This window comes from Drosophila nasuta, chromosome 4 (assembly GCF_023558535.2).
Source record: "Drosophila nasuta strain 15112-1781.00 chromosome 4, ASM2355853v1, whole genome shotgun sequence".
In the NCBI taxonomy this organism is placed as follows: domain Eukaryota; kingdom Metazoa; phylum Arthropoda; class Insecta; order Diptera; family Drosophilidae; genus Drosophila; species Drosophila nasuta.
In genome coordinates this window covers 1266988-1376146 of record NC_083458.1, presented here as the reverse complement: position 1 = coordinate 1376146, position 109159 = coordinate 1266988, and the positions used below count along the sequence as shown (strand labels likewise).

At 34.7% G+C, this 109159-nt stretch overlaps 5 protein-coding genes and 2 long non-coding RNA genes across 33 annotated transcripts; 2 read left to right on the top strand and 5 right to left on the bottom strand.

Moving 5' to 3' along the window:
- Positions 1–7941: 7941 nt before the first annotated feature.
- On the bottom strand, positions 7942–23933 carry LOC132794857 (ephrin type-B receptor 1-B). Of its 7 annotated transcripts, none has more exons than XM_060805112.1 (14): positions 23916–23933; positions 22344–22563; positions 20309–20388; positions 14780–14960; positions 14094–14579; positions 12775–13668; positions 12525–12701; positions 11911–11958; positions 11608–11736; positions 11433–11528; positions 10999–11369; positions 8905–9051; positions 8511–8843; positions 7942–8441 (listed from the first exon to the last, which is right to left on the bottom strand). In XM_060805112.1, the coding sequence occupies exons 2-14, from the start codon at positions 22483–22485 to the stop codon at positions 8337–8339; spliced, it is 3189 nt and encodes a 1062-aa protein (XP_060661095.1). In that variant the 5' UTR covers positions 22486–22563; positions 23916–23933; the 3' UTR covers positions 7942–8336. The 7 variants fall into 7 exon arrangements, with proteins under 7 accessions (XP_060661095.1, XP_060661092.1, XP_060661093.1 ...); XM_060805109.1 differs by lacking the exon at positions 23916–23933 and adding an exon at positions 23443–23725 and having other exon boundaries at positions 22344–22568; XM_060805110.1 differs by lacking the exon at positions 23916–23933 and adding an exon at positions 23447–23725 and having other exon boundaries at positions 22344–22568.
- Positions 23934–24033: 100 nt separating this feature from the next.
- Positions 24034–35752, top strand: LOC132794859 (calcium/calmodulin-dependent protein kinase type 1). Of its 6 annotated transcripts, none has more exons than XM_060805121.1 (11): positions 24037–24188; positions 26144–26230; positions 26298–26476; positions 26531–26665; positions 29196–29240; positions 29494–29568; positions 29638–29776; positions 29841–30105; positions 31084–31210; positions 31513–31600; positions 34977–35752. In XM_060805121.1, exons 3-11 carry the CDS (start codon positions 26361–26363, stop codon positions 35196–35198), a joined length of 1212 nt encoding a protein of 403 aa, XP_060661104.1. In that variant the 5' UTR covers positions 24037–24188; positions 26144–26230; positions 26298–26360; the 3' UTR covers positions 35199–35752. The 6 variants fall into 6 exon arrangements, with proteins under 6 accessions (XP_060661102.1, XP_060661104.1, XP_060661099.1 ...); XM_060805118.1 differs by lacking the exons at positions 24037–24188; positions 26144–26230 and adding an exon at positions 25873–25984 and having other exon boundaries at positions 34977–35085; positions 35149–35752; XM_060805117.1 differs by lacking the exons at positions 24037–24188; positions 26144–26230 and adding an exon at positions 25873–25984 and having other exon boundaries at positions 34977–35085; positions 35146–35752.
- Positions 33576–34977, bottom strand: LOC132794860 (uncharacterized). The gene is made up of 2 exons (XR_009633342.1): positions 33890–34977; positions 33576–33813 (listed from the first exon to the last, which is right to left on the bottom strand). It is a non-coding gene; the product is annotated as an uncharacterized LOC132794860 (long non-coding RNA).
- Positions 35753–39539: 3787 nt separating the features above from the next.
- On the bottom strand, positions 39540–47626 carry LOC132794855 (uncharacterized). 8 transcript variants are annotated; one of them, XM_060805099.1, is made up of 7 exons: positions 47417–47626; positions 46759–47307; positions 44812–46704; positions 42862–43886; positions 42344–42417; positions 40143–40553; positions 39540–39759 (listed from the first exon to the last, which is right to left on the bottom strand). In XM_060805099.1, exons 1-6 carry the CDS (start codon positions 47580–47582, stop codon positions 40511–40513), a joined length of 3750 nt encoding a protein of 1249 aa, XP_060661082.1. In that variant the 5' UTR covers positions 47583–47626; the 3' UTR covers positions 39540–39759; positions 40143–40510. The 8 variants fall into 8 exon arrangements, with proteins under 8 accessions (XP_060661082.1, XP_060661083.1, XP_060661084.1 ...); XM_060805100.1 differs by lacking the exon at positions 42344–42417 and having other exon boundaries at positions 40143–40556; positions 47417–47625; XM_060805101.1 differs by lacking the exon at positions 42344–42417 and having other exon boundaries at positions 47417–47625.
- A 2810-nt stretch (positions 47627–50436) lies between these two features.
- On the top strand, positions 50437–56639 carry LOC132794865 (uncharacterized). 4 transcript variants are annotated; one of them, XM_060805139.1, is made up of 4 exons: positions 50437–50471; positions 55767–55977; positions 56049–56243; positions 56304–56639. In XM_060805139.1, exons 1-4 carry the CDS (start codon positions 50452–50454, stop codon positions 56397–56399), a joined length of 522 nt encoding a protein of 173 aa, XP_060661122.1. In that variant the 5' UTR covers positions 50437–50451; the 3' UTR covers positions 56400–56639. The 4 variants fall into 4 exon arrangements, with proteins under 4 accessions (XP_060661122.1, XP_060661121.1, XP_060661119.1 ...); XM_060805138.1 differs by lacking the exon at positions 50437–50471 and adding an exon at positions 50478–50693 and having other exon boundaries at positions 55561–55977; XM_060805136.1 differs by lacking the exon at positions 50437–50471 and adding an exon at positions 50478–50693 and having other exon boundaries at positions 55451–55977.
- A 4521-nt stretch (positions 56640–61160) lies between these two features.
- Positions 61161–66475, bottom strand: LOC132794867 (uncharacterized). The gene is made up of 3 exons (XR_009633346.1): positions 65824–66475; positions 65159–65753; positions 61161–65079 (listed from the first exon to the last, which is right to left on the bottom strand). It is a non-coding gene; the product is annotated as an uncharacterized LOC132794867 (long non-coding RNA).
- Positions 66476–76099: 9624 nt separating this feature from the next.
- LOC132794862 (tau-tubulin kinase homolog Asator) lies at positions 76100–89922 on the bottom strand. 6 transcript variants are annotated; one of them, XM_060805127.1, is made up of 16 exons: positions 89900–89922; positions 88985–89027; positions 87342–87447; positions 84612–85131; positions 84034–84399; positions 83323–83712; positions 83018–83230; positions 82888–82956; positions 82094–82447; positions 81225–82031; positions 80721–80851; positions 79680–79824; positions 78537–79029; positions 77790–78389; positions 76997–77096; positions 76101–76938 (listed from the first exon to the last, which is right to left on the bottom strand). In XM_060805127.1, the coding sequence occupies exons 3-16, from the start codon at positions 87362–87364 to the stop codon at positions 76692–76694; spliced, it is 4458 nt and encodes a 1485-aa protein (XP_060661110.1). In that variant the 5' UTR covers positions 87365–87447; positions 88985–89027; positions 89900–89922; the 3' UTR covers positions 76101–76691. The 6 variants fall into 6 exon arrangements, with proteins under 6 accessions (XP_060661111.1, XP_060661112.1, XP_060661113.1 ...); XM_060805128.1 differs by lacking the exons at positions 87342–87447; positions 88985–89027; positions 89900–89922 and having other exon boundaries at positions 76100–76938; positions 77790–77957; positions 78015–78389; positions 84612–85155; XM_060805129.1 differs by lacking the exons at positions 87342–87447; positions 88985–89027; positions 89900–89922 and having other exon boundaries at positions 76100–76938; positions 77790–78009; positions 78079–78389; positions 84612–85155.
- Positions 89923–109159: the final 19237 nt, after the last annotated feature.

The following is a 109159-nucleotide window of genomic DNA, read 5'->3' as shown; positions in this document are numbered from 1 at the left end:
CACTCCTAATTTTTATCTACCCCATCATTCATTCAAACCACAAACCACACACACAAAGACGAAAAACCTCCTACTTCGTTTTTCTATTCGTCGTCCTGTACTGTCCTATACTGTCCTGTTCCATGTGTCATTGACAATGTAAAGACAATGTAATAATCATTTGTTCTTGTTTCATTCCATGTAGCATGCCATCACATGCAGCCGCCGACCGGAGCCGCCCCGCTGGCACCAACTCCTTCTGGTGTCGCGTGTGCCGTGGGATCTACCCACTACGTAAGTGCCAGTACTTTCTCAGGCTGACAGCTGAGAAACGGTTGAGAGCAGTACTGATTATTAAGTACTGCTCTAACTGTCTGGCCCACCAACACTCCGGGCAATCCAGCCGCAGCGCGGGAAGCTGCAGGGTGTGTCAGAAGAACTACCACACGCTCCTGCACTTCAAGGAGGCACGCAGCGCTCGCCCCAGCAGTGATGTCATTTTTTTTCTAAGCAAAAAAAGCTGGATCAGCGAAAACAAAAAGCTAAAAAAAGCGGAATTCCAGAGAAAAAAGTTAGGAAAAAAGTTTATTTTTATAAAGCAATGTGGTATATGTTTTTCATTTATAAACCCTCAGTTCAATACGTAATATAAAATATAATTGGTAATTCTCTGACAGATGTCACGTGCGACCATCTTTACAGTGATTGATTTTAGGAACTTGTTCTGTTTTAAGATAAAATATATACATATGTAAATTCATTCATTCATTTCATTTTTTGGTTTGCAATTATCAGATAAGAAAATAAAACAGAAAAAAAAACCATTCGTAGCTTGTAGACTTCCTTTGGCATCGTCAATTTGTTTTAGCGCAAGCGAATTTCACAATGTTAATTATGCAAATCGCTCCAATTTAGGTGCAAACTTTTGAGGGAAGTTATTTGATACAAGAAAATATCGATATTTTGTCGATAGAAATATATTTTTAACATTTCAGCTGTTAAATTCCATTTAAACATCACTAAAACTTGAGTAAAAGTAAACTAAAGAAAAAGGTGCTTAACTTTGGTCAAAAAGCCAGAATTCCCGCTGCCCGCTGTTTTCATATTTTTCCCGCAATCACACTTCAAAAAAATCCAAATCTGACGGGAAAAAAGCGGATATGACACCACTGCGCCCCAGTCGTCAGCGACGACGCGACGACCAACCGGAACCGGCTCGGTCTTCAACTCCAGCACGGTCACTTTCCCGTTCGCCGTCCTTCTATCGACCGGCCTCACTTCCGCCCGAGGGGGGCTTTTCCGACATCGCTCTCATCCTTGTTGCAGGCTGTGAGCATCCTACCGACGGCCAACATCCTTATCGACACCGGATGTAAAACGTTCGAGATGCGAGCACTGATCGACCCGTGCACTGCGACCAGCCCTATCAGCGCATCATTGGCAACGGCCTATCGGCTATCCGTCACCCGCGTTGGTACTAAGGGCGTCTGCACGGCGATCATCCGCTCGCGGACATCAGACTTCCGTCGAAAGGTGCTGCTGCAGGTTGATTCCCAACTTTGCCGCCGCACCCCCTCCGACGCTGGTTCCAGCCATCGGTGGTGTCCTTGGTGCTCGACACTGATGTGTATCCCCACATCATTCAATCTGGCATCCTGTCGAGCACCAACGGTTTGCCAATGGCCCAGAACTCCACATTGGGTTGGATTCTGTCCGGTCCATGTGGACAATAAAACCGTTTGCAACTCATTGTAAGGGGGGAGGATGTTGATGCCAGGTGTGACCACTCAAAACAGCTGACAGGGTGATCGCAATCGATTGATATCGATAGTGACAAAGTTAGTATAGAAGGTCACACGCGCAGTCACACTGATCGAGTTTTTCCTCATGTTTGTCACCCTGACCACTTTTAGTGCCTTTTTCATAGTATATCATATGTTCTACTTTCTTTGTGTGAACTACAAGTATTCTTTCTACAAGTTCTAATAAAGACGTGATTGTGCAAGTTACAAATCAAAATTAGCAAAGTGAAAGTGTTCTTACTTACCCTGCAGTTCTGAGCGCTAGTTCGTTGCTGGTGAAATAAGCACTTACCAGCAGACCACCACTACTTTAATTTCGTTTTTTTACGAAATGTCCGCAAATAGGGTCAATCGCCACCGCCTCGATTACCCACGAACTAGTCAAATAGTGCAACATATTAGGGTCTTTAAAGAAAGTATTTACATTAGACCCCATGAAACGGCCGGTAAAATAAGTGCTTACATCGGACCCCATTGAAGGGTCTGTGAAGTAAGTACTTGTATCGATAGTGACAAAGTGCACATTAAATATATAATACATACATAAATTATTTTTTAAGTAGCTCACCAAATAATTGATCGCGGATCCGCTTTGCACTTCTCAACTCAAATGCTTGCAAAACTTTCATCAGCCAGCAAACACAGCTGCGTTTGAGCAAAATAAAACAAAGACGCGTAAACAAACAACGATGTAAAGCGTAATCGAAGTTTTGTCTTTAATCTTGTGTATGCCCATTCCACAAAATAACAAAAACAAAAGCGATGCCTGCCGTTATTTTGTACTTATGCTTTTATACGCATACATTTATTAACTACGTGGTTCGACGTTCGTTTACTAGGGTCAATCTAGTAAGTACCCATGTAGTGATCGACGGGGTAAGCACTTACCCATGGCCAATCGCAAACTCGAGTCGACTAGGTGGTTCGACGTTCGTGTTCTGCAGGGTATCTACTCGATACTACTCGCCCCCTACAAACAAGCTCTTTTATCTGTTTATTCACTTCGTCTTTCACTGTTATTGGATGCTCACTTTGAATGTACAGGGGTATCCGATGATAATCTTATTGTCCCTTGTGGGCTAGTAGTGTAGGTCAGTTTCTGGTTTAGGTTGGCAAAGACATTTGGAAATTTTTTTAAGAGTTGGCTAAGCTTTGTTTTCTGAGTTTCTGACAGGTGAGTTGTTTTTGGGACTATTGCATTTACTGTTGCGAAAATTTTTTCTTTCCCCTATTGAGACGCCATAAAAAGATTTTTTTATTTGGAAAGAGGGTTTTTACAAATGTAGATTTGATGTAGTTTCTGCTGGATTCAGTAAAGTAGAGATGAATTATTTATTCTACAAAATTAAGAACAGAGTAATCATAAAATTCGTACGTGTTTGTTGTCATACTGGTCCACTTGTTCATCGTTTTCTTCTATTGTTTGTTCTACATCTGTATGAGTCTCGCTCTCACAACTGCTTGTTCATAGCTAGTTGTGAGAGCGTCAGTTTCTGCGGAGGGTTCTGCAATTCGTCGTTGTTTGTTTGTATATTAACGTTTTTCTGTCGTTTCTGTCCATTTGACGTAGGACCAAGGAGGTTATTTTCCAGCTTCAAATAGTAGTCTGTTTAACTTTTTATTGTATTGTCTCTTGATTGTTCGCTGTCTTTGTGCTTCACTGGCTTGTTTTCTTCTTCGGGACTTAGTATGGGGGTTCGAATTAAGTTAGTACGATTAGTCATAAGCGAGAAGAACGAATTAAACACTATTTTTTTGTTGATCGATTATAGTATTAGTTTATAACCAGTGCACATTGGGATGAAATTCCTTTATTTTGGCCAAAACCTAAGAAGTTCATGTTAATATATCAATAATGTTACAATTATTTCAAGCTTATAAAAGTCCCTAGACATCGAAAATATTTAATTGGTATTTTATTGTGCAGCCTTCGACTTGCACCAGCCGTTGAAAGTCAGCTGTTCTTGCTACGTGGTGCGTGCAACCTTGCTGACTAGTCAAGTTTCTTAATCTTGGCGTTCTCGTATTTTTAAACAGTTTGACCAATTAAAATACCTTAAATTGGAAAATGTTCCGCATGGTATGTAGATAATATTTGTATAAGTGTTTAATTATATGTGCTTTTGTGTTGTCATGTTTTTAATGAAATACGTAAGCAGTAGTTTTGTTGGTTCTAACCTTAAAATATTTGTGTTTCGTGGAGCATATCTAGCAAGATACAACAGGATTCAAATAACAACTTATGTGGTAGTATGAGTTATTATGTGTATATTCAGATAGCATTTAAATAATTTGCGGGAATTTGCGGGGGGGTTAAATATTTCAATAGATACAAGCAAGGTTTCTATTCGTCGAGGTGACTTACAAAAAATTTGGCTGGATACAAATCGCAATGTCAACGCCTCTTTTGATTGGGTAATTCCAAATGGTTTTCCGGAAAACGATTTAGAGGTGATTAAAACCAAAAAAATATAAAATAAAAACTAAAAAAAAAAAATAAAAATAAAAAATAAGAAAATGCGAAATTCACAAATAATATAAGCAGCAAATTCTCCAAGTATCAACTTTCAATGTGCAGTGGATGGTTTTTTCCTTCTACTTTGGACGTTCCCTTAGGAATCACATAGTTGGAATAACTTATATCACCGTTTGGATCTTTTTGTTAAATTTATCGTTTTACACAGATTTACGTACTCATTTACTGATTTCATTTACGATTATATATATGGACTTCTTTGAGTCTTGTGCTTTTGGCGATTGCTTTGCTTTTGGTTTATTTAATTTTCTTTAATTGTTCTCGATTTTCGTTTCTTGTCCGTAAAATTTTATTACATCTAACTTAAATTAACAATGATGTGGCTACCTTTCCTAATGGGACGGGGTTGTTCCTTTTTTCAGCTGCTACTCAGTGATCCATACCTCCTTGAGAGTATTCTGTGAAAAAATCTTACAGAATTTGTGCTCCACCGATGCAGTTATTTCAATCTCACCCGCTAACTTAATCGATTTGTTGTGGGTTTATTAACTAACTTAATTGCCGAGTCTTATCGAGTTGTTCTTATGACCGACTAACTTAATGGTCGTGAAGGTTTTGCAAATGTTGTACTGGTCGTTAATGTACTTTGGCTTGTTGATATTTCCCAGTCATCCTTTGATGATCACAAATCTCTATTTGGGATAATAACCTTATGTGAATCGTGCACTCAGTAGACGTTTTGCACTCTCGGTACACGATTTGTTTTCACGTTTTGCTCTATCGATTCGCGATTTGACCGAAATCTTTTATGGAGCACTTAAAAACAGCTTTGCTCTATTGATACGCGAACTTTCCAGTCGGGCGACAGATATTTTATATTTATTATTTATATTGAAATAATAATAAAAGAATGTTTTATCAAGGTTCCAACTGGAACCGTTCTTTATTGATTTAAATTACAGACTAAACATTAATTCTAAAGCTGGCTCTATATAAAGACGTGAGTTTCAGCAGTGACGTTGGCTACAGAACAGTAATTTGCTACAATAGCAACCATACAGAATAAAATTAGCTATACGCAGACTATCAGTCGCCCTAGAAGATGAAGTTTCGAACACCTCTATATAGAACAAATATCCTCGACAAGTTTCAAATTTCCGCCTAAGAGACCCCATTCATTATTAAGTTCACTAATTAAGTCTGCAAGGCTAATAAGGGTATGTCTAGAACACTGGGCACGTAGTGACAAATGCTTAAAGGGGCTTAGTAAGAGCACTGGGACTCCGGGCACACGCATAGACTTCCGTTGATGATGGGTTGGTTAAAACCGAAACCAAAGAAACTTTGATAGAATGAGCAGTAGCGTAGCGACGTCGCTGCGAGCGCTTATAAGCGCTAGCTTTAAAATTACAGGCATGCTCCGGTATTCACTTTTCCATATTGGAAATTGGTGCTCCCGTTTTCACTTTCACAAGATTCTTTCGAATTGCAAAACGAGAAACTTTTTCTTGTCGAAATGAAAAGTAAGTGCCTTTTTCTACATTAAATCGGATCTTATTTGCAAAAGGAAAAAAATATTTGACTCATTGGTTTATTGTCGTTATTTTAAGACCGCCAGAAGATCAATTAGGCTTGTAATTATTTTTAAAACGACTAATTTTTGACCCCACCTCAAATTTACAAATAAAATTTTGTCGTCAGCAACAACAATTTTCGTTTTGGTGATGCACCGATAAATCGGGCAGTTGAAATCTGTAGTTGAAATCACCGGAATGAAATCGATTATAAAGGGGGCAAAAGGCAAATATATTTCATTCAGGAGAAGCTTAAATCATCTATGCAGGATAGAATTATCCCTTTGTGAGTTCTATCCACGCAGGAAATTAGACATACGAAAGGCATTTTTTCGCGTTGTTTACTTCTGACCAAAACACAAGTCAGCTGTTTCAGCAGTAAAAAAGTGAACGTTCTGATAGCAAAACGATGACCAACAACTTGTGAAAACCGGAGCACCTCTAAACGAAAATCTCGGTTTTGGTCCCAAAACGAAAAGTGAATACCGGAGCATGCCTGTTAGTCTCTTTATTCTCTAATTTGAATTTAACAAAGAACGGAGTTTCGATTGGAGCATCATTTTTTTAATTTTTTGTGTTTATCTACATATAAATGATAAAAGATGCCGACCGACCAGGACCGGGTAAGTTCACGCATGGTAGATGCAGCATAAAAGAACATCCCCGTCCCGTCAGGATAGGCGGTCATTGTACAAACAAAATCAAAAATTTAGCCAACTTAAAAGTAAATCAAATTTTTTAAGAAAATGCAAAAAAAAAAGTGTTTAATAAATTTGTATTAAACGATTTATCGTTCACAACTGCATTTAAACTATTCCAACTTTGCGATTCGTAAGAGACAGACGCTCCACATTAAAAGAAACGATTATTCAGAAAGCTACCCACTACCCATTTTGAGTAAAATCAAAATATTGTCATTGTAATTTTAAAACAGACCAAATTAATATTTCACAAAAATACTGAAAATATTCTAAAGTTTTTTTTTTTAGGTATATTGATATAGTATTTCGTATACCACAGTTTCGCACCACACATAAACGATAAAGCCGCTTTTACACAAAACAGCTTCTGTTGCGTCTATTTAAAATGGGTGAGGATATCTCAAAATCGAGCACAATCGACTATAGTTTGCTCTCTTGGTTTCTGAATGTCCTCTATCTTGCCCAAACGCGAAAGGTTCTTGCACCGGTTCCTGTTATCATTAATTTAACCGTCAGAGTTTAAGTATTCAATGACTTGAAGCCCGGAATGTCAGGACATGGTATTCAATATTTATAGGTTACAGCCAATTGCATTTATATGTTAACAAATGGAAGGTAGAGCTAAAAAATTTTTATTTAGGGTTTCATTTATTGCATATTTGTTTTTATGTTTAACTCCATTTGATAATGAATGACAAAGCAATGACAGTAGAAATAAAATATTTGCGACTTTTGTGTATAAATAATACTTATTAAATTTCATGATACAATTAACCTACAATAAATGCAATGCATTTGCTTTAAACTATAAGTAAATACTATATATAAAGGTTCATAATTCTGTTTTATTTATGAAGGTAAATATTTACCTTTTGGACTGATATATTTTTATAAATATTAATCATTATTCGTACTTATTATAATGAACCTTTCTCTGAAAGAATGGATGCATGTTTAATGAAGCAATAGATATGTATGTATGTATATACATGTATGCTCTTATTAATGAGTATAAATGATATTAAATAATGTTTTCAGCCTCATCTACAGTACTGTATGTCCACTTCATCAGTGCATTATAAATGTTTCGAAATTACTATAAGAATGTGTAAAGTTCATGAATTGCCCGATTTAAATTTGTACTTCGAAGATATATTGCGATCTTGCCTCTATTAAGATTTTCATATTCTCATTTGTATCGATGCACTTAAAGTTGTAACACCCAGATAAATGAAATGTGTAGTGCGACATGGGTAAAAAATCTCTAATTGGAATTTTTCAAAAAGCGATAGGTATACTCCGAATATACCAATCTCTAATTTATTGTATCGTATATTTAAATCTATTCATTAATATATATATATATATTAATTTTAAGAGAAATGTGAATTGCCGTTAGTCATAATTAATACTGTTGTACTATTGCCAAAGCGACAAATGTATTTTAAATATCGTCATTCGTTCGTCTAATTTAAACCTTAACTCAATTTCATACAGTAAAATTTAAAAGCTTCACATTGTGTTGAACAATAATATTTGAATGAGTTGAACTTATACACTGAATTTAAAATAAATCAATTACGAAACTAACATTTTTTATAAAATAAGAAAAGCCTATATATTCTTAATTTATATTGTGGTTAAGTATTATATATTGTATATATCAGAAATACTTACAGTTAATAGACTACAAATGTTACTTAATTCAAAGGGTGTTTATCTTATTCTTGAGTGTGAAACAACTTAATGGTACGTATTGATTATATGGGTTTTCATGTCTGTACATCTTAAACCTAATCGGCTATTATATTATTGTGTCAAGCTGACGAGCTTGATGTAAAATCTTCTTTTGATGTCCAACTAAAGTTATACCCATATCGGATAACTGTTGAGCTGTTAATCTTGAGATCTGTTAATATAAAAATTTATGAATAATCAAAAAAAGGATTGGGTTATCTTTTGCTCAAACTTTACTTACCTGTTGAGCACTCACTAAATTAGCCTCTTTGAAGTGTTGACAATATCTAGACATTTTGATATTCTCTAGCCATAAATCGGTGCTAATAAAAATGTTATGACCACGTTGTGTATCCAGAATATGCTGTGTTGAATCATTCTCTGGTGAACTTCTTGTGGTTAGCAGAGACTGTGGTTGTCTTGCTAAATTATCTAAGGTTGATACAATGCTTGCAAATGTTGGTCTATGTGTTCTCTGTTTTTGCCAGCAATCCAACATTAGCTGGTATAGAGCTTCTGGACAATCCATAGGGGCAGGCAAGCGATAGCCCTTCTCAATGCTTTTGATAACATCCTTTATACAATTCAAATTTTAATTTACACTTACTATTGATGCTGAAGATTAAATAACATACCTGATTTGACCAATTCCAATAAGGGCGTTCACCATAAGACATCACTTCCCATAAAACAACTCCATATGACCAAACATCTGATGCAGATGTAAATTTACGAAACGCAATAGCTTCCGGTGCAGTCCATCGAACAGGAATTTTTCCACCCTAGAATATTTATAAGAAGATATTAGGTAATTTTTATAATTTTTATGCGATTTTCATGATTTATAACTATTTCACATGTTAGAAAAATAATATGAAATTAAAAGTACTCCTTTAATGAATTAAATTTTTATCAGGCATGCTCCGGTATTCACTTTTCGGGTTCTTTTTGAACAAGATTTTTTTCGAATTGCAAAACAAGCAAATTTGTCTTGCCGAAATGAAAAGTAAATGCCTTTCCCTACATTAGGTCGGATCCTATTTGCAAAAGGGGGAAAAAAAGTTGACTCGTTGGTTTTTTATCGTTATTTTAAGACCGCCAGAAGATCAATTAGGCTTGTAAAATTTGGAAATAAAATTTTGCCTTCGGCAACAACAATTTTCGTTTTGATGACCGATAAATCTTGAGTTATCGCCTAAGCTGCCATACTTATGGTGAAACGGATGGCATTAAATTTGAAGTTGGCTAAAATATGTTTTTTAAAAATTAATTTATTTAATTTAATTATTTAAGTGCTAAAATTGTATAAAAAAGTTGTTGATATCACCTCTTTTTCACGTTGTTTACTACTGACCAAAACACAAATCAGCTGTTTCAGCAGTAAAAAATGAAACGTTCCGATAGCAAAACAATGACTAAAAACTTGTGCAAACCGAAGCACCTAAAAACGAAAATATCGGTTTTGGTTCCAAACCGAAAACTAAAAGTGAACACCGGGGCATGCCTGTATATTAAACTTTTTATTTAAGTTCAAACAAACCATTAAAACAAACCATTTTTAGAGATTAGACCAAATTTGTATTGAAATTCAATTCAGTTATATTTGCAAAGAGTATCTAACAGGCATGCTCCGGTATTCACTTTTGGTTTTCGTTTTGGGACCAAAACCGAGATTTTCGTTTTTAGATGCTCCGGTTTTCACAAGTTTTCACAAGTAAACAACGCGAAAAAATGTCTTTTGTATTTCCCATTTCCTGCGTGGATAGAACTCACATAAGAATATTTTTATCCTGCATAGTTTATTTATGCTTCCCCTAAATGAAATATATTTGCCTTTTATCTTTTTGCAAAGAAATATTTAAAACTTTCTTTAAAAAGAATAGTTGAACGGCAAATTAGCTGTTTCCCACAAAAAAAGGGGATGCCATCTTTTTAATGGATTTCATTCCGGTGATTTCAACAATTTTTTTTATACAATTTTAGCACATAAGCAATTAAATTAAATAAATTAATTTCTTAAAAACATATTTTACCCAACTTCAACAAATTTAATGCCATCCGTTTGAATACACAAGTGTTTTACGTGCTTTTTCATTCCATTAAAAGTTTGGCAGCTTAGGCGATAACTCATGGTGTCGGACGATTGCTCACCAAAACGAAAATTGTTGTTGCCGACGGCAAAATTTTATTTCCAAATTTGAGGTGGGGTCAGAAATTAGTCGTTTTACAAATAGTTACAAGCCTAATTGATCTTCTAGCGGTCTTAAAAGAACGACAATAAACCAATGAGTCAACTACTTTTTTTTCCTTTTGCAAATAAGATCCGATTTAATATAGAAAAGGCATTTACTTTTCATTTCGGCAAGACAAATTTTCTCGTTTTGCAATTCGAAAGAATCTTGTGAAAGTGAAAACGGGAGCGCCAATTTTTTCGTTTTTGTTTTCAAAACGAAAACAAAAAGTGAATACCGGAGCATGCCTGTAAAACTGTTTTTTCACAAACTGTCATTTTTATAATTCGAAGCTACAATCTACAGTGCAATCTGCAAGTTTCATTTGTAGTATTTTTGAGGTATATTATTATGGTACATTTTAAGAATAAAGCCGCGCTGTTTTGCTAGTATTCAAAATGGGTAGCGGGTTTCTCACAGCTGTATCTTTCTTACTTCCAATGTTACTACTAATTTTTTTTGCCAAAAATCTTTCTTTCCTTTACTTATAATACTCACTCGAGTTGTATAAGCATCACTGGCATTTTCAATTTCACGAGACAATCCGAAATCGGCAATTTTGCAAATGAGTTGGGCATCGACTAGAACGTTGCGTGCTGCTAAGTCCCGATGTACATAATTCATATCACTCAGATACGACATGCCACTTGAGATACCACGCAGCATCACTATCAATTGTAAAGTTTGAAATTTGCCATCATTAACACGAAGGAAAGTATCCAAACTGCCATTTTCCATATATTCTGTGATAATCATAACGGGATTGGAGCGTGTGACAACACCTTGAAGGTATATTACGTTTGGATGATCGAACTGCCCCATAATTGAAGCCTCTGTCAAAAAGTCACAACGTGCTTTTTCCGATGAGCCTTAGACAGAAGAAAACAGAGAAAGATAGTAATGGTTATGTTATCAAAGTGTATAAAATGTACCTGGTTTTAAAGTCTTAATTGCAACATCAATGTCCTGTACAAAGTTGGGAGGAATTTTAAGACGTCCCCGACACACATCCCCAAACTCGCCGCCACCTAAAATATTCATCAGATATTGACATAAATTAAAAAATCCGATAATTTAATACAATTTTATGTATATGTTTAAGTGTACCAATAATTGCTTCAATTGTAATGTAGTTTGCATCGATTTCACGTGCAAATTCCCGAATTGCTTGATTTGGATCTTCGTATGTATGGGGATCTACATAGCTGCGACTATTGCCAAACAAAGGAGTCGTCACTGCAAATGCAATACATATAGAATCATTAAAATTGGAAAGGTTTTCCTTATGTATATCAATTTATTAATTTCTTCTAAAATGACATTGAAAATGAAAGCAAAGTATATTTAAATTGTAATTTATTATGAAACATGCATTAAAACCCCTCCACCACCAGAAAATAAATTATATACCATTCGAATGTAGAGTCTTAACAATTGGAGTTGTATCCATAGCATGTACTAAAAATAAAGATAAAAATAAAGTTGTACTTTGAATCTTAATTTGGACTATTAAAATTAATTTGAACTTTTAAAAAAGATAACAGCATATGTCGATAATTCAGCAGGCAATTGTTTTGACTTTATTTGATTGTTAGATTTTACAATCTGATAGTCTTCCTCCCTTTCATTGCAAATTTTTCAATATATTTGCGCTTAAATAATTAATGCAAATTTGTTTAAATGTACAAAACATCTCTTATATAGTATACACAATTAATTTTTAACTTTCGATAAAATATACAATCGAAAAACTTACTATATGTCACAACGAGTCCTTAAATATCGGATATTGATTTAGTAATAAAGGGATTGGGATACAAACAGATTTATGTGATTGTAGTTTAAAAATATGATTAGCTGGGATAAAGTAACAATAATATGTAAGTTGCAATTTTATGGAAATTTAGTTTGAAAATGTATAGCAAATAACTCCGAGACATTATTCGTTAAGTTCTTAGTCACTTTCACAATTCTTGTTGACCCTAACTGAATATATATATAGATAAATTTTAAAACATATTTACCTTCATTACTAGTGTAGTCTATTGGCAATGGCAGATGATTTGTGGACTTTTTGTCAAGTTCATCTTGATGTTTGGAACGCATAAAATAAACCGTCGCCACAATAATAACCACCAAGAAGAAAACACCCGTGACAATTGCACCAGCAATAAATCGTATTTGCATAGTGTCCTCGTAAACTAAATTAAATATTCGCAAATGAAAAGAAAATACTTTAAAATACTTAAAAACTTCAATGCTTAAAAAAAATACCTGATTCAACTGAAAGATGCGTTTGAGCATACACCATATTGCTGTATGAACCAAAACCATTATTTGTTTTACAGCGCACTTGAAATCCATATTCGGTATTATCGATTAATCCATCTATATGGACTTTGGTGTCCTTCGTGTTCAATGCAGTTTTATTGATCAAATCCATATCGGATTTTGGAAACCAGCGAACTTCATACAACTCAATTGGTGTGTCACTCTGAACGGGTTTTTCCCAAACAAGATCGACATCATTATTTGTAATAGCGACGACACGTAAATTAAATACGGTTGAAAACATTACAGACTCCGTAGTAAACATAATTTCAGAATAATTGGTTTTGATTTCGTTTAGATCAAATTGATGAATATTAATACTTGCAAATGCTGAAGAAGCATTGTTAAATTGACTTTCACTATTAAAAAATGTTTCATTGCCGAAGATAGCGCTTTCAACTATATGCGAAATTCCATTTGCTGCATGAATTTGCACCGTATATGTAGTAACTGGATCCAAATTCGTAAGCGTTACTTTTGTTTCATTAAACGTATCCGTTGACGGATTGAACATTACATTCGAGCTGCACATTGTGCAACGTATTTTGTATAAAATTTCACTGCGAAATTTATCCATTCCGTTTGCCATAAAATCTAAATCTTTTGCGGGAGCACTCCATGAAATGATAGCGCTAGTTTGATCAATAAATAACAGCGTTAAATTCGTGGGAGGGCCGGGTGGTTTATAGCAGGGCATGTAACCTCCATCAATTGGATGTCTATAGTATCCGGATTTGCATTTGCACAACGGTGAGCCCGCTTTGGAGCTATTCGAATTTGGGGGGCAAGGCACACACTTACGCACTTCAGCCGATCTAAACATACCAGCTGGGCATTCTGCAAATATATTAGTTACATATATTAATTAATAAATATGCGACGATCCCCATCCATTGCTTGCTTTGCTCGCTAACTTCTGGATTAAGCTTAAAATATTATTTTAATTTTCATGCAGTATTCCAAATAAATATAATATTGTTAGACAAAAAAAAAAAATATTTCAAATAATACCCGCATTAATATAACAAAATACATTTTTGCATTTTATTAATTGGTGTCCCATAATTGTTGGGTTGGAAAAATACACGCCTGTGTGACTTTAACATGTCCCAGTTTTAAAAATGTACACATAGTTAATTAAAATTTAATTTGAAAAATCAATTTTTCGGTTTTCTCAAAGTTTTAAGCAAACCTAAGTTAGATTAAAAACGCCCTGTCCTGAGTTACTTTATGATACCATATAAAAAAATAAAATAACTTACCAGTGCAAGTGTTGTTGATTTCATTAGGCTCAAAGCCCACCTTACAACGACATCCGCCAGTTAGAATGGTCCACTTGCCGTCACCCTTACAAAGGTATGTCGGGGTTTCATATGGCTCAGAGTTTTCAACGCATGTTCCGTTTTGTTTCTCAATTATGGTAATTTCACGACCCGTAGGCGTCTCATTAAAGTGAGCGAAATTTTCGGTAACCGCCGGACAGGTTATATAATATACTTTAACAGCAAGTACACTGATGCAAGCTCCCTGATCACGAAATGCAAAATAAACGCCTTTTTTGTTGACAGCTATACTTTTCACTTCCGTATTAATATCTACATCAGAGTTTTGATTAAATCGGCCTTCACCAGCTGCAATACGAGCAATTAATTTGTAACTGTCCGTTTGCCACGGAGGCGGCTCTCGGGTAGCTGCATCAAATTCGTAGAATAACAAACTAAACGTTTCCTTGCACGACAAAGCATTTCCTTTAAAATATGATAAATGATTAATATGTATGTATGTATTTAAAATATATATTTAAAATATATATCGTCGAAATCGTTTATAATCACCAAAGTGCACAGGCAAAATAAAATTGCAGATTAAATTATTAAAAAGCGCTTAATTTTAGTTTAAATTAAAAGTAAAAATCAACGATTTTGATTATATATAATATTTTATTTACCTGGAAAGAGTGAACAATCTCGAATTGTAAATTGAATTTCGATGTAAAGACGATTCGCGGGTCCACGGTCAATAAATGGCGACCATAGCCAATTATTAACATTGTGGTAGGCAACATCGCATACCACATAGCTACGCCAATTAATGCCTTTGACGAAGTCTGTAAACGACTCTTCCACCCACTGCAAAAAGGATTTGAATTAATTCAATACCAAGCACAAACAATTATTCGGTTAACGTAACATCATGCGATATCAATACATATTTCGTAGTTGCTGGACATGTTTTTTTTATAAACATTTTTTTAATTTAAATTAATTAATTAATTAATAATATTAGATTATTTTTTCTAAATTTAATTTTTTATTGATTTAAACAAAAAAGTGTTCTTCCAAAATAAGTTTGCCATCACTTTTTGCTTACTATTATATATTCAAGTATACATATATATCTATATATTGACGATAAAGTTTGTGAAATCCCTATTGTCCGTACAGTCGTACAATTATTGTAAATGCAACACTTTTACACTAAACGAATCCCAATTAAACTTGTGTTACATTAAGATAACGGTTGACATAAAAATTGGTGATATCTTAAAACTCGCAAGTACATACATATATATTCTTTAAGTTTTACAATTTTAGAAAATTTTTGTAGTTGTTCATATAGTAGTATCTACGTTGAGTCAATATTGTGTTCGCTCAAAAGAGGCATAGACAAAATTTACCGTTACAATACATATGAAAGTACGAAATGATTTTTTCACTTAAGAAATTTGAAGAATCAAGTTTATGAAAGATATTTTCATGTCAAGTCAACATAATATTCTGCTAACACATGTCATCATATATGGATGCGGATATGGTCATAAGAAACCAAAATAAATCACTTTCCGACCATTGGCATGGAGACTGACACCGGCCACAGGAAAAATTGAAAAACATCAGGCTAAGTGAACTATGAGGCATGGAGGACGAGGCTTTATGGTGTGGGGTGGTGTTACGTGGTTAAACCAGTTGCCCATTGGCATTATTAGAAAAGAGCATTATTTTAATATTTTGAAGACCAAATTCCCAGATTTCGTTGACAAAAGTTCTCACCCCATAAAAAAAATGTTCAGTTAATGCAGTAACTTGCTCAGAGTCAGAGATCTGCTAAAAAATAAGGCTGGTAAAGTATGAAAATTCACCGAAATGGGTAGATTTTAGTTCGACATGATGTAGATTCATAATATGCTTATTTCCATTAAAAGAGTAATTAAACCCAAGTATCTTTGATCCAAATATTAAAACATGAAGCCCAACCAGGAAATAGAAATTGATACTAACTTTTTTTTAAATAAAAAATTATACAAAATATAAGCAACTTATTATTAAAATTTTTGTTCCTTTTATATATAGTAGAAAATAATAATGATAACTGGAAAATATAAATTTAATATCACACTTTTACAATCTTAACATCATCTTGAAGTCAGAAGAGGCAAAGATGTAACCACATCTGCTCAGCCCTGAATAAATAAAAAGAGAAAAGCAAAAAGAAGGCTTTTCTGTTGCACCCTAAATGAAACAAGTAAGAAAGCTACAGTCGAGTGTACTCGACTGTGAAATGCCCGCTACCCATTTTGAATAAAAGAAATGTATTTTGCGGTATTTTTCTCAAAAAACCGAATATACTGCAAAACTACTAAAAATATACCAAATGACATATTTGGTATATCGGTATAGTACCGCATTCAAAATATACCATAGACGGTACAATATACAGATTGTCAGCCAAAGCAACTAAGACCCCTAGTAAGTAGGCGTTTTGCCCATACAAAAGTATTTCTTTAATAACTTCGCAACCAATTGCAATTTTCAGGAATCATAACAACTATAGTAATTATTGTATATACCAAAATTCGCAACTCTAGCTTTAAAATTACGCTTGTTATTCGATTGTGATTTGCGGGGGCGGAAGTGGGCGTGGCAAAAATTTGAAACAAACTTGATCTGCGTGCAAACATAACAAATGCTGTCGAAAAAAAAATATAGCTCTATCTCTTATAGTCTCTGAGATCCAGTGTTTCATACGGACAGACGGACAGACAGATAGATAGACAGACACACAGACGGACATGGCTAGATCGTCTCGGCTGTTGACGCTGATTAAGAATATATATAATTTATAGGGTTGGAGATGCCTCCTTCTACCTGTTACATACATTTCCTGCCGGCACACACTTATAATACCCTTCTACCCTATGGGTAGCGGGTATAAAAATCAGAAAACTAAAGCCCAATTAAATTAAATTTAACAAAATTTAAGAAACAATTTCATGTTCAATAACAAATTAACATAAACTTTCATTTCGAAAGATATGTCAAGTATTTTAAGATTAAAGAACAATTAAAATCAAATTTTTATGTTGCTGATATTTTTTTTCAGCAACTTGACTTAAAAATTAATTATTATGCATGCTCCGGTATTCACTTTTCGTTTTCTTTTTGGGACCAAAAAAGAGATTTTCGTTTTTGTGTTTTGGTTAGAAGTAAACAACGCGAAAAATGCCTTTCGCATGTCCAATTTGCTGCGTGGATAAAACTCACGTAAGGATAATTTTATTCTGCATAGATTTATGATTCCCCTGAATGATATACAGTGGCGTGCAAGTGTGAGTACATGTTTGCAACTACTGACTTTGGGTTCGCATTAACAAAATCTTATACAAAATATACCAAAAAAATCTAATTGATTTATTTACGAAATAAAAAACAAACAAGTAAGAAAGCTACAGTCGCATGTACTCGACTGTGAGATACCCGCTACCCATTTTGAAGAAAAGCAATATATTTTGCGGTATTATTCTCAAAATATACCAAATATACTGTAAAAATATAAAAAATATACCAAATGGTATTTTTGGTATATCGATATAGTACCGCATTCAAAATTTACCATAGACGGCACAATATACCAGATTGTTAGCCAAAGCAACTAAGCCCCACGTAAGTAGGCGTTTTTGCCCATACAAAAGTATTTCTTTAATAACTTCCACAATTTTTATCGGATCGTAACCAAATTTTCAGGGATCATAACTACTATAGTTATTACTGTATATACCAAAATTCGTAACTTTAGCTTTAAAATTACGCTTGTTATTCGATTTTTTTGATTTGCGGGGGCGGAAGTGGGCGTGGCAAAAATTTGAAACAAACTTGATCTGCGTGCAAACATAACAAATGCTGTGGAAAAAAAATTCTAGCTCTATCTCTTATAGTCTCTGAGATCTAGGTGTTCACACGGACAGACGGACGGACGGACAGACGGACATGGCTATATCGTCTCGGCTGTTGACGCTGATCAAGAATATATATACTTTATAGGGTCGGAGATGCCTCCTTCTACCTGTTACATACATTTCCTGTCGGCACAAAGTTATAATACCCTTCTACCCTATGGGTAGCGGGTATTAAAATAACTCGCATGTACTCAGTTATGTTCATTTTGAACACTTTTCAAGAAATGTTTTTTTTTAATGCTTGGTCCAAAGACCGATATTTGTAATTGTGATATTTATTCATTCTGGTATATTTTCTACCAAATTTGGTATTATTTCTTTTAGAATAGCTCTCCATTCTTGTTGGACTCGTTGCTGCACTTAAAATGTTGTTTTGCGATCCATTCCTTGAAGATTTTGAACGTGTGTTTCGGATCTCAATCTTGTTGAAATGTGACGTCTCTCCCCTTATATGCCCATTTGTCAACAAAATCGAAAACATGGGTTTGCAAAATATCTAAAAAGTCTTCCTTTTGCATAGTATCATCTATTTTTTTAATTGGTCCAACGCTCCACCAAGTAGAACAGCTCCAGACCATGACATTTCCTCCTCAGTGTTTCGCAGTTCCTTGTACGTGGCGTCCCTGCAGCGACTCTTCAGGCTTCTTCCAACAATATTGTTTACAATCCGACTGGAATCGATTCAATTTCGTTTCATCAGACCATATAACTATTTTCCAGTCGTCCAGTTCCCAAGTTTTATGGAAGAAGCCTGAAGAGTCGAATGGATGCAAAAGGAAGACTTTCTAGATATTTTGCAGACCCATATTTGCAATTTTGTTGACAAATGCGCATATAAAGAGAGAGACATCACATTTTTTTAAGATGGAGATCCAAAACACACGTCCAAAATCTTCAAGGAATGGATTGACAAACAACATTTTAAGTTAAAAGAGTGACCAGCACAGAGTCCTGATCCTAATCCGATCGAAAATTTGTGGTCGATAATGAGAAGATGATTGGGACACTACGAATCAGTACCAGCAAGCTAGCGCGAGATGCAGCAACGAGTCCAGCAAGAATGGAGAGCTATTCTAAAAGAAATAATACCAAATTTGTTAGAACATATGCCAGAATGAATAAATATCACAATTACAAATATCGGTCTTTGGACCAAGTATTAAAAAAAAACGTTTGTTGAAAAGTGTTCAAAATGAGCATAACTGAGTACATGCGAGTTTTTTTTGTTTTTTATTTCGTAAATAAACCAATTAGATTTTTTTGGTATATTTTGTATAAGATTTTGTTAATAAATATTAAAAGAATATACACAAAATTTGGACTCATTTACTTTACTAATAACTTTTTTATGCGAACCCAAAGTCAGTAGTTGCAAACATGTACTCACACTTGCACGCCACTGTATACAGTAGAATCCGGTTATAGCGACTTTCAAGGGACCGTCGTTATATCCTGAAGACCCACTAACCAAAAATGTAAAAAATAAAATTTTGTTTATTTTATCGTTGCCATAGGCTTTTAAAATACAAATTATTAATTTTTCAATCAATTTAATTTGTATGGGGACCCAGCAAGTCAACGAGTTTTCGTCACAAAATCCGGACGGACGCTATAAGCGGCGTCGTTACAACCGGATTCTACTGCGGCAATCAGATGTTTGCCACAAAAAAGGGGATGCCACCTTTTTAATCAATTAAATTCAAGTGATTTCAACAATTTTTTTTTACAATTTTAGCACTTAAATAATTAAATTAAATAAATTAATTTTTAAAAAACATATTTTACCCAACTTGAACAAATTTAATGCCATCCGTTTCATTATACAAGTATTTTTAACTTGGGTTTTTCATTCCACCAAAAGTACGGCAGCTTAGGAGATAACTCACGGTGCGCGACCAAAACGAAAATTGTTGTTGCCGACGGCAAAATTTTTTCCCAATTTGAGGTAGGGTCAAAAATTAGTCGTTTTAAAAATAATTACAAGCCTAATTGATCTTCTGGCGGTCTTAAAAGAACGACAATACACCAATGAGTCAACTATTTTTATTCCTTTTGCAAATAAGATCCGATTTAATGTAGAAATACATTTACTTTTAATTTCAGACAAATTTGCTCGTTTTGCAATTCGCAAGAATCTTATGAAAGTGAAAACGGGAGTACCAATTTTTTCGTTTTCGTGATCAAAACGAAAAGTGAATACCGGAGCATGCCTGTATGCATTATACTCGCACAAAATAGACTTACTCCTGGAGTTTGCGCTTGAGGCCCATACGGGTATCTGGTCCATTCCAATGTGGCTTCTCTCGTTGTATCCAACAAAATAACTAAAAAGATTATTAAAATGAATTAATAATATAATAGTGATTGTCCTAAACACATATTAAAATATATATAAAGGGATATTATATTTTTCACCGGAAAAATGTATAAGGAAGAAGTATAAAAATTCTTGATCAGCATCAATAGCCATGTTCGTGTGCCGAACACAACTTTTGTGTTTTCCCGAAGATCAGATTGGATTTAGATTTATTAAAGGTACATTAGTTCTATTTTTCCCCCAAATGCAAAAATCTCCAACTGGAAACGTTGTTTTTTTGGTTTTAATTTGATTTTTTCCACCTATTTTTGGTCAACCTATTTTTTTATTAAACCAAAAACTACTTTAAACAATTTAATATTAATATTTGATAATTTGGCTGTTTTGCTTATTCTTAAATTAAATACTTTTAATCAAAAACAATGATTTCTAAAATGAACTGCTCGATAATACATTTTCTCAACGAGTTTTCCGAAAACAAGCCTATGTACGTCGGACCTACACTGACGAGTAAAACTGTAACACGAGTTCATTGTTGCAACTTCAAAGGTCTGTAACTTTTCTAATGCACGCATTTTAAAAATCTTAACCTTGTTTAATTGGTTATATCATTTACTATTATTAAGCAAAATTTAAAGCCATTTGTTTTCTGTTAAAGAAAAAGCTAAGTTAACCATTAATGTTTATTTGTTTACATTTTACTCGCTGAGCTTTGATATTTTAAAGCCTAATGGTAATTGAATTTGTAATGGCTAGTGAAAAAAATAAGATCATTCTTGATTTACTAGAAGCTGGTGAATCTGTCCGAAAAGTGGCTAAAAAATTCGGTGTTAGCCATATGACTGTGCACCGACTAAAAAGACACAGTCTAGAAAACTTTCCAATAAATCCAGGAGGCCGACCCAGAGTTTTGAGTGAACGTCACACGCCACGACGCTAACTTGGTAACAGGCAATCCTGATATCACACCAATAAATGCGGCGCCAATGCTTAATTTGAGTGCCAGTGCTTGGACAGTTAGCCGTAGCCTCAACAAATTGGGTCTAAAAGCTAAAGAAATGAAAATAAAAATCATTTCTTACAAAAAGACACATAATGCTGCGTCAGAACTTTGCCGCAACATACACAAATTGGACATTAGCGGATTGGGATACTGTAAGTCCTTGCTACCAGTGTTTAAAAAAGCAAACAATTCCAAAATATTTTTGTTTCCAAGGTTATATGGTCGGATGAAACCAAAATTAATCGGTTCGAGTCAGATGGACGCTCCTGGTATTGGACTAGAGATCCTACGATCCAGTCACCAAGGAATGTGCGACAAACCGTCAAGCACGGTGGCGGTTCCATCATGGTTTGGGGGGTGCATTCACTTAAATGGAGTTGGTCTCTTGGTGCTAATCGATGGAATTATGCGAAAGGAGCAATATCTAGCAATATTGCAAGAAAATCTTCCGAAAGTTATTGGGAATATGGGTCTTTCTGTCGAAAAATGCGTTTTCCAGCAAGACAACGACCCGAAGCACACGTCCATATTAGTTAAAAATTGGATTTCAAAACAGAAATTTCAATTTATGAAGTGGCCACCACAATCTCCCGATATGAATCCGATTGAAAACTTGTGGAGTCACGTGAAATCGCAGCTGGCGAAATATGCAGTTCCTCCAAGTGGAATGAAGGAGTTGTGGGAACGGACACAGGACGTATGGTATGCTATTCCTCCGGAAGTGGTACAACGGTATACCCAAAGTATGCCCGATTGCTCAATAATAGTAAATGATATAACCAATAAAACAAGACTAAGATTTTTAAAATGCGTGCATTAGAAAAAAAGTTACAGACCTTTGAAGTTGCAACAATGAACTCGTGTTACAGTTTTACTCGTCAGTGTACATATGAGGCCTCCGTGAATAATTATGGATAAAATATAAATGTCAATTTTTTTTTGTCCAAGTGTTAACTTACCTTGATCTGCTTTGGTGTTATTTAAGTTGTTCGTAATTGCAATCGCTATTGAACAAATTAAATGGAAAATTGGCAGCTTATGTCGTATTACATCAGTATGGATTTGTGTGGAAGCCATTTTGTGTTTTGGAAGAAGTATCATAACTATCCTTTTTTATGCTGCGGTCCTCAAATCGTTGCAAATGCTTCAATTGCATCACGTTTTTATTAAAAGCACTTTCTATACTTTTAGAATAACATTACAAAAATGCATTAATCACAAATACATAGGGCTTCTGCTTAAAACCATGGTGACGATAATTTAGTTTAGTTTTTAGATAGTTCATATCAATGACTATCCTATTTTTTTCTAATTTTCTTTTCTGAATATGAAAAAATAAATACTTTAACGGTTTCCTTAGATATTAAGTATTAAGTATAATGAGTATATGTACATTTGCGTACTAACAATAAAAAAATATTAATAGAACAATTTTTTGTTTGCTTACGAGCTTTTTTATTGTGTAAATGCAGCTTCCTGTTGCTTATACATACATACATACGTACATATGTATATGCATAATTTGTATGACTTCCCGCGTCCTATGGTGAAACACTTTCTTTATTTGAAAATCGTAATATACTTTCTTTAATGTCAATCTAAAATTTGAGTGGAATTCCTCTGCTGATAATTCAACGCACTATTTCTTGGCCATGTGCTTTGCCCACTTTATTTCAGTTTTAAAACCTTGTTTAGGAGATTTTTTTGTACTAATATAGTGTTAAAGTCCCAGCCTTATTGCACATATGTATGTATGAATGTATATATATTTATGATTTATGTGATAAATGTGTATATATTATTTATTTATGATATATGTATGTATACATATATACGCATAGGATAGATATGTCCAAACAGATGTCCATATGTTGTACTCCTACACTCACACGCGCACACACATAACTTGCATACATATGTACATATAAATATATCGAATAAGCGAAAGCATTTTGAAAGTAATTACATTGGGCCAGTTTACTTGTCTTTTTGTACCATACTTCACATTACAAACTGATTAAATTATGTTGTTATTAATTAGTTAATGTATTTACATACATACATATGTATTTCATTTTCCACAAATGATCTCCAGCACACAATCACGGACCTACAATACTGTACATACACACATACATATGTATGGGCATTCTCCACGGCTCAGTTGTTAGCATTAAACTAACGCCGTATATTTCAATAAGTTAAAAAAACACTAATCTAGAATTTTAATTTATGTGTGAAGTTAATTTATCACACAAGCAAATAAATTTCTTTAATGTTCGATTGACTTTTTGCATTTTTCTTTAGTAGACAGGTATGTATATATACACTTCTAAAGAAAACTGTTAGCGTTGCCACACTTTGCTTTCTAAATATTTTTTTGACTGGGTTGATCTGGAACTTTTTCCAACATTCACTTTGGAAAATCGAAATTATAATATGAATAAAATGCATTCACAATAATAGTTTTTGTACACTTATAAACCAAATTAATTGTAACCGTAAAATCATACAATAATTTAATGACGTACATATTTCGTTCAGTTTATTAGCATCCAACTTGAAACTCGCGACTTTAAATGTGACCAAATCGTGGTAAGTGGCAAAATACTGCATAAAGTGGACCCGGGCTTGGAAAATCAATAGAATTTATATTGTAATGCAATAGTGAATCGCTTGGATCTTTCATAACTTGAATACGGAAATTGCTTGTCAAAACATTCTTTCTATTTTAGATTATACTGCGTTGTCAATGTATACGTTTTTTGAAATTGGGAAAAAATACATTAGGTCGCGCTCACTACGTAAGTGACAAATATTTTTAAAATAAGCTTAGTACTTTACTTTACAGTGGCTAATACAAATTTATTGTTTTTCAATTATTTACAAGTTTGCGTAATATGATTTAAAATCATTTAATTAACACACATGTACACAATGTGGCTTTAAAGTTTAAACCCACTATGTTAAGTTTATAGATAACAAGTACGACCTAATATGTAATTGTATGTATGTCATACATATGTACATATATGAGTACTGTATACGTAAGTAAGCAAGTCATATACATATGTATGTACCTATTATGTGCATATGTGTATTAATTATTCAAATGTAATATACATAGTTCGGCATAGGATAATATAATATTAAAGAAAAAGCCGCTATGAATGGAATACCCAAAAAAGTTGGTCAACAAAATCTAAAACTGTTCAGAAAACGCATAATGCCGATATCGTGTAATTTCAGAATATTATATTTTGTTTTTTGGCCTAAAGCTGTAATACAATAATGTAAAAATCTACGGATTAACTTAGAAAAATAAAATTCTAACAATAAGAAGGAGCCTCCTCAGATTCTATATATGTATGTACATACATATGTAACTATATGTATATGTACATATGTATATATTATCGATCAGCGTCAAGGGCCGAGACGATATACCCATGCAAGCCTAAATTCAAAGTTAAGATTCGCAAGTTTTACAATATCTGGTTTATTTTCAATGTAGTAGTATATCAGTACATATAATGTTGATTTCTGTATATTTGAAAACTCGACTGTAGCATTCTTATTTTTTGTTGTGATCGAAAGGATTTTTTATACCCGTTTGGAAGGCAGAAGGAGGCAACAGCGATAAAGAATATATATTTTTTTATTATCTTTAATAGCTGAGATGATATAGCCCTATAGTCTGTATGAACACCTAGATATCTTAGACTGATTACACGAGATAGCGATATAATTCTAGGGGTTCATACGGACAGACGAACATGACTGTTAATGCTGATCAAGAATGTACATATGTATATAATTTATAGGGTCAGAGAGGCCTCCTTCTGCCTTTTACATACATTTCCTGGCGGATCAAACTTGTAGTACCCTTCTATCCTATGGGTAGCGGGTATAACAACTTTTGTGTGGGGAACACGCGTACTTACTACGGGTCTTAGTTGCTTTGGCTGACAATCTGGTATATTTTGGACTCTATGGTGTATTTTGAATATACTTAAAGTAGCCACATATATATTTTTAGCCTTTTCGCGGTATATTAATATGGTAAATTTTAAAATTAATACCGCAATATTTTGTTTTTATTCAAAATATGTTATGTGCATGTTAGACTGTGAAATACCCGCTTTTCACACTCTAACACGCACGACTGTACCTTTCTGAATTGTTTTATTTTAATCGAATATCAATGAAATGTATTTTGGTATGCTTATATTTAATCTAGAGTTTTTAATACATCAAAATAATATTCTCAAATATACATATGTATATATATACATAGCTAAAGGTCACTTTGTTCAAAAGATTAGAACATTTTTGGTATAAGTAGAGTGTAGTTTCCTTACTTGTTTAACGTCTGGTTTCTTGAGCTGATTACACTGTGTACAGAAGAGTATTATAGATTTGCTAAAATGTATGTAGCAAGTTGCACTCTGATCATATAAAATATCAAAATAAATAAAAACAAATCCAATTTAGTGAGACTTATTGCCTGCATTAATGCTTAGATCGTGGCGTGGGTAAAAGCTTTATCCCATCTATATCAATGCGGAAAATAATTAATAGTATCACTAATGTATATATGGTAAGCAATACGTTGAATCCTATTCGACATATTCTAGAGTACTCAATTTGCGGCTTTCTGGAAAAATTTTCTGTTTGCTTACAAGAAATATTGTGTTCATGTTATATATATATATGTGTACTTATGTGTATATATACTCATTTTCAAAAATTAAAATAGGTTACTTAAAACAAATCCAATATGACTGCGCAAATTTAAATATAAACCGAATTGTTTCGACACATTCATTAATTGTGCTTGTTAGAGGTTAGTTCGCCAATTTTTTTTTTACTATCCTATTCTGCTTAAAACTATGCATCTTTTCTTTCCACAGAAATATAAAAACGTACATAGCAACATTTGCCTACTGAAAATTGCATCTGGCCATTTCACAGCTATGCCACTGTTTGGCAAAAAGGACTCGGGCAAGAAGGCCAAATCAAAAGACACAAAAGAGTTAAACAAACAGATTTCGATTGAAGAGAAATATAACCTCCACGGTCTATTAGGAACGTAAGTAACTTTAGGAATATGTATTATAAACATACATAAATTAATAATTCCCAGGGGAGCTTTTTCTGAGGTGCGCTTGGCTGAAAGTAAAGAGACACCTGGTGATCATTTTGCCGTGAAGATAATTGATAAAAAAGCTCTAAAGGGTAAAGAAGAATCGTTGGAAAATGAGATACGAGTACTTCGAAGGTATGTTGTCTTTTTGAATGTATATATGAAATAATATACCTATATAAATATATAAATAAATAAATACAAATATAAATAAAAATATATAAATATAAATATAAAATATAATGTACATATATATATAATGTATATATATATATATGTATGTTAGCTACACTTGATGTCCGATTCAGTTTTAACAAGTAAGAAAGTTACAGTCGAGTGTGCTCGACTGTGAGATACCCGCTACCCATTTTGAATAAAAGCAAAATATTGCGGTATTTTTTCAAAATATATCAAAAAATACTAAAAATATACCAAACTGCACATTTGTTATATCGATATAGTACCACATTCAAAATACACCATAAACGGCATAATACACCAGATTGTCGGCCAATGCAACGAAAACCCCTAGTATGTAGGCGTTTTTGCCCATGCAAAAGTATTTCTTTAATAACTTCCACAATTTTTATCTGATCGCAACCAGGAATCACAATTACTATAGTTATTATTGTACATACCAAAATTCGCAGCTATAGCTCTTAAGTTACGCCTGTTATTCGATTTTGATTTGCGGGGGCGGAAGTGGGCGGGGCAAAAATTTGAAACAAACTTGATCTGCATGCAAACATAACAAATGCTGTCGAAAAAAAATTATAGCTCTATCTCTTATAGTCTCTGAGATCCAGTGTTTCATACGGACAGACACACAGACGGACATGGCTAGATCGTCTACGCTATTGATGCTGATCAAGAATATATATACTTTATAGGGTCGGAGTTGCCTCCTTATATCTGTTACATACATTTCCTGCCGGCACAAAGTTATAATACCCTTCTACCATATGGGTAGCGGGTATAAAAATGATCTGGTTTCATTTACCTCGCACTTGTAATTCCTGTTTCATATGGTAGTAATTTTGGTAATCTGATGCTTTTCATTTCATATATGGCTAACTATAAGTAAATATATTGGAAATGTGTTAAATAATTATTAATGAAAAGATTAACATAACTTTGAGTTAGGCATAAGAGTAAAGAATTTTATTTAGTTTTTACTTATATCTTTTATTATACTTTTTTTTTTTTTAATACATTATTTTACCGATTACTTTAGATGTACGCATGTTTGGTTGTTGCATCTAGGTTAATCCTATAAGCTAAAATAAAATATCAAATTAATGTCCTGATTTAGGAAGTAAACCTGAAGAACTGTGCCCAGGCCAACAAATTTGCCCAGCTTTTAGGGAATACAAATATTTTTATTTATGTGATGATCAGAATTTTTAATGCCTGTTACATTGCGTCAAAAACTTATTATCCGATCGGAATAAAAATTTTAAGAGCCTTATTCTTCATCATACATTTTCTGTTGGAATGTTCTGATGCTGCCCTGCGTTTTCGTTTTACGCAATTTAGTTTTAGTTAATCTATATTTTGTACAATCTTATATTCTCTTCGTGAAATACCTCGCACGAGAAGAGTGAATGAAAAGCAAAGTCACAAACAAATTCAGTCAATATTCTCCGACATTGCTTTTATGTTATAAAATTTATATTGTGGCAAAAAATGTTGTGATATGGTTTCTTGTGTACCATATATATTTATTGTGTCCAATTTATGCAAAACAAAAGTCGAAATTTTTGTTGAAATATTTGTTTACACTCTTCTAAGAACTTATTTTTATCTCCAAACTTGGCAACGACTTTTTTAAATGTAGTTGAACAGTAAATATAAACAGTGTACTATAAATGCTTGTTGTTCCGCAAATAACATTTGAACTGAAAATAATGATCGGATTTATTATATTTTCTTGTACACTTGTACACTTGTACTTGTAGTGTAGTACTCACAATCGAAAGTGAGGATAACTAAAGCGCCTAAACACACTGAATCACATTATTTTTGCTGATCTCCAAATAAAAAAAATGTTCGTAATAAAGTATTCGATTTAGTTTATCTGCCACCAGGGCTTAAATCGTGCGTCAACGCTGAACGCGATGAACAATATATACATATATATTCCCCACATTTTGTAGCGACCGTTTTTAGCAACCTTTCGTGGCTACACCACTGAAACATTAAACTATTAAATAAATAGAATTATTAAAAGAAACATGAACTCACTTTCTTTGCAACATCCCAATAAAATTTTATTTTGGTTTTAAATTTTATATATTATATATATGTATGCTACTTTCTCTCCTTGCATTCTTTTTAGAATTTTGAAATTAAATTTTAAATCTTTATGTTTATGTTAGTTCACTTCACAAAAACGTCAGTCAAAAAATGTTAGGGACGGTATTTCGTGGCGAAGTAAGCAGCACAAAATAAATAAAGGGTATCGATACTCCGATACTGGAATGTATGTGAATGTCGAATTTGCGCAATGTAAAAAATGGATGATGATCAGACTTTGATTAGTTACCTAAACTTTGGTGTTCCGAAGATATATATTTTTTCTTATTCTGGGATTATGTATGTTTGTTTTTTTTTTCTATCATTTTGTTTGATTTGAATATCTTCGTTTAAATTGGCTTTTTTCTAGGTTCAGTGCAAATCATTTCGATGGCAACAGTTCGAATGGAGAGCGGTGAGTTAAGAAATGACCCCGATCCCCAATACCGCTTTGGAGATATAATTTTATTGATTTCAAAATAGTCAGTCAGTATCTTAAGTATGGCTCGAACATTGCAACATTTCCGACTCGATGAAAATAAGCTACATTAGTATAAATATTGTAACGAATTTAAATGAGCTGACCCTTATTAAATTAAATTATTATTGCCAGATCTCAGTATATTAGCATATGAATCCATTATGCTTTTTTATATTTCATTTTGCAGACTTACACATCCTAATATTGTGCAGCTACTAGAAACTTATGAAGATAAGGCAAAAGTGTATCTGGTTATGGAATTGTAAGTTTAAGTAATTTTTATTATTAAATTTTGAATGAATAAAAGGATTTTAACATTATTTATTTCTAGAGTAACTGGTGGAGAATTATTCGACCGGATTGTAGAGAAGGGCTCGTACACAGAAAAAGACGCATCACATTTAATAAGGCAAATCTTAGAGGCTGTCGACTATATGCATGAACAGGGCGTTGTACATAGGGATCTAAAGGTAAGTTTCCTTAAAATTTTGGTTTCAGTAATTTTTGAATTTTTGTGTTTTTTTTCATTTTTAGCCCGAAAATCTATTATATTACAGTCCACAAGATGATAGTAAAATAATGATAAGCGATTTCGGATTATCGAAAATGGAAGATTCCGGTATTATGGCAACAGCTTGTGGAACTCCTGGATATGTTGCACCTGAAGTTCTAGCCCAAAAACCATATGGGAAGGCTGTTGATGTCTGGAGTATAGGGGTGATATCTTATATACTGCTCTGTGGCTACCCCCCATTTTACGATGAAAATGATGCCAATTTATTTGCACAGATTCTTAAAGGTACGATTGACCAATTTTTATTTTTAAATATGTAATATGTAAAGAAAATAATAATTATATATATGTACATATACGTACATATATATAAGTGGTTTTCCACATAAATCGATAATATAATTTTACGTTAATTTGGTGGTAGGGGGAGGAATATTCAAGTAAGGGCTTAAAGAATAGGAATATCTCCCCAAATTTTTAGGGGATGATTAAAAATATTTGTGAAGAGGTAGCACTGTAAGTATTTGTTTTTTTTTTATCAACACGCAACGTAAACATTGAATGTATTTTTTATACCAGCTAACCATAGGGTACAAGTGTCTTATAACTTTGTGCAGGAAATATATGTAACAGGCAGAAGAAGTCATCTACGACCCTAAAAAGTATATATATTGTTGATCAGCAACAGTAGCCGAGACGATCTAGCCATGTGCGTTTATAGATGCCTCCTTCTATTTTGAATGTGCTACTATATAGATCTACCAAATACACTATTTGGTATATTTTCAGTATTTTATAGTATTTTCGGTATATTTTGAAAATTATTTCGCAATATTTTGATTTTATTCCAAATAGGTTATTTTAAATTTTGGAATATTAGTTCAACTTATGGAGCAAGATTGTGAATAAAATACTGAACATATAGGAATAATTCAAATAAAATTCTCTTTAGATTAAATGTGTTTTACGGGACCTTGAAAATTTAGTTTTTCTATGTTTAATTATTTTAATATCGTTCTATAGTCATTTCATCTTAAGTTTAAAAAAAAGTGACGCAAAATGTCGAAATGCAATGATGGTTTTTCTTAATAATTTTAAGTTCTTCGATATTAACATAATATTAAATACATACGCAACTCAGTTATGCACTTCTTATTGTAATAAACGTGAAGTGCTCTTATTTTTTTTATGATTCCCCTTATTCAATTTTTTAGAATTGAAAATCTATTTAAAAAAATTTAATGAAACTTTTATTGTTTTTAGGTGAATTTGAATTTGATTCGCCTTACTGGGATGAAATTAGTGAATCAGCGAAACATTTCATCAAAAACTTAATGTGTGTTACAGTTGAAAAGCGATACACATGCAAACAAGCATTATGCCATCCTTGGTGAGTAATACCTAATACACTTGCCACTCGTTTAGCACGGGCGTTCTTGAAAAATCTCAGGCATAACTATGTTGAACGTTATAGTGACTTGGACTAAAATGAAGTCTAACGATCCAAAAAACCAATAAACATGTCTTATAATTGTTAAATTTCAATTTTTTTTGAAAAATTTAATTTTTTAATTTATTTAAAAAAAATTTTTTTTCTTTATGAATTAATTTAAATTTTTTTTAAATCTTAAAATTTTGGGTAATACATTTGTATTGAATTTCTTAATAACTAGAGTTTTTCTAAAATTTAAGGATCTCGGGTAATGAAGCCAGCAGCAAAAACATTCACGGCACTGTTTCGGAACAACTTAAGAAAAACTTTGCTAAGTCGCGTTGGAAGGTATGTAATCCAGAGCTAGGGGTATTTGTATTTTCCTACTCAAAATTAATAAAAAAAAAAAAAAGGTATAAGTTTTAATTAAAAGTTTTTCCATGAGTTTCGACAAATAATAATCCAACAGAAGAAGGAATAAGAAAACATAAAAATAAACAAATAAATATGTTCCTTACTACTTACCATTTGGATTGGGTATTTAAGCTTTAATCATTGAGTTAATGAAAGACCATAAAGAAATTCGATGTATGTATAATATAACGGTGAATGTAGACTGCAGCCTAATTTTTATCGCTAACTGTTATCGCTAAAATATACCAAATAAATATAGCTATAAATTACTTAAATATACTATACAGAATTTTCCTAACATATACCATACCCGGGCGCTTGCTCAGACACCCTGGTGTTTCCTCAGACGTCCGAGTATTTTCACAGGCACTCGAGTGTTTTTCCCCTACCGTCGCAATTGATGCTTGTGTGTCGCTGCTCGCGATTAAATTTCATGACTTTGAGTTTTGGCGAGTTGATACTTTGACAAGTGGATAAAAAAATAATAGGTGGTTTTTCTTGAAATTAATTAAAAAATAGACATATTTGCAAGTTCATTAAAAATTTGGATTAAAGTTTAATTTTAATTAATTATACAAATAAGTGATTACATAAGTCATCATGCATACGCCAAGCAATAGTTGTATAATTTAAATTGTATAGAAATATATAGATCTTGATCGCTAATGAGCAAATGCCGTCCGCATTTCTTGCAGCGCAACATGCATATATAGTAAATATACAAACAAACATATGTACATATGTGCGTGCCTGTCCACTCATATTTTCTTACGGAGTGTTTGTGTTTTACCAGATACACACACCCATAACCTCCGGCACAGGAAGAAGACGCACATCACAAAAGTCTTGTGCCTTTTCGGCACTCGCATAAGTATCGTGTCTTCTTTGACACCCTTACTCATAAGCATGTGTATTTTTTGATACTCATACTCATGAGTACAAATGTGTCAAAAAAGCACATGAATACCCGATTGAGTGTGTATACCCGTGCCGTTCTCAGATATCGATATCAATTGTCTACCAAATTATATATTATGTAACTGACCACTTATCTACTTAGTTACTTAAACTTGACAGTCGCAGTCCTTTTTTCCTATATAAATTGTATTTTTTAAATACTTGTAAAATGTTTAACCAAGGCTGTAATTAGTGTGTGCCCAAATTCACAACTTTAACTTTTAAAACACATATGCTATATTTTTTCGAATTGATTCCTTCAGCCAATTACATACATTTCTTGTAGGCGCAATTGATAAATTATTTATAAATTATGATAACGTATTATGACTTATAATAGGTTCATACCCTACGGGAGGCGGAATTAAAAAGACAGTTGATAAACCACATAAAATAAAAATAATTTACACAAATGAAAAATTAGTATGTACATATGTATGTAAGTTGACGCAAAAAAAGCCGATAGCATTTGCTCAATTTGTCAAGGAAATGATTATGTTTGATTACATGGGGAGAGACAATGATTACGTAATCATTTTATAAAAATTTTATTGTTAAAAGTATTTATTCAAAAATTGGTTTCGCGCCGATTAGTACCGAATGCAACTCTATAATTAAGTCCATATATTTACTTCGAGTAATAAATAATATTAAAGATTGGCTGGAATCTCCTTTTGAAAATATAGATTGAAAGAAAAAAATGCATATTTTTCTTTTTTTGTGATTACGTAATCATTATGGGGGAGGGTGTCCATTAAATGACCCAATTGTGTTTTAGTAGCAGACAACATAACGGTTGTCCACCAGTCACGTCATGTGTGCACATTTCCACTTCGTTTTGCCGTATACGCAGAACTGATAGTTTACAAGACTCGTCAAGTATCAAGTCAGCCAAAGGGAAAATTAAATAGAAAATAGTTCGGAATACGCAAAATAAAAATACGTTCAAAAATACATATATGCAGTAAATAAAATGTTTATTGTATTTCTAATCAAAATTTTTTTAAACTAATCCAATGTGTACTTACAGTTTATACAGTTTTACTTGATAACTAAATAATCTAATAGCTAAATGAAAAAATTGATTTATTCCGCCGTTTTCTATTTTCTTCGCCCTGGACAATGCCTTGTAGTTTATATTTTTAATTTCTGAGAAGACATCCCACACAGCTCTTTCGTAGTCCCTAAAACTGTAAATTAAAATTAAAATATATTTCTTAATTTAAATCAGATTAAAATAATAGTTCATAAATATTAACAACTTACCTCTGATTGTTTTATAAAAGATGTGCAGAAAAAATCAACTTTTTCGTACAGCACTCACAAAACAAATGATGCATGATACACAAAATTGCACATGCTCGAAAAATAATCCCGAGTCTAAAACTAGACTTCTAACAGGAACTGGTCATGTTTACGTAAATTTTCAGAGTTTTTTGAGAAAAGGCGTTAGGGAAATTACGCGTTGCGCAAGAGAAGGCGCTTACAGCAGTCTGCATGACGAGTCATTCAGCGATCTACTGGACTGTCTGTCAGTCACGGGCATGGCATGACACGAAACGTAATTGGGGATTACTTTTGGTTACCAGGGGGGAGCCTAAAATTGATATCGATAATGATCGATAGTGACAATTGCTTTTTGATAATAAAGCGACTTAGAATTTTGCTTTAATATCATGAAAACTCACAGCTAGGTCACTACTAAAAAAGCATCAGCATTAGAGGTGGAGAACTATCGAACTATGGTCAATCGCTATCGTCGATAGTGGTCGATATTTTTTCAAATTTCTTTGTATACCCGCTTGCTCCGTAGAGTCGTAGAGGGTCTTCAGAAAAACGTGACAAATCTCTATAGGCGTACAAAATTATTTTTTGAAATAAATATATAAATAGCAGTTAAGGTAAACCTAAAAATTAAAAATTTATATTATTTGAATAATAATTATTTATTATTTTTAGATAAAGATTGGAAAACACATTTCATACTCTCATACTTTAAACAAATATGGATTATTTTAAAAAATTATTAAATTATTTTCTTTTACTGCTCTATATAGTTTTTCCTTGCTATCATCGATAGTCGATAGTTTATGGAAACTATCAATAACTATCGGTGGCACAGATAGATAGTTCTCCACCTCTAATCACCATGTATTGTGAAAATTGTAAACGTACCAAAAAACTTAAAATCGTATGCTGTAGTATTTCTAAACCATAATCTAAAATTTGAACTCTAATATTGCTAATTTTACAAACATTTTAGTGAATACGGATACTAAAAATACAAATACCCACAGCAAATCTTTTATTATATGTACTTATCTTACAGTCAACATTGTTTTTAATTATTTAGCAAGCTTATTATGCTGCCACCGTCATCCGACAAATGCAGCGAATGGCGTTAAGTAGTAGTACGGCTAATGTAATTGATGAAACGCCATCTAATAGTATAACTGGCAATGGTAACCAACGAAATTCTGTTGCAAAGGAGACTCCTAGTAATGTAGATGCATCTTTTAAAGCAGCGCAATTAAGCACTTCAACCGATTTGAATTTGGAGGAATCAGCGCAATAATCATCGGAGACCCATAGCGACATGAACAATCCTCTTCAAAGAATCTCGCCAAATTGTAGTGTCCGTGGCCAAACCGAACCAACTAAGTTCGTCTATAGCAAGATAATATACTGAATTGTTTACAAACCTCATCCCTATAAATTAATTAAAATCGGAATGCTATTAAGTCGTTTTCAACTCAATTTTAATTTATTCAAAATTTGTTTAGGCAGAAATCAGCACATGTTCATCATAATTTAAGTTAGAGGTGCCCAAGCTTTGATTACGACAGAATAATAAGCAATACACATAAATAAGACCATAATTATATTATATTTGTTTGTTAGATTTGTATTTTCTTTTTGTAGTGCTTACTACAGAGAGAGTGTTGTGTATATGACAACGATTGGCAGCAATTTGGCGGGGACACCTCTGACTTAAATGCTAGATAACCTGAAATTGTACATTTTCCTATTAATTTCACAACTTAATATTTGTAAATTTGAACTACTTATATAAATATTCTAAAACATTTTGAAATTTAATAATAAAAATTGTTTAAATACCCTTCAAAATATTTTTTTTTATCCTTTTTGAAATTAAAAAGTTATGAATGTCAATCGAATGTTATTTTTATTAAGCTAAGTCGTTTTAATATATAAATAACCTTCGGCATATTAATTAATTAAACCTTACTCCAATATGGGATTAAGAAAACGACCTTTATACTGAATATACAAGTCCGTGACTGGCTTTCAACATAGACTATGAATTTATGCTAATACAATAATTATTATAGATATTTTTCTAGAAGCACTTAATGAAACATTTTCTGTAAATTAGATTATTTAAACAATTAGCCAACAGATGTTACTTTTGAAATTTGTAAATATTAGATGGTATTACAATTTTTTAATATATTCGAAATAGCTAAAACATCACGTTAACATAAATCAAGTAGCGGCTTGTATTATTTTTTATTTTTATTATAAATAAATTGGAAGTAAAAGATTTCGCATTTTAAAAAACTACGTTAATCAAACCATAGGGACAAACATTTTATGGTAATTAGTTAAATCCATGGAAGATGCTATTATTTATCTATTACATACATATGTACATATTATTTTATGCTAGAAATAATGTAAATTACATGGTCCCAAGTTTCACAGCAAAACTCAAACTCTTATTTTAAAATTTACGAATACGTGCTGGTAAGCGATCGGTCAAGGTAAGTAATCGTTTTTTTTTTAATAAATAAAAAATACAGTTGTATAAACACAAATACATTGAAAAGTTTAAAAGAGTTCGTCCACTCGACGACTAATTATTATACAACGCTTGTGATCTCACAGATTAAATTTGCGTTCGACAATCTATATGTCTCTGCACTGACAAATTATAAAATTCAAATGGCGTGTGAATAATAATTTTTATTGAAATATCCAGAAAGTCCGTGATTGAAGGCGCTAAAAATAGTTAAAGCTACAGGCATGAACATATTTAAAAAATTAAGCAATAAAGAGTAGAGTAATTAATATGATGTTCTTAAATCTTTGTCGAAATGGTTGTTCCAAAATTGTAAAAATGGTTGACTACTTATGTAGTGATTTCAATTGCCAATTTTAGAGATTATTCCCAAAGTTATTTTTTAAGGAGTTATATTAATAGACTAAATATTTTCTTATTGAGGCCGATTTCTTCTCAACTTTCGACGTGGATTATCACGACAAGAGTGCATCGATGAACTTAAATCTTTGTATGGCAATGAAGCGCCATCCTATAGCCCTGTGAAAAACTGGTTTTATGAATTCTATCGTGGCCGATGCTCGCTCGAAGACGAAGGTCGTCCAAAAACAGTCGTTGTGCCAGAAACCATTGATCCCGTGCGGGAACTGATAATGCAAGATCTCATATGACATATCGTGAGATAGATCCTTGGACATTTCGTCCAGAATACATTCGATGTTGCATGAACACCTGGTCGTAAAAAAGGTTTGTTCTCGTTGGATCGCGCACAATTTGACAATTGCCCAAAAAAAAGGTTGAGTGGACTGGTTCAAAGAAATTTTGAAAAAATACATTCGCCGTGCTTCAAAAGAAATTTAGAAGATAGTCACAGGTGAGGAATCATGGATCTATATATTTGACGGTCGATTCTGAGTGGTACATCACAATTTTTTTGCCTTAAGTCCTTGGAGATATTCGAAAAACGAACAAGAAACAAGTAAGAAAGTTACAGTCGAGTGTGCTCGACTGTGAGATACCCGCTACCCATTTTGAATAAAAGCAAAATATTGCAGTATTATTTTCAAAATATATCGAATATACTACAAAAATACTAAAAATTTACCAAATGGTATATTTAGCATATCGATATAGTACCGCATTCAAAATACAACATAGAAGGCACAATATACCAGATTGTCGGCCAAAGCAACTGAGACCCACGTAAGTAGTAGTATACCGCAACTCTAGCTTTTAAATTACGCTTGTTATTCGATTTTTTTGATTTGCGGCGCGGAAGAGAGCGTGGCACAAATTTGAAACAAACTTTATCTGCGTGCAAACATAACAAATGCTGTCGAAAAAAAATTATAGCTCTATCTCGTATAGTCTCTGAAGTCTAGGTGTTCATACGGACAGACGGACAGACACACAAACACACAGACGGACATGGCTAGATCGTCTCGGCTGTTGACGCTGATCAAGTATATATATATATATATTATAGGGTCGGAGATGCCTCCTTCTACCTGTTACATACATTTCCTGTGGGGACAAAGTTATAATACCCTTCTGGTCAACGATTTTTGTCGCCAGAAGATACTGTTAAACCGTTCAAAAACCTTGTTTTGGAGGTGCCTTAATCGGAGTGGAAAAAGTGCTGCGACAATTTGTTTGAGTGCATGCTAAAGCATGCATTTAGCGAAACCTTATAAAGATTGCAAGAAATCATAATTCCATCAATAAATTTAAAAAGTTAACCAGTGTGTAATTTTCATTTACTGAGGTGAAATTGTGAGTTGCTCCAATAAAATTTAACATTCTTCAGTCAAAATTTATTCTATTACCAAAAGCACACAACATTTTTAGACAAATACCATAGAGTACTTAACATACCAGATTGTCACCAAAAGCAACTAAATAAGCAGCAGTAGGCGTTTTGTCATATATACAAAAGCATTTCTTATATAACTTTTTAACTTCAACATTTAACAGTGATCAGATTACGTCGAAGACCTAGTAGATTTATATTTCTAAATGTTTTTAAGTCGTATGTAAAATTTCAGCTTTAGTTTAGAACATTTATTGGTCTGACAGAATTCTGTTTTGAGTAGCATAATATCCTTAGTATTAATTAATGTAACATTATTTTTCAAATTGTTTAATGTACAGGTACAAAATAAAATATTTTTTATTAATTATTGACAATATGAAGATTGTTTCCAATATATATAAATTTAAACAAAATTAACAAATTATTAGGTATCAGAACACAAATAAATGATATTTATTGAAAAAATTCTGAACTTTTTGCTTATGACACCACTGTCATAATACTTAGGTGTTTAACCTTCAATCGAATAAAGTAATAATATTAATTATAAGCGAGCTAAGCAACTTGCAAAAACAAACGCACTACATACTTTCATACAAATGAGTTAAGCTTATTAGTTTGCGCCACTTCATATGTTACAAGTAGTGTGCGTTTGTTTCTGCGAGATGGTTAGATCGCTTATAAGCTCAGCTGTAAGTTACGCTTGAGCTGGCTTTACATTGTATAAGATTATTATTTATTATGTTTTTGTAATAAAAGTACCGTTTATTATAAAACATAAGTATTATATTCAATTAATATAGATTTTATTTTTTTTTGTTACGCCTTTTCTTCTTTTCCGATCCTTGGCCCTTTTTTTTAGTGATGCAGACGCGACAAAACCAATCCTCATTATCGTTCGGTGCCACAAATATGCCTACACAAATCCTATATATAAGTTTAAATTAAATTATTATACAATTTTCTAATTCGTATTCAATGATAATTTAATGATATTGAGGAGTTTAAATATATGGTTTTAATTAATCTATTCAGTATGCTATGAAGTTCTATAATGTAAACTTGGAAGCACTTACCAATGATACCAAGCATCACATCCATCACAACCAATCATTGCGGACCCGTCGTCGACTTTGCCACATGCTGGGCAAATCCAAATGCGATAGCCCTCTGCGTCAACATAAGAGGAAGGTCTATTGGATTCAACACTTTGCGAAGACACAGATGCAGATGGTTCTTCTTCGATATTCTTTATAGATGACGAAACTGCTTTCTGACTAAAGGGAGGGAATGATGTCGTTTTTGGTACAGCTTGCAGCAATTGCTGAGGCAATAAGACAGAACTTGCTGATAGTGTTGCCGAACAGTTTGGAGAAGCGCTCGTATCTGCTGCTGTTATCAACCAGTTGCTTTGAGCCGGATCATTTGATATCATATTTGTATTTTCCAGCATAACATCCGATGAAAGAAAACCAGACACAGGCGGAGGCGCCGTAGTCGAAACTACAGCTTGTGTTTCACCTAAAATTGGATTGAATAAAAAATGGATTAAACCAAAAGAGTCCATGATCACCTTTAGACGATTAATTTAATTTCACGCGTTCAACGAAATACGTATAACATTAATTTACACAAAATATTACAACACAATTTTTTTTTGTTCTTTAACATGTCAATCAAAAATACGCCAAATTGTGGTTTATTACTTTTTCTATATTAATCAATTGTGAAAGGTAAGACGGCTTCGAATTCAAAAGCATTAACAGATATTTTAAGATATCCATGGATTAAATAAAAACAAAAATTATAAGTCTAATGAGCATAAACGTGCAATAAAATTATGCGGCCTAAAGGTAATTAATTAAGATATAGATTATTATTGGGTTACGTATTGAAGTTCATACATTGCTTGGGTTTCGGCGGTCCAGTGACAAGTGGCGAAAACCGTGCCAATTCTGGCGAATGCTCCTTTTTTTGTAGTCTTCGTTGGAATTAGAGTCAAAGCAATTGGATGCGTCGGTATCATTGATATTTGTGAATCTTGCTGAACGTCATCAAATTGATTGGGAGAAGTTGGATTTGATTTTCCACCTAGCTTAAGTGTAAGCTTTGGCACCTGGTTGGGTGACAAATCTAACTTGGGTAAGGGCAAATGATGTGTTAGTGTCGCTACTTCTTGGATGGTTGTTTGGGGAATTGTCCCTGAATCGGCGACTTCAACGGATCCGACAAAAAAGACCAGAATTTAACGGAGTTTCTTTGTTACTGCAGTCTAGATTATCCTTCGATAGTTGCATAAAAACATTCGTTTGGACCTGCTAACGAATTTAAGAAAAATGAATTATTTCAATTTAAAATATGTCCATTATTTAAAAAAAAAAAAATCAAAAGCCAAAGCTAATGCTAGATTTAGGACATACCAAATTTAAAATATGATTGTTTTCCAAAATGAAATGTAATGGCTAAATGTAAGCTGTATTTGTTTTTACACCCGCTATCCATAGGGCAGAAGGATATTATAATTTGTACCACCAGGAAATATATGTAACACGCAACCATTTCCGACCCTATAAAAAAATATGCAGTACCGAACACATGTAGATACATATTTCTCACTTCTGAATTCAAGGTGTTGAAAAATTCGCAGAAAATGCTAATTTATTTTTTCCAATAATCTTTATTATTTGCTACTTACTATTTTTATATATAAAAGGAACAAATACTGAAATAAGTTGATTATATTTTGAATTATTGATTATTTTAAAAAATGTAAAGTATGTGTCCACATTTGCTCGTCACTGTATATTTTTGATCATCCTTAGTAGCCGAGATATATCGATGTCTGTCCGTCCGTATAAACCTTGATACTGTAGGAGATAGAGATCATCATTTTTTCGACAGCACTTGTTATGTCTACACGCAGATCATGATAGTTTCAAATATTTGCTTCTTTACTTTCGCCCTGCATATCGATAGTCTCAATTTATTGTACATTCAATAATAACTATAATTTTAGAAGTATTTTATGAAATATTTTTGTATAGACAATAAACGCCGACTTACAACGGGTCTTAAATGGTTTGGCTGACAAGCTGGGATATTTTGCATTCTTTGGTATATTTTAAAGTTAGTGCTATACAAATATACCAAATATGGTCGTATGTATATTTTTAGTATTTTTGTGGTATATTTAAAAATTAATGCTGCAGTTTTGCTTTTATTTACAATGGGTAGCGGATATCTCGCAGTCGAGCACACTTGACTGTAGGTTTCTTATTTGTTTTATATTTATATATCACTTCATCATAGAAGCTATTCACAATCGCACACAGTTTTATACATATATAAAAAATCAAAGCTACAAAGTCTTCGATGAACTGCTTTCTTTAGCTGCTTATTTGGAAAACATTTTTGTACAAAATAACATTGCAATGTCTAAAAACTGTTGTTGGCAGGAAAGGAGTCACGGCTCTTTCGACTGAGAATGGGCACATTCTTTGCAAAGTAATAAAATTAAATACTTTACTTTCCAAGAGAAAAATGACACATCTCTAGAGAACGCGAAGGCTGTGGTTACACTCATTTCATTTTCATTTCGTTTTTGTTGTGCGACCAAAGCCGTTAGCTGCTTCTCCAGTTGCTTAATTTTTTAATTTTTGCCCATACAAAAATATTTCTTTAATAACTTCGACAATTTTTATCTGATTGCAACCAAATTTTAAGGAATCATAACTACTATAGTAATTATTGTATATACCAAAATTCGCTTGTTATTCGATTTTTTTGATTTCCATGAACGGAAGTGGGCGTGGCCAAAATTTGAAACAAACTTGATATGCGTGCAAACATAAGAAATGCTGTCGAAAATTATAGCTCTATCTCTTATAGTCTCTGAGATCCAGTGTTTCATACGGACGGACACACAGACGGACATGGCTAGATCGTCTCGGCTATTGATGCTGATCAAGAATATATATACTTTATAGGGTCGGAGATGCCTCGTTCTACCTGTTACACACATTTCCTGCCGTCACAAAGTTATAATACCCTTCTACCCTATGGGTAGCGGGTATAAAAATAAACAATTTCCAAATCCGTGACTTGCTTTAGACTAGAATCCTGATAAGAAATTGCTTCTCCACATCTTCCAGCTTGAGTAACAAATTTACAAATATCAAACTACCAAAGAAGAAAAATGTTTGTCCAAGTGAAGAATAAAAATAAACGAACAAAATTCAAGCAAGCCTGAGCAAGCAAGAACTCACAAGCACATCAAAGGCACGAAAAGCAAACTAAACTAAAACTAAAAGCGAAAAAGCTCCATTGGCTAATCAACGGACGGTCTTCTCTCAGTGTTAACTATAAGATCCTGCTATATAATTCAGTACTAAAACCGTTATGCTCCTATGACTGTCAGTTATGGGGAAATATCGATTTCATTCAGAGTATCTAGTCAAAAGTCTGTCAAAGATGAAACAATATACAAAGCGATAATGTCAATTATAAGGTTCGACTATTTGTTAGCATTAAGCAAAGAGAAAATCCAATGAATAATAAGTAAAGTACATAAAAAATAGTATCTAATTTTCTAGTTTGATGTAATAAAATTTGCAATGAACTTACCAATTTATCTTTTTTCTTGTCCTTTTTTTGTTTCTTATCCACACTTTTAGGTTTCTCAACCATTGACATACTCTTGTCATCACCTTTATCTTTACTCTTAGTTTTATCCTTTTTGTCTTTCTTTTTTTTGCTCTTACCCTCCTTCGTTTTCTTTGGTTTCTTGTGCAGTTTGTGGAGCTTCAAATCACTTAAACTGTTGTTTAAATTGTTTGTTGGAGTTATCGTTATATCATCATAATTAATGGAATTAACCATATTACATACAAAGCTATGTTCAGAAGACAGACCATGAGTTTGTACGGATGACTCAGATGTAGCACCTGCCGTTAGACTAGTAACTGGTACAGTTCTTGAGGAGTATGCCAAGCCGCTATCGACACATGATAATGGTATCAGATCTGCACCGCCGGCCAAGCTAAACTTGTCATTGCCCATAAAATTAATATTGAAAGCTGATGATGAGGATTGCGGTATGACAGACAATGGACTCGAACATTCAAGTGGATTTACTTTAATTGTGGCCAATTTTTTAAATTGGTTAAAGTCGGCGGCAATAGAAGAGGGGTTTGAGATTACTGAGTGTGGATGTGAGATATCAAATTTTTTTGAACTGTGTAAAAATCCATCACTATTGATTTTGTCCGTTTTTTGTTGGATATTGGATTCATCATTATCATTTGAATCATCGGAAACTTCTATAGGATCTCCAAGTTTGCCAGTGCCAACTTTTGTTGTTTTTGATTTCTCCAATTTGTTAATCAATAGCTTATCATGCTGGCCCTTTGATCGAATTCCAAGGCGTTGATTAAAGTGCGCACTTTTTGATAAACCCTGGACGTTTTTTCCAGATTTGATTTCCATACCTTCCCCCTCTATTGAAGCATTCGCCGATTTGAGTTTATGTCCATCACTAGATAAAACTGTCATTTTCATTGATTCTGGCACTAAAGGAGCCACATTGCAATAGCTGCGCTCCGTATGCGAATCACTCAGCGGAAGCATGGATATTTCGGTTGATTTTTTTTCTATAAATGTGATAAATATAGTTATTTTTTAATTAGTATGTATGTAAATGCATACCATTTTTAAATAATAATTTGTTAAAGTTTATATGCATTTTAACTCCGGACCGTTTGCTTTGCATTGCACTCTCTAACACCAAAGCCACAAACTAATATTGGTAAGAGTGTAAGGGTGGTTGGCATTCTCTGCAAGATGTGAAATCTTGCTTAAAAAAAAGGGTTCGCAATTTAGAGCCCTAAACATACGATTTAGAACTTTTTGCCAAAAGGAAACGCGACTTACAGCCACAAGAAAAAATATCTTCACTGGTTTGCATGAACATTGGCGACCAAAAGTAGATAATTGTTTGACACTTCCGACTTTAGGGTGATGTAAAATTCTTTAAAATATGTTAGTCGATTTAATTTCTTTTTTGTCAGCCAAAGCTACTAAGACCCCTAGTAAGTAGGCGTTTTTGCTCACACAAAAGTATTTCTTTAATAACTTCGACAATTTTTATCTGATCGTAACCAAATTTAGGAATCACAACTACTATAGTTATTATTGTATATACCAAAATTTGCGACTCACGCTTTAAAATTACGCTTGTTATTCGATTTTTCGATTATCGGGGGCGGAAGTGGGCGTAGCCATAATTTGAAACAAACTTGATCTGCATGTAAACATAACAAATGCTGTCGAGAAACAATTTAGCTCTATCTCTTATAGTCTCTGAGATCTAGGTGTTCATACGGACAGACAGACATGGCTAGATCGTCTCGACTGTTGACGCTGAACAAGAATATATATACTTTATGGGGTCGGAGATGACTCATTCTACCTGTTACATACATTTCCGGCCGACACAATGTTATAATACTCTTCTACCCTATAATAATGTTATAATACTCTTCTACCCTATACAAATTCGTTCACAATATTATTTACCTGACGTTGTTTCATGTAATGATGATCCGTATCCAATTGCTGATGATGACCTGCTTATTGTGTCCGGTAAGGTCATGAATGAATGCGATATTTTGTTATTTTTGTTCAAATTTGCGAGACTTGTGGGTGAAAAGATTCCGGAAGGTATAAGACCCGGCCGAGGTGGAAAAGATAGAATAGGCAACGTGCCTATACCGGTCATATAGCCATGAACACTACTTGCTGGTGACAACAAATTCGATGAGAAATGTTTAATTGCATTCGCATTTGTAGGTGACTTTGATGATGGAATTTGATTAAATTCAACAGACTCCTTAGTAATCGAAAGTGTTTGTGTGTTTTTTATATCAACATCCATAAAAGGAAACTTCTTATTTCCTTCAAGTTCACTATTATTTTGAATTGAATTTTCACTAGGTACTAGATGATTATATTTGGTCTTTCGCTTTTTTTTCTCTTGCTTTTCTTTAATTTTTTTTAATTTCATATTTTTAGCAGTCTCATTGCTAATAGGTAAAAAGGTAATTGATTGTTCCCGATCTTCTTCGCCAATTACTTTATCTAAATTGTGTGGCAATATATTTGATAATTTTTCAGGGTGTTGTGATGGAATCGAATTTGTCGATTCCGTTTGTATTGATAGATGAGCTGTGTTTATGGATGAATTCGCTGGTGGATATGATACTGTGGTAGTAGCATTCAATTTGCTAGACCTGATTTTTTTGGCTAAAACATGCTCATTGGGAATTTTTGACCGTGCAGAAATATTCTTTACACCTGGCTTACGTCCACGTTTTTTAGGTATAGTAAGTTCAGTTAGACTAGATGTCAACACAGATTGAGTTGTAATTGTTTGCTCCTTCAGTGTTGTTGTTGATGTTAAATTTGATGTCACATAATTTTCGGTGAAATTCAAAGCCGGTTCTGGGGTTATAGTTGTTCCAGACGGCAAATTTATGGTTGATGAGCCATTGCCTGTATCACTTAATAAATGCGATGCCATTGTGTGTAATGCACTTGGTGAGAGAGACTTCGTTGGCTTTGACTTTGATAATTTTTTAAAAATATTTAATTTATTGCGGTCTGGTTCGTTGCCAAGTTTGACATCATCGGAGAGTAAATCATTCGGTGAGTGCATCTGTTGACTTTGACCAACATCTGATGACAATATATCGGCGCTTAATGGTTCCACAGTCGAACTGCCAAACATATTCCCAACCGTTGATGATTCAATGGATAGCATTGGTATGGATTGAGAAGGCATAGAAGCTGCCATCACCACTGGATGATTGAGTCTGGCATTGGAAAATTCATCATTAGTTGCTAATGAGAGCTGCTTAGACATAAATTGTATATGTTGCTGTTGTTTCTGGCTTTTTAGTTGTTTATGTCGCTTTGTTTGCTTCTTTAAGATTTTTTCTACATAAGTTCGGTCCGCTGCCGTTGTCCTGGTGTCTGATGATAATGTCGACAACATCCCTGCGCGATTTAAATGCTTCAAAGATTTTTTAAGTCCAGCCTCATCTTCAACCTGAGATTTCGATAATCTTTGATATATTTTTAATGCTTTACGATGGGCTTTTTCTTGTGCTTTACTATTATTTAATTCCGCACCAAATAAATGTTTCTTTTGGCTCTTTGTGGGTTTGGATTGATTGCCTTGTACTGAACCAATAGCTTCTTCATCCAGATTTTTGCTTTCAGTTTTTTTAACTGTCGAAATTTCATGTAAAAGAAATATGTCTTCAGTTAGGGGTTTGCGTTCCACAACAGCATTGTCTTTTGCTGCTTGATTCTTTTCGTTAAGCCCAATTTCTAATGTAATAGAATTTTTAGTATCTAGAATAACAAGGGGCGGCAAAATAGGCGGAGCGTCTAAGCCTTTTAATTTTTCTGAAAAAATATTATATTATGTAAAAAAGGGAACAGTTAAAGTTTTAGTCTTACCAATAATAGGAGGAATAAAGGCTTCTGGCATCTTTCCTTCGATGGCCGGTGAAATAAAACCTCCAGTTGTCATTACAACGCTGTTGATTGTCCGCACTGCATGACCATCAATGCTATCAGTGTTATCTACGGTTGGTTGTTTTAATGATATGGATGATTCCATTTGCCTGCACCATTTATGCATGTTCGGAGCGCCTTGCTCTCCTTCCGCTGATAACAAATTATCTGCACATTTTTGCTGATAATTGAGGGATAAATGATCGATTTCAGACGGATTATGGCATGCGGAAGAGGATGCTGAAATTCGTCCCGAAGAGGGCAGCACGGCAGGAAGATATTCAAATATGTGAACTGGTCGTGTCAGAGTCTCTGCGCTACCAGGTTTAAGAAAATTCATATTTGAGTTTCTCTTTACTGGATATTCGGGAACTTCTCTAACGAATGGCACTGGCTCAACATTTCCCACATAATCGAGTAATTCGTGAATGTCGATTGCAAGATTGCCAAAGCACAGCTGAACGTCCTTAATACTTGGTTCAATACGATTTGCTTTATGGGAAAGAGAATTAAATATGCACTCGCGAATTAATAATATATGCATATCACTACAAAAATGTTATGTATGTATAAGTATATCAATCTGGCTATGTGTACTTACCATGTTCAACTTGACTGTGTAGATCACGAGACAGTTCTTTCACAAACCGTAATAATATATCTTCTAATAACTCCAAAGAAGCATTTTGAGTATTGCTGTACCCAATAGTTTGGGCTATTTCTGCTATTACAATGCGTAAAATATCAGACGAATATATCTCCGCCATAACTTTGCAAGAATTGCAATTGAATTGTTTCTGTGAAACTACTTCTGGTGATGAGCAAAACCTCAATATATCGATTATATTGCAATATGATATTACAGCATGCCAGTGATGCCAGATTAACTTATACCCTTTTTCCACTGCACTCAGTTTATTCACGTTCGTCCAAGTCCCGTTTTGGTGTTTCCATTGAACCATTCGTTCCATTCGTTTTGAAAACGAAAACGAGAAAATTGCTGCTCCCGTTTTCACTTTCACAAGATTCTTTCGAATTGCAAATCGAGAAAATCAGGCATGCTCCGGTTTTCACTTTCGGTTTTCGTTTTCGCTTTGAAAACGAAAACGAAAAAATTGGTGCTCCCGTTTTCACTTTCACAAGATTTTTTCGAATTCCAAAACGAGAAAATTTGTCTTGTAGAATTGAAAAATAAATGCCTTTTTCTATATTAAATCGGATCTTATTTGCAAAAGGAAAAAAAGTAGTTGACACATTGGTTTATTGCCGTTCTTTTAAGACCGCCAGCAGATCAATTAGGCTTGTAATTATTTTTAAACCGACTAATTTCTGAACCCACCTCAAATTTGGATATCAAATTTTGCCGTCGGCAACAACAATTTTCGTTTTGGTGAGCAACCGATAAGTCCGACACCATGAGTTATCGCCTAAGCTGCCATACTTTTGATAGAATGAAAAAACAAGTTAAAAATACTTGTATAATCAAACGGATAGCGATAAATTTGTTGAAGTTGGGTAAAATATGTTTTTAAAAAATTAATTTATTTAATTTAATTACTTATATGTTAAAATTTTATAAAAAAAATTGTTGGAATAACCGGAATGAAATGCATTAAAAAGGTGGCATCCCCATTTTTTGTGGGAAACAGCTGATTGCCGTTCAACTGATTTTTTTAAAGAAAGTTTCAAATCTTTCTTTGCAAAATAGACAAAAGGCAAATATATATCATTCAGGGGAAGCATAAATAAACTATGCAGGATAAAAAATCCTTATGTGAGTTCAATCCACGCACGAAATTGTACATACAAAAGACATTTTTTCGCGTTGTTTACTTTTAACCAAAACACAAGTCAGCTGTTTTAGCAGTAAAAAATGAAACGTTCCGATAGCAAAACGATGGCCAAAAACGTGTGAAAACCGGAGCACCTAAAAACGAAAATCTCGGTTTTGGTCCCAAAACGAAAACGAAAACCAAAAGTGAAAACCGGAGCATGCCTGAATTTGTCTTGCTGATATGAAAAGTAAATGCCTTTTTCTATATTAAATCGGATCTTATTTGCAAAAGGAAAAACAGTAGTTGACTCATTGGTTTATTGTCGTTCTTTTAAGACCGCTGGAAGATCAATTAGGCTTGTAACTATTTGTAAAACGACTAATTTCTGACCCCACCTCAAATTTGGAAATAAAATTTTGCCGTCGGCAACAACAATTTTCGATTTGGTGAGCGACCGATAAGTCCGACACCATGAGTTATCGCCTAAGCTGCCATACTTTTAATGGAATGAAAAAGCAAGTTAAAAATACTTGTATAATCAAACGGATAGCTAAAAATTTGTTGAAGTTGGGTAAAATATATTTTTTAAAAATTAATTTATCTAATTTAATTACTTATGTGCTAAAATTATAAAAAAAAATTGTTGAAATCACCGGAATGAAATCCAATAAAAAGGTGGCATCTCCTTTTTCTGTGGGAAACAGCTAATTGCCGTTCAACTGATTTTTTTTAAAGAAAGTTTCAAGTCCTTCCTTGCAAAAAAAACAAAAGCCAAATTCAGGGGAAGAATAAATAAACTATGCTGGATACAAATATCCTTATGTGAGTTCCACCCACGCGGAAAATTGAACATACGAAAGACATTTTTTCGCGTTGTTTACTATTGACCAAAACACAAGTCAGCTGTTTCAGCAGTAGAAAATAAATAAATACGAAAATCTCGGTTTTGTTCCCAAAACGAAAACGAAAACCAAAAGTGAATACCGGAGCATGCCTGATTATATAATATTTGTCTATTTGATTCGAATAGAATGAAATAGCGCGACATGGCCGACAAGTTCTGCAAATATTAAAAATAATTCAATGATTGTGTTAACATATTGTTTTGCTGCTAACAGTGGTCAAATAAACTGCAAAATTACGATTGAAAGAAGAATGTAAAATTGCGTATATTTATTAATTATAATAAATCAATATATATGTAAATAGAGTAAATATAAATATAGTCGTTTCATTTAGTTATTATCTGCAATTATTTAAAGACCCGCCAAAGTCCAAAGGGTGTTACTTAACACTAAAGTTTTCCAATTTGAGTTGGCTCTGGCCAGACTGGTTTCACGCTGGTTCTAGATGCACCTGCGAAATGAACTTGTTTTTGCGGGTTAACAAAAGGTCAATTTTCTCAAAAACTCCAAGGATTTCAACGAAAATTGCTATATACCTTCCTTATAGTTGGATGTACGAACGCATAATGCGCACTATGGCCGACAAGAAAGTCAAAAAAAGTTATGCCATTAATCGGCAACATTGATTTTTTGTGCTCATATTGTATGGGGCTGGAGCTGAGGTTATTGGCAAAAATGTTGCTACCCCAATTTTTCATTCACGATTTTAGTGCATAAGTACTGCATGCAATTGGACGAACATGGATTTAATAGAAAGATAATTTTTTTGCATTTAAACATTTTTAATTTAAGATTAAATATAACATAAAAAGGCGAATATAAAGAATTTTTTTATCCGATGTTTTTGTATCGATATGTGACGCTAAAGCTGCGAAGCTATCTTAAGTACATTTCCACAGCCACAGTTTGATCATTCATTCACATTTGATCAAGTTTTGACGTTTCCACAGCTCCGAATGGAAAAAAATAGGCAACGGTAAATTTTCTAGTCGTCCCGCTCTGATGCACATGTCACCAAATTATCTATAAAAAAGCGATCATAATTAAAAATTTAAAACAATGGTTTTAAAAAATCAGTTCTGTAATACATAGCTTCCCACGCATATCTATATTAAATTTTTTGCTATGGTGAGCTCCGTTATGGTTTCATATCGATCAAATGACGCGTATACTCAGAAAGTGTGTTCGATATTTCAAGGTTTGTTATTGATATTATTACATAGCTTATGTACGTAGTCAAGCCGAGAATTTTTTAACTACTGGTTTTTTATATGGTGCAAATGTAACATTTGAACTGAATGGAAAAGAACCGAGAGAAATCAAGTTTTTTGGTGTTGTGGAAATATGGAAACATAAGTATTAACATTACACCCTCGCAACCCCTACAAATATACATAGAACTCTGTTTGAAAAATCATGAACATTGATAATAGATACCACACTGCCTACTTAAGTACACATATGTATGTATGTATGTATGTATATACTACGTGTACGAACGCACACCATCGCTAAGAAGTTGTACAAGTGTAACAAGGTGACAATAAACATTATAATAGTTTAAGTATGTTAAAATATTTTTTTTATCGTAAATACAAAAAACAAAAGTTACATATATATTTACAATGGATATATGTGTGTATGTATGTACACGCTTATATCCATACGCACATTGTTTAGGTATGTTCATACATATGTACTAGCCAGCTCTATCCGAAACTTGGCCCGTGTTGCGATTTGTTATATTAATGCAAACATTTTTATTTTATCCAGATATTTTACTGTATACTTTACTTTTTGTTTTTTTTTCATAATTTTAAATATTATTTGTTTTGTTATTATTTATTTATTTACCCTGTTTTTTTTATTTTTAACATAAAACTTAGAGCTAGACCTCAGATTTTGTTACTGTTCCAGGCGGAAAAAATATAGTTACAAAATATAGAAAAGAACCACGTTTTTTTATATTTTTTTGTTTATTAAATAACGATTGGTAAGGGTTTAAGATATTTTTTATGTAATAATATTTCCTCTGCCACTCAGTTTTTTTACGTTTCGAACCAGCTGAGAGAAGCTGGGTCCAGTGAATTGAGATATTCAAAAAAAATTGGTGCCCATTGCTTTAAATCGTTTGCCCATGTTTGCCCAGGGAAAATTTTTTTTTGCAAACCCTTATGAAAAAAATTTTTTTTTTGAAAAATTCAAAAATTTGTTTTTTTTTAATATTTTTACAGAAATCGCTTTAAAATCGTTTGCCCATGTTTGCCCATCTTTTAGTTTTTCGAAAAAATTTTTCGTTTTTGAAATTTTGAATTTTGAAAAATTTTGACATTTTTTCGGCATGAATGACTCAAAATCGATCGCCCACACCACGAAATTATGAAAACTAAAACTCTACAACGGTAGCCTCAAGTTTCTTCAAGTCTGCCCATATCTTAGAATTTCAAAATTTTTAAAAATTTCAAGGTTTTCAACTTTTTTTATTGTCCATACAAATTCATCGTTTGCTCAAATTTCAAAGTCTCAAATTTTTGCCAAATTTCAAAATTTTTCAAATATTTTTTTACTTTTTCAGACTGCCCATTCGCTATTTTCGTTTGCCCACCCTTTAGAATTTCAAAATTTTGCCGAATTCAAAAAATGTTCATACTTTTTTGATTTCAGCCTATTGCCCATACAAATTCATCGTTTGCCCAAGTTTCAAAGTCTCAAATTTTTGCCAAATTTCAAAATTTTTCAAATTTTTTTTACTTTTTCAGACTGCCCATTCGCTATTTTCGTTTGCCCACCCTTTAGAATTTCAAAATTTTGCCGAATTCAAAAAATTTTCATATTTTTTTGATTTCAGCCTGTTGCCCATACAAATTCAACAGGGCAGTCTGAAAAAATAAAACAAGTAAGAAAGCTACAGTCGAGTGTGCTCGACTGTGAAATACCCGCTACCCATTTTGAATAAAAGCAAAATATTACGGTAATAATCTCAAAATATTAAAAATAAATATGCATGTATTTTTGATCGGGATTTGAACTCGAACACCACCGACCGGGTGGTTAAAAAAAAAAAGTTTGTACTTCGAGCGGGTTCGAACCCGGGCACCACAACATGCGCGGCTTGCACTCTACCACCTGATGCTGCAATGGTCAGGAAGTTTGTAAGAGTGTTTTGAAACCGGGTTGGGGCAGTGTACGGCCGCATCGACTCATTCGTCCATCTTCCACCCGTCGGTGAAGAGGTTGAGGGCTTCCGGAATGCAACCCTTCCCGCCAGCAGCCCGGTTCCACATATATCGTGTTAATGTGGTCAGTAGTACTGACTCAGTACAGGTAAGGGAGATAGTATAGTCCAAGTCTGTACTAGTCTCCCTACCAATGACGCTGTGGCCATAGCCTAATAGACCCAGGTTGTCCAACGCATAAGATCCCTTTTGTCTGCGTTCATGATGAGCCCGGATGGACTTGCCCTTCGTGTATGCATGCTGGTTGGGATTGGGCCAACAGAGTGCATATCAAGTTGCTTCTTCAAAATTTTTAGTACGCCAAGAGTTTCACCACTGCACTATGGGCAAAAAGTCGCAAAGCCGGCATTTTTACATTTTTTTTTGTGTTCGGTATTATTAAATTGACTTTATTTTTTGAATTAGAATACTTCAAGAATACTGAAACATATTTTTAAAAAAATTAAGACTTCGTTGGTAATTTGTTATTCGCCCATATTTAAAGACTATGGTCTGGACCCTCTGAAAAAAAAATTGGCGGGAAAATTTGTGATTTTTATACCCGCTACCCATAGGGTAGAAGGGTATTATAACTTTGTGCCGGCAGGAAATGTATGTAACAGGTAGAAGGAGGCATCTCCGACCCTATAAAGTATATATATTCTTGATCAGCGTCAACAGCCGAGACGATATAGCCATGTCCGTCTGTCCGTCTGTATGTCTGTCCGTCTGTCCGTATGAACACCTAGATCTCAGAGACTATAAGAGATAGAGCTATAATTTTTTTTCGACAGCATTTGTTATGTTTGCACGCAGATCAAGTTTGTTTCAAATTTTTGCCACGCCCACTTCAGCCTCCGCAAATCAAATAAATCGAATAACAAGCTAGAGCTGCGAATTTTGGTATATACTATAACTACTGTAGTAGTTATGATTCCTGAAAATTTGGTTGCGATTAGATAACAATTGTGGAAGTTATTAAAGAAATACTTTTGTATGGGCAAAAACGCCTACTTACTAGGGCTCTTAGTTGCTTTGGCCGACAATCTGGTACATTGTGCCGTCTATGGTATATTTTGAATGGTGTGCTGTATCGATATACCAAACATACCATTTGGTATATTTTTACTATTTTTTTAGTATTTTCGGTATATTTTGAAAATAATACCGCAATATTTTGCCCTTATTAAAAATGGGTAGCGGGTATCTCACAGTCGAGCACACTCGACTGTAACTTTCTTACTTGTTTCTGTCAGTTTTATATTCAAATAATTAATCAAACAAAAAAGCTTGAATATGGAATTTGATCGTCAAGGTATGTAATATTAGTTATTGGCATTAAATTTTTATTACATGTGATATATTGTCCAATCGTGCAATGTGTTGTTGGTATGTTTTTAAGTTCCTGGTAACAAATGTATCTGTGTTTCTGTGGAGTGTAACTTGTGCGTCTAAGCCGGTCGAGGCAATATTAAAGCTGAATGTTATTAACCAAACTGTTAACAATCAAATAGTGGCTAACATTTTTGCCCGTTTTTGCCCGATTTACAGCAAAACTTAATGTTGCAGTTGTATTTACGTCTTGTTATTCAACGTTGCTTGATTTTTGGATCAACAACAACCGCCAACAAACTGCTGTGAAGCAGCCGTCTGAATACTATATCAGATGTGTTCAATAGAGCATTGGATTCCTCTGACCCACTGCTTTCAACTATAAATCTAAAGAAAGGCCAAAGATTAAACTATAAAAAAGCCTACCAAGAGATGTTATAGTTCTTTTGGAATCTCCTGATATTGAGCCTCCAATAACATGGGCATGTAGACAATAATGATAATCAGGTAGAAGAAGGCGGAGATAATGAACTCGAAATTTTCAGGCAAAGTTCCCTGGAGTTGGAGGAAGACCTTTGTGAAGAATAAATTATTAACTGGGCACCAAGGTAGAGGTGGGCACGGGCCGGGCTTTTTTTCGTGGCCCGCGGGCTTACACAGGCTCGAAGCGGGTTCGGGCGGGCCCGGGCCTTATAATTAAGATTCGTACGGGCTTCGTGCGGGCCCGGGCCTTAGAAAAAAGGCCCGGCCCGTAAAAACCCGAAATAGGCCCGTAAAAGCCCGAAGTAGGCCTGAAACAATTTTGATTTGATCGAATTAGAACCGCCATTTATCGCATTTTAATTGCTTATCGATGCTACTATTGATTTGGTTATACAATATTTTACTTGTTTGCACACCACTAATTAAAAATTGGCGGCCTATTGTGAAATTATCAAATCTGTGGGCCATGGTTTAAATGAAAAACGCACTAGGCTAAAAGCAAAAATGTAGAAAAAATTTTATTTTTAAATAAAAATATGAATTAATTTGTTTTTCATTAAATACATAACAATATTCAATATAAATACCTTAATAAATATATATATATGTATATATAAATTACATGTCTTTTGAATTTCCTTATATGTGTAAATAAGTTTCGTGCCGGGCCGGGCCTTAGTGAAAAAGTTTCGTGTTCGGCCGGGCCGGGCCTCTCAAAAAAGAGTTTGTTTTCGTGCGGGCCCGGGCCTTAAAATACAGGCCCGCGCCCACCTCTATTCTATACTGCCTTGGCTCAAACTATGCAGTGAATAGTATTCACCGACAGTGGGCTTTGGTAATGTGTGGCCTTAACTTATGCTTAGGATTTCGATAAATCTACATGAAAGGGTTTAAAAATCGATTAATAAGTTTCTTTTACTTACAGGTACTCATTGCGGAAAAAATTTATATTTTATATGATATTTTTAATTTAAAAAATTGTAATTAAATATCATGGAAAATATTGAATATTCACAATCAGTATATCCCTCTAAGAGTCGTTTAGATTCAGAAGGGACCCAAATATTTCAGCAAAATGACATGAAAGAGGCAATTACAAATTGGAAATATGTCAGATCTTTTTCGCATCCAGAAATCAATTTTATTTCTTCTTTTGAATATCGGCCTGCATTTTCAATTGGAAAACATAATGAAATAGAAAATATTTCAATTCCACAATTATATGATTGGTTCTCGAATAGATCATATACATCTAAAATTGACATAAGTCAACAATGTAACAAAAAAAACGCTCAAATGAGCGATATGAATATCAAAGTTACAAGAAGCATTGATAAAGCTAAAGAATTTTTTGTTAAAAGTGGAATTTTGGGACCACTCAATTTGAGCAAATCGTGTGATTTGATAAAAAAAACATCCAGAATTCATATTGATCATGGTTTAAAAAGTCAGGTAATTTTAATATGAACTATGTGTTACGGATATGATTTTAATGTAATTTTAGTTTGTTTCTTGAAATATAGATACGTAAAACCTCTATGTGTCTACGATATAAAAATGTTCGTGAAGAATACACCCCACAACTTAAGGAAAATTTTGAAGATTCAAATGATTTACAATTAAATAATATGAGAATGCAAATTTACAACTTAAGAGCTATAATCGAATCAGGGGAATCCAAAATAATTATGTTACGAGCTGAAGTCAATAAAATGAGGGTAATTATCTAAATTGTTAACATTTCATTTTTTCTAGCTTGAACAATATATTTTTTTCAGAGTGTACTACAGGAAATTATATATGCACACTCCCCAATTCGAAAGCAAATATCTGCGGAGATCCCCAATCTTTGTGATTTCTGTGTTAAATATTAATGCAATTTTTTTTTAAATAATATATAACCTTTTTTGATGAACGCTGACGTACAACATTTTCAAATGGCTCAAGTGTATACCTGTCGAACTGAGCAAAAACGGATGCAATAATTTATTGTGCCTACTATTTTTTGTGTGACAAATTTCGTTTATGTAATCCAAACATTTCTAATTCAACAGATTGAAATAAAAAATGAGTGTCTATCAATAAAAACAAGGAAGTTTTTGTATAAAAAAAAACGGATCTGTGTATTTACTGAATCCAATTAAAACTAACTTCATAAATTAAGAATTAAAATCTAGGAAAATTATACTAAAGTTTTCGCTGCAGCCGTTGTCGCTGGTTTAGGGTGTCAGTTGGTTGAAAGTAGGTTTGTTATATGTAAAGAGGTGATCGCCGGTCCGAGAGTGCTGATTACTTAGTTTATGTTGACGTATCGCACGTGGCCTTTGTTTAGTATTTTTGTTTTTTTTTCATTGGTGTTAAATTTGTTTGACTACAAATTAATCAAATATTAACTTAATCTTTACTATAAACTTATACTCTAAAAATATGTGTTAGGGCTTATCTCTGAAGTGCATGCATGATTTTTATAATCTTATATATATCCTACCCATTATTGGTTCCAAAAAGAATTGTGTGTAACAAAATAATACCAAATACCAAAAATAAAAAATACCAAATTAGCATATCACAAATATACTTAAAAAAAATATCATTCACATACCATAGAGTGCAAAATATAATACATTGTCAACCAAAGCAACCAAGACCACTAGTAAGTTGGCGTTTTTGCGCATACAAAAGTATTTCATTAATAACTTCTACAATTGTACAGAAATACTATAGGTTTTATTTTTATACGGACAGACATTCGGCTGTTGACACTGATCAAGAATATATCTACTTTATAGGGTCGGAGATGCCTGTTACATATGTACATTTTCTGCCGGCACAAAGGCCCTTCTACCCTATAAGTAGCGGGTATAAAAATCCAATGTTTAAAAGAGAGTTGATCGACAAATTACTAAGTCATCATTAGCGAACTAGCTTAGAGAGATTTTACAACTTTGTGCCGGCTGGAAATGTATGTAACAGGCAGAAGAATGCATTTCCGACTCTATAAGGTATATATATTTTTCTTCAGCGTCAACAGCCGAGACGATATTGCCACATCCGTTTGTCAGTATGAACACTTAGATATCAGAGACTTTAAGAGATAGAACTGTAAAATTTTTTGGTCACAAACTTCTATTCTGGTTGTTGGAATTTAAATAAGTTTAATTTCGATAAGTAGTTTTTCGTATTTTGTATTCGACAGTTGAAAGAATTAATGATCATTGTGACGGTCACATGCTAGAGTATTTAAGCAGATAATTGATAATTGTATAGATTTAGAGGAAGTCACTGCGGTAAAACAAATTTTCTAATTCTGTTGACGACAATTATTTTCTGATATTCGCATACCGGCAATTGGTCGGCCTTGCAAAATCGACGTTCGATTCAGTGCGTTCGCAAAGCCAAGATAGCGGTAGCGAAGCACTATCATTGAGACTCTGGTCGCGAGTTTTATGAAGAAAATTGCTGATCTGGAAGCGCAACTCAAGATGGAGCAGACTCAAGTGCTGTTAAGTGATTCATTATTGAGTGGAATTTAAGTGTAAGTGAGACGCGATCAACAGCCAATCGACAATGGCGCGTCCTCGTCGACACACTTGAGTGGAAATCTGCCGCCAAATACGAGTGCGAATCAAACGGTGCTCATGAGAGAAAACCGCCCAGTGCTTTTGAGTGAATTGTTGCCGCCTAATTTATGCGCATCATCAGTGCCATCTGGCTTTATGACCGCCAGAAATTCGAGGCCTCATTACACACAAGTCGCTGGATTTGCACCATACTACAGCCCAAGAGAGATCTCTGTACCGACACCGTCGACTATGGTTCTCGGATCTGCAGTATCAAGTGTTTGAAGGCAAACCAGAAGAATGGCCGATATTTGTTTGCGCGTTTACGGAAACCACAGCGGCCTATGGTTGGAGAACAATCTGCGTCTGCTAAAGGCCCTGAAAGGTGATACGCTTGTCACTGTCAAGTCATTGCTACCACCCGAGCAACGTAAACGCAGTGATAGAGCAGCTACGGTTCAGGTATAAACGACCTGAACAGCTCATACGAAGGCAGTTGCAAAGAGTGCTAGATCTGCAGGCTATTCACGAACAGCACTTGGAAAAGATCGTGCCTAGATCGTGAATAACCTGGCATCATCTCTTTAATCGCTACCTAATGGAGAAATCCTTTTGAGCAACCTGTCGCCATATGATCAGGAGTTTCCGGACAACAAGTATCAGGTGGATGGATGTCAAGGACGACATCAAAGATTGCTGCACTAGACGTAGTATTCCTCCAGGAGAACGCCGCCGCCAGTGGACGAAAACAGAAGTAAGAATGAGCAGCGGTCAGCGAGCTCAAGCAGGACCCCGCCAAGAGCAGTCTAAGAGTCCACGGAGCGGAATTTGAGCTGCGTTGAACCCCGACGATATTCGGATTTGGCAATCGAGGGGTGAATACGTATGCTCTCTTCGGCGAAGGTTCATCTGACTCGATGATTGATGACGAATTAAGGAGAAACCTGGCGGAGCGGGAAAACGCCAGCGTTACGATTTGCAGAGCGTACATGCTGTGCGGAATCTAAGCTTCAGAGTTTACAACGAAGAGATATTTTTATTTTTTTTTATTTTTATTTTGGACGTTGACGTACTAAGAGCAGTACCATCAAGTGGTCCAGCGATACCAAGCACGGACTTGTTGACGCGCGGACAAAACAAAATAAATTTGTGAGCAGCATGCATTGCACGAAAACCGCGAATAAATATCAAAAGACGCTGGACAGCATTAAATTAGATTAAAAATATGTTAGAATATATGTATAATAAGATAAATAACAATTAAATAAGCTAATAATAAGGTTTTAAGCAAAGGAATAGATTTACTAGAGCAAACTACGTTATTGAGATTATTATAGTTCACACACCGAATACGGAAGGGATTATGGCAAGCAAAGTTAGTAGATCTACGTGATATGAGAAGAGGAAGAAAATTCCTAGTGATCCTGACAGGAACTGCAAAACTAATTTGACTTAACAGCTCCAAAGAGTCTATTTCACCATTATTTAGTCTCTGTATGAAAACAGCACCTTGCATAGTTCTACGGTCAGAAAGAGAAGAAAGGTTTAGTAATAAAAGTCTACTTCGATACGGTGGTAATCTAATATTAGGATTCCAATTTAAACTACGAAAAGCAAATAATAAAAATTGTTTCTGCACCGATTCAATCCTATCTTGATAAACCCTATTCTGGGGATTCCAGACAAGAGATCCGTACTCAAGGATAGGACGAATCAGTGAGACGTACAAAATAGGCAAATAGCCGTTGAGCAAAGGCAAAGTAGCGAAAAGTTTGACCATTTCACAGAATAGTAATAAGGACCCTAAAGAAAGAAAATACATTAGCAGCAGTAGGAAGCAACGCTAACAACTGTGAAACAAAACACCAACCACAGTTTTGTACAGCGTGAATCTTTATTGTATGGAATGGAACGAGTAAATGTACAATTTTATGTATGTTTAATGTGCAGTGTACATTAGTGTAGGAGTAAGTGTTGGATTTTGTGTATTTTAAGTGAAATTTTGAACAATTTACTTTTATTTTGAATTGTATGTGTTAGTGTTATTACAAACATACATATAAATAAATCGGAACCAATATGCGTAGATATGTACATATGTTGCAGAAAAGTACATTTCGCAATAGGATCAACCCAGCACAGCACACCACGAACATTATTTAGGATGAAATAATTCGGTAGAGAATGATAGGGCAACAGTGTATGAGAAGGGAGACAACATGGAAAATGGAACTGGAATTGCAAGTGAAAATATATATATGCCAATAAATAAGATATTTATTTGGCGAAAATTGTATTTTTTGCAGTTGTTTCCTTTGGCGGACTTTGAATTTGTTAGCGGCTACTAGTGTATGTGTTAATTGAAATGGATCAGTTGACTTGTATGCACATAGGAGAAAAAATGGCGGGAACAATTGCCGATCCTTTCTCATGTACAGTAGAAAACAAAGTGCATAATTCTTTGCCAATGAAGTGTAGCTGGGGCGTGAAAATCCGTATACGTTCAAGAAATCCGGCTCAATGTTTTGGTGGTGACTTTGATGAGTAAAGACACTTTTTTTTTAGCTTTAACACTTTTATATGTAACACTGTTATATGTATATACGTACGTAGTCTAAGACTTAAGCATCAACACAACAAATAGGTAGTCAGTACCGAACTACAAATTCATCAGCGGTAACCTGATACTTTTATGCTTTGGTTAGCAAGAATAATTTTGAAGCAGTGACAATCTTACGAAACAAGATCAGAGGAACAGCAGGAGCGCTACTAGTATCTCATAACACAGTATTAAATTTTGATTCCATGATTGCTAGACAAGATTGCACTTATGCTGACAAAACTTCGTTGCGTGTCTTTCAATAGAGCTTTGAGATGGCGAAATAAGGCGGCCTCAGCCTAATGGAATACTATGATGAGGTAGAAAAGAGACTGATTATGGACACAACTAAAAAATTGTTATGAACGAGGCCGCTTTGCTCAATAATGAGGTCAGAAATGATGTCCTTCATGCTTTTATTTCAGAACTCTAAGGGTCAAAGCAATAGTTTTTCCCAGCGAGGGTCAAAGGCTTACCAAGTGCGTTGGCCTTAGCCATAGAAGCCGAGGCAAGCTTTGAGAGAAGTTTTTTCGCGAACTTCTATGCTAAAGCCATGGAGGTGAGTACAGCTTCAGAAGGCAATAGGTAGCATAATCATCAGAGGAACAAAGTTTTCAATCTTGTCAAGAGCTTATTTCGGCAGCTGTAGCCGTTGAAGATGAGTCGCCTTATTTTTCGGGGCTGGTTCCGCTTGCCTTTTTATCGAAAGACAACAGCAGTAGTCAAAACGTAGTTAAGCCCGTAAAGGATCTAAAAAGAGTAGTACAAGTTAGCTCCCAATTTACAGTTAATAGCATACATGGTTCTAGCAGTATAATTTTTCTATTTAGTCTCTCCTTCAGCGTTCGAAAAAAAGAAATAACAACTTTGTCAGAAATAACAACTTGTAAACCTCGTTTAGCTTTAGTGAGACAGAATATGACGCGTTCGAAAGGCTAATGCCCTGTTTGCACAGCACCAAAAAGCTATGTATTTCTTGGTTCGTTTCAGTTCAGTTCAAATTCTACATTTGACTCATTTAAAAACTCAAAAAAATCTCTGTTTTTTCCACGTGTGTCGGCAGGAAATGTATGTAACAAATATAGAATTTTGGTACAGACAATAATAACTCTAGTATGTAAGATTCCAGAGAATTTTGTTGTGATCGGATAAATTGTAGAAGTTATTAAAGAACAACTTTTGTATGACAAATTACGCCTACTAGGTATTATATTGACATTAGTGGCGGGTACCCCAGATGCGTCAGACTTTGAAAGAATTAGAATAGATTACTCAAAGAAAGTGAAATAAAATACATCCATTAGCATGTTGGCAATCAACGAATATATCGGTCCAAGGGACACACCTCGTCACGTTTTGTCGCACAGCGATCATGAGACTATTGAGCTAAAAGGCCGATAATTTCTTACTCGTGGAAGACCGACATCGAAAGCATCTTTAAACAAGTAAGAAAGCTACAGCCGATTGTGCTCGACTGTGAGATACCGGCAACCCATTTTGAATAAAAGCAAAATATTGCGGTTTTATTTTCAAAATATACCGAAAATACAACATAAATACTAAAAATATGCCAAACGGTATATTTGGTATATCGATATAGTACCACATTCAAAATATACCATAGACGGCGCAATATACCAGATTATCGGCCAAAGCAACCAAGTCCCCTAGTAAGTAGGCGTTTTTGCCCATACAAAAGTATTTTTTTAATAACATCGACAATTTTTTTTTAATCGCAACCAAATTTTTAGGAATTATAATTACCATAATTATTATTGTATATATCATAATTCTAGCTTTAAAATTACGCTTATTATTCGATTTTTGTTGATTGTTGTTGGGGCGGAAGTGGGCGTGGCAAAAATTTGAAACAGACTTAATGTGCGTTAAAATTATTGCTCTATTTCTCTGGGATCCCGTGTTTCATACGGACATGGCTAGATCGTATCGGCTGTTGATGCTGATCAAGAATATATACTTTATAGGGTCAGAGATGCATCCTTCTACCTGTTACATGCATTTCCTGCCGGCACAAAGTTATAATTCCCTTCTACCCTTATGCGTAGCGGCTATAAAAATATTATCGATATTTTTAATCTCATCGCAACCAAACTTTAAGACTATAGATATTATTGTTTGTACTAAAATTACACGTTTTATTCGATTTTTGTCGTTTTGCAGGGGCGGAAGTGGGTGTGGCAAAATATAAAACAAACTTGATTTGCCTACAATATATCTCTATCTCTTATATTCTCTGAGATCTAGGTGAGATCGGGCATGGCTATATTGTCTCGGCTTTTGACGCTGATCAAGTATGCTTTACACGGTCGGAGAAGCCTTCTGGCTGTGTGATACATCATATGGGTAGCGGGTATAAAAATATAAATATATTGAAACTCGCACACCACAATATATTGGCCAGACCCAACCTTGGGCAGGTTTTCAGGTCGCGCAGCAGAAAAACTTTACGTGCATACCAATATTGGCGCGCTGCCGCTTGATTTGGTTTCGTTATGTACCCCTAATAAGCTCTTCGAAAGACGGGACTTTGGTATAAACAAATGCATCTCAGAGTCGCATAATTAAAGCAAATGCGCGGGTCAAAATAGAGTATGAGTCGCATCTTCAATTATTCGGAAAGTGTGACTACAAATTGAATAACATATGATAGTGGTATTTTTTTAAATCGAAAAATGAGTGTTATCGATGGCGACATAACCGCGTGTGGATGATGCGACGGAAGATTCCACGAAACGGAAATTTTCAATGATGCAGCCTAGCCCAAACAGGATATAAATATCGAAGACATGGGCATAAAAAATAGCGAAAACGAGCAACACACAGAATCGCTGGACCCTTACAAATAATTGTAAGAACATAACGAAAATACTATCTGTATTAGAGCTTGGAAAACTGTTACGTTTTTGTTTATCGTTTGTGCCAGCAGTGTTGCCTATTTTGGTATTGGGGAGATATTGATATCTGGAGTATCGCAAGGCGATAATAGAGGTTTTTTTGAGCTGCTCTTCACGTAGCAAGGAGAGTAAAAAGGAGCGTCAAAATTTTTCACTAGAGGTTAGCATATTAAATTTTTGATTGAGGAGTCGAATCGCGAGCGATGTCGGTCTGAAGATCGTGCTGGACGATTTTTGTACTCTTTCTTCATATTGCGAAGGCAACATTTAAAAATATAATGGCGCGGGACACTCAACGGGCAGTTATCACCGTTGGAGCAAGGCCCGAGTGCCGATAGCCGTCGCATCGACAGACGCCACTCACCACCAGCCGGAGCAGCACCAACGACGTGGGACAGCGAACGTCAGACGACGCAGCCAACGAGGAGGAGCCCGACTGTATAACTGAAACAGTAACCAATTTAGCATTACGCTCGCTGCTTATCCTGGAGTATGAGGCAACCGTAGAATTTAAGAAGAAGGCCTTGCTACTGCTCCTCCTCGATGCTCTGTGGTTGAAGCATCGGATAAGGGCCGAAAAGCTATCCAACGGAGTCGACAGATTCTGTCCTATAGTCGAGGATGAAGGAGTTTACTGCAGGAGGGGATTGCGGCACCGATACACGATGAGATTAGCGCAGGCTTCATGGAGATGATAAAGCTAATGCAGGAGCTCATCCGCCCGCAGAAGGACGGTAGTAGTGGGCGTCGACCCGCCTCTTCGCAGCAAAAATCGATATCTAACACAGGAGCAGTCCCAATGGGCCAGCTGGACCCATTTGCATCAAGCAATGCTGATCCGGTTTCGTGGTTACCAAACTGAGCATGACATCATGCAGGAGCTACTGCAGAAGAAATAACAGTCTGGCGAAGATATCGATAACTACATTCATAACATGCGGCGGCTAGCCTCGCGCTTCCAGAAACATCTCCGGGACCTTGAGCTGGTGAAAATAATAAAGAGTGGATTAAAGGAAAGTTTGGCAAGATACATATATGCCATGGAAATACCCACGGTGGACGAGTTACGCCAAGAATGTATCGAAGTGGGGCTATAGATGAGTCGTCGAGGGCGCTCATCACAGGGACAACGAATTCGGTATCCGCACGGAGTCAAACTAGTAGTTAACGAGGTTGAAAACCCACCTCTGCGCGAAAAGAGTCCAACCAAAGGAAGTGGAGGAAACGGTTGCGTAGAACCGCGAGACGGTTGGAACTGCTGGAACTGCAGGCAACCTGGTCACGGTTTCCGGGATTGTATGTCCGGGACGAGGAGCATCTTTTGCTTTCGGTGCGGCAAGCCCGACACGTTTAGCCCGCAATGCGTCAATTGTCCGGGAAACTCCTGGGCGAACGCGATGAGACCGGGGCAGGCGCATTGGAGGCAAGACCCGATCAGAAACTGGAGTGGCTTACCAACAAAAACAATTGGAGGACAATACTGTAAGCGAAAATTACACCCAAGTTAAGGTTAGATATCGTGGATACATTAGTAAAAGGAACGACAGTAAGAGTCTTACCATAGTGTTAAGATCGTGTTCGGGAATACATGTCGGCCCGAAATAGAATTTTTGGTGAGCGGCAGATTGGAGAGATGACGTTGGCCACGAAACGCGTTATAAAGGCACGCGCTCGTTTTCGTCGGCGGTGGCTAACGAGGAGATAAGTCGATGAAGGAGTTCGAAGTGTGGAGACCACCGATCCTCGACTCTTTGCAGATATAATCATCGGTGGACATGCTCTGAAAAGCCTTCTTGACTCTGACGCGTCCGTTAGTCTGCTGGGACGAGGATGCCGAGAGCTTGTTAGCAAGATGAATTGGAATGTGCCCCCGTACACGTCCATGGTCACAATTTCTGCAGGAGCCAGTCGCCCGATCCTGGGACGAGTCAATCTGTCAGTACCATATGGCGGCAATTCGAAGCAGATAGTTTTCTTCATGTGCGCCGACTTAAAACAGGTGGTTTATTTGGGCATGGACTTCTGGAGAGCTTTCGACATCGCTCCGAATCTGTTTGAGACTTGTACCACAGAGAGACAACTGATGTAACAACTGTCGAAGTGGAATATTACCGGGGCGAGGATGTTGTCGTATCTGATCCGGAAATGTGGGACCTGGAAGAGATGAATCAGTTGGAGGCCGTGAAAAGTGAGTTTCTCCAATTTGAAATTGGGCAAGACTCACTTGTTACAACAGGGGATACAGCCAATTGAGGGAACCGAACCATCATAAAAGAGAACCACAGTTCATGGAGAACGACGGTCGTCATGAAGCCCTGCAAAAATCGATGAAATATGCGTATCCTATTCCATGCATCCAAGGGATTCTCTTGTAAATCGATGAGACGCACTTCATCTCAAGCGTCGATTTGAAGTGTGCCTTCTGACAGATTGAGCTGGAGGAAACGAAATCCAAATTCTGTTTTCGGAACCTCAATTATTTAGGTTTCATCATAGATTCGAGCAGAGTGGAGGCCATCAATAACATGCCTGCTCCAATGACGGTCAAGAAACTGCGTAGCTTCTTGGTATCTCGGTACCACTGACAAATGCTCCGAGGAAAAATAATGGGAAGTTTCAGTTAAGTGAGGTAGCCGTCAACGCTGTGGAGCAAATAAAGAAGTCACTTACCACAGCTTTAGGTTTAGGAGACTGGCCAGATGGTCAATGGAACTCCAGGCTTTTCCGTTCACCATCCAGATTAAAATGGGGACCGAGAATGTCGTTGCGGACACGCTATCAAGAAGCGTACAGGAGTTGGGTGTGACGCCGGAGGATCTTCTTGGGATCGAGACGACGGAGTTCGAGTCAACCGACTATAAGCAGCTGATCAGCGAGGTCACCAAGCAAGTTAGAAAGCAACAGTCGAGTGTGCTCGACTGTGAGATACCAACTACCCATTTTGAATAAAAGCAAAATATTGCGGTAATATTTTGAAAATATACCGAAAATACTACAAAAATACTAAAAATATACCGAATTGTATATGTGGTATATCGATATAGTACCACATTCAAAATATACCATAGACAGCACAATGTACCAGATTGTCGGCCTTTAATACCTTCCACAATTTGTATCTGATCGCAATCGAATTTTCAGGACTCATAAATACTATCGTTATTGTTGTATACACCAAAATTCGCAGCTCTAGCACCCGGGGGGTGGTTAAAATTTGAAACAAACTTGATCTGCGTTCAAACATTACAAATGTTGTTGAAAGCTCTATCTCTTATAGTTTCTGAGATCTAGGTGTTCACACGGACGGACGGACAGACAGACAGACGGATAGGGCATGGCTAGATTGTCTCGGCTGTTGACGCTGATCAAGAATATATATACTTTATAGGGTCGGATGCCGTCTTCTACCTGTTACATACATCTCCTGTCGGCACAAAGTTATAATACCCTTCTACCCAGATAGCAACGCCCAGGTAACGCCCAGGTAACAACCCGGGCGAGTTGGAAGCTGTGTTACACTCCGACAACGGACGACAATTTTTTTCCAAATCGTTTGAGACGATGATCAAAGCATTTGTAATCACCCACATGCGCACGCCGGTATATTCACCCCCAGAACAATGCCGCTGAACGCGTAAACCGAACCGTAATAGATGGTATAAGAGCGTATTTAGAAAACGACCACCGGGAATGGGATCTTACCTACCGGAAATCGAAGTAGCGATACGTAATGCCGTCCGTAGCGCTACTGGAGTGACTCTGTTTGTCACTGTGTTCGGCCAACACTTGTATTTGAACGGACATCAATACAATATGGCCAGGAAGCTGAAATCATCATAGGATCACAATATATATGACCTAGAAGCCCAGGATAGACAGGCCATCATCCTGAGTCAACTGAAGGAACATCTTGTTTGTCAAATACCTTATCGTTTGAGGTGTAGATACCAACGCCTATGAATTAGAAGTCTTTCACAGCAAGGATATACGATTAAAGATTTAAGACAATTTTTTTATGCAGTCACAGAACACGTTTGCAGCAGTCGAATGCACTATCAATGGTTTTGGTAGCAATCGGAAGAGCTGGGGCCCAACCATCGATAGTGCCTCAACACAGTGGACATCACAAATTATATGTATATGCTGCAATAACATGATAGAGGTGGACAAATATTGATAGTGGGCCAGCCATATGCGACGATAGTAAATTTTGAGCCTTCGATAGGGTCGATAGTGCCATCGATTTTCGCCGATAATATCCCTCGACATACAACTTTTGACGTATTGTCGCTTGTCTTGCATTCTTTGCCGCAGTCAAGGCATTCTGTCTAGAATCCAGACATGTGATGTTTTTTCCTTTTTTCTAGTATTGCGCCTATCTGGTGCAGAATCCTTTTCAAAGTCTGTGCTGGTGCAATGCTGTCTGTACTTGACGCATTAAAAGCACGCACAGGACGCGGTTCATTCGGCTTCTCCGGCTTTTGCTCAGTAAGCATGGGGTTAACTAAAAAGGGCCAACTGATGAGACGCACCACTACATAACAATAATACATTAAGAATTTGCGTAGTGTAGTGGGACGGGTACATTACACTTGCTGTCAAAAAAGTGAACGAGGGAAATCAAACGAGAGCATCACATGCAATAAATGAATGCAAAAGAAAGATGAACGTGGATAAGGTCCCGTTTCTTTTGCGCTGCTCTTTGCAATTCACTGTTATTTTGAATTCCTATTATTGTGACATTTTCAATAAAACCTTGCTATTCTATGGGTAGCGGATATAAATACAATCACATTATACCGCACTCTAAGATCACAAATATCACATTCTAAGTATCAGCCGGAGCCTGGATATCACCGGACATTCTCTGAGGAGGTGTTTCAGTATTTCCGTGACTCCACCCTTGATGCAGTTGATATGCCAAGCATTAGCTGGGCTATATGCCGAAGGTTAAGTGAACCTTATTTGAATTACATATTTACATGAGCAGTGACGGGCATGCCACGCCCATTTCCACAACAGATAGGTTCCAGAAAAATAGTGTTATTATGGTCAGTGCAGCTGAGTGGGATAGTATAATCAGGGGTCATGCTGTCCTTCCTGCCTATGGTACTGTTACCATAGCCTATTAACCCCACATCCATTGACCATCTTTCTTAGCGATGGTAAATGCGTATATATCCAGAGGATCGTACCAACCACTTTGAAAACTTAAATTGGCGTCTGTGTCCTTTCCACAAGGTAAGTTTTTTTATTTGTAGCCAGCCACCACACGTGAGTGAGGATGGGGCGGACAACCCAGATGTATAGCGTCCGCATAATAGTGGATGAAAGGTTCTCTGCGAAGCTAAGGATCTTTTTTGCCCGATACAGGTCTCCTGATGGCAATAGTTCATCAAGACTTGACAGTCACAATGGAGTCAGTTGCCCAAATTATTTTTTTTTATAGCCTCCAAACTTCATAAGATCTGCTAATCACAACTTCATGTTCCGCAAAATCCCACTGCTCGATTCACACTCTAATGCTCGTCCTGAGCAGACTTGGACTAGAAGACTGTTAGGACAGCAGCTTTCTCAGCTTGGAAGTGTCTTCGACTTTATTTAGACAACAAGAAAAATGTATGCTCACATATTGCGAGATAACCAATCGACAGAAAAAGGTATCCTATCCTTACAACGTAAGGAGAGGCAAATGGGGCAACGAAAACACCAATTGCAGTAGACCGCTATCAATTACTCAATAAAAATAATTAGAGTTGACGACAGTGAGTTCTAAAGCTTCGATGCTCATTAGAAAAGCGAAAGCTCTCGCTTTAAAAGTACAAATCAAAAACGAGGTCCGTTAAGCCATCCGTTAGTACTTGAACCATTACAGCACCCAATAACTATGCAGAAGATTAACGAGCATCTTTTCCGAATTACTCTCGAATGAAATATTCAAATATCTTCCTTGCAGATATTTTGTATATATTATAATATAAGTTCTTAGGACTTATTTGCCGTTTAATAAATTAATCAAATTTTGTTTTAAAGTTTTGCTAAAATTGCTAATCTTCTAACTGCTACAATTTTTTCAATAATTAATAACAATAAATAAAATCCATTATTCAGTTAATTTTTGCAGAGACTTTACACAATCCGAAAGGCATGATCTTAAATTAAAATAATGGCTAAATGCAATGGTCAATGGTGCTAGTAAGATCTTCAAGTGGGCTTCTTTTAAATCTAACTTGGGTGTAATATCTGCTTTGGAAAACTAGCAAAGATACTCCCAATGCTGCATAACGGCTAAACATCCTTCTTGTTGCGGCTCAAGATTTCCGGCATTTAAATTTTGTCGAAAGTAATAAAACCTAAGGCTATAGTTGGTATATTGATATAGTACCATACATTCAATATATACCATAGAGTACACATTCAAAGTAGACACGTAGTAGTACATTTGATCAACTAACCAAACTTTCATAATTCATAAAAAAATCTAGTTATTATTTTATGTACAAAAAATCTTTTCTAGCTTTTTTAAAATTACAATTTATATTTCTTATAGTCTCTGAAATTTCGGTGTTCATACGGACGGACTGACAGACATGGCTATATCGTCTCGACTATTGACGGCGATCACGAATATATACACTTTATAGAATCGGAGATTTATTTCCTGCAGATATGAGTAGTGGGTATATGAGTAGTGGGTATAATTAGCACAATTTGAACGAATTGCTATAAGAATTTATAAAAAGGATGTTTTAACTGCTTTTCTTTTTTATTTCATCCAAAATTTGGGGTAAGAGTCATATTATAATTCATACACTTCATAATTCGTACGAAACTTGCACCAGGTTGGGCATCAATAATGTACAATGTATGTAGGTAGGGTACGGCGCGGTGCCCCTTCACGAAGGCCAGCAGACGTGTTGAATAAATGAATGTTGACAAAGAACTTCATATTTAACTTTGTATGTTATGTAATATGCCAAGGTGACTGCCACCTCGCGGCCTTAGTGAATTTATCATTGTAGTTGAGGTTAGACGATTAGATTGAGTGTCTAATCAGATTAACCGGAATAATGTGGATCTGTCGCTGAATGGACCGTTAATTTCTACACAACTTTTTGCGGACTTAGGAAATTATAACATAATAGAAGCTGTTACCAATGTAACTTTTAGAGTGCCACATGAGCCCTGCAGTGAGTGCTACGGTATCGTTTATCGCTTATCGATATCGTACGATATGCGGGCACTCTAAAAAAGGAGCGAAGAAGGGAAAGCACGCGAAAGCAAGATCTTTTTTAACAAGTGTACCTTAATTATAATTTCATCGTATTTCAATATTAAAATAAATATCCATACAAAATACAAGCTTACACAAAGCCATCCCTTCACAGTTCAGAAGTGAGATCTGATAAGTTGTATAGATTTGAAAGCGTGAAAATTGAGGATGATGAAATAGGAAAAGACATTGCGCAGTTAACAAAATTGAGACAGAGAAAACCAGCAAGAATAGTCGGCGTTGAAAGTTTGCAGTGAGATGTGTTCTGCAAATAACGGATTAGTTCCTTTTCTTCGTGGCAGGCGGATTCAAAGTCGTGGTTACACCAAGAGACGGTGGAGTCTTAAAAAACATACTAGAAGTACATGCGTGTGTGTATTTGCGAAATACAAGACATTGTGAAATACATAGCAGCAGTGTACGTGTGTGTATTTGCGAAATACAAGGCATTGTGAAATTCATAGCAGCAGTGTACGTGTGTGAGTGTGTGCAGAATTATTAAAACGCAATAAGAGAAATAAACAGGAAAGGCAACATATGCACAAAATAACTGATCTTAAGGTTGATCAGTTGAAATTCCTTCTTCACGGTGTGGATTTGCCAACATCAGGAACGCGTGCTGAATTAATCCAGAGACTGATCGAGCATGAGGGTTCGACAGAGATTGAGATGCCGCAAGCAGCTAGTCTTCCCAGTCAACAAGAAGATGCAATTGCGTCACAGGCAACAGCTATTTCGAAACTAAAAGGCGAAATGAGACAGCTAATGGAGATGATGTCCCAGTTTATTAGCGTTCAAAGACAGAATACATCGACAGTTCTAGCCAGCAACCGCTAGCAATGAATAGTGAAATTCAATCACCAGATTCAAGCAATGTATGCAGTCAAGGTCAGCAAGTAATTAACATAGCGAGGCAAACGTCAGTGAAAGAAATAGCGAATACCTTGCCAGAGTTCGACCCCAGTGACAAAAACGCCATCACTGCCAAACAATTCATTGATCTGAAATCAGAAATTTTTGCTGCTCGCCATCTACACTCGCCTCAAGGGTTCTGCCAAGAGTTGGCTCGACTCATCACCAGTGGTGCATACCCGATGGAGTAACTTTGCCGAAGCTTTAAACGACGAGTTTGGTATCGAACCAGACAAAGCAGAGATTCACTTCACTATGGCCAACGCAACGAGAAAGTCGAACGAAACTGTTAAAGAATATTGTTTTCGTATGTCAGCCCTTGGTGTTCGGTATAAGCTTAGTGAAGCTGCGGTCATCAGGTACATCAAAGCCGGTCTACAGCATCGAGAGTTGCAAAATAGCATTGCAGCGATTCAGTTTTATAGTATGAAGCAGCTACGGGATGCAACTGAAAACTTCTTCATGAACCGAAGCCGTTTTGGCGAGAATAAGAGGAGTATGCCACCAAAAGATTACAGCGACAATCAAAAAGGCGAGGTCAATGCTAAGACAGCAAAGCAGAAGGAAGCTTTGAAATGCTAGAATTGCGGAAAATCGGGACACTTTACCAATTCTTGTCCAAAGCCACCACTGTCAGCTCGCACTGTTACGTCGCGTTCATTGATTCCGGAAGTGAGGCTAGTATTGTGCGCAGGTCAGTAGCCAAAAAAATTAAAGCCGTTCACAGCAAGTGTGCTATGCAAATCAGAGGCATTTGTGGAGGTACAGGTATGTTAACCGAAGCTATACAGCTGGAAATAGTCATCGATGGAAAAAGTGTTTCTGCCAAAGTTTATATTGTCGAAGATGAGATACTCCCAGAAGATTTTCTGTTGGGCCAAGACGTCATCGTAAGTGCTAAACTATCATTTGATTTTGAGAAGATCCAGTCTAGTGTCAACCGAGCAGTACCGATGTCAGCAGTTGCAGATGTTGGTAATTTCGAGAAACAAGAAGAGAAGGACAAAATGCGTGAGTTGTTGGAAAAATATTCTACAGTTTTCTCAGTTGGATTGCGTGGTATTAGCAAAACAAATGTCGTGCAGGCAGACATCATTATCGAAAGTGGCAAAATAGTGGTAGTGACCAACTATGCGTTGACTATCGGCGATTGAACAAGCTTATCCAAAAGGAGAACTTTCCTATGCCACACATCGAGAAGAAGTTGCAGGAAGCAAAACGTCATAAATGGTTTTCTTCACTGGACTTAAACAGTGGTTATTATCAAGTGGAGATAGCACCAAGCAGTCGTAAGTACACGGCATTCATCACCACAGACGGGTTTTACGAGTTCAAACGTTTACCGTTTGGACTAAAGAATGCTCCAGCCGTCTTTAATAGGCTTATGGCAGAACTGCAAAAACGTGTACAAAAAGACGATATTATATACTACATGGATGACATCCTTATTGGCAGCCAGGCGTTCGAAGAAATGTACGAGAAACTTCAAAGAATTCTGCTGGTATTGAGAGAATGCGGATTAACATTAAACTTGAACAAATGCGAGTTGTTTAAAAAGTCTATCAACTTCCTAGGTCACAAAATACACGAAGATGGAATCAGTCCGGGCGAAATTAAGACAAACGCTATTGTCATGTTCCCGTCGCCAAAGAATATTACTGATGTTAGAAAGTTTTTAGGACTTAGCGGTTACTTCAGGAAATTCGTCGCCGGATATATATCAGAGCCAATACGTATATTATTGCGCAAAGATCAGCCGTTCAAATGGGAAAAGTCACAGCAAGATGCCTTCGATGAACTTAAGATGCGAACTACACACAGATGCCAGTGCAATCGGTTTAGCTGGAGTATTGCTGCAGAAAGACGCTGACCAGATGAAGCCAATTGCGTACTATAGTCGAGCAACTTCAAAAGCCGAGAAAAACTATCACAGCTACGAGTTGGAGGCCCTTGCCGTTGTTGAGTCGTTGGAGAGATTCAAGTACTACATTTATGGTAAACAGATCAGAATTGTGACTGAATCCATAAAGACGTCTATGGAGAAGAAAGATCTCATCCCTCGCATGGCCAGATGGTGGTTACGTATCCAGGAGTTCGATATCAAAATTGTACATAGAGCTGGACGTCAAATGGATCACGTAGATGCACTGAGCCGTACTCCGTTTGAAGATGCACATGATATGGACACAGCCAGCCTAAAGATAGCAAAGACTCTTTTGGACGAGACCGATTGGCTATTTGCCACACAACTACAAGACGACAAAATGAAAAGCATTGTCACCGAGATGAAAAACGACAAGAAATCTGAGAACGACGACTATGTGATCGAACAAAACAGACTGTTTCGCAAGCACGATAACAAGCTCCTGTGGGTAGTCCCAAAACAGTTGAGGTTCCATGTTCTTCATGAATGTCATGACAAGGCTGGACACATGAGCACTGATAAAACTCTGTCACGGATTCTGAACTTATTTTGGTTTCCTCGCATGCGTAACTTTGTGAAAACGTATGTCCAGTCCCGTGTGGGCTGCGCATTTTATAAGATACCAGGAGACCGCCAGAAGGGTCAATATCACTTCGATGACATCACACCAATACCGTTCTTCACAGTTCACATGGACCACCTGGGACCATTTCCAAAGAGTTCGAAGCGGAATGAGCATATTCTCGTGATAGTCGATGCATTCACGAAATTTACTGTACTGAGAGCTGTTAAATGTACTGCAACGGAACATGTCATTGATGTTCTTCAGGAAATAACAGCCTACGTTGGAATGCCGCATCAAATTGTTACTGACAGAGGAACAGCTTTCACTTCCAGAGACTTTGAGAAGTTTTGCAAAGCAAATCATGTAAAGCATATTTTAAATGCCGTACGGACTCCAAGAGCAAATGGTCATGCAGAGCGAACAAATAGGACTATACTGTCAATGCTGCTCCCGTCGAATGAAACTGACAAGCGTTGGGACGAGAAGATGAACATCATCCAAAGGAGTGTTAATTCCATGACAAACACCACTACTAAATGTTCTCCTTCCCAGCTGCTGTATGGTTATGAGCCCAGAGATGTACTTAAGAACACCCTGACGAGTGTGATCCAAGGAGAAGATCGACAAATGCTTACGAATGCTGAGCTGGAAAACCTTCGAGCAGACGCTGCAACGCGTATTAACGACCATAGAGCCGCAGCTAAGAAACGCTATGACGCCAAGCATTCCAAGCCAGCTACATACAATAGCGGAGATATTGTTTTGGTCGAGAATGACCCTTCCAGTACCGGTACCTCACGTAAATTGGAGCCACGTTATAAAGGACCGTTTATACTCACCAAAGTGCTGCCCAAGGATAGATATCTAGTGGAAGATATCCCCCCATGCACAGCGAAAGCAGAGAGACTACAAATCAGTCTATTCTTCCGACAAAATGAAGCATTGGTGTCAGCTGCCGCCGGATGAATCAGACGACGAAGAAGACAATGGCGAGATCACAGCAAACGACTCTTGCGAGGACGCTGCGGTTTTTCAGGAGAGGCCGACTGTAACGCTCGGGTAAAAGAAGCTGTTACCAATGTAACTTTTACAGTGCCACATGAGCCCTGTTACGGTATCGTTTGTCGTTTATCGATATCGTACGATATGCGGGCACTCTAAAAAAGGAGCGAAGGGAAAGCACGCGAAAGCAAGATCTTTTTTAACAAGTGTACCTTAATTATAATTTCATCGTATTTCAATATTAAAATAAATATCCATACAAAATACAAGCCTTCACACTTGTTTTTTTTTTTTAAATAATTTTATAATATTTTTATACCCGCTACCCATAAGGTAGAAGAGTATTAACATATAACTTTGTACCGGCAGGAAATGTATGAGACAGTCAAAAGGAGGCACCTCCTACCCTATAAAGTACATGTATTCTTAATTACCATCAACAGCCGAGACGATCTAGCCATGTCCGTTTGTCCGTATGAAACACTGGATCTCAGAGACTATAAGAGATAGAAATTTTTTCGACATTACTTGTTATCGAACTTGTCGAAGTTACTAACTAGGGGTCTTAGTTGCTTTGGCTGACAATCTGGTATATTTTGAGTACTTTTGCGGTATTTTAGTTAGGTATATTTTGAGAATAATGCAATATTTCGCTTTTATTCAAAATGGGTATCGGGTATCCCACAGTCGAGCACACTCGAAAGTAGCTTTCTTACTTGTTTATGTAATAGGCTTGATATAAAATTGAGTAATCACCTGAGTACATCTATCAAGGTAATTTTATTTATAGTCCCAGAATAAAAATGAAATTGCCTTTGGACAGAAAGTGTGGGTAAATTAATCTAATTATTTATTACGGTTAATTCATGCTAATTTGATTTTAAAATTCATATTTTTAATATTTACAATAAGTTCCAGTGAAAAAAATTCCATACTAACTCAAATATCAAATGTTACGTAGCGATTAATGCACAATGTTTAATTCAATCGTCTAAGTTTGAATGTGTTGTAAATTTTCACGTATAATATTGGATAGAAAAAATGTAATAAGACTACAAATATATATGTATATATATTTGTATATTTTTTGAAATATTATGTTCCAGGGTACATATTTATGAATGTATGCATAGCTTTCTTTATTCATCTAGTAATAATCGCAGCAGAATGAATATTAATGAGCCTTGTCTTCATATTATATAATTGTATAAATTATTCTAAGCATAGTAACCAATTATTTATTATTAAGACGTCAGCATCACTTCGATTATAATGAAGTGATTGAAATTTTAAATATTTTTTTATAAAGATTTAGTTTTGGTGCCTTAGATCCGTTTCACTTCTTATCCTATTTGATCTATTAGCTTAACTTGCCATAATTACAAAATATAATAAATATTGTAATCATTATTGCAATTATTCTATATTGTGTCGGTAGCGACGTAATCGCGCACTGTTTTCAATTTTTGGATCGCCTGGTGGTGGCGAAATATTTCTCATTGAGGTCTCGATTGTATTTTGAGTCCATGCAGCGTTGCTGGTCTCTAATGTACCTGACTTTGCTGCTGAATTGCAACAAACCGGTACTTCAAATTCTTTGCCATCTTTATCTTCACTTTTGTCGGTTAATTGATCTTCAAAACTGTTAAGTACACATCGATTGCTACAAATTTTAAACAATAAGTGTAATCATGTCATTAAAAATTCAAATAAATGTTTACCTGCTAGAGGCCCGACATCGAGGACGTTGAAAGCGCAGATTTAACTGGGCTGGATCAGTTATATACTTTCCCTCGGTAGACTCTCGACGGCGACGTAGTCCTATATATATTATATTAATTATAAAATGATACCAGAAACAATATAAAAATTTATTTGTTGATTTTGAAATAAATATCAATAAAAAATGGTTTCAATAAAAAAAAAATGAGTCAATAAAACTGTGTCACTTTGTGCAAATAACTGTCAGCTTGAACTAGTTAATATACGATTGTTGACATCGCTTCTCAATAGTACTTATTTAATATACCCCTATCCATAGGTTAGAAGGTTATTTTAACAGGCAGAAGTATGAGTATATGTTTTATTTTTAAGTGTTATCTAAACAATCTTAAACAAAATTGATATATGTGCAGCAATACCAAGTAGATTTGAAGAGAAATCTAGAAAATATCTCTTGTAGTCTCTGAGATATATGTAGGTGTTCGTACTTTTGGTGCCTGCTTTGGTTGGCAATCTGGCATATTTTCTATTCTATAAAATATTATGAAAATATATATCGATAAACCAAATAGCAGCATATTTCACTATTTTTTGGGGTACATTAATTTGGTATATTTAAAAAACCGCAATATTTTACTTTTATTGAAAGTTAGTTTTATTGAAAATTAATTATGCGACAAACTTAATCATGATATTGCAGAGAATATGACAGTATCCAATTTGGAAGTTAAAAGGTTATCCTATCTGTTTAGGGTGGACACAATATTATACAACATTATACATAAAACATACCTGGTGTTAAATCCGTAGTAGTTGGAGAAATTTGTGAGTAATTGTGAACACGATTAGAGTCAGTGGGCTCAAATTTACAATTCGGTGAATTAAATGATTCGTTCTGAAGAAGCTCCTGTTGACCAATTACCCCAACACCAGATGGCTGTGTTGCTGTACTGATTACACCTGTCCAAGATGCACATTTGGATTGTCGCAAATTAGCAGATAATATAGGTATCTTACTTGGCGTTGACAATACAAGTTCGCAACCCATTGTAAAGGCTGCATTTGAGGTGATATCTCTTACCACTAAACTTTGGTAGTCAGTAGAGGCAATGTGCTGACTTCCATCATTCGTACTGCTTTTAATCTTGACTTTCGCATCATGGTCTTTGTTTATTAAATTTTTTGTTAAATGACTAGAGCCACTTATATTAGTTTCAATTCTATCATTTTCATCACAGTTAATGGCCTCTTTATCACTTAGACCTGAAGTTCGAATATCACCAGGCACAGCTGTTTCTTTGGCAGCAACGATGCCATCTGTTATTGTTGTATTAGGAGTTTTAAGGGCTGCTAATGCTTTATAATAAACAGACTCGTCCAGATGTGGGGTTTCTAATGCAATATAAATAAAATGAAATGTAAATTAGAAATATGTAATGTATGAAAAAAGTAATGTATTTTAATCAGTACATTTTCAATACAATTTGAAAATATTGAGTTATTAAAATTCATTGGTCATATGTTCCATGCGATTCTTACCTTTAGAAATGACACGAAACTCCAGTCGTCCACTGATACAGCCTTCATCTTCGCCTTGATTACCAGCATCGTCAAATTCAAGTGCTCCACTTTCATGAAAACATGAAGGATTGTGTATTGAAGTTGGCTGGGGCTTTTTATCATTAATGTTGTTTCGATGCTGGGGAAATGTTTTTGTTGTAGTCTTTGCACCCCAAGAAGGCACTGTTGCAGTCGGTTGAGTACTTTTTCTGAAACTTATTGGCTTTTCATCGAAACCATCAATAAAACATACATTTGGAAGGCTATTACGATGTCGCCGGGTTCTTATTGAGCGCTCGTCTATTATTTTTTTTGAGTACATATTACTGTCTAAATCAACTGCTGCATCTTTAAATGATGATATTGTAGCCGCCATATGTGATGTCAGATGGTTTTTCTTATTTGATATTGGTACAATTTCAGAGTTAGACTCACGTACACAAACGTTTCTGGCGATATCCATTCGATAAACCTAGATTTCGACGACAAAAAACATAAATCGAAATTTAGATAAGAAAACTTACTAATTCATATTATTAAATCTTTTCGGTTCAATAAATAATGTCAATTAATGAAAAATCAATTTATGTATAGACCACTCTTTTCGAAAATATCTTAAAAAAAGTTGGATGTTGATGTATCTCGCTCTTCTTCTTCATTTTACTATTTATTTTGAAAGGATATTAATTTTTTGTTTTCGGCACAACTCATAGAAAAAAATTCTTGCCTTCGGTTTCAAATTAGTTTTAAAATATATTCGCATACTTTCAACATATTATACTTTGCTGGTGATGAATTAGTGATTTTATAATAGTTTCGGATCATATTAGGTTTTTAATTAAAGAAAAGCCAATCCGAGAAAAGAGGTCAATACGATGTATACAATAGGCACGAATTCTTGATAAGGTAAAATGCTTAAAATGTCCATGAGAAAGTAAATACAACCAACAAAAAGAATTTTTTAACGAAAAACAATCATGCTTTTTAAATTATTTCTTTTATATCTAAAACTACTATTAAGAAATGATATAGTACAAATACTACACAAAAGAATGTTAGTTGGTACATATATTGAATTCAAATATATTATAAGCTATATATCATTCCAAATTGTTGGCTTACAGTGTTATCAAACGCAGCTTGTTGCACAGCAGGTGGCTGTAACTTATTACGTAATACATTACCCATTGCAGGTTCAGACCACCAGTGTGGAAGGGATATCTGCAGCATTTCATAGTTCTCAATTCCAGCTATATTAAGTGTATGTCTGACAAATTGTTAATTTATTAAATTACACTCAGACTTTTAATGTTTTATTAGCGATTACTCGAAAATATAACAACGCTCTATCCGCGAGAACAACTTTCGAGATATTTTATGTAATCAGTTATCTCATAGAAATAATATGATGGGTACGAATATTAATAGATTCTTGGAATTAACTGTTTAAATAATATTGATTTCCTTCCAATTTGTAATTGTTGCCCGTTACCCAAATGGTAGGCAACCGTATGTATATTTTTGATAAGTCTTAATGCCTGATCTGATGATCTGATATAGTCGTGTATTCGTACGGCTATAGCCGTATATTCGAATGCCATTTTTGCACACAAATTAAGTCCATGTTAGAAGTTATTTAATAAATATTTTAGAATATCTATATTTCAATAAATATTAATTCCTATGAGGTCAAGTTGTCGTACGCCTTACACGCAGCTTCAAGAAACATGTCAATTTATGTTAACAGCTTTAAACCCTTCAACTAATTTAAAACACAATTATTGCCGTGTAATCAGACTGAGAGATGTCACACTAGACATGTGTGTCAGCACTGCTGGAAAATTTCGGGGTGACAGATATTAAAAGTGTATCAGGGCACTCTTAGCGACAGTATATCCTTTAGCTCGTCCACTTTTCTCTTTGCTCTCAATTTCGTCAAACCACCTACCAAATCTAATGAAAAATTATAATTCTAAAATTCTAATCTATTTCTCAAAATATGAACAATCATTGCAAAGAGTTGAAGATACTTGATAATTCTCATGGACTCATGGACAGAGCGCTGTCAACTACGAAAATCGAGAGCCAGGAATCCTCACAGTCGAGCATAGTAGAATTCGATCCTCTTTTCAATAAGGGCTTTATTTGGTAATTTTTACTTACCTTTTAACATGATCATTTCCGAATAGTTTTGATTTTGAATTATTAGTTCGAGGAACTGGTACACTAGACAATCCGTGTAATAATACCAAGGACGCATCCGCTTTAGTCGATTTATCCACATTTGGTTGTGACTGTGAGGTGGCAAGAGGTTGGAATATTTACATACAATCTTTAGATATATATGGCGGAATTTGTCGCGGGCGACACTATTTACAGTGAAAAAATACATTAAATAATTTTAACAAGAAAGAAAGCTACAGTCGAGTGTGCTCGATTGTGAGATACCCGCTACCCATTTTGAAAAAAACAAAAGAGTGCGGTTTAATTTTGTAATATTTGATATACATATAAATATATGTACTCTATATATGAAACCTTTGTACATTGAAATGTAAGGATAAATAATTATATACTCTGGACATTTTAAACATTCACTTGAGATCATTCGATCGGACATACTATACTCGTAATTAAGAACCCGCCTATCATGCCTTATTGGTTTACCTGTGGTTCTTGCTTCCATTCGTTATCTGTTGTATCTTCCGAATCATCAAACTGACTCTTCCATTGCGAAGCAAGCGTAAGTGCACCGCCGCCCCTTGTTACCTGTTGAAGCGCCGATACGTTCTCATCATCAATTAAGGCGAATTGTGTCACAGAATGATCCCCAGCTGTAGCACTGCTTCTAACAGGAATAGAACTAATTACAGTGTTGCTCAAACGATGGCTTGATATCGAGCCAGTTCCAGCTCCTGACGATGATGGTCGCAAATTGGTCGAAGTTACTGATCGTCGATTAGCTGGTGGTATAGTCGTAGTTGAAGTTGCTGAGATCGCTGCTGATCTGGGAATTAATATTTCATTGGCGCAAATTGCATCAAATGGCAAATTCTCTGCACTCTCAACGACTTGAGTTTGCATTGGCGGTGGTACATTTAAAACACGCAATCGTCCATATGTTGACTTTTGATCGGTAACATTAGTAGTGCTAAATAACCGTTTGCTATCGGAGCCTGATTCAGCTGATTTTTGGTGTTGTTGTGGACTGCTATAAGCATCTTCGACAGTGTTTTTTATCATATTATCATTATTTTTTTTGTTCGCTGACTGTTGTTGACTATTGTCTCTACCTAGAGAGCGACTATTAGCACCGTCTACATTAATATGACTATTTTTGTTTCGTTCGAAATCAGTTTCGGTTGAATTGATCACAAGATCATTATTGCGTCCTTTGTGTGCTGAGTCATCGGTAAGGAGTTTTGCTAACAGTGGCAATGGATGCGAGACAACATGTTTCTCTTCTGTCGCATACTGCAAGTTGAAGTTTGGTTGGATTTTAAACTAAAACAGGTTCAACAAAACAAAAGACTCACGTATACGGGCGCTGAATTGTTGTGAATTGATGTTGATCCCTGAACTTGTTCTTGAGCCTGAATTGCGTTTCGTCTCATATTATTTGTGGCATGCGTTGACTTAAACTGCATGTTTGTTTGCATTGTCGTCCCGGCATCGCCGTCAGCTGATTCGTGATTGGCAATTACTACCGACGAGGACTTTACCAATGCACTCGGAAAATTTGGTATGGCAACTGAACTATTTACAGCGAGCACCAGTTCCTGCTGATGCTGCTTTGAAAATATATTTTGATTACCTGCATTACTGTTTTGCATTGCGCTTTCCCCTGAAGCTTGTGCCGTCATTGTTGTTGCATTGCAATTTTTGTCTACCTACAAATATCATGAACAATTAAAAATATCATTAAAATAAAATAAACGTGTTTTAAGCTTAAAAAAAGGAACAATCTTGACATCATTTTTCTTTTGTCGTGGTTTTTGATGCGATATAAAATGTCACTTCATCATGGTTTGCTCTCACTGCAGCATCGGAAATTATTAAGCATTGGAAACCAAAACTGTATTTAATTTTAAATCCGCTTCCAACTACATATATGTATATATGTATATTCCAAGCTTACGGAAATAAATTTTAAAATAAATAAATACAATTATTTTATACAAATTTATTTTATCATAAATGTGTTTACCATGTCATTAAACACTCAAAAAACTAAAAAAGGTAAATCTATATCTGCCTGATAAATTATATCACAATTTAATACAAACATAAAATAATACAAACATACTTTATATAAAAAGCGAATACATACTTTTTCCTTAGTATTTAGAGGCTCCGTTGACGCCAACTGAGCAGTATCAATTTCGTTACGTTTCCGAATCTGTTAATACCAAAAAAATATAAATTGAAATTGTTATAGAATCATATACTAATTTGCTTACATATTCTTTGCCGCTGACATTGGAAGCAGCTACCGTCATTTGAGTGATGTTACCATGAATATATTCATTTTTTATTGCAGCTGGAGCTATTGGGGTATTTGAAGCTGAATTAATGTTACCGATTGCGGCGGCATCGACTTTCTCCCAATCGTACGGATCAGCGTCCTTAACACCTCGTCGTTTCATACATCTCTCAAAAAGGCCAATTAGCATCTGTAATTAAAGTGCTATATAAATATTTCCTCATTTTAAATAATTTTAACTAAAAAATTCGAGTTATATGACAAGGATAAAATAACTCTTACCGCATAGTCTGGTCGATCTGCGTAAGTGAGCGATTGTATATGCTCCAAAAATTGCTTTAGGTCTGACGGTAAGTGTTTCAGTAATATTCTATGATCATATTTTTCTTTAGTTAACCCGACTTGTTCCTTGTCTTTAATTTTTCGCCACGGCAATTGTCCATTTACAAATTCAACAAGCATATAGAATAGCGACCACAGATCATCGTGACGTCCCATCTCTCGATTGCGATGTGCATTTATTGAAGCATAGCGCACTGTTCCACGGAAACCAGCGGCAGCTCGGGGACAACGAACTTCTCCTGTTCCTGTGGTATATTGACGAGCCAATCCAAAGTCGAGCATATAAACTCGGCGGCAATTGTAAGGCAAACGGCCAACTGAAAAATTGCTCTTTAAAACAAAAGAATTAATATTTTAAACGTATTCCTCGCAGTTTTCACATAATATTAAATTAGTTATATTATATAATACTCGTATATGCCATCTTTCCGTTTATTAATTGTTTAATTACCCTGCTAAAAAGTTTTGGAAAAAAGACTGACCCTAATTAAACTTATGACTTTGATCAAAATGAGTTATTTATCAACAGCGGGTGATTCACACTCAATTTTTTTGGCTCGGCGAAATTGTTCACGTTGGTAGTAGTGTTTGTCTGTCCAGATTTATCTGGATCTCATACCATATACATAGTAGCAAACAAAAGAAACTTACCGGCTTAATATCGCGGTGAAGGAAGCCAACAGAATGTATAGATTCAATGGCTTTTAATATTTGTAAGCCTAGTCGAAGGGTTGTACTGAGAGAAAAGGCGCCTCGTGGCTGTGCTCGTCGCAACTCAGCCAAATTTTTACCTTGGAGTTGCATTACCACATAATTGAAGCGATCGTTCCGTCCACATCCAATAAAACGGCATACGTGTTCCTTGCCTTGCAGCTTTTTCAGTACCGCCACTTCCATTTTAAGCACCTGTTTCGGTTGGCGAGCTGATTCGACTTTGAGTGCCACCTGTTCCCGAGTTATTAAGTCTTGGCCCTCATAAATTTCACCAAAGCCTCCACCACCTATCTTACGTATTACCTGAAATGCACAACAAAAAACAAATATAATTCAAACCATCTTTTGCATATTTGCAACATGTACTAGAACAAATTCGTTATTATTTTAGTTATGTAAGCTTCTCATAGTAAATCAATGATATTTTGCAAAATCTAATCAAATAAATTGGAATTTTTACGTTCTATTGTGTAAAAAATATTGTTAATATGGTTAAGTGAGAACATATCTAATACCTTCCAACGCTCTTTAACCACATGTCCTGGCTGCAATAGATCTTCAGACGTCATTTTATTATTTTTCTCTTTGTTTTCTGGCACTTGTTGGCAGATGTTCACGATAGTGCTACTCTTCTCTAATATAGCACCAGCAGTAGGAGACGATGGCGTTAGTTTTGGCACTTGGAAAGTGACTCGACTTCTTAATCCTAATCGATTTTGCTTAGCTGGCAAAGTTGCTGATCGCTGTAGTTGACAGTTTCTTGGATCTCCGACAGCGGCAATATTGTTACCCTCTTGAAGGTTTTGGTGAAAATTTGCATCCAAAGAGCTGAGCGCAATTGATGGTGGTGGCTTAGATGGGGGCGGTGGTCGCTGCAATCGTAATACTTCTTGACTACAATATTTGGGTCGATAACTTAAACACAAGTCTCTCTGTTGATTCGATATGATTTCATTTTGGCGTTGTTGCTGCCGATTGTCTTTAGGGCTTGATCTCGGGATTGTTTGTGACGACTCTGTGACATTTCTGTCGTTCCTTGAAGGAAATAACATAAATGTACTGCTTGCCATCGGCGTTTGAAATTAAACGAAGTAAAAACTGTTTTATCTTTATAATAATAATAATAAAAATAATAATAATAATAATAATAATAATAATAATAATAATAATAATAATAATAATAATAATAATAATAATAATAATAATAATAATAATAATAATAATAATAATAATAATAATAATAATAATAATAATAATAATAATAATAATAATAATAATAATAATAATAATAATAATAATAATAATAATAATAATAATAATAATAATAATAATAATAATAATAATAATAATAATAATAATAATAATAATAATAATAATAATAATAATAATAATAGAGATTAGCGAAATGCTGATATGAAGTACTCATCGCCTTAAAAAATGGAGTTATTCTTCAATAACTATAACAATGATTCCTTTTCAACTACATAAATGTATATCCCAGAGGGGAAAATGATGTATCTAATACATTTACAAAATAGTACATAGATATACATAAACAAGATGAGAATAAAAGGATAATTTTTCACAGACCGAACGCAATAAAAATCTATATGTTATGTGTTTCCACTTGCAGACATTTACCTGTGAACTTATTTATTAGTACCCATTTCAGCTTTTAAGATCTATTAAATTCACTTCACCACAAAAAGTATAAAATGTGGTAGAATGCAGCTTAAATGTTCATTAATTTACATTAAGAGTCTAAACGCGTTTTCAACCATTTTTGCTTTACTTTGATTATGAACCGATGTACGAACGAGTGCCTTGCCCTATAACCCAACCTTAAATTAAAAACTCTTATTGATTGGTAAGCTTTGTATTTTTCACCCACAAGAGTAAAGCTTTTCTGAGCAAAACACACAAGGAATAAACCAGCGAGAGAACCAGAGAGATTGAGAATATCTATGCGAAACATTTCTACATGACAGTTGTAATGGTTATAAAATGTTTTTGCAGCTGCACCCTTACTGCAACGCATGCGCAAGGATATGAGGGTTTTTATAGCAATGAATTTTTGTCAGCTATCTACAGTTGAAAAATTCACAGCATAATAAAATTGTTTCTTAGAACGCAAATTAAGTTATAAAACTTGGTTCCTGAAAAAAGTAAATTTTCTTGATCAACAATACCCAAGACGATATAACCATGTGTGTCTGTTCGGTTTTCAGTATAAAAACATACATTTGTAGATCTCAGACATCGCAACAAAGTACGCTCATATTTATCGTTCCGCATTTGATCTGCGACTGAACTAAGTGTGTGACGTCCGCTGCGCTCGAACTACAAATTTCGAAATGCCGAAGAGGCTCTGGGAGTATCTATGTATTATATACATAGTTAACATAGTGATAAAAGGGCATTATAACTTTGTGCCGGCAGAAAATGAAGGTAACAGGTAGAAGGAGGCAACTTCGACCCTATAAAGTAAATATAAATATATATTTTTGATCAGCGTCAACAGCCGAGACCATTCGCCATGTCCGTCTGTCTGTCCGTATGAAACACTGGACCTTAGAAACTATAAGAGATAGAGCATTTGCTATGTTTGCACGCAAAACAAGGTTTACATTTTTGGCACGCGCACCGCAAATCGACAAAAACCGAATAACAAGCGTAATTTTAAAGCTAGATTCACGAATTTTGGTATATACAATAATAACAATAGTAATTGTGATTCCTGAAGAAATGGCGATCAGATAAAAATTGTCGAAGTTATTAAAGAAATTTTTTTGTATGGGCCTACTTATGTTACTAGGGGTCTTAGTTGCTTGGCTGACAATATGGTATGTATATATATAAGACTGCACAGTAGTCTTATATATATACATATTTTGAATGTGGTACTATATCGATATACCAAACATACCAGCGGGTACATTTTTAGAATTTTTATAGTATTTTTCTATATTTTGAGAATAATACCGCAATATTTTGCTTTTAGTTAAAATGGGTAGCGGCTATCAACTATAGATTTCTTACTTGTGTGGTATCTTTTAATCACATCGCATTGTTCTACTTTAAGTGCAAATGTGCACCGGTTATCTCACAGTACATCGCACTGAACTGTATCTTACTATTGGTTTGACTTACGAATGAGGCTCAAGAAGTATTTTGTAGTAGTCTCGATAGACAAACATAATCCATAGATTTTTCCATACATAGTTTTAATTGGTTTAAAAACTTACTTGTGGGACTCCTGTAAATGCATTTGTGTTCCTATTTTTCTATTGGAAATTGAATATCCAATCTTAAATGCCTCTTCTTCATCAGATCAGTGCTAAATATTTACAACTGAAAATATAGAAAAGAAAAAAATAGAATAATTAGAATTTTCTAAATATGCTTAATATTAAGTCTATTCGGTCCAATTGGTGCAATTTGATTTAAATGAAAAATATCAAAGAATGTTTTATTCTATTTGGATAATTATTTACTATTTAAAATTAAAATTTTTTGAATGAATGTATGCGTCTGTTTTCATTATAAACTATTTATGTCCTTCCATCATAATATTTTGTTTTTGTAGCCATTATAAGCATTTATATCTAACTTAAGATAGAGAGGTAAGTAGAATATAGAGACTTTACGTTATACACTATAGAGTTCGAGTTCACTGTTTCAAACTTAAATTACACTGTGATAAGAAAGGTTCTAAGTTATTGATATCATCATTAGAAACACAATGCAATTTTAGTTCCGTCGATTAGTTCCGTAAATTATTTATCTATTAGTTTTTTTTGCATGCAAATGGAAAGACAAAAACATAGACTTAAGGTCTTTGTCGCACTGTAAAGACAAGTAAGAAAGTTACGAGTGTGCTCGCCTGTGAAATACCCGCTACCCATTTTCAATAAAAACAAAACGCGCGGCTTCATTCTTAAAATATACTAAAATAATATACCGCAAAAATACTACGAATGTATTAAATGGTATATTTTGAATATTGATATAGTACTACTTTGAAAATATACCATAGAGTGCAAAATATACCATATTGACAGCCAAAGCAAAGATTGCCCATTCAAAAGTATTTCTTTAATAACTTTGACAATTTTTTTCTAATCGCAACCAAATTCAGTAATCACAAAGACTATAGTTATTATTGTACATACTAAAATTCGCGACTCTAGCTTTAAAATTACGCTTGTTATTCGAGTTTTGTCAATTGGTGTGGGCGGAAGTGGGCGTGACAAAAATATGAAACAAACTTGATCTGCGTGCAAACATAGCAAATGCTATTGATAAAATATTATATCTCTATCAGTCTAGTCTAGTCTCTGAGATGTAGGTGTTCAAACGGACGGAAAGACGGAAATGTTTATATCTTATATGTATATTCTTTATAGGATCGGAGATGCCTCCTTCTACATACATACATTTCCTGGCGACACAAAGTTTTAATACCCTTCTACCCTATAGGTAGCAGAAATAAAAATTCAGCCACATTCATACTGACAAACAAACATTAAAATATGTGATTAGGTGTGATTGTCACGGTCTCGCTTACACTTATGGACCGGTTCAGTATTTTGTAGTAACTTTCATTTCAGTATATTTAATATATGCTCAAATATAATTAAATATCGCATTTCAACCGATTTTTAAGTAAAAGAAAACATCAAACACTATGCGTTCATACGGATGAACAGAAGGAATAACAAGGTCTCCGTCTCGATAAAATAACAATAAATTTGGCATGTATAACATATATACCGGATTTCAAGATAACAGGCTATTTTGTGATCAGCGATGTTATCACAAATGAGTACATTTTAATAATATAAATAATACCTATTAGATAATATATAAAAATAAAATTATTATTTACCTTTTGTTTTATATTACACAGTATCACAGTTCATTCTCCGCACCTGGTTTTGTAATAATTTTTTAATATTGATATTTATTAAAATATTTAATTTCGTTATTGCAATTTAAATAAAGAATGTTTTCTACGTATATATGTTTCTTCATAATATTTTTGTTTGCTTTCTATAATAATCACCTTTTTTCATTAACTAGCGCAAGCTTGTATGCGTGAAACAGCCTATTTTTAAAAATACATATTATGGTATTTTTATACCCGCTACCTATAGGGTAGAAGGGTATTATAACTAACTAACAACTCAAACCGCGTAAAGCATACTTGGTCAGCGCGAATAGTCGGACGATATAGACATGTAATTTTTCGTATATAAAAAATTCACTAGAGTATTTAGAATTCCTTAAAACTAGGTTGCGATCAGATAACAATTGTAGAAATTATTTAAGAATCTGCAAACGGGTCTTAGTGGCTTTAGCTAACAATCTCGCATATGTACTCTATGGTATATTTGGAATGTGCTACTGTATTAATATACAAGATATAGCATTTGCTGTATATTTTTATTTCATTGGTATACTAATTTGGTATCTTTTTAGAATGTGATTTCATTGACAAGAGGTAGCGGGTATCTCAAAGTCGACTACACTTGATTGAAGCTTTCTTACTTGTTTAATTATAGAGAACACAACGTTGAACACTTTCACCCAATGCAGCACGTGCAATTAATAGCTTGTATTTATTTCTCAAAGATAATAAATCTTTTTTTATTTATGAAACAAATATATTTTTATTTAATATATAAATATAATTCATAAGGACTATTCTATTTTAAAGTCAATTTGTTTCATTTGAAAATATCCGCGAGTTGAAAAATAAATTAAAGTTTTACTATATATTTCCTAGTGAGCTTTCACGTACTTATGAGATTCTTCGCAGAAAACGGAAAACGTACTGAACTTGATTCTATCTGAAAAACGAATCTAAAGAATTGAACATTTTTTCTACGCCAATCAGATATATGTACATATGTATATGTAAGCATTTATCTTGTGAACATGTTAATATATAAATTATATATATATGTATATTGATTGTGAAGAAATAATAAATTTAAATTATTATTGCGCATAACATTTTATCACACAAATTGAATAATAATAATAAATAATTTTCCAAATAATATATATTACGAAAATAACTACAATAGGTCATTCAATAGCGCCGGGCTTTTAAATGTAATATTAAATAATCCAATGATTTAAATTCCAAATATAAAAATGTGACCAAATTAAATTTGAAGTGTGTGGTTGTATAAATAAATGGCAAAATTAACATATGTTTACGTAGGTGTAGGTGGTAATTGTGATGTGATGCCTCTAAAACGGTGAATGACTCGGTCATGCACCAAAGCTAATCGCTACGAAACTGTTAGAGCTAGTGTTTTGATTGAATCAAAAAAAGGTGTATAATTTAATTTATTGAATATATTAAAATAATAATTTATTGAACACACTAAAATGAAATTAATTTTCGTTCCTTATCTTAAGGTGACCAGCTAGCCTTTGTACGTTCCATATTATGACACTCTAATTTGTTATACATGCTACTCATAGGGTAATATGGAATTATAACTTTGCGCCTACAAGAAGATTTCAAAGACTATACAATATAGAGATAAAAAATGATGCAACACCCACTTTTGCCCCCGTTATACGAAAAATTCGAAAGTACAAGTGTAATTTTAAAACTAAAGCCGTGATTTTTGGAGCATTCAATACTAACTAGAGTATTTATGATTCCTGGTTGTAGAAGTTACTTAAGAAATACTTTTGTATAGCAAAAAACGCTTATTTCAATCGTGTGTTAGTTGCTTTGGCTGACAATCCAGTATATTGTGTTATTTATGGTATAATTTGAATATTTTACATTATTGATAAAAAAAAATACAGGCTTTGGAATATTTTAGTATTTTGTGCTAAAATATCGAGCTGTATAGCTGTAGCTTTATTACTTGCTTAAGGATCGTAATTAAATTTTCAGCAATAATATAAAATTTGGAACGCAATATAGGATGCTTACAACTTTTTATCCCACTTCTACCATCCATTCTACCATAAGAATTGATCATAAGCTCTGTTTGACCATTTTTTTAAGGGGATACAGCTTATAATTAAAAAATTCGTTACACCATAAGACTGTACGCAATTCGATTGAAAGAATAGAAAATACAAGTTTGAGTCCGACCACGTATCGACTTCCGCATGAAATATCAAACAGACAAAGGGTTAAAACGGTCGAATTCCAATTCGAATAACGACTGGATAGCGGAATCAGTGGTAAGTAAGGGTAGCGATTAAGGAGAGGTAGGCAAAAAACAGTTCAGAAACTCGGAAACTAGAGTTTATGTGCACCAAATCAATATGGAAATCAATAAATAAAAAAATGTACACAGCCCACGAAGCAGTCGTCACCCTTAGATAGTGCCAAAAATGTACACCCTTCAATTTACACACACACATTCGCACACATACAAATTGAAAGTGGATAATGTAACGATGCCTACAAGCTTGAGGGGATGTTTAATTACCAAAACCAAGTTTGGTTACTAGTAAACAATTGTAAGATATTTTCCATTTTTACACGCAGATCAGGTTTGTTTTAAACTTTTGCCTCGCAAGTAAAAAAAAATCGAAAAACAAGTGTATTTTTGTATCTCGAATTAATTTTTAGTACATACAATTATAGCCGCAGTGTTTGTGACTCCTAAAAATTTGGTTGCGATCAGTTCAATGTAGAAGATATTTATGAAATACTTTTGTATGGGATCTTAATTTCTTTGACTGACAATCTGGTATATTTTATATTCTATGTTATAATTTGAGTATAGGACTATTTCAATAAACCAAATATTGCCTTTGGTATATTTTTGGCATATATAAATTTGGTAATATAATTCTGATTTAGTCTTTAAAATCGATTCTATTCGAAAAATCCGGCAGAATTGTTATCTAGGCAGAACGAATGTTTTAATTCCCTTTATATAACGTTAGGACCCGAAGCGGTGGTGCCGGGTAAAATTGAAAGCATATTAAAAACTTAAATAATTCGAAATAATTAATTTTTTCTTAATTTAAGTGCATTAATCATTTATTATTTTCTGCATTTCAGTACTTATCTTAAATAAATAAACAACGCAGATGGTCTTCCGAACCGTGAACATGCCACATATTAGTGACCATGGGAAAAACATGGATGTTTAAGATTCAAACCACAAACTTTTAAGGATTGGCCTTGTGATTTGTTGATGGTCATGGTCAAGACGGATCAGAAATTGAAGTCTTTTAAATTCAAACGGGAAATCGGTTGGGATCATCAGGATCCTCGGAATGAGAGCTTCGTAACCTTTGACTTTTCGATTCAGTATCGTCGCGTAAATAACATTGTTAATCGATTTTCTTACCACCAAGCGCGTACCGTTGCACATTTTTGGTTCGTTTATATTATTACCATTATATTTTTAAGTATTTGCAAGAAAGTGGCATGATGGTGGAGTGGAGAAGCGACAGGAAGGTTCTTACATTCTCGCTACTCCCTGTTAGTTTTAGCTGACGCCTTAGCTTATGCTAAGGAACATGCAGGTATACGATTTATTATGGAAAAACCATGATATTAAGTGAAATTTATACATTTTTTTTGTTTTGCTTAAAAATTAATTTGTTTTATCTTAAAACCCTTTTACGAACATGGCAACCATAAAAAAAAAACTTAATTTTGTTCCTTTCGGTTAGTGCGTCTTCCGGGTATAACGACGTAAAATCGTCGGTCCCTTGAAAATCGATATAACCGGAATATACTGTATATATAAAGGGTGTATCAACTACATATGTGCAATATACATAACATAGATATTAAAAAAAACACATGTTTTCTCTTATTTATTTACAATCTCTTTTAGACAATAAGTAAATTGTTTAATTAACTAATATTAAATTAACAGAAAAATAGCACTTTGCTAATGAGCTATTTTGCATATGTTTTCAGTTGAATGGCAAAAATGAAAAGTTATTTATTTCAGAACTTTTTTTATATGGGAACGTTCTTTATTGAAGATCACATAGTTTTTAAATTATAGACAAAAAATTATAAACATAAAATGTTGTACTTGCACTTTAGTTTTAAGACCTATAAATCTTTATGCAAGAATAAAAGTAAAACGGGTTTTCTTTTAGCACTTAAATACTTTAATTATTATTCCATTAGATGTCTCTCGTTAAGATTTTCGCACGCGTTTGCATATAGTAATAAGTATCTACATACTTTCAGAAACTCATATATATGTATGTATTTATAGTATGTATACATTCATACACACACTCGCATATGCAAACATACATAAGTTAGTTATGTCCCGGGGATGAGAATTTGCGCTCCTTGTGTTCATCACCGTGGATGATCTCGGTTTTTTTATGTACACACAATTTTTTTAATTTTTATGGTGTAGGGTGGTATTGCTGACAGTGCCTGTTCCAAAGCCTAAGCTAGCGTTCTCCGGTGGTGTTCAGACTGCTGCATAAGGTGGCAAAAATTGCCCCCTTCTACAGCTCATTTTGAAACACATATTCCGCTTGCTCTTCTTGCTTGTGCGCCACCACCAACTTCATTATAATTTTGTCGGGGTTGTTTTTTCATTTCTTTTCATTTTTTGTTGCTATACGAGTTTTTTTGCTTTATTCGCCTCATGGTGCCGTCAGCATGCCTCATGACTTGGACTACACCCTTCACTCGATGTAAAAATAAACGAACATACGATTGTAGGATATTCGTTAGTTTGTATGGCTCAATGTTTATGCCTACAGCACACGCAGAACAACGACACCCCCAATTTTTTTTAGCCGGTCCGTAAAAAATTGGATAAAAAGCGCTTGGCAATTTTAGCATCTGAAATTTCTAACATTGAAATATGGAATATCGATTTTTTGTTATGTTTTGTTGTCCTGTGTGCTTGCAAAAATACTTGTATTACATACATTCTATGGGTGTACTTTTGTGTATATGTATGTACATATGTAGATGGCGGCCTATAAGAGCTCGATGTAGCATTGGAAGTATGAATAATTAAAAACTTTTGTATTTGAAGTTAAGTTGGAGATTCCAACTTATAAATATATGACTTGTCCATTAGTTTCGTGTTGTATATATGTATGTGTGACAATTTTATGTATGCCAATTATTAAAATGCATCACTCCTTTGACAAATTGGTTAAACTACTAACATTAATAATATTTAAAATATTGCTGGGTTTTGCGATAGTTGTAGTGCCCTCCAAGTATAGCCACAACAATGTATGTTTATATTATACATACACTGAATTTTCAGCATATGCTCCAGCAAAAGTTAATGTTACTCTTTTAGCTATGTATTTCAGATCCAGTAAGGTTAAGTTACATTTTTAGAAATCACAAAGACTACAGTTATTAGTGTATTCGCGGCTCTAGCTTTAAAATTACGAGTTTTGTCAATTTGCGGGGGCGTCAGTGGGAGTGGCAAAAATTTGAAACAAACTTGATCTGTGTGCAAAATTAACAACTGCTATCCAAAAATTATATCTGTTAGTCTCTAAGATCTATGTAGGTGTTCATTCAGAAGTACGGACATGGCCAGATCGTCTCTGCTGTTAACGCTGATCAAGAATATACACATTTCCTGCCGGCACAAAATTAGAATACCCTTTTACTCTATGGGTCGTAGCTTTCTTAATTGTGTTGACAATTTATTACCAAGTATATTTAACATTCTACCTACATATATTTGCCATATGTGAATCCTTATATATTCTGCACGAAAAATTACAAAAATCTGGAAGCAGATCTGGAAGCGTTGTAGAATTTCTTGTAGGATAAGATTACTTGAACCCTCAAATGACTTTTTATACCCGCTACCCATAGGGTAGAAGGGTATTATAACTTAGTCCCGGCAGGAAATGTATGTAACAGGTAGAAGGAGGCATCTCCGAACTTATAAAGTATATATATTGTTGATCAGCGTCAACAGCCGAGGCGATATAGCCATGTCCGTCTGTCCGTCTGTGTGTCTGTCCGTCTGTCCCTATGAACACCTAGATCTCAGAGACTATAAGAGATAGTGCTATAATTTTTCTTCGACAGTATTTGTTATGTTTGCACGCAGATCAAGTTTGTTTCAAATTTTTGCCACGCCCACTTCCGCCCCCGCAAAGCAAAAGAATCGAATAACAAGCGTAAATTTAAAGCTAGAGTTGCGAATGTTGGTATATACATACTATAATTACTATAGTAGTTATGATTTGGTTGCGATCAGATAAAAATTGTGGAAGTTATTAAAGAAATACTTTTGTATGGGCAAAAACGCCTACTTACTAGGGCTCTTAGTTGCTTTGGCCGACAATCTGGTACATTGTGTCGTCGATGGTATATTTTGAATGAGGTACTGAATCGATTTAACAAATATACCATTTGGTATATTTTTAGTATTTATGTAGTATTTTCGGTATATTTTGAATATAATACCGCAATGTTTTCCTTTTATTCAAAATGGGTAGCGGGTATCTCACAGTAGAGCACACTCGACTGACTTGTTTAAATTGAGCTAGTAAAAAAAAGTGTATAGGATATGTAAGAAACACTTTCTTGTGAGTACATTTTCCTATTTGAATTGTCACGACTACATGTGCTTAGATATTATAAATCGTTTAGTAATTAAATAAATAAAACAGGTTTGTGTTACACCACCATCACCATCAGCCACATTTGGAAACGACACGTATTGCCGAGCCACCAAATGCGATATGCCAGAGATATCAATGTCAATAGTCTCAGGCCATTTTTATACAGTTGCTCGGTGAACTACGTGCTCTCGGCCTATGCCATAAAGGTACATTTGTGACCGCTGCTGCTGCTGCTGCAGATGCTTCAGTCCAATTTTCGTGTGGAAACCAAAAATGTAGGTGAGAATGAGACTTAGACGTGGGGTATATCTGGGATTTTTTGTTGTTGGTATCTGATGCAGGATTCCGAAGCACATTAACGCTTTAATTGCCTTTGTTTAATTTACCTTGGTGTGTACCGGAAATTTACAGGAACTTCATTTGTACTCAGACAGTGGCGTCCGGCAGGCGACTGCAGATTGGGGCTGTGTGTATCAAGGGATTAGCAACCCTCTGTCACAATACATCTCTTTAGTCGTGCGTGCAAGATATTCGATTAACTGCATCAGTAAAATAACTCCAGCACAGTTCATTCCAGGCTGTTGCCACTTTAGCTCAACCTAGAAGGTTGCATATTCATGAAAGTGGAGGTGAAGCTGGAATTGAAAAATTTCTATAATTGACTTTCGTATTGTTTGCTTATCTCGAAATTCAACACCGACATAATAAAAACTATAGGTTGGCCCCTTGACCCCAAAATGAAAGAAAATGTGTCATAAAAAGTAATAATTTCGCTTTCGACAAACTTAATAGATCCTTATTAAGAAGTGTAGGAGTAAGACGAGAATTGAAAGTCGATGTAGCGCGGTAGTCAATTGTCAAAATAAGTAATCGCCGATCGTGTCACATACAAACCCTTTATCATTGAGAGGACACAACGACTCGGTGAATTCTGTTATTGTACTGACATTTATTTCTTGAAATCCAAGGGTTATATAGCTAACAAATTTTCTTATATCTAAAAAGCCTTCCCAGCGTGAAGTAACCTTTTGCTATTTGTATCTTTATGTGATGCAACACATGAACATCCTAAAGTGCACATGAATCTCAAAAAACTATAGGAGATAGAGATTATCATTTTTTTTCGACAGCACTTGTTATGTTTGCAGGCTGATCAAGTTTGTTTCAAATTCCAAAATGATGTTACATCACCCATTGGATCTAAATATATTGAAGGTGTGCTCAATTGACAACTTTCTTCATTCAGTTGTTATTGACGCGGCATTTGAAAGCTGATAACTTAACATCAGCATGAGACTCGCTAATAAGACCATTGTTTTTGACCTTATTCCATGTTTTGGGTATGCATATAATCTACTTTCCATTTAATCCAGAATTATTTTTTAATTTTCTGAATTACTTTCCATTTATCTAAATTTTTATTTTTTCTATAGATGTAGCGTCAATAAAATCTAAATTTCGCCTACCTAATAAAAAATGACCTGGTTTTTTTTTAAATTTTTTTTAGGTTGTTTTTTTTTATTTTTGTCACGGTAAAGATGGTCACGCCACATCCCTCAGAGAATTACCCATATGTTAAATTGTTAACTCCAATAATTATTTTTAAATGGTATTTCAAGGATTTAACTCACCTTCCAATATACATATCTCCGAAGTGAGGTCCTTTTCTGAGATAGCCGCGACGTTAGCATTGTTTTGAAGAGACTTCATTCAATTTTCGAGCCGCACCAACAAAATTAGTTATATTATCAGAGTAAATGTTTGCATTTCACCTCGATAGTGGGTATCTCACAGTTGAGCACGCTCGACAGTAGCTTTCTTACTTGTTAAAAAAAAACTTTTGTTAAGAAGTTACGGGTACTGCCATGGGGTCTTAGCTGCTCACAATCTGGTATATTTTGCCCCATTTGCTATATTTTAAATGTAGAACTTCACAAATATACCGAATATGGTATGTTTTATATATTTGTGATATATTAATATTTTAAGAATAATACCGCTTTCTTGTTTATTTTCTGAGTCTCTTATAACTGGTGGGGGGAAATGTGCAGAAACGCTTCGAAGAATCGAAATGAATGGACACACCGACTCAGTGAATTCTGTTATTGAACTTACTTTTATTTCTTAAAATCTTATCTTATATAGCTAACAAATTTTTTTATCTCTAAGGAAGCTCTTCATTGTGGAAGAACCCATTTCTATTTGTATTTTTATGTGATCAACCCATGATCATTTGACATACTCAAGTACCTTTTGAAACACAGTGGAATCCGGTTATAACGACTCCGCTTATAGTGTCCGTCCGGTTATTGCGACGAAAACTCGATGGCTTGGTTGGTCCCCATACAACCTTATATGAAAGGGCCTCCGCTTAGTACGTCTCCGCTTTTAGCGACAAACCGCTTATACCGACGAAATTTTTCAGAATTCAACCGGATATTGCGACGAAAAAAAAAAATCAGCGAAATAATACCAAAAAATTTAAGCATCAAACGACGCTGTTAGAAATGTATGCATTTATCAGTGATTGGCACTCTTGCTTGTGTTCGTAAGAGCGACACGAAGGTTCTTACATTCTCACTCTTCTCTGTTAGTTTTAGCTGACGAACATGGCAACCATAAAAAAAGAACAACAAAAAAAATTTGTTTTGCTCCTTTCGGTTAGTGCGTCTTCCGGGTATAACGACGTAAAATCGTCGGTCCCTTGAAAGTCGCTATAACCGGAATCTACTGTAGTTAAAATTATCATGTAACATCGCAATGTGCGATTAAGATTTTAGGATCTTATCTTATTTGTTATTTATAACCCCATATAATGATATATTTATTTAGTCTTAGGCTAACTCGGAGCCATGTGGCGTCTAGGAAATGGCTACAATAAGACAAATTGTCTACGGAGCAAAATTGAAAGACATATCAAGTCAGAATCAACATGACATTAACATGGCTATAATATAACCTATAATCTTAGGTGTATAAAGAGCAAAGCACGGATCTGAATCACAGAAAACTCATTTTAACCTTCTATTAATATGTGTAGGAAGATTCGTGAATGAGCAAAAAACCATTTAAAGGCGTTTAATGTGAATTGCTTTTAAATTAGTATTATTTTTGACGAATCGAGGAAAAGGTATTATTGGTAATAAATATTGAAGCCTCTGTCCCACGGCACTGAATATGAATGTGGAAGTTGCACAACAACAGTGAGTACTGGATGGTATAATTCTTAATTTCTATTCATCATATTCCCCACACCCTTAAGTACCGTTTGGCAGTGGCTTGCCTCCTTTACTGCCTCTATTCTTTCGTTTGTCATTACGCAATGTCATTGAAATATAATTAATTTCGTTACGTCTGCTGTTTAATTTTGGCTAATAGTCATATGCTGTTTTCGAATACCAAAATACCTAGCCAAAGTGGTCGTAAAAGGCATAAAGCGCACATTTATTTGGGTCGAAGCTCAAGAGAATTCGTAACCGCGTTGTAATTTTCGCAATACCGCATTAATGAAAATAAGAAATAATCGGACTTTCCCTATTGTAGTCGTTATCTCGTAGTCGTAGCGCTCGTCAATTTCATCCCCATCCTGATTGCTAATTCACTTTTTATGAATATTCGCATGCAAGTTCACTATCTCTTATTACTACTACTTACTGAGCATATATTATTCACACTCGAAAAGTTTACATACGCCAGAGTTGATTTTGATTCAGAAAGTCATCTATAGCTAATACTCTCGCTTCGTCAGTTAGCAACGTCAAAATAATCTTTGAATTCAAAATAATCTTTGAACAACATATTCTTATAACACATATCATAAATAAGTCTTTTTGGGAAGCTAAGAAAAACAAATGATATGACTCTAGTAAATCTCATTTAAAATTAATGAATTTGATTCGTGACCAAATGCACATATTCAGATGTGAACAGGACAGTGGTACTATGTTACATAATTTTAGCAATTGCCTTCATGTCTATCTAGAGTAAGTATATGAATAAAGTAATATATGTAATACTTCGGAGATTATCTGGATGAACATACTGCAGGAATATCCAAGTAAACTAGTAGTTGAAAATTCCCCTAATACTACGAAATAAAACCATACGCCATGGCTCACACAAGACTGGGACAAACACACAAAAAAAGATTTAAATGTTTTTTTAATTAATTAGGTTGTCATCATAGTACTTAATAATGCCGCTAGGCGTTAAATATATAATTATGCTGGTAATTCCGGTCAGGGTCAGACAAAGCGAAAGTAAATTGAAAACTGTAATGGAAATGTGCCTCATACTTATGGAAGGTCTTTCTTTTGCCTTCTGTGTTTCAATTATAATTATTTTTAGATAGCAGATTTAAAATGAAGGGCATAGGGGGTATAATGGACACCAAGGCGCTGGACTTCCGGCAGAGTCACAAATTAATAATGAGGTTGGGATCAAATGAAAACAATAAAACAGCAACAACAACAACAACAACTGCTGGCCAGTTACCCGCACAGATTTGGTATTAATTTGAGATTAAAAACCGTAAATTGACGCGTCGCCTCTGACCATGGCGTCCCTTGGCTGCAGGGAATTTGGTCGCATTTAAGAGATTTAAATTAAATGGAAGAACAATCAGAAATTAACATTAAAGCTTCATTCGAGGGGTGCTCTGCAACTGTACGAGTGTGGTGATGACACTGCTTTTAATTATCGTTGTTCCTATATAGATATACAAGAAATAGGTTTTAGTGTATTTAGTAATTTGCATGCCGCTGTACTATTATTCAAAATATTCCACAGAGTACAAAGTATACTATACTATAAAATTGTTTAGCAGCCATATAAATTATAACTTCTTGAATTTGAATTTTTGAATGCCACATTCAAAAAATACTATAGACGGCACAATATACAGATTGTCGGCCAAGCAACTCAGACCCCTAGTAAGTAGGCGTTTTTGCCCACACAAAAGTATTTCTTTAATAACTTCCACAATTTTTATTTGATGGCAATCAAATTTTCAGAAATCGTAAATACTATATCATACTTATTATACCCGCTACCCATAGGATAGAAGGGTATTATAACTTTGTGCTGGCAGGAAATGTATGTAACAGGTAGAACGAGGCATCTCCGACCCTATAAAGTATATATATTCTTGATCAGCGTCAACAGACGAGACGATCTAGCCATGTCGGTCTGTGTGTCTGTCCGTATGAAACACTGGATCTCAGTAAGAGATAAAGCTATAATTTTTTTTCGACAGCATTTGTTATGTTTGCACGCAGATCAAGTTTGTTTCAAATTTTTGGCACGCCCACTTCCGCCCCCACAAATCAAAAAAATCGAATAACAAGCGTAATTTTAAAGCTAGATCTTTGGTGTATACAATAACAAGTAAGAAAGCTACAGTCGAGTGTACTCGACTGTGAGATACCCGCTACATATTTTGAATAAAAGAAATATATTTTTCGGTATTTTTCTCAAAATATACCGGCACAAAGTTATAATACCCTTCTACCATTTGGGTAGCGGGTATAAATATAATTTAAAAATAATATTTTTATCATCTTATAATTAGATTTTTAGTCTTAAATCTATACAATTTTATTCTTCCTTTTAATAAGAACTTGAATCTTATATTAAATGTTCTTGATTTCTAACATTAGGATTTCTATGTTTTTGACGTACTTTTTAGACCAAAAGTCTTAGTATCAAGACCAAAATCTGGATGTTAGATCTTTTTTATTCTGTACACGAAAAAATCTTGAAGTTGATCACACAGTTTTGTTTCTCTAGGTCTTACAGCTGTTATATGGACTGGACAGTCAGATGGTCAAGAAAATGTCAACTTTATGAATGCAGATATCCTACCATTTACGAGTTGTGATCATTTTAAATAAAACCCTATTCTTAAGATATAGCAAATTAATATACTAAAAAAATATTAAAATGCACCGAAAGCTATATTTGGTATATCGATCAACTATTACTCAAAATATAGCAGAATGAAAGCCAAAGCAACTAAAACACATTTTATCTGGTCGCATTGAAATTTTCAGGAATTATATAAACTGTAGTTATGGATTTACGTTTGCTCAATTTTTTTTGTTCTGCCTGTTACATACGTTTGCTTGAGGCACAAAGTTATAATAATAATAAAAAAACATACAAAATATAATCCAGTGTAACGCCATACAAAAAATATGCCTGACTTCGTTCAGACTTTAAATTAACGGAATTGATTAGGAGTTGAGAAGAGTTGAATCTCAATGTTAATCGGAATCTGAGAATGTGAATGGAAATGAGAACGTATCCGAAGTGATTGTGACCATATGAATTAAATCGTAAATTTGTCGAGTTAATGTCGAGAAGTGTGAGTGTGATTTTAATAAATTAATAGACATCTATACCCAACCCTACCGTAGGTTGTGTTACCTATGGTTAATCACCGAATGAATATGAATACGGGTACCACTTTTGTGTGTGGCGATCTGTAAATATGAATGAAGGTGAGACCGGTAACCGGTCGGCGTTCGACGGAATCTATTCACTCTTTATAGTTTACTTTGGGCATCAGCATCACCATCACCTTTACCATAAACAGCCGTTCATTCAATAAATGTATACGTGTATACATACATACATATGTATATTTGACTTAAAAATTTATTTGTTGTTTGTTGACGATTGTGATGGTCGATGTCGCGATCGTTTGTTTTATTTACATATTTACATATGTATGTGGGCTGTATGATTCCCTATTTAACTGCCTATTCCCCTTGGTGTTTATACATATACCCGATACACTTAAAAAAGCTAAGCTAATCAAGAATTAACTCTTCAACCAAGATATCAAAATTGAACCAAAATTGAAGGTAAAATCAAAATTCTATATTGCACAGTCTTGAATTTTAAAATTATATTTTTGTTTCTAGAATGGAATAAGCTCAAAATTTAACGAAGAAGGAAATTAGTAAGTAATTGTTTTTGCCTATACAAACGCAATTCTTTAAAAACTTCTACAATTTTCTTCTGATCTACTATAGCTACTATAAGAGATAGCGATATAATTTCGATAACACTTGCTGTGTTTTTACGCAGAACAAGTTTGTTTCAAATTTTCGCCACCCCCACTTTCGCTTCCGAAAATTAACAAAACTCGAATAACAAGCGTAATTATACCCACTACTATGGGGTAGAAGGGTATTATAACTGTGTGCCGGCAAAAAACTACATATTTAACAGGTAGAATGAGGCATCTCCGACCCTATAATGTATATATATTCTTGATCAGCATCAACAGCCGAGACGATCTAGCCATGTCCGTCTGTCAGTCTGTCCGTATGAACACCTAGATCTCAGAGACTATAAGAGATAGAGCTATAATTTTCGACAGCATTTGTTATGTTTGCACGCAGATCAAGTTTGTTTCGAATTTTTGGCACGCCCACTTCCGCCCCCGCAAATAAAGAAAATCGAATAGCAAGAGTAATTTTAAAGCTAGAGCTTTAGTGTATACAATAATAAGTATAGTATTTATGATTTCTGAAAATTTGATTGTGGATGTTATTAAAGACATACTTTTGTATGGTCAAAAACGCATACTTACTAGGGGTCTGAGTTGCTTTGGCCGACAATCTGGTATATTGTGCCGTCTATGATATATTTTGAATGTGGTACTATATCGATATACCAAATATACCGTTTGGTATATTTTTAGTATTTTTGTAGTATTTTCGGTATATTTTGAAAATAATACCGGAATATTTTGCTTTTATTAAAAATGGGTAGCGGGTATATCACAGTCGAGCACACTCGACTGTAGCTTTCTTACTTATTTTAAAGTTAGAACGGTTATTTTTGGCACATACACCAAGTAAGAAAACTACAGTCGAGTGAGCTATACCGTCTCGGCAATTGACGCCAATAAAAAATAATAAATACTTTATGTACATAGTACATTTCCTGCCGGTACAGAGTTATTATACCGATCTAACCTATTGGTAGGGTGTTATAATTTTGTGAATCCATGAAATGTATGTAACAAGTAGAGGGAGGCATCTCCAGCATCATATATACATACATATATTCTTGATCAGCGTCAATAGACGAGAAAACATAGTAATTATATCCCTCTGTTCGTTCGTTAGATAGAGAAAATTGTTATGTGTGCACTTCACTTTATTGTTTTTTTTTTTTCAACTTATTTATTATTTTACCATTTTATGATTTAGTGCGTTACTCAGTTGTATATTGATCACTTACTTACGAAATATTATATTTATCATCGATTCGCTCTCTCTCTTAGACTACGAATACGAGGTATGCTATTTAAGTTTCTGGCCTAGGTCACTTCTAGCCATATTAGGACCAATTGATTAATTCTCAAAAAAAGTTTGGACTTTTATCGATAAAAGCTCCATACAACTTGTTCATGTGTGACCATGTTTGATATCGATAAACGATTAATCAAAAACTTACCTCGGCATAAAAATCGAATTAACTCGTGAACACTTTCGAGCAATAATTTTTCACAAATTTCGACTTGGATTATTACTACAAGAGTGTATAGATGAACTCAAATCTTTTTAAGGCGATGAAGTGCCATCCTATAGCCCTGTGAAAAACTGGTTTAATGGATCCTATTGTGGCCGATGCTCGCTGGAAGACGAAGGCCCTGAAGGTCGTCCGTAGGTGAACTGATAATGCAAGATCGTCATGTGATATATCGTGAGATAGAGGCATCCTTTGACATTTCTTCCACCAGATTACATTCAATATTGCATAAACACCTGGTCGTAAAAAAGGTTTGTTCTCGTTGGATCCCGCATAATTTGGCAATTGCTCAAAAAAAGGCTTGTGTGGATTGGTTCTAAGAAATTTTGAAAAAATACATTCGCAGTGCTTTAAAAGACATTTATAAGTTCGTCACAGGTGACGAATTATGGATCTATGCTTATAACCCCGAAAAAAACAGCAATAGACCGTATAAATGTTTTACGACAGATCGACTAGCTGAGCTATGAACGAAAACACTCAAATCTAAAATCTTTATTTGAATTTCGATGGATTACAGAATTTTGTAACCTAAATCTGACAGAAATGCACTCAAATTGAAAGTCGCAAAATTAATTAGCAAAAACACACTTCTACACTCATGGTTTCACATTTTGATTTTATTTTCTCTATGCGGTCGAGGATAGGTACGTCTCACAGAATTCTTATATTTGGATTTAAGATTATTCAAATAAAAGTAATTTAAGATTATTCAAATAAAAGTGACTCTAATGTTGTTTACATTCAAAAGCAAGTAAGAAGTGTGCTCGACTGTGAGATACCCACTACCCAAATTCGTCTCTAGCTTTACAATTACAATTGTTATTCGATTTTATTGATTTTCGGGAACTTGATCTGAGTGCAAACATAACAAATGCTGTCGAAAAAAATTATGACTCTATCTCTTATAGTCTCTGAGATCCAGTGTTTCATACGGACAGACAGACAGACGGACATGGCTAGATCGTCTAGGCTGTTGACGCTGATCAAGAATATGTATGTATATACTTTATAGGGTCGAAGATACCTCCTTTTACCTGTTAGATACATTTCCTTCCGGTACAAAGTTATATATTACGAATACGTCTGCTGCCGTTGGATCTTTATTGGCTTCATTGAAAGTCTGGTATAATAGTAATAGAACATTAATATTCGGCTGTAGTTTTCTTACTTTTTCGATATATTTGTCATTATAGGATGATATCTTTATCATAAATTATATACGCGTTTAAGTACATATATAAATATATATCAGTAGCGTACTTATATTTATGATTGTATTGTGTGCACAACATATGTATAAAACTACATACATAATAAATCGATAACTAAGTAGTATACACATTAAAGAGTATTTACACGATCATTTACCAACTCTGTCCACAATTTGAGCACACAGTCTTTTTGGGAGTGGCATCTGTTTTATTGCTCCATGCAATTGTTTGTAAATGTATTGTACAATTAATTAAAGAGCAAACAGTTCGAAACGAAACTTGTAAATTCGAATTATAAACAGAATGTTACCAACACTACCTGAGCACAACCAATTATGTATGTGCAATGCGCGACCGAAGCTGAAATTGTTAGTCTTTTTCAAATATTCAATTGGGAATTTTTTTACACGCTACCCATACCATATAGAATATTTTCATGTCCTACTTTTGACTAACATTTGGCGGTAATTATTTACATAATACATTATACATTTGACGAAAAACAAAAAAAAATTGCCTTGCTACCCCCTTAGCCCCTTTCAATTGCTTATTTATTATTTCCCTTTTAAAGCTTCGTCTTAACTATGAGCCTGTTTTATTCCAAGCAAATCAACTAACACTTAATATTAAATATTAATTATATTAAATTATATTTAATATATATATGAACATACATACATACAGTCGTGCAAGCATATATGTATTTCTTGTATTATATTTGCAGGTGAACATAGATCAACATTAGCACTCACACATGCTGAAGTCCCATACACAAAATGAGTAAGATTCAACCGTAAGCATAAATATATACCCAATGTATATCCTACGTATTCAGTATACACAAACACGATTACATAGATTTAGAGGAGTATTGCTTTTGCATGTTTCATATCTTGACTACTTTGCATGTACTCGTATGCAAATACATATATAGTATGTACATACATACATACTCGTATGTATATAGGCATATGTACATACATGTGCAGACAAACATCATACAAGCACATAAATATGTGCGCTTATTTCCATGTAATTGCGAAAGAGTTAAGAAGCCTTGCTCGTTAGTCAAAAGCGACACGAGCTATCCAATCTACTATTCTTCCTCCTCGTTTCTCGCTATCAACACCCAACACCCCCAACACCCCACACCCACCAAACAACATTGCATCGGATGCTGGCTGGTTGGTAAAGGAACCTCTGTCGTTGGTTGCCGAAGTTATACATATACATACATATGTATGTATAGTCGTGCATGTGTGAATATGTGTGCACTTGTATGTACAGAACATATAACGAGTGTGGTGAAAAAAGGGGTTTTTATTTTGCCACCATGCTTGTTTTATTCATTTATTTTTAAAAGCGTGAACGCAGACGCGAGATTTTATTCTTCTTTTGGCGTTGAGCGTGACTTCTTTGTGCGATGAGAAATGAGAAAATATGCATACCTCCCCCCATATGTACCTAAGTACACACACACACACACATAAATACAAATGTAAATATATATATATATATTTTTGTTCGGACTACGTACACATGAACACATTGACTTAGAGCGAATGAGACGACCGGATAAAATGGTTGTGGAAACATTCGATCCTCATCATCACTATTAAATACACACACATATACACATGCATACCTACTTATTTTCAATTATACATAACTTTTGTATGTACATACATGTTGTATGTGAATGTTTGTGAAGAGTAATTTAAATGGGTGGAGCATCTCAGTCACACACACAAACATTCGCAAATATTAGAATCGACGATGCTAAAATAAATAAAATGGAGATTGGTGACAAGTAAGTATATCCATGAAAAAAGAGATGAGTATTAATAATTACTAATGGGAATGAGTTGTTCCAAGATGATAATATTATCCAGATAATAAGCCTTAAAAAACCGATCTTCATTTTAATTATTGTCGACGGTCCGGTTTAATTAGATGAAATGAAAGATAACCCAATTTTATTTCATATTTATACAACACAAAAAAATTGAAAATTGAAAGAACTTAATTTTCTTTTTATTTAATTTCATTCCATTTAGTATTTACCATTAAATATATAATTTGCTAACAGAATTATCTTAAAGCATGCTCAATTTATTATTAAACTAAAATTTGTCATTAATTTCTAAATCCTTTGTATAAAAAAAAATATGCTTAAACTTAAAATGCATTTTGTGATTGTCTAAGTCAAATGGGTTTGTGAAATATAGGTCTACTTCTACTAACTCCTCTATTGTAGTTAAAGGATTCGAAAATAAAATGCAAACACATGTCATTTACACCGATTTTAGTAAGGCTTTTTTTAAGACTCAGTAAATCATCACCTCCTACTGTATTAACTTAAACTTTTAGGGTTTCCTCATAGCATAATTGAGTGGATCTCCTCTTACCTTTCCAACAGAATTCAGAATGTTTATTATAATGGTTTTGTATCTAAATGTGTCCAAGTTACTTCTGGTGTCATTTGGGTCCTCCTCTATTGTTCACTTTGTTCATAAATGATCTTCCTTCTGTTATAGAGCTTTCCAGTGTATTTATGTACGCTGATGACGTTAAGCTTTGCCTGACATGTGACCTTTATCGTCTATGATAGAATCTTGGTGCAGAGTAAATGTGTTACATCTCAATTGCAATAAATGTAAGCTTCTCTCGACCTCTATGGGTTCTTCCCGGGTAAACAACTATGTTTTATATGATAGTTATAGAGCGAATTGAGTCTGTAAATGACTTAAGGGTTCTGCTCGATGCAAAACTAAAATTTGATAAACATATTCTGTCTGCTGTAAATAGGGCCATGGGTGTTCTGGGATTTATAAAACGCTGGTCGAAAGAATTCAACGATCCATACACTACTAAAACGTTGTCTCACTGGTTCGTCCTATCCTTGAGTACGGATCTCTTGTCTGGAATCCCCAGTTTATTAAGATAGGATTAAATCGGTGCAGAAACAATTCTTATTATTTGCTCTTCGTAGTTTTATTTGGAACAATAATATTAAATTACCACCTTATCGCAGTAGACTTTTATTATTAAACCTTCCTTCTCTTTCTGACCGTAGAACTATGCAAGGTGCTGTTTTCATACAGAGACTAATTAATGGTGAAATAGACTCTTTGGAGCTGTTAAGTCAAATTAGTTTTGCGGTTTCGGTCAGGATCACTAGGAATTTTCTTCCTCTTTTCATTTCACGTAGATCTACTAACTTTGCTTCCCATAATCCCTTCCGTATCTCAATAATGTAGTTTGCTCCAGTAAATCTATTCCTCTGCCTAAATTCTTATTATTAGCATATTTATCGAGTTTTGTTTTTGTTTTTTTATCTTCTTATACATATATCCTAACATATTTTTAATTTAATTTAATTAGCTGTCTAGCGTCTTTTAATATCATATTTATTCGCGGTTTTCGTTTAATGCATGCTGTTCACAAATTTATTTTGTTTTGTCCGCGCATCAACGAGTCCGTGCTTGGTATCGCTGGGCCACTTGATGGTACAGCCATTAGTACGTCAACGTCCAAATATAAATAAAAATATATTAAATATATAACTTATAACTTTGTGGCGGCAGGAAATGTATGTAACAGGTAGAAGGAGGCGGACAGACAGACAGACAGACGGACATGGCTAGATCGTCTAGGCTATTGATGCTGATCAAGAATATATATACTGTATAGGGTCGGAGATGTCTCCTTCT

Excerpts from the sequence above, each read along its gene's own strand:
- LOC132794865 (XM_060805136.1), top strand. The coding sequence starts at position 55,519 with ATGGAAAATATTGAATATTCACAATCAGTATATCCCTCTAAGAGTCGT. Across the intron at positions 55,978-56,048 it reads ATCATGGTTTAAAAAGTCAG|ATACGTAAAACCTCTATGTG; the intron begins GTAATTTTAATA and ends CTTGAAATATAG. Across the intron at positions 56,244-56,303 it reads CTGAAGTCAATAAAATGAGG|AGTGTACTACAGGAAATTAT; the intron begins GTAATTATCTAA and ends TATTTTTTTCAG.
- LOC132794859 (XM_060805115.1), top strand. The coding sequence starts at position 25,946 with ATGCGGAAAATAATTAATAGTATCACTAATGTATATATG. Across the intron at positions 30,106-31,083 it reads ATTTGCACAGATTCTTAAAG|GTGAATTTGAATTTGATTCG; the intron begins GTACGATTGACC and ends TATTGTTTTTAG. Across the intron at positions 31,601-34,976 it reads TTGCTAAGTCGCGTTGGAAG|CAAGCTTATTATGCTGCCAC; the intron begins GTATGTAATCCA and ends TTAATTATTTAG.
- LOC132794855 (XM_060805099.1), bottom strand. The coding sequence starts at position 47,582 with ATGGCGGAGATATATTCGTCTGATATTTTACGCATTGTAATAGCAGAA. Across the intron at positions 46,705-46,758 it reads CTTTATTCCTCCTATTATTG|AAAAATTAAAAGGCTTAGAC; the intron begins GTAAGACTAAAA and ends ATATTTTTTCAG. Across the intron at positions 42,418-42,861 it reads ACAAGAAAAAAGATAAATTG|TTTGATATTTGTAAATTTGT; the intron begins GTAAGTTCATTG and ends CTTCTTTGGTAG.
- LOC132794857 (XM_060805112.1), bottom strand. The coding sequence starts at position 22,485 with ATGATACTTCTTCCAAAACACAAAATGGCTTCCACACAAATCCATACT. Across the intron at positions 11,529-11,607 it reads TACAATTGAAGCAATTATTG|GTGGCGGCGAGTTTGGGGAT; the intron begins GTACACTTAAAC and ends TGAATATTTTAG. Across the intron at positions 8,844-8,904 it reads ATTGGAATTGGTCAAATCAG|GATGTTATCAAAAGCATTGA; the intron begins GTATGTTATTTA and ends AATTGTATAAAG.
- LOC132794862 (XM_060805127.1), bottom strand. The coding sequence starts at position 87,364 with ATGCATTTACAGGAGTCCCACAA. Across the intron at positions 82,957-83,017 it reads ATGTCAGCGGCAAAGAATAT|ATTCGGAAACGTAACGAAAT; the intron begins GTAAGCAAATTA and ends TGGTATTAACAG. Across the intron at positions 79,825-80,720 it reads GGAAATGATCATGTTAAAAG|ACATACACTTAATATAGCTG; the intron begins GTAAGTAAAAAT and ends ACAATTTGTCAG.